This window comes from Macaca mulatta, chromosome 20, assembly GCF_049350105.2.
Source record: "Macaca mulatta isolate MMU2019108-1 chromosome 20, T2T-MMU8v2.0, whole genome shotgun sequence".
NCBI lineage: Eukaryota > Metazoa > Chordata > Mammalia > Primates > Cercopithecidae > Macaca > Macaca mulatta.
The window spans coordinates 19,015,498-19,158,265 of record NC_133425.1 but is presented as its reverse complement, the minus strand read 5'-3'; the positions used below and the strand labels follow the sequence as shown (position 1 = coordinate 19,158,265).

General features: G+C 46.3%; 3 protein-coding genes, 3 long non-coding RNA genes and 1 other non-coding gene across 23 annotated transcripts; 3 read left to right on the top strand and 4 right to left on the bottom strand.

Annotated features, from left to right (window-relative positions):
* Positions 1 to 15,219: 15,219 nt before the first annotated feature.
* On the bottom strand, positions 15,220 to 17,696 carry ITPRIPL2 (ITPRIP like 2). Its single transcript, NM_001193712.3, is given in 1 exon segment — positions 15,220 to 17,696. A coding segment is annotated over 1 exon segment (1,608 nt). The 5' UTR covers positions 17,214 to 17,696; the 3' UTR covers positions 15,220 to 15,605.
* A 24,901-nt stretch (positions 17,697 to 42,597) lies between these two features.
* LOC144338090 (uncharacterized) lies at positions 42,598 to 46,090 on the top strand. The gene is made up of 2 exons (XR_013411901.1): positions 42,598 to 42,702; positions 44,807 to 46,090. It is a non-coding gene; the product is annotated as an uncharacterized LOC144338090 (long non-coding RNA).
* Positions 46,091 to 47,673: 1,583 nt separating this feature from the next.
* On the bottom strand, positions 47,674 to 67,057 carry COQ7 (coenzyme Q7, hydroxylase). 4 transcript variants are annotated; one of them, XR_013411886.1, is made up of 7 exons: positions 66,936 to 67,057; positions 62,251 to 62,429; positions 60,707 to 60,821; positions 58,884 to 59,023; positions 57,100 to 57,168; positions 55,572 to 56,395; positions 47,674 to 47,776 (listed from the first exon to the last, which is right to left on the bottom strand). XR_013411886.1 is itself a non-coding variant. In XM_001083388.5 (6 exons), the coding sequence occupies exons 1-6, from the start codon at positions 67,006 to 67,008 to the stop codon at positions 56,318 to 56,320; spliced, it is 654 nt and encodes a 217-aa protein (XP_001083388.1). In that variant the 5' UTR covers positions 67,009 to 67,057; the 3' UTR covers positions 54,087 to 56,317. The 4 variants fall into 4 exon arrangements, 2 of the variants coding, with proteins under 2 accessions (XP_001083388.1, XP_077842536.1); XR_013411885.1 differs by lacking the exon at positions 47,674 to 47,776 and adding an exon at positions 51,915 to 53,089; XM_001083388.5 differs by lacking the exon at positions 47,674 to 47,776 and having other exon boundaries at positions 54,087 to 56,395.
* A 178-nt stretch (positions 67,058 to 67,235) lies between these two features.
* LOC114674480 (uncharacterized) lies at positions 67,236 to 71,942 on the top strand. The gene is made up of 2 exons (XR_013411889.1): positions 67,236 to 67,356; positions 71,801 to 71,942. It is a non-coding gene; the product is annotated as an uncharacterized LOC114674480 (long non-coding RNA).
* TMC7 (transmembrane channel like 7) lies at positions 70,753 to 141,465 on the bottom strand. Of its 14 annotated transcripts, none has more exons than XM_077983341.1 (18): positions 141,282 to 141,391; positions 123,299 to 123,542; positions 116,281 to 116,429; positions 110,450 to 110,617; positions 109,162 to 109,244; positions 102,218 to 102,363; positions 96,458 to 96,605; positions 94,432 to 94,605; positions 91,436 to 91,593; positions 86,582 to 86,699; positions 86,151 to 86,248; positions 84,327 to 84,513; positions 83,401 to 83,478; positions 83,166 to 83,296; positions 77,595 to 77,750; positions 76,072 to 76,150; positions 72,675 to 73,242; positions 71,848 to 72,141 (listed from the first exon to the last, which is right to left on the bottom strand). In XM_077983341.1, the coding sequence occupies exons 1-17, from the start codon at positions 141,346 to 141,348 to the stop codon at positions 73,177 to 73,179; spliced, it is 2,250 nt and encodes a 749-aa protein (XP_077839467.1). In that variant the 5' UTR covers positions 141,349 to 141,391; the 3' UTR covers positions 71,848 to 72,141; positions 72,675 to 73,176.
* LOC114674552 (U6 spliceosomal RNA) lies at positions 119,947 to 120,053 on the bottom strand. Its single transcript, XR_003725698.1, has one exon. It is a non-coding gene; the product is annotated as a U6 spliceosomal RNA (small nuclear RNA).
* Positions 123,090 to 126,718, top strand: LOC144338095 (uncharacterized). Its single transcript, XR_013411906.1, has 2 exons — positions 123,090 to 126,141; positions 126,349 to 126,718. It is a non-coding gene; the product is annotated as an uncharacterized LOC144338095 (long non-coding RNA).
* Positions 141,466 to 142,768: the final 1,303 nt, after the last annotated feature.

Sequence of the window (142,768 nt, the reverse complement as noted above, 5' to 3'; positions counted from 1 at the left end):
CTGGCTAATTTTTGTATTCCTTGTAGAGACGGGGTTTTGACATGTTGTCCAGGCTGGTCTTGAACTCTTGGGCTCAAGTGATACACCTGCCTTGGCCTCCAAAGAACTAGGATTACAGGCATGAGCCACTGTTCCTGGCCCTCTGTTAGTTATTTAGTGCTCACTGGCACGCTTATTTGCAAGCGACTGTCTCTTCCAGCAGACTGTAAACTGCAGGCCAGTAAGATGGTGTTTGCTCTGCTAACCACTCTATTATCCCCTGTGCCAGCACAGGGCCTGGCACATATTGGCACTCAGTCATTGTTGAATAGGCTCCCAATGGAGTCTTCCAAAATGGTAGGTGATGCCTTCAGCATCCTGGTGTTACCTCGGCAAATCCATACGGGTCTGCCACCACCTCAGTTCCTGCATCCTCAAAAGAAAGAATTCAACTGAGGGGTATAAGGCAGAAGGAGAGACGGAGGCGAGTTTCAGAGCAGGAGTGAAAGTTTCTTAAAAAACTTTAGAGCAGGAGTGAAAGGAAGGAAAGTACGCTTGGAGGAGGGCCAAGCGCATGAAACTGTAAGACAGAGATCATGGCAATAGTCCTAGGAGGTGATACGTGACCTCTCAAGTGCTCCATTTGACCTTTGACTGTGGGTTTTTATATGTTGGCCTACTTCCAGGGTCTTGCATCCCTTCTCCCCTGATTCTTCCCTTGGAGTGGGCTATCCGTATGTGCAGCGGCCTGCTAACACTTGTGGGGGTGGGGGTGGGGTGGTGCAGTGTGCTTACTGGAGTTACGTGAGGTGTTCTTCCCTTACCAGCCTCATGTCTCTAGAAGGTCATATACCAGTTAAACTCCGCCATTTTGCCTCTTAAAGCTCATCTTTGAGCCCATTCATCCAACTCCTAAGATCTTATTTGGAAGCTGCTGATCACCACTTTGATCACCAGTTTCACGTTTTTTTCTTTTCTTTTCTTTTTTGTTTTTTGTGTTTTGTTTTGTTTTGTTTTGAGATTTGCTCTTGTTGCCCAGGCTGGAGTGCAGTGGTGCAATCTCGGCTCACTGCAACCTCCGCCTCCTGGGTTCAACCGATTCTCCTGCCTCAGTCTCCCCAGTAGCTGGGATTACAGGCACCTGCCACCATACCCGGCTAATTTTTTTGTATTTTTAGTAGAGATGGGGTTTCACTACGTTGGCCAGGCTAGTCTCGAACTCCTGACCTCAGGTAATCCACCCACCTCTTTAATACATGGCTTTTATTGCCTCTGTAGGATCATGCACACATCCCTTCTGCTCCTTGCCCACTGGTGAACCAGTCACTTGGCCCTGCCTAACTGCAGGGGACTGGGAGATAGAGGGTTACTCATGGATATTTAGCATATGGAAGGGAAAAGCTTAGACTCTGGCTGGTCCCATGAGGCTGGTTTAGTGAGAGGAAGCCCAAATGCACTTTTAAGCCTTGCAAAGTGAAGATCCATACTAATTAGACTGCTTTTGAAAACCAGGTATTTATCAGAGAAAAAAGAATCATCGCAAGTCCTTTGCTTAAAATATGGAGCAGGGTTTCTAGCCCGCAGTTTTGTGCCATGCAATATCCTGAAGGCTTCTCTTCTTCAAATGCCACAACCATTTGTGTCCAAGGTTGAAATATGTCTTAATGGTTTCATGTTGATAAGGATCAACAGTTGCCCATCAGAGGCACAGCTGCTAATTTGAGGAGACTAATGATTGAATAAACCATGAAGATAAAAATCATTAGAGAGATTTGGTCCTTAAAAGCTTTTAGCCTGAGTCTGGAATGCAGTGGGACTCCTAGGGGTCTTTTTTCCCTGGCTTCATTAGAAGGTGTCTTGATGGACTTTTATTTTTTTTAAGTGCCAGCTCAGAGCCACTACACCTAAAGATAAGTGGGGGAGAGAGATTGAGATAATGTGAGCAAAACCATTGAATATTCATGAAAAGAGCCAGCATTTTGTGAAGACAGGCTGTATCAGACATATGTTATCTGCAGGCTATAAGATTAAAAGAAGTGGGGCAGCCAGGCATGGTGGCTCACACCTGTAATCCTAGCACTTTGGGAGGCCGAGGTGGAGTATCCCTTGAGGCCAGGAATTTGAGAACAGTATGGGCAACAGAGTAAGACCTCTGTCTTAAAAAAAAAAAAAAAAAAAAAAAAAAAAAGCCAGGCGTTGTGGCACGCACCTGGAGTCCCAATTACTCAGGAGCCTGAGGCAGGAGGATTGCTTGAGCCCAGGAGTTCAGGTTGCAGTGAGCTATGACTGCCCCACTGCACTCCAGCCTGGGCGACAGAGCAAGACTCTGTCTGTAAAAGAAAGAAAGAACAAGGGCACTGTCCCTCTGAATTTTGAGGCGTTTCATTACTGAGAAGTTTCAGGATGACTCTGATGCCTCCTTTTTTGTTTGTTTAACTGTTTCCTTCTCCTTGGGGTTGAGGAAAAGGGGAACTGCCAAATGGATGCAGTCCCATGCCCACGTAGCAATTATATTTTGCCTTGCGTCTCTCAGCTAAAGAGCTCTCTCCTAGGATTTGGTCCCCCAGCAGCACCACCACCACCATCATCCTTAACCTTTCTGTCTCAGCCATGTGGCAAACCTCATGCAAACCAGCTGGTGCTTCCACAACATCTGGTGGAGAGATTGCAGGTACTCCACTGAGCACTGCAGGTTCCAGAAGGGCCATCTGACCTAGGTCACTGGTTCACAACCCCAGCTGCACTCTAAAATTGTCCAGGGAGATGTAAACAGCTCCCATACCTTGGCTGCATCCTCCTAAGCTCTGGTCTCTCTGGTCTTGGGTGGGATCCCCAGCATGAGTATTTTTACAAAGCCCATCACCCACTGTTATGAAGCCAGGATTGAGAACCACTAGCCTAGGCTGGGCGCGGTGGCTCACGCCTGTAATCCCAGCACTTTGGGAGGCTGAGACGGGCGGATCACGAGGTCAGGAGATCGAGACCATCCTGGCTAACACGGTGAAACCCCGTCTCTACTAAAAATACAAAAAAAATTAGTCAGGCATGGTGGCAGGCGCCTGTAGTCCCAGCTACTCCGGAGGCTGAGGCAGGAGAATGGTGTGAACTCGGGAGACGGAGCTTGCAGTGGGCCGAGATCGTGCTACTGCACTCCAGCCTGGGTGACAGAGCGAGACTCCGTCTCAAAAAAAAAAAAAAAAAAGAGAACCACTAGCCTAAGCTTTCTGCCCAGGAACTCAAGCAATGAAAATCAGACTGGGGAGAAAGATGACACACGTTAGAAGTAAGAATGAGATAAGCACGTGGTTGATGCTCTCACTGGATCTTCTCCCTTCTGGGGACGCACCTACAACAAAAAGTCACAACCGCAGACTCATTCACAGTCTTGTGGGGAAGGGAGTTTGGTGGCAGGGAGACAACTGGCAGAGTGCCTAAGAGTGATTCCTTCTTAAGAAATGGACTCACCTTCCTGTGGTTCCAAAAATGCTGGTGCACTCCTAAGAGAACACAGCCGACATTCAGATAACACTGCTCAGTTTCACCATTTTACTTTTTGATTCTTCCAAGGAACCTATAAGAGGAGAGATTAGCTCCTTCATTTTGCAAACGAAGGGACTGATGTCCAGATGGGTTAATTGATTTGCCCAGAAGAATACACCCAGTGACAGGTGAAGCTGAGACGTCAATCCTAACATTTATGGGGTATTTACTAAATCCTAAAACTTACACAAGTATTAACTGAATAATTACAGAATGGTAAATTCTCTAATTACTTCTCACTTCTTTGACAGAGTCTTCAGCTATGTGTTTGTGGTATTTCTCTGGCAGACTTTTTTTTTTTTTTTTTTTTTGATGGAGTCTCACTCTGTCACCCAGGCTAGAGTGCAGTGGTGCAGTCTCAGCTCACTGCAGCCTCAGCTCACTGCAGCCTCCACCTCCTGGGTTCAAGTAATTCTCCTGTCTCAGCCTCCTGAGTATCTGGGATTACAGGTGCACACCACCACACCTGGCTAATTTTTGTATTTTGAGCAGAGATGAGGTTTTGCCAGGTTGGTCAGGCTGGTCTCAAAGTCCTGATCTTAGGTGATCCACCCACCTCAGCCCCTCAAAGTGCTGGGATTACAGGTGTGCGCCACCATGCCCAGCCTCTTACAGACTCTTATTTATCCACTATACTCACTCTTTCTTCATCTACTGCTCAGAGCTGCTGTATGCCATGTGCCAGGCTCTCTTTCCCACTTCCCTTGCAGCTAAGAATGGTCATGTGACATTATTCTGGCCAATAAGATGTCAGAGGAAGTCTACTGAGTAATCTAGCAGTCCTCAACTTTTTGGCATCAGGGACCAGTTTAATGGAAGACAATTTTTTCGTGGGCTGGGTGTGGGGGGAGGATGGTTTTTGGATGATTCAAGTACATTTATTGTGCACTTTATTTTTCTTATTATTACATTGTAATATATAATGAAATAATTATACACTTTTGTCATAATGTAGAATCATGGGAGCCCTGAGCTTGTTTTCTTGCAACTAGATAGTCTCATCTGGAGATGAAGGGAGATAGTGGCCAATTATCAGGCATTAGAGTCTCATAAGTAGCATGCAACCTAGATCCCTCACAGGGGCAGTTCATAACAGGGTTCACCCTCCTATGAGAAGCTAATGCTAATGATGATCTGACAGGAGGCAGAGTTCAGGTGGTAATGCAAGAGATGGAGAGCAGCTGTAAATACCGATGACGTTTCACTCACTTGCCTGATGCTCACCTCCTGCTGGGCAGCCCAGTTCCTAACAGGCCATGGACTGGTACTAGCCCATGACCCAGGGATTGGAGACCCTTGCCCTAATCCATTCTCTTTCTTCCCTTCTTCGAAGAAAGTCAAAGGAGGTGGGATCTTGACATGACAAGCATGAGGATACAAAGCAAAAATACCTTGAATAGCAGAGCAAAAATATCCCTGGGTCCTGATTCATCCTGACCTGCTGCCTGCCCACCTCCAGGCTTCTGGCCGCATGAGAAAAGCCACTATATCTGTTTGGATCACTCTAGGTTAGGTTTTTATAAGCTGTGGCCAAATGGATACCTAATGGATACAATTTCCTATATGCTCTTCCTTGTTGTTCTTTTTCTTCACAATTAAATACAATATCTAAGCTAAGCTGCACCAGTGAGCACAGGACTGAGGCTGCAGCCTCAGCACGCTGGGCACGCAGAGTCCTTGTCTCGCCTCTATCATCTTTGGGACCTGTGGCATCTTGTAACCGAATCAATGCTTTCATTTTCCCAGTTTCCATTTGTTTTTACAAGATAAGGCAACTGTGGGAACATATGCAAACAGCTGTGTAAACACTTTGCACAGGGATGGCGACAGCGCTAACAATTAAACCATTTATTGGTGGACCAGGCACCCCACTGTGCTTCAGCAATGAGGGAAGCCCGGATTCATCACGTGGAAGGTGGTTTGGGGTGTCAGTCAAGTACCTGTATAAAATTCTGTTTGAAAATCAGATATACAGAAGTTAAGGACTGCCTGGACCAGGAGTGGTGGCTCATACCCACACCCATAGTCCCAGCACTTTGGGAGGCTGAGGTAGGAGGACTGCGTGAGGTCAGGAATTCAAGACCAGCCTGAATAACAGAGCAAAATCCTGTCTTCACCAAAAAAAAATACAAATTGAAAAACCTAGCAATGCATGGTGGTGCATGCCTGTAGTCCTAGCTACTTGGGAAGCTGAGGTGGAAGGATCTTTTGAGCCCATGAGTTTGAGTCAGCAGTGAGCTATAAAGGGCCACTGTACTCCAGCCTGGACAACAGGGCAAGACCCCATCTTTAAACAAGCAAACAAACAGAAAAATGAACTGCTTCTATTTACTACAGTGGCAGCCTTTTTATGCCAGATTTTCCTAGGCATCCATGTCAGTTAGTTATTGCTGAACAATAAACCACCTCTAACTTGGTGAATTAAAACACAAAGTATCTGTCTATTATTGCTCAGAGTCTATGGGCCAGCTGGGTGGTTCTGCTGATCTGAGCCAGGCCCTGCTGATCTTGGCTGGTTCACTTGAGTGTTTCCATCAGTCAGTGGTCAGGTCTATTGGGGCAGTGGGGATGAGGTGAGGAGGCTGCTCTAGGATGTCCTCATTCCCGTATCTCCCAGTTGGCTGGCTGGCGGCTCTGGAGACGAGGTTGAAGGAGCCATGTGATCGCTCATCCCCCAGCAGGTAAGCTGTTCACATGGCAGCAGCAGCCTTCCAAGAGAACAATAGGAAATAGACAAGACCTCTTGAGGCCCAGATCACGAACTAGCACTATGTCCCTCCGCCACATTCTGTTGATTAAAGAAACTCACAGCCTGCCACAGTGGCTCACACCTGTAATCCCAGCACTTTTCGAGGTCAAGGTGGATGGATCACCTGAGGTCAGGAGTTCGAGACCAGCCTGGCCAACATGGTGAAACCCTGTCTCTACTAAAAATACAAAAATTAGCCAGGTGTTATGGTAGGCGCCTGTAATCCCACCTACTCAGGAGGCCGAGGCAGGAGAATCGGTTGAACCTGGAAGAGGTTGCAGTGAGCCGAGATAGCGCCACTGCACTCCAGACTGGGCAACAGAACAAGACTCCATCTCCAAAAAATAAATAAATAAATAAACTCACAAAGCCCTTCCAGATGTAAGGGGTAGGCAAAAAGGCACCCCTTCTTGATGGAAAAGATTGCAAAATCATTTTGCAAAGGGCATAGGTGTAAGAAAACCGGAGAACACGGACTATTGTTGTAACCAGTCTACCATAGTATCCTGAATAAAACTTTTCATAGTGGAAAATGCCACGGACATCAAGGAAGGAGATGAACAAAAACTGGGTAGCAGAGAGATGATCAGGGAGGATTACAGGGAAACAGATCCTGCAGAGGAGAAAGAATGAGCTTCAGCAAAGTGAACAGAGGAAGAGGTGGGAGACACAGACTATGTGAAAATGCCACTCTAGTTTTAATTTATTTGTAGAGACGGGGGTCTCGCTATGTGGTGCAGGCTGGCCTCGAACTCCTGCAATCAAATGATCCTCCTACCTCAGCCTCCCAAAGTGCTGGGATTGTTAGAATGGCATTTTCAGGCCATTCTAATAATTGCTTCTACACTGACTCGTACTGGGTGCTCAATCTGTGCCAAGCACTTTTTGTGCAAAGATCTCACTTAATCCTCAATCACTCCTATGGGTGAGGTTCCGTTATTAATCCCATTTTACAGATGAGGGAATCAAGATTCAAAGAGGATTAGGTAACTTGTAGAGACACATAGATAAGAAGTGCGGAATACAAGATTTGAAGACAAGCCTTTTTTGTTTTTTTTTTTGTTTTTGAGATAGAGTCTCACTCGGTTGCCCAGGCTAGAGTGCAGTGGTGTGATCCCAGCTGCCTGCAACCTCTGCCTCCTGGGTTCAAGTGATCCTCCTGCTTCAGCCTCCCGAGCAGCTGGGACTACAGGTATGCATCACCACACCTGTGTTTTTGTTTGTTTGTTTTTGTATTTTTGGTAGAGAGGGAGTTTCACCATGTTGCCCAGGCTAGTCTCGAACTCCTGACCTCAAGTGATCTGCCTGCTTTGGCCTCCCAAAGTGCTAGGATTACAGGCATGAGCCACTGTGCCCTGCTAAGAAGTCTTTGCATTAATGTATGCTACTGTCTGTCTCTAACTTGTCTCTGTCCCTACTTCTAGCCCCGTGCCCAGGTCTGGACCATTGCAGCATCCAATTCCTTATAGTCTTGCTTCAGGGCTTGGCTAACTTTTCAACAAAGGGCCACAAAGTAAATATTTTCAGTTTTGTGAGCCATCTGGCCTCTGTCACAGTTACTCAACTCTGCCCAGGTATCGTGAAAGCAGCCATAAACAGTATGTTAATGAATGGACATAGCTGTGTACCAATGACACTATTTACAAAAATAAATACTCAGGTGGTAGTTTGCCAACCCCTGTATAATTCACTCTCCACACCTTAGCCAGAGTGAGCCAAATTCAAATGTGACCTTGCCACTCCTTGTCTAAAGTGAGTCAACAGTGCCCTTTGATCAGTTCAAACTCTCCGTGTGGTCTGCCGCTGTGTATGCTTGTGTGTGTGTGTGTGTGCCTGTGGACTCTGTACCAATGGCATCACCATTCCCTGGCAGCTTGTTAAACAGGCTGAATCTCAGGCCCTGGCCAGTTATGGTGGCTCACATCTGTAATCCTAGTGCTTTGGGAGGCCAAGGCAGGAGGATGGCTTGAGGCCAGGAGTGTGAGACCAGCCTGGACAAGAGAACAAGACTCCATCTCTACAAAAAAATTTTTAAGTTAGCTGTGCATGGTGGTGCATGCCTGTAGTCTCAGCTAGTCAGGAGGCTGAAGCAGGAGGATCACTTGAGCCTGGGAGGTTGAGGCTGCAGGGAGCTCTGATCCTGCCATTGCACTCCAGCCTGGGCAACAGAACAAGGCCCTGTCTCAGAAAAAGAGATAAAAAAGAAGGCAAGATCTGCTGAGTCAGAACTTGGGGGTTCTGTTGTTGTTGTTGTAGTTGTTGTTTTTGCTTTTTTGAGACAGAGTGCCACTCTGTTGCCCAGGCTGGAGTGCAGTGGCACAATCTTAGCTCAATGCAACTTCCGCCTCCCAAGCTCAAGCAATTCTCGGGGTTCAGCCTCTAAAGTAGCCGGGACTACAGGCATGCACCACCATCCCTGGCTAATTTTTGTATTTTTAGTAAAGATGGGGTTTTGCCATGTTGGCCAGCCTGGTCTCAAACTCCTGACCTCAAGTGATCCCCCCGCCACGGCCTCCCAAAGTGCTGGGATTACAGGTGTGAGCTACTGCGCGCAGCTAGAACTTGCATTGTAACAAGGCTCCCAGGTGATCTGCGCACTCCAGCCTGAGAAGCTCTGGCTTCAAACTCCCTCCCACCTCATCCCTTCCACGGACTCCTCCTTCCCTCCTCTCCACCCACCCCTACTTTCCAGTCAAACTGGAATGCTCTTTCATCTCTGCGTTCAATACATTCTTCTCCAGTCCAACTCCCTTCACTGGGCTAATTCCCACCTATCTTTGGATCTCAACTTAGATGTCACTTCTTCTAAGGAGCTCTCCTGAAAACCCTAAAGTGCACAAGGTACCCTTGTTTGGTTTTCAAAAACTTTCTCCTACCCAGCACCCACCCCGCTGTACTAATGGGTTCTCTCATTGCCTTTCTGCCTCTCTCTGTGAACTCCTAAGAGAGAAGCCATGTCTGTCTTGGCCCCCTTTGTGTGTGTGTCCTCGATGCCCTGGGACAGTATTATTCACACCCCACCAACTTTCCCCTGGGCAAGTGTCCTACACAACTACTGTTTCTTTTTTTTTTTTTTTTTTTTTTTTTTTTTTTTTTTGTGAGACGGAGTCTCACTCTGTCACCAGGCTGGAGTGCAATGGCGCAGTCTCGGCTCACTGCAACCTCTGCCTGCCGGGTTCAAGTGATTCTCCTGCCTCAGCCTCCCGAGCAGCTGGGACTACAGGTGCGCGCCACCACGCCCGGCTGATTTTTGTATTTTTAGTAGAGATGGGGTTTCATCATGGCTGCAGGTTTCCACCTGGCTCGGAGGCTCTGAACGGCCCTTAGTCTCCAAGATTCTATCTCCTGCTAAGCCTGGTGGTTTTTCTGTATCAGCGAATGTTTACCATTTTGCAAGGGCCTGAGGGCCTAAGAGATTTCTGGACAAAATTCTTGAGCCACAGGCCAAGACGTGAATGGTGTTTGGGTATGTGTGAGGGAGCAGGGGTGGGAGAGTGAGGCAGAGAGGAGAGGTGGGGACAGAAGGTTCTAGGCCAGGAGGAAGACGTGAAAGTTCAGGATTCCAGGGAGCACACCTGTAGCGCTGTGAACTAGCATTTGTTTCACACCTGTATACAGAGCTAATTCTACACAAAAATCATCCCCAGCCTTAATGCATGGGGAAAGTTTCCCATACACCCAGAGGCTCAAAGCAGTTGAGGCTTGTGCAAAGAACCACAAGCCAGCACAGGCACAGGCTGCCCTCCGGGAAGACGAAAGCCCTCCCCAGATCTGACATTCAGTCCAGAGGTTTCTACAAGTTCCTTTATTAATAAAGCAAAATAGAAAAGAACAAGGTCCCCAAATGACCCATATGATTCAAAGTGCAAATTTACTCCAACCTGCAAGAGAAAACGAATGGCAGGTCTTGACTGCAGGGGCCATGGAAATTTGGGGTGATTAAATTGCCTTTGAATCACACAATTGTAGCAGCTGAACCATATCTGATTAACTCTTCGGTCTCTGTTATTGGAACAAAACCAGTGCTACGCCTGCAGCCGCCAGACTGCAACCAGAAACACAGTTTGGGGTCAGAAGACATTAAAAATCACAATAAAATAGGAGGAATGTTTTAAGTCAAGCAACTGAATCAAGGCACCTTTTTTTAAAAAAGCAAAAAGTTGTTAAAAAATATTCCAGAATAGTAGATACTTCAAAAACCAGATTACAGTATATATCATTTTGCTGGACATTTTAGTCTATTTTCTGCATACATAGTCACACATTCTTTACCCTCTCCCAACTTATACGTGCTTTATCCCCTCCAGTCATGCGTTATGTAGGTATAAAAAAAATAAAGATGTATCTAAACAAGTGACTTAAAAAAAAAAAAAACTAACGAAGGCCACAATGATAACACCGAACTTGTTTCCTCTTGAGGCACACTGGAAATGTTACTGAGGTTCATTTTCCCCGCCACTGACTCGTCTTCCTCCATGCAGACAGGGATGAGAAGTCAAAGTCTTCATCAAGGTCAAAAGCCACATGTTACAGAAAAAGTGACTTACTCCATAGAGGTTACATGAGATGCTCTGGAAGCACTTAGGTTAATTCCTTCACAGTGTTTACTAGGACGTCAATTTTGGTGGAGCTGCTGAGTCAGGAAATGATAGAGGCCGGTGGGGTGCCTCACGCCTATAATCCCAGCACTTTGGGAGGCCGAGGCGGGTAGATCACCTGAGGTTAGGAGTTCAAAACCAGCCTGACCAACGTGATAAAACCCCATCTCTACCAAAAAAAAAAAAAAAAAAAAAAAAAAGCCAGGCCTGGTGGCAGGTGCCTGTAATCCCAGCTACTCAGGAGGCTGAGGCCCAAGAATCACTTGAACCTGGGAGGTGGAGGTTGCGGTGAGCTAAGATCATCCCACTGCACCCCAGCCTGGACAACAAGAGCAAAACTCTGTCCCGAAAAAAAGAAAGAAAATGATAGAAACATTCAGGGGTGAAGTCTGATCAGAACCATGCTTTTAGGCCAGGTGTGGTGGCTCACGCCTATAATCCCAACACTCTGAGAGGCCGAGGTGGGAGGATGGCTTGAGTCCAGTAGTTCAAGACCAGCCTGGGCAACATAGGGAGACCCTGACTCTACAAATAATTTAAAAATTCGCTGGGTGTAGTGGCACATACGTGTGGGCCCAGCTAGTTGGGAGGCTGAGACAGGAGGATCACTTGAGCCCAGGAGGTCAAGGCTGCAATGAGCTGCAATCTTGCCACTGCACTCCAGCCTGGGCAACAGAGTGAGACCCTGTCTCAAAAAACAAAAACCAAAACCTGTGTTGTTGGTACTGGAAATGGTACAAGCCGAAGAAGCTTGCACCCCAAATCCAGCAAGCAATCACCACTGTAAAGGCATGAGCGAGGATACCACTAACTCCCCAAAATTAATTTAAATGTAAGAATAAAATACAAAGAAACAAGTTATTCTGCAATCCTTCCTCATTACTCATCTGCAAACTCTGACAGAACCAAGAAGTTTACCCCAAATCACCAGGAAAGAAATGCCAGAAACTGGCCCTAAGTGGCTTGACGTAGGATCTGACTCAAAAAGAGCAGCTTGGAGATCAAGTGTCCTCCTGGAAACTGTGAGTTAAGTGTTATCTGTGGCTATGTTAATTTTTTTTTTTTTTATTTGTTTCTACAATAAAGCTTAGCTCTGAGAGATTAAGATGATTTGAAATATCACACCCCCAAGTATATATAACACTACCATATCCAAAACAAAACCTATGACCATATACATACTTGGGGTGTTAACTGTGTAAGGCAGTGGTCGCAAACTGGTGGCCCCCAGGCTTAAACACATGTTTGGCCCACGTGGTATTTTGGACATTTTTTTTTTAATTACTTGTTTAAAAATCATCAAGTTTCACTTTTCAAAAAAAAAACCTGATTTCCAGCTTGTTGCCCCATTTTTTTCTGCATGGCTGAGCAACGGTCCCCTCTTTAAAGGCGAGCGCAGGTTCCCCCCCACCTCCCACCCCGTTTCTACAGGCTGCTGAGTTTGCGACCCCTGGCTGGAAATAGCACTAAAAACGTGTTTCCTAACCCAAACCTCTCTCACACCCTCACGCAATTTTCACTTTTCCCCTTCCCTCTCTTGCTTCACTTCCATCTGAAGTCCTCCTTCCCCAGTTCTTTGGATTTCTCTTGCTTCATTCGAATTCTGCCTTCCTTCGGCTTCAGTTTCATTTTGCAAAACACATCTCCGCTCAGCCCACGATCATTCCAGGAAGGCTCCCAAGACTGGTCAGTGGGAGTTACCGAAGGGTGTCTCGCCACAAAATGAATGAGTCATCTTCCCCAAAAACATTTTCCTCCGGCACTGGCTGGACAACTAATTTTTTTTTTTTTTCCGCTGTTGTTACTGTGGAGCCTTCTTGCATGAGAATATTTGCATATATGAATCTCTAGTACCAAGCATACACCAAAAATGTGTACATTTCAGATGAATGACATAATGGAGCCCTAATAAAATATAGAATTGAGCTTAATTTAACTGTCTTGGGCAACCATCATGCCTGGCTAATATGCCATATTATTTCCGTTGTACACAGTACATGTTTTGGTTTACTAAACATTGATCAAAATTGATCGAAATCTCTAAGTTTTGGTTACCATGTACAGAGAACAATTGCTCAGCATGGCATTTAAATAAAACAGTAATATTGTAAAAACTCACAAATACAATGCACAATTTATTTTAAAAAAATAAAATTTAAAAACCTTGAGGATGGATGAGGCTTTGGGTAATTAACCTGAAAAAAAAAAAAAAACTAACAAAAGAACTACAAGAACTAAGTATGTTACCAGATTTATACTTTAAAATACTATTAAAAGAGGAACTCACTGACACAGCTAGAAATATTTCTAAAATTCAGCTTTTAAAGCTTTTTTTTTTGAGGCGGAGTATTGCTTTGTCGCCCAGGCTGGAGTGCAGTGGCATGATCTCGGCTCACTGCAAGCTCTGCCTCCTGGGTTCAAGCGATTCTCCTGCCTCAGCCTCCCAAGTAGCTGGGATTACAGGCACCCGCCATCACGCCCGGATAGTTTTTGTATTTTTTAGTAGAGATGGGGTTTTGCCATGTTGGCCAGGCTGGTCTTGAACTCCTGACCTCAGGTGATCCGCCCACCTAAGCCTCCCAAAGTGCTGGGATTACAGGGGTGAGCCACCGTGCCCAGCCTTAAAGCTTTATAATCCTTCCAACCCTTGGTCCTACTGTAGCAGACAATGAGTACAGAGGAAGCTGTGGTTGAGTATGGAAATATATATATATATGCATATATATAAAAAATATGTGTATATATATAAGATCTACTATTGGCATCTATTTTTTAAACTATTTTTAAAAAATACTGTGCAGTTTCTATCTTTGCATAAAGTTAGCAGACTGACTTTTTTGCACAATGCAGTACCTTATGACCTAACATTGATCTCACAAAGCTAGGAATGACCTTTGCGGGGAACTGGCCTCAAGACAACCTCAAAGAGACGCACAATGTTTGCAGCTGCTTCTCTTTCAGCCCAAGGTTGCAAAGGATATAAGAAGCCAATGCAGCTTTGAGGAGAAGGATTCCCCGTAAATCACCTACTCACCATGATTTCCCACAGCGGGCAAGTGGATCCCCTAAAGAAAGAAGGTTTATAGAGTTCCCTCCAAAGAGCTCAGAACTTCAACAATGATTCTATTCACATCGCCATTTCTGTCTTCCAAATTTTAGCTGTAAGAGTCTGAGGAGGTACATGTTTTTATTAAGAAAAAAAAAACAAAAACCAATGTGTAACACTTAGACTGGCTGCATTTCCAATCAGGCAAACCCATGATGGGCCATGGTGAACTTAAAACTGTAATTGAGGGCTGTTATAAATTTGGTAGAACAAGGAAGAATTCCAGGACAGGCTCCTCCCAGCTGCAAAATACACCCAACCTGGTGATACTGATACCTAAAGAGAAAAAAGAGACAGACTGCTGTCAAGTGCTGTCTCCCTTGCTCTTTTCCTAATTTGTCTCCTCTGCCCACGACCAAGGAGTAACTGACCTTCAAGCACAGAGCCTAAGATACTGAAATATAAGTGAAATGTTTTGCAAGACCTGTGCTGAATCAACAGGTCTCTTGGACCACGTAAGACTGCCTGAACAAGGAGGAACCATCAATGGTTAGAGATCCAGCACAAACCACATGCTAAACAGCAGGCATTTCCTTTTCATCAGCTCATTAAGCTCAGAAAGAAATCTCTTTGTGAAGGAGTTTGCTAAAAACCTTAAAACAAAAACCGTTTCTGTCTCCAGCCAGCAGCCAGCCTTGGAGAAACACCTTTACAGGCAAAGCCTAAAACACATCTTTCTCCAAAGCCAACATGTTTTATGCCTTCACCAGTGTTGTCTTGAATATGTATTTGGTTGCTGCTTTGGTTCCAGCCATGTCTGGCTGGTAGTAGGTAGTTCCATGAATGGGTGTTGACGGACTGGTACATATCCCAGCTTGTGGCCTGCGGTGATGTTAGGCAAGCATGCTGGCCACTTTTCAAGGCTGTACATTTAATAATAAATATAATTGGCTTCCCTCTCAGACGCAATGCTTGGTGCTAGCAATTACCACAATATGAGTGAATTGATCAATATAAAGTGCTATTTTCTCTGGAAGTTTCTCTAATCAACTCTCGATTGCCTTTCCATCTGTGTGACTTAATTTTTTGACAATCTTGTCAAACACCTGTGATTGCACCATTTTAAAAATACATTAATATTAATGTGAACAGTGGAAATTATGTTCCTCTGAACATTAGCCCCTAAAATAGAACTTCAATTCCAGTTGCAAATAAAGATTCAGATTTTTCTTTTTAAAGACAATCAGGAACCAAGTACCTAGCAAGTAATTGTGTCAAAAACTTTAGTGTTTTTGTTTGTTTGTTTGTTTTTAATTTGGGCAGAGAGATCTGTGTCTAAAAATCGACAAGAAGAAATTTTCCCTGCAGCTAGTTCTTACTTCTACTGGACTTCTGTAAAAGCCACATCCTTCTACAGAATCCGTCCACAGAGAACATTTGAACCAATTATTGGGGCTGCTGTTGCATGTTTTCCCTTAGTTTGCCCAGGACACTCTAGTGGGTGTGAAGATGTCATATTATATTGGACTGTGAAGCAAGGAGGTGATATTTAAGCCACTAAAGCTTGTGGCAGCCACCAAATTTTTCTCTGCCTTCTGCAATCTTGCATTTAACTGGCTTCGCCGCCATTCCCACCCCCACCCAGTGAGAAAGGCTTTAGGAGCATTTGGTCAGGTGGGGGTGCTGTCAGGGTTTACGGTTCACCTTCAAGGAAGCCCTGGGTGCGCTGACTCCGGGGCGGGGGGCACCTGGCAAGGTAGCGGGGACCCCCGTAGGCCCGGAGAAGCTGGGGCAGCCTTTGCCACGTGGACAGCAAACGCGCCGCTGCAAGTTCCCGGGCCTGCCCGTCGAAAGCGGCCAGGAGGTCAACTGGGGCGGCTTCCCGCAGTGCCTTGGGCAGGGGACCCACCTCAGCAGCCGCCCCACCAGGGCCCAGGACACAGTGGAAGAGCGTATGGCGTCGCAGCAGGCAGTCCCTAAGGAACTGCACCAACTCCTCCAAACACTTCCCCAGGTGCTCCTCATCCCAGCCTTGCCCAGGGGCCCCCTTGCGCAGCAGCACTGCCAGCAGCACTGTCTTGAGCACATATGAGGACAGGATGCGTCCCCACTGGGTGGCAGCCGCTGAGTCCAGCCCACGGGCGCCCAGATCTCGCAGAGCCTTAAGCAACTGCAGGCACTTGAGGTAGCAGGCACCTGGAGCTGCCCGTTCCTGCAGCCAACTCAGCAGCTTCTGCTCCTGGCGTGCCGTGTTCACACCCCACAGTGCCTCCGCTCGCAGGCCCTCAGGGAGCTCCAACAGGGGCGCGCTGGGCAGGGGTGGCGGTGGTGGCGCCACAAGGAAGACCCCATCTCCCAGATGGACTGCGGGGATGAGACGCACAGCCATGGAAAGGCGACAGCAGCCGTAGTCAGTGCGGCAGGGCAGGATGTGTAAGGTGGGGGGCTGTTCCAGGCCACCTGGAGTCAAGGTGACCCGACAGCGCCCCTCCAGGCTGTAACGCACAGTGGCCAAGGAGCGCTGCAGATGCGACTGGAACCAGCGCAGCACCAAAGTAGCAGAGAGGTGACGCCGCCCGCGCACATCCACGCAGAAGGCATCAGCAAAGGGTTTGCAGTCCCGAAGCCAGTGGCCTCCCGAGGCCCCCAATGGTGAGGGTGGTGCCTTGAGGGCGCACACGAAGCAGCCGCGGAAGGCTGGGGCCAGCACTGGCTCCTCGCCCAGGCTCCGTGGCTCCAGCGCCACAAGCGGCGGCAGGCGCAGTGGCACCAGCACGTCGAAGCTGTCGGGCCGGCGGATTTTATGCTGCTCGTAGGCGCTGCCCACCTGGATGAAGTCTCCGCGGAAGGCCAAGGCCAGCGCTCCCCCGGGAATGAGACCGGGGGACCCCCGGGCGCGGCCAGCCCGCACCAGCTCGCCCACGATCCGGCTCACGTGCGCCTTGCTGTGGCCCAACACGTGCGGAGACAGACGCACCTCGTGCTCGTAGTAACTCTCCAGCAGGATGCTGAGGCCCGGCTCTCGGAAGTGTCTCGAGGAGAAGGCGGCGTGACTCCCCAGACGGGGAGACCCGGGCAGGAAGCGCTGCCGGACAGCGTGGCGACAGCGCAGGAGGACGTAGCTGAGGAGGAGCAGGACGGCCACCTTGAGCAGCGGGAAGCCGCCGTCCACGCCGTCGGGTGGCTCAGCCCGGGCGCCCCCGCTTCCCCGCAGGACATGGTAGAGGCACACCAGGGCGGTGCACAGACCGGTCACCAGGGGCCAGAAGACGCGTAGATTGAGGGTGTAGTGCACCGACATGCCGGGCGCCCGGGGCGGCGGTGGCCGAGCAGCCCAAGGGGCGAGCCCCGGCGGCGACCCCAGCCCAGCATGCGCACAGCGTCCGGGCAGCCCCGCTGTCCCCGTCTCCTTCTCCGCGGCGGCTTCCCGATCGCAGGCCCGAGGGAAGCCGCCCTCCAGCTCGGCCTCCTCTCCCAGCTCAAGTGTTCCTTCCAGCTGCGGCCCGCCCTGCGCTCTCGGGCCCCGGGCCGCGCCCTGCCCCGGCTGCGCGCTGAGTCCGGCTCAGCGGCCCTCCCCGCCCGGTGCCCCCGCGCGCCGCCGTCGGCCAGCTTCTGGCCCGGCCTGGCTCGCCTCCTACCCTGGGCGGCCCTCCTGGCTCTCCCGCCGCTCCTCTCCGCGCCTGACCCTGTTACTCGGACCCCGGCAGTTTCCTCTTCCGAGGGGGAGGCGAAGCCGCGCCAGCTAGCCGGGAGGAAATGCCGGAGTCTGGAGCCTAGCGTGGAGCTGGCGAGCCGGGTCGGCCCCCTCCCGGGCCTCCGCCTTAAAGCGACGCGGGGCGGCGGGAGGGACTTCAGGACGCGCTTGGAACTGGCCTCCCGCGGCCCACCCCCATCCTCCCTCCCCGAAGGCAGAACTGGGAAGGCCCTGATTCCGGGGCGGTGGCTTCGTCCATGGAGCCTCTGGAGTTGCACTCCCTTGAAGTTATACTGGGACGTTGAAAAGGAGAAGAGGGCGCACAGCCAAACTGTCCAATCCTCCCCGCCCCCACTGCACAAGTCGTGGTGGCGTGGCAGGCCCTGGCACAGGAGTGGCCCTTGCCGTCTGCGTCTGTCCTCTGTTCAAACCAGTATTCACCTAGCACCTACCATGTGCCAGGCCAGAGCCACGGTGCTGGGGAAATCGCAGTTGACAAGTTGGACAAGGTTTCTGTCCTTCGTGAAGCTTACAGCCTTTTAAAAATGGGAATCAAAAAAGGGAAGGGGCCGGGCGCAGTGTCTCACTCCTGTAATCCCAGCACTTTGAGAGGCCGAAGTGGGTGGATCATTTAAGGTCAGGAGTTCAAGACTAGCCTGGCTGACATGGTGAGACCACCCCCCTCCCATCTCTACTAAAAATACAAAAATTAGCCAGGCATAGTGGCGCGCTCCTGTAATCCCAGCTGCTGGGGAGGCTGAGCCAGGAGAATCGCTTGAATCCAGGAGGCGGAGGCTGCAGTGAGCCACTGTACTCCAGCGTGGGTGTACTGGCGCCACTGTACTCCAGCATGGGTGACAGAGTGAGACTCCGTCTCAAAAAAAAAAAAAAAAAAAGTTGGGGGAAGGATTCCACAGCAAGAAAACGCTCTAAAATAAACAAAAGTGCTGGAGGGAGTGAGAAAGTGGTGGCTGACCCGCGGAAGCCAGAGGATGACAGGGGTGACATTTGGCCCCAGACTTCAGCGGAACATGCTGGTTCACTCCTGTAATCCCAGCACTTTGGGAAGCCGAGGCAGCAAGAAGATCGCTTGAGTGAGGCCAGGAATTCGAGGCTGCAGTGAGTTATGATCATATCACACGCTCCAGCCTGAGTGACAGAGCAAGACTCTTGTCTCTGTACGAATAAAATAAATAAAATTAAATTAAATTAAAATACAATTATTTTCCCAGTGGAGGACAGGGGCACAAACAGGTTCAGCTCAGGCAGGTTCAGCTGCACCCCCCTTTCCCGCCCTCCCCCACAAGGTTACACAGCCTTTGCAGAGCTGGGCAGAAACCAAGGCACAGAACTCCCAGGAGGGGGCCCAGGGAAGGTCCCTTCCTCATCTGCTGGGAATTTTGGGGGTCCTTTGTCAGGGCCTACATTGGAGCTTCAGTCCTAGGAAGCTTGTTTTGTTTCCTAACAGGGAGCACTTCCTGAAATAATCTGCTCTATTTAAATAATTGTATTTCTTTATTCACACTCATTACACCTTCTTTGCTCACACTGACCTTTAAAGAGAGCAAGGGTGAATACATTAAAACATGTTAGAGGGCTAAGCAGGTCTGCCTTCAGATCCCGTCTACTACTGTTAGCTATGAGATCATCATCTACTAGTCAAGATTCTTCAGGTTGCAAGTGACAGAAACACAGCTCCAACTGGCTTAAGCACACACACACACACACACACACACACACACAATTGTATCATGTCAACTGAGATCCATGAAAGGATTTCAGGTACAGCTGGATCTAGGTGCTTCAATGATGCAGACCTGTTCTCCCTTCACTTCTTAGCTCTGCCTTTTAAGTGGACTGTACTCTCCGCAGGTCCTCTCCATATGCCCTTGGCTGCTCTAGTCTCACATTGTCTTCAGTGCAGAGGAAAAGAGCCTTTCTTGTTTTTGTTTTTGTTTTTGTTTTGTTTTGTTTTTTTAAAGACAGAGTCTCGTTCTGTTGCCCAGGCTGGAGTGCAGTGGGACAATCTCAGCTTACTGCAACCTCCACCTCCTGGGTTCAAGTGATTCTCATGCCTCAGCCTCCCAAGTAACTGGGATTACAGGCACACGCCACCATTCCTGGCTAATTTTTGTATTTTTAGTAGAGATGGGGTTTCACCATGTTGTCCAGGCTGGTCTTGAACTCCCGACCCCAGATGATCTGCCCACCTCAGCCTCCGAAAGTGCTGGGATTACAGGCGTGAGACACCACGCCTGGCCAGAGAGGCTTGCTTTTTTAAAAGTTGTGGTAAATGCTATGACTTGGGATCGTTTCGGGTCGTATTCTGAAGTCACCAAGCAAGGGAATGCATGGATTAGCATTGCCTGGGTAGTGCCCCACCAACCCCAATCCAAATCTATGTTGAAACCTTAACGGCCAGTGTGACTGTATTTGGAGATAGAGCTTTTCGGCAGTAATTCCAGTTAAATGAGGTCAGAAAGATAGGGTCCTGATCTGATATGATTGGTGACCTTATAAGACGGAGAGAGAGACGGCTCTCTCACCACATGGTTGCACCAAAGAAAGACCATCTGCAAACCTGGAGAAAAGCCCTCACCAGAAGCCGAACCCTACCAGACCTTGATTTTGGACTTTCTAACCTCCAGAACTATGAGAAAATAAATTTCGGTTGTTGGAGTCACCCAGTCTATGGTATTTGCAGAGGCAGCCTGAGCTGACTAATACAGTTGGGTACCCAACCCTGGAACCAAGGGGTGGAGTCAGCCCTGTTCAAACTGTGGGAATTGTGGGAAGGGGTGTCTCTCCCCCCAAGGAAAGTCATGGTGCTGTGGCTGGAAAAAGATGGATGAGATGTTTTGCTATGCAGAGATGACAGCTGGCCACCTCGTTCGGATAACTCTGTTAACCTATCTTTCCTTCTATCTCCCCATCTATAAAATGGGGTGCTACCAACAGAGTGGTTTATTTTTCCCCTGGCAGATATAGTAGTATGCTATCTCCAACTATACAAATAATGACAATGCTCTAGGTCAGAGTTAGCAAACACTATTTTTTTTTTTTTTTTTAAGAAACAGGTCTTGATCTGTTGCCTAGCCTGGAGCACAGTAGCACAATCATAGCTCACTGCAGCCTTGAGTTTCTCGGCTCAAGGGATCCTCCTGCCTCAGCCTCCCAAGTAGCTGGAATTACAGGCATGCACCACCACACCTAGCTAATTTTTAAATTTTTTGTAGACATGGGGTCTCACTATGTTGCCCAGGCTGGTCTTGAACTTCTGGCCTCAAGCAGTCCTCCTGCCTTGGCTTCCCAAAGTGCTGGGATTATAGACATGAGCCACCATGCCCAGCCTGGCACACACTCTTTGTAAAGGGCCACAGAGTAAATATTTTAGGCTTGGATATTATAAAGTCTGTACTACAACTGCTCAGGTCCACTGCTGTGGCCCCCAAATAGCCGAGTTTGGAACCGTTGCTTGGCAAAGTTCAACTTGCATTAGGTTGGTGCAAAAATAATTGCGGTTCTTGCCATTACTTTTATTACTAATAGCTGCATCCCTCTACCTCTGTCTTTTATTCATTTTTATTTTTATTTATTTATTTATTTATTTATTTTGAGACAGTTTCGCTCTTATTGCCCAGGCTGGAGTGCAATGGCTTGATCTCGGCTAACCGCAACCTCTGCCTCCCGGGTTCAAGTGATTCTCCTGCCTCAGCCTCCCGAGTAGCTGGGATTACAGGCATGATCCACCACGCCCAGCTCATTTTGTATTTTTAGTAGAGACGGGGTTTCTCCAGGTTGGTCAGGCTGGTCTCGAACTCGCGACCTCAGGTGATCCACCCGCCTCGACCTCCCAAAGTGCTGGGATTACAGGAGTAATCCCACTGGACCCGGCTGCCTCTGTCTTTATTTGGCCTTCTTCCCTGTGCGTATTTCTAGGTCTTTGTATCCAAATCTTCCCCTCCTTTCTCACACTATTTATTGAATTTAGGGCCCACCCTAATCCATCTTAACTTGATGACCTCTACAAAGACCCAAATAAGGTCACCTGCACATGGCCAGGAGTTAGGATTTGAACTTACCTTTTAGGGAGACATAATCAACTCACTACAGCAGCTAGAGATGATCTGTCAATGAGTGGATAGGGCTGTGCCCATCAAATTTATTTATGGATGCTGAAATTTGAATTTTGTAAGATTTTCATGTGTCATGAAATACACTTCTTTTGATTTTTTTCAGCCATTTAAAAATATGAAAACCTACTGGGCACAGCAGTTCATGCCTATAATCCCAGCACTTTGGGAGGCCAAGGCAGGAGGATTGCTTGAGCCCAGGAGTTCAAGACCAGCCTGGGCAACACAGTGAGACCCTGTCTCTAAAACAAAACAAAACAAAACAAAAAAACTAGCTGGGTGTGGTGGTGCACACCTGTAGTCCCAGCTTCTCAGGAGGCTAAGACAAGAGGATCATTTGAGTCTAGGATGTCGAGGCTGCTGTGAGCTGTGAACTATGATCATACCACTGCATTCCAGCCTGGACGAGAGAACGAGATCCTAACTCTAAAAAAAATCTGAAAACTAATCTCGGCTTAGGGGTCATACAAACACGCTCAATGTACCTTGAGTAATTAGCTTCCTAGGGCTGCTGTCACAAAATACCACAAACCAGGTGGTTTAAACAACAGAAATGTATTATCTCAGAGTTCTCAAAAGCAGGAATCTGAAATCAAGGTATCTGCAGGACTGTGCTCCCTTTGGAGGCTTCAGAGGAGAATCCCTCATTGCCTCTTGCAGCTTCCGGCGGCTCCAGGTGCCCCTTGGCTTGTGGCTGCCTCACTCCCATCTCTGCCTTCATCTTGCATGGCCTTCTCCTCTGGATCTGAGCCTTCTCCTTTTCTGTTTCTTTTCTTTTCTTTTTTTGAGACAGGTTCTCATCCTGTCACCCAGGCTGGGCTGGAGTACAGTGGGTGATCACGGCTCTCTGCATCCTTGATCTCACCTGGGCTCAAATGATCCTCCTGCCTTAGCCTCCTTGAATATCTGTGACTACGGTGTGCACCACCACGCCCAGGTAATTTTTTATTTTTTGTAGAGATGAGGTCTCACTCATTGTGTTGCCCAGGCCACTTTCGAACTCCTGGCCTCAAGCAATCCTCCTGTCTTGGCCTCCCAAAGAGCTAGGATTACAAGCGTGAGCCACTGTGCCTGGCCTTCTGTTTCTTAGAAGGACACCTTTTATTGGATTTAGAATGCACTGGAGTAATCCCATTGATCTCAACTGGAGATCTGTAATTTAAAGATCCTTAAAGATTCTTAAATTAAATTATGTCTACAAAGACCCTTTTTTTTAAAGAAGGTCACATTCACAGGTTCTAGGGGTTAGGATGAGAACGTATCTTTGGGAGGACCATAATTCGCCCCCACTACACCGAGTAAATGACGTATTACTGTTGCTATTTTTGCTGCCTGTAATCTGTTTCCATAGCCCATTTCCTCTAAAGGACTCAAGGTACAGGCCTCAGAACTTTACAGTTGGCAAATCTACTATATGTGTCAGAGCAAATACAGATTTATTCATTCATTAATTTACTACTCATATTTGTGGGTTCTTACCACGTGTTAGGCCAAGGGGAATGTGAAGGAAAACACAGGGCTTTGAGCTGACAGACGAAAATGGTACATACACACAGTCTATGGGTGGATTAAGAAAACTGTCACTGTTGGCCGGGCACAGTGGCTCATCCCTGTAATCCTAGCACTTTGGGAACCCGAGGCGGCCAGATTGTCTGAGCTCAGGAATTTGTGACCAGCCTGGGCAACATGACGAAACCCCGTCTTTACTAAAAATACAAAAACTTAGCCGGGCATGGTGGCACGCGCCTGTAATCCCAGCTACTCAGGAGGCTGAGGCACGAGAATTGCTTGAACCTGGGAGGTGGAGGTTGCAGTGAGCCGAAATCATGCCACTGCACTCCAACCTGGGCAACACAGTGTGACACACACCTGTAGTCCCAGCTACCCACGAGACTGAGGTGGGAGGTTCACCTGAGCCCAGGAGGTTGAGGCTGCAGTGAGCCATGATTGCGTCACTGCATTCCAGCCTGGTCAACAGAGCGAGACCTGGTCTCAAAACAAACCAAAAAAAAAAAAAGAAAAGAACCAAAAACCAAAACTCCTTTAGCATTTAATGTTTGACAAAGGTCACTCCTATGGCTTTTGTTTTCAATAGCTTAGCAAGTATATATACAGACACTCCTCCCAGAGTGTCTGATGTCTTGGAGGTGTGTCTCACAGAGAATGAATGTGAACAGTGATGAGAGGAAAAGAGAGAGAAGGGTTTCATTTCCCACAGCGGGAGCAGGGGGAGCTCATGGAGAGGTAACATGTAACCAGGTTTTGAAGGACAGGATATGATAGTCCATTTGATGCCTGTATCACATGCCTCCTAGATGTGGCACTTCCTCAGCAGTATCTCTTGGAATGCACAGAACAAACCCAATGAGGCAGGTGCTGTTATTATTGCCATTCACATATGAGAAAAGTGAGGACCAGCCTGGCCAACATAGTGAAACCCTGTCTCTACTAAAAATACAAAAAATTAGCTGGGCATGGTGGCGGGCGCCTGTAATCCTAGCTACGCAGGAGGCTGAGGTAGGAGAATCACTTGAACCCGGGAGGCAGAGACTGCAGTGAGCCGAGATCACTCACACCAGCCCAAGTGACAGTGCAAGACTCCATCTCAAAAAAGAGAAAAAAGAAAAGAAGAAAAGTGAGGCCGAGAGAGGTTAAGTAACGTATTAAAAAACACTCCAGGGGCCGGGCGCAATGGCTCATGCCTGTAATCCCAGCACTTTTGGAGGCCAAGGTGGGTGGATCACTTGGGGTCACAAGTTTGAGAACAGCCTGGCCAACATGGTAAAACCCCGTCTCTACTAAAGATACAAAAATTAGCTGGGCATGGTGGCACATGCCTGTAATCCCAGCTACTCAGGAGGCTGAGGCATGAGAATTGCTTGAACCCGGGAGGTGGAGGTTGCAGTGAGCCAAGATCATGCCACTGCACTCTAGCCTGGATGACAGAGCAAGATTCCATCTCAAAAATTAATTAATTAATTAATTAAATAAAAATAAAAATCACACTCCAGCCTGGGCAACATAGTGAGACCCTGTCTTTAAAAAAAAAAAAATTAGCTGGGTGTGGTGGTGTGTGCCTATAGTCCCAGCTACCTAGGAAGCTGAGGCAGGAGGATCGCTTGGGCCTGGGAGGTTGAGGCTGCAGTGAGCCTGACGATTGCATCACTGCACTTCAGCCTGGATGAAAGGGAGAGACCTGTCTCAAAAAAGTCACACAGCTGGCAAGTCTGACTCCAGAGCTGGACTCTTCCTCCCTATACTTCACTCTTTTACATTGTAAAGGGCTTTATAGGACAGAAAGGAAAAGAGCAGTGTAGTTTATGTTCATGTCTATTTCTCTAATCAGTTGATGAGGCTCTTGAAGTTGATGAGGCTCAGGGGCTTTGCCATATTCATTTTGGTATCCCGAGTAGCCTTTGCCATGCCTGGTACTTTATAGAGATTTGTTGAATGAATGAATGAAGGAAGGAAGGAATAGGATTTTGACCAACAGAAATTCAAGGAGACCATTCCAGGTAATATAAACAAAATGTGCATATGCTTGTGGTCAAGGAGCATGTGACCGCTTGGGGGAACAGGGCATCAGTCCTGTGGTCACGGAAGTGTAGAATTTTTGAATGGACACTGTGGCTCCATTTACTAGCCATTCGTTTCAGCTTTCTTCTAGGGAGCTTCTGCAGCAGGAGCTGGGAAGCGAAACACATTCCCACATTTCCTGGCACGAAGACAGGAGCCACCCGAGACACCCGCTTTGCTAGTGTGGCTGGCAGCAGAGGTGGGGTGGTTCTGCAACTCCGCAGCTGGAGCAGCGGCCCTGGTTCTGCAGGCAGTTTCCTGGTGGGGACAGAGGCGGCAGCTTCCCTGGTGGGCCAGTTTCTGCTCTGTGGCTTAAGAGTTATTTCTGGAAGTTCCACTCAGATTCCTTCACTGCTGCCTTCCCAGTGATTCTCAAACTATCTGTGATAAATGACCTGTTGCTGGTTTGTTATTTAAAATTTCCTGTTGGTTCTACTATACAAGACTATTACATAGCTCATGTCATATGCAATTCACAGGCAACTTAGACTTTTGACGATTATTTTATTTAAAAATCTCCTTTTGGCCAGGTGAGGTGGCTGGTGCCTGTAATCTCAGCACTTTGGGAGGCCAAGGTGGGAGCATTGCTTGAGACCAGGAGTTCGAGACCAGTCTGAGCAAAAGAGAAAGATCCCATCTCTACACACACACAAAAAAATTTTTAATCACCTTGCATATTCAATATTTGACCGGGCCTATCTTTATTTAGAGATTATCCACACTGACCTGTGCCTAGAGAGATGAGCCTGTCAGTCACACCCTTGTAAATGTCACAGCAATGTCAAGTTGATGCAGATGTTTCTAAACACTCTCAAGGGACTGGACCAGGGCCACCAGGAACAAGGGAGTCCAATGCACAACTTTGCCAACAATGCCACCCAGTACTGAATGGCAACCAAGTAACCCAAGCCTATCTTCTCTCTTGGGGAGTCTGAATGAAGGGGACACAGAAGCCCTGAGGAAGGAGAATTCAGAATTAAGCAGAAGACTTAAATCAGCGGAAGCAATAGAGTAGGCAAAGGCCAGGGGGCAGTGGAAACCACGGCAGGTCAGGGGAGAGTAGGAAGAAGCAAGGCAACCAAACAGCTGAGTCCAAGAATGGTGGGCTATCGGAGTTGATCTGGGAGCACAAAAGCTGCCGCGCAGCCTGAATGACCTTACAGCTCTTTTTCTGACTTGAGTAAGTAGTACTGTCTGGGTTCCCTGTGATCCTTCTAACAATCCCTGCCGGAGTCTGAGATCGTCCAAATGTGTCTCTTCCTTGCCACCCAGATTCGCTGGGTGGTGGCAGCGTGGGGTGGGCAGGCTCTTTAGCCCAGATCCTCAGAAAACAGAACCTAAGGGTATGGCTTGCCTATGAGTGTTTTACGGGGAGTGGTTCAAGCCGAAGGAAGCTTTGCAGCAAACACAGCTGGTTCCTCCATCCCCTTCAAAGAGGCTGCACAGAGCCTCTTAATCTCTAAACATTTGGGGAGAAAAAAGGGCAAACAATTGAGCTGATGATTCTTCCCATGTCCTGTCTCTTGTTGGTCAAAGGATACCCACAGGATATTTACTGTCCCCACTCCGGGCCATGTGGACATGATGAAGAAGCCAGTGTCCCTGAAAGCCCCTGCCTGTACATGTGGGTGGTCTTTCCTTATCATCAGCACCACACAAAGAGGTCCTGTGGCAGGAGTGGCAGCAGCCAGTTCTTTCCAGCTGTGAAAATAGAGTGATCCCTTGCTAGGGCTGCTCTTGTTAAGAAACAAGGCAGGCCAGGTACGATGGTTCACACCTGGAATCCCAACACTTTGGGAGGCCAAGGCGGGAGGATCACTTGAGTCCAGGAATTTGAGGCTAGCCTGGGCAACATAGTGAGACCCTGTCTCTACAAAAAATTATTTTTAAAAACTTAGCCAGGCGAGGTGGTGTACACTTGTAGTCCCAGCTACTCAGGTGGCTGAGGTGGGAGGATTGCTTGAGCCCTGGGAGGCTGCGACTTCAGTGAGCCCTGATTATACCACTGCACACCAGCCTAGGCAACAGAACAAGACCTTGCCTCAAAGTACATGCACGCACGCGCATACACACACACTCACACACGAAACAAGGCAAGTGGCTGAGGCCCAGGAGTGCAGATGGGGCCAAATGGATCTGGGGTGGCCCATAAGCTGGGTCTGGTACAAAAGGCTTCCTGGAAGAGATGCCTGCTAAGCTGATTTTGGAGGATGAATTGATCATTGTCAGATAAAGAGATGGAGAAGGGCATCCTGGGCAGAAGTCATTTCATGCATGGAATCCTGGAGGATGAAAGACCATGGTTTGAAATTCAGGGGGTCTGAAGTTTGGGACTGGAGAAAGCAACACTGAGAGATGAGACTGGAGAGTGCGCCACAAGACAGGCCACGATGGACTCTGTGTACCATGCTGTTTGGTCAGGATGCTCTTGTCTGTAAGTAACAGAAGGCCCTCACTCTTCTAATTTAAACAACAAAGACATGTTACAACCTTACATAACAGGACATCTGGAGGTGGAGTGGCTCCAGGCTTGCTTATTAAATGGCTCAACCATGACATCAAGTCCTTCCATCTTTCTGCTCTGATATCTTCAGACTAACTTTCCTCCTGGTTACACAATGGCAGCCATGGATCCAGGCATCACATCCAGACATAGCAACATCCATCAGAAAATGGACCTAGCACCATGCCTGGTACTTTACTGAGTTAGCTCTGTTTTTTTAGGGGGATCTCTATTTTACAGCAAGGAAATCTTTTGCAGAAATCCCGTAACTTAGACATGTGACCACATATAACAGCAAAGGAGGCTGGGAAATATACTCATTAGCCTAAATTCTATGTGTCTTGCTAAACATAAATGTTTCATTACTGTAAAAAAGAAAGAGAATAAATATTGGGGGACACTCATCACCCTTTGCCATAGTAAGCAACTAACAGTATCTGCTCCATGAGCCACTGTTGGATCAGTGCCATACTAATTGTGATTTCTAATTAAGTGTATTTTCAAATATATTGTAAGTTGCTTTGAGAGCAGGGTCCATGTCTGTCTTATAGGTGCTCAATTACTAATTGTAGAATGACCAACAGAACAAAAGAAGGAATGAGTCTTATTTCAGAAGTCCAGCAAAGTAGCCCTGGATTGGTAAAGAATCTTTCATTAGAAAAATCCTCTTCTGGCCGGGCGCAGTGGCTCACACCTATAATCTCAGCAATTTGGGAGGCTGAGGTGGGCAGATCATCTGAAGTTGGGAGTTTGAAACCAGCCTGACCAACTTGGAGAAACCCAATCTCTGCTAAAAATACAAAATTAGCTGGATGCAGTGGTGTGTGCCTGTAGTCCCAGCTGCTCAGGAGGCTGAGGCAGGAGAATCACTTGAACCTGAGAGGCAGAGGTTGCAGTGAGCCGAGATTGTGCCATTGCACTCCAGCCTGGGCAACAGGAACAAAACTCCATCTCAAAAAAAAAAAAAAAAAAAAGAGAAGAAAAGAAAAGAAAGAAAGAAAGAAAGAAAAACGCTCTTCCCTGGTCTCTATTTTAGAGGCCACTGTCTCTATAAGAGTCATGAATAATGAAACTAACATCAGTCAAAGGAAAGCTTTGGTGTGGCAGAGATGAAGGGCCATGAGAGAGCTAATGAGTCTGTAATGCAATTTGGTGCCAATAAACTGGTACGATATTAACTCTAAGGCTATGAGATTTACTCTATAAAGCCAATGCAATTAAAGACTAAGAACCCGATCCTCCACCTGCTCCAGTTCTTCTAGTTCGAGTCATTCTAGCGCCGACTTCCCGCTGACATTGTCTGGTGATGTCATGGTGAGAATTTTGACAGTCATTAAATTTCTGCCTGGAGGGCCAACGGGACCAAAGAAACTCAGAAGTGAGTGGGACATAAAGCCACCGAGGGCAGAAAGCCGTTGTCTACAAAGTTAACATGTCAAACACAAGACCCCCTCTTCCTGGTCTCCTGCTAGCATTGCGGTGATGAGAGCCAGCTGTCTTGAACATTTACTAGAGGACAGGCCATGTTCTAATTAGGCACTTGATTTAACTCATTCAGCCCTCACAACAAAGAACAAAGTTATGGGCCAGGCGCAGTAGCTCATGCCTGTAATCCCAGCACTTTGGGAGGCCGAGGCGGGCAGATCACAAGGCTGGGAGTTCAAGACCAGCCTGACTAACATGGTGAAACCCTGTCTCTATAAAAATACAAAAATTAGCCAGGCATGGTAGCGGGTGCCTGTAATCCCAGCTATTCAGGAGACTGAGGCAGGAGAATCGCTTGAACTGGGAGGCAGAGGTTTCAGTGAACTGACATCAGGCCACTGCACTCCACCCTGGGCAACAGAGCAAGACTCCATTCAAAAAGAAAAAAAAAAAATAACAACTTTATGGACATCCTCCCCACTGATTTTTTAATTTTTTTTTTTTTTTTTTTTTTTTTTTTTTGAGACAGAGTCTCGCTCTGTCGCCTGGGCTGGAGTGCAGTGGCCGGATCTCAGCTCACTGCAAGCTCCGCCTCCCGGGTTTATGCCATTCTCCTGCCTCAGCCTCCTGTGTAGCTGGGACTACAGGCGCCCGCCACCTCGCCCAGCTAGTTTTTTGTATTTTTTAGTAGAGACGGGGTTTCACTGTGTTAGCCAGGATGGTCTTGATCCCCTGACCTCGTGATCCGCCCGTCTCAGCCTCCCAAAGTGCTGGGATTACAGGCTTGAGCCACCGCGCCCGGCAATTTTTTAATTTTTTAAAGAGACGGGGTCTCACACTATTGCTCAGACTGGTCTCAAACTCCTGAACTCAAGTGATCCTCCCACTTTAGCCTCTCAAAGTGCCGGGATTGTAGGCATGAGCCACCTTGCTGACCGGTAGGTTCTATCTTTATCCCCATTTTGCAGATAAGGAAACGAAGGCGTTGGCAGGATACACACATTGTGTGAGATCAGGCAGCCAGATTCAAACCTATGCCTCCTACATTATACCTTTAATCATCCTACAGACTGCTTCAAGTAAGTTTTTCCAAATAAATGTCTGATGCTTTTTTTCCATGGTTTGAGGCAAGAGGAACAAAATAAGACATGATGGGATTTTTTTTTTTTTTTTTGTAAAGTTCAATTTACAGTGGAGTCTCATCTTGCAGGTCAGGGACATTTCTAAGTCAGCACATAGAAAATGAAATTTTCAGCCGGGCGCAGTGGCTCAAGCCTGTAATTCCAGCACTTTGGGAGGCTGAGACGGGCGGATCACGAGGTCAGGAGATCGAGACCATCCTGGCTAACACGGTGAAACCCCGTCTCTACTAAAAAATACCAAAAACTAGCCGGGCGAGGTGGCGGCATCTGTAGTCCCAGCAACTCGGGAGGCTGAGGCAGGAGAATGGCGTGAACCCAGGAGGCGGAGCTTGCAGTGAGCTGAGATCCGGCCACTGCACTCCAGCCTGGGCGACAGAGCGAGTCTCCGTCTCAAAAAAAAAAAAAAAAAGAAAATGAAATTTTCTTTAAATTACCTTTTGTATTTACTTCAAATTAGCTTTGTTCTATCAGCGTAGGAGTTTGAATTACACATTTGTCAAAACTTATTGGATGGTCCACTTTAGACTTGTGCATTTCACGGTATCTAGATTTGATCTCAAAAAATCATAAACACATACTGGATTCTAGTGAGTGATGAGCATGCTGAAGGGGTTAGGGGTGAAGTATACTGACCTCAGCAATTGCTTTTAAAATGCATCAAAAAATAAGATGAACTGATGAGTGGAGAGGGGGCGGATAAAGGAATAAACATGAGATAAGGCCAGCTGAGTTAAACGTTAATGGTAGAATCTAGGTTGTGGATATATGGGTGTTCACTGCACAATTCCTTCCATTTCTCTGTATGTTTGGGGAAAAATGTAAATATAATGTTAAGGGAGAATGCTCAGTTGAGCATTTGATGAAGGAGTTGGTTTGAGTTTAGTAGCCAAGTTGTGTGAATAATATATAACTTTAAGCACTCAGCAAAGTGTGACACTCACAATGTGACATAATGTCAGACTGGCAACAAAGACTGGGAAATGTAGTCTATCCATGTGTCCTGCTAAGTGTGTTTCATTAGCATAAAAAAGAAAACAAACAAACAAATATTGAGGGACATGATCCCTTTACATCAGTAAAAAGATGAGGGAGATTGCCAATGCTATTGAAAGCATTTGCGGCTGGGTGTGGGGGCTCACGCCTGTATTCCCATCACTTTGGGAGGCCAAGGCAGGAAGATCACTTGAGCTCAGGAGTTTGAGACCAACCTAGGCAACATGGCGGAACCTGTCTCTACAAAAAAATACAAAAATTAGCTGGGTGCAGTAATGTGTGCCTGGAATCCCAGCTACTTAGGAGGCTGAAGGGGGAGGATCCCTTGAGCCCAGGAGGTTGAGGCTGCAATGAGCTGTGAATGCACCACTGCACTCAAGCCTGGGTAACAGAGGGAGACTCAATCTATACATACATACATACATACATACATACAATAAAGCATTCTCTTCCGACCCCAGAGCATTTTTGTTTTGGTAACTGAATTCCAATAATTTAAATCTGTATGGGATGTGGTTTCAGTATAGTTATTTCAAAAATCTGTTCCTTTTGGATAATTTACTCCAGAAGAAGACAGCTGTCCTGTTGTGAGGGCACTCAAGGACCCCTGTGGGGAGGCCCACAAGCTGAAAAACTGAAGCTGCCTGGCAAAAATCAGCACTAACATGCTAGGTGTGTGCTGAGCCATACTGGAATCACTGCTGCCAGCTTCAGTCAAGCCTTCAGATAATGCAGCCCCCAGTTGAGATCTTGGCTGCAACTTCATGAGAGAACTTGAGCTAGAGCCACTCAGGGAAGCTGCTTCCAGGCTTCTGACCCACAAAAACTGTGTGAGATAATAAATGATTATTGTTTTAAGCCACTAAAAAAATACTCTAAGAAGATACACTTCCACTCTGTTGGGCATGAAAATAACTATTTTCTTTTACAGGAGAAACTGGTACTAATGATAGTCAAAGCAGGTTCTCTTCTCTCCTTAAGTCCTCACTTAGTAAAATGAAAAGTTGGCAATTCTAGGTTAATTCCTCAAATACTTTACCTTCTGCCACTCAAAAATGTGGACAGGGCTTTTGTCTGCTTTGTTCCTTGTTACCTATCCAGTGCCTGGCATAGATAGTCACTCAATACATAAATATGTGTTGAATTAATTTTAATGCTTCATGAAATCTAAAAAGTTGAGGGAAAGAAAAACCTGCATCAACACACCAGAAGTCACTAAGTCATTACTAAATAAATGGATGGTTAGACAGATGTCCCTAAACTATAGCCCAGCCGCACACAGACAACCTGTGACTGTGTGTCCATAGACATAGTTGTCACGACCTCCCAACCAGCAGGAACAGAAAGAACCAAGTCCCATCCAGGATTCCCTTTATTACAAGTAACCCTCCATCAATTTCATCCCAAGGAGGAAAAGAATGACTCTTTCATATTCCCAAAAGCCAAGAGGACCCTGTGTGTTTTGATGCCTAAAAAAGAATCACTTGAATTCTGCATCTCTCTGGTGGAGAAGGAAGAAAAGACTGCAGCAGTGGATGGAAACACAGCAAAGAAGAAGTCCTAAATCATCATATTTCCTACTCTCTAGATAGGCACAGTGGTAAATTCTGTCACCTACTTACTGAGACCTGAATTCTTGGCAATGGGTAAATCCACAGTTCATGATTCAACTCATACTTAACAGTTGTCCACATTCTCAAGCCCTTGCTATGTGTCAAGCGCTGCGCTTTGCATACACATTATTACTAAATCTCATAGCCAGTTTTTTTGTTTTGAGACAGAGTCTTGCTCTGTCACCCAGGCTGGAGTGCAGTGGCACAAACACAGCTAACTTCAGCTCAAGTGATCCTTCCACCTCAGGTTCCCAACTAGTTGGGACTGCAGGTGCATGCCACCATGTCCAGCTAATTTTTTAATGTTCTGTAGACACAGGAGTCTCACCATGTTGCCCAGGCTGGTCTTGAACTCCTTGATTCATGTGATCCTCCGCCTTGGCCTCCCAAAGTGTCATGGCCAATTTTTAAGGTCGATATTAACATCATCACCCATTTTACAGATGAGGAAACTGAAATTCAGAAGGATTCTAAAATGTATCTGTGTGCATCCAAATATGGGCAGATGGAACCCAAACTTGAACTCAGTTCCACCTGACTCCCACACCAGTGCCCTTACTACTACATCATGAGGATTCTCTGAATTGAATATCAAAGAGGGTGGCATTGTTATTGGGTCTATTTTACAAATGAGAACTAGAATTGAGACCATAAATTCAAACTTTCATCAATTACTATTATGGGGTTAGAACACTCCAGTGGATGTCTCTTGTTTCATTCTCTTTGGCATTCTTTCTTCCTTCTTCTGGTGACAGCACCCTGATTTTTCTCCACACCTTCCCAGTTCTCAGTTCATTGATCTAGCCCCAATGGCCCCAAAAACACATGACCTAGGCCTGTCCACTACCCCCGCTGCTCACTGTGGGTTTCAGAGTGGGAAAGTGATCCAAGCTGATCCGATAAGAGAGTATCAGTTAGCTTCTGCTGCATAACAAACATCTCCAAACTTAAAGTCTTCAATAACAAATATTTATTATTTTTTATAATTCTGTGGGTTGGCAGAGTGGTTCATCTGGCCTAGGCCAATTCAACTGACCTGTGTAGTCTCTTGGTGGCTTGGCTGAAGCTGAGTGATCTAGGATGGTCTCACTCTCATGTCTGGTGGTTGGTAGGCTAGCTGGTCTACGGGTTCCACACCTGGGACTGCTTGTCTCTACTCCATGTAATTTCCCATCCTCCAGTAGGCCATGTCAGTCTTGTTTATGTGACAGCAGCATTCAAAGAGATCCAGAGCAAAGGCTGAAAAGCATGTCACTGTCACTTTTACCATATTCTATTGTTCAAAACAAGTCACAAATCCAGCCCAGATGCAGGGACTGGAGTAATACACGCCACCTCATAGTGGAAGGAGCTGCAAAGAATTTGAGGCCATGTGCAATTTACTCCAGAGTCAATCTTGGGGCTTTTGCTGGAAAATTAAGAAAGAAAAGCCCTTTTTCCATCAAGGGTACTGGTTGAGTAAGCCTGGAGATGCTACCAGGTGTCCTGTCATTGCAAGGAAAAGCCTTGCTGGAGAGGAAAGGATCACAAAGACTAGAGATAAAAATCGGCTTCACTGGAACTTCTGGATCCAGTCAGACCTGAAATTGACACACACCTGTAAATCTCAGCACTTTGGGAGACCTAGGTGGGAGGATCACTTGAACCCAGGAGTTTGAGACCAGCCTGGGCAACGGAGAGAGACCCCATCTCTTCACAAAAATGTAAAAATAAGGTGGGTGTGAGGTGGGAGGATCACTTGAGCCCTGGAGGTCGAGGCTGCAGCGAGCTGTGATCACATTACTTCACTCCAACCTGGACAACAGAGCAAGACTATGCCTTCAGAAAAAAAAAAAAAAAAGAAGACAGTGCTGAAGTTGGGTTTCACAGAAGACAGTGATGAAGTTGTTTCATACAAGTGTCTGCTTTTGCCTTCAACAGAGATGGGATAAGACTGCAGGAATTTTCAGAAAAGATGCAAGGAGAGTTGTCACATACTAATTTTTTTGTTTGTTTTTTTAGAGATAGAGTCTCACTCTGTCGCCCACACTGGAGTGCAGTAGTTTGCTCTCAGCTCACTGCAATCTCCACCTTCCAGGTTCAAGAGATTCTCCTGCCTCAGCCCCTGAGTAGCTGGGATTACAGGTATGTGCCACCACGCCCAGCTAATTTTTGCACTTTTAGTAGAGATAGGGTTCCACCATGTTGGCCAGGCTGGTCTCAAACTCCTAACCTCAAGTGATCCACCCACCTCGGCCTCCCAAAGTGCTGGGATTACAGGGGTGAGCCACCCCCTAGCCTTGTAGCATACTAATTTAATGATGAGCAGGTTAGCTGGAACCTTTTGATCTGGAAAAGGTAGCTGGTATGGAATATCAGTCACTTTTTTTCATGTTATGTTAATGTTTCCATGGGCAACCAAATTGCTACCAGTTTTTTCCTTAGGGTAAAACAGAGAAGCCTCATCACAAAACCCAATGACACCTAAACACAACACTCTTTGTTTTTGTTTTTTTTAGAGATGGGGTCTTACTATGTTGCCCAAGCTGGTCTCAAACTCCTGGACTCAAGAAATCCTCCCACCTCAATTTATTTTATTTTATTTTTTGTAGAGATTAGGTCTTGGCTACATTGCCCAGGCTGGTCTCTAACTCTGGGCTTCAAGTAACACCCCCACCCACTGCTCGGCTCACCCTCCCAAAGTGCTGGGATTATAGGCAGAAGCCACCACACCCAGCCTACAATGTTTACAATTTGGTGATTTGTACCTCTAAGACTCTTCAGAAGAAAATACTTAGAAATGAAAATGGAACATATGGAAATGGATGGACATTGTTGATGCCTGGAATATAGTAAAGTCAAATTAGGGACACTTCTAATGTACGTGAACTCAACTATAAGTATATGGCAGAAAGAGGACAGAGTAAGAAAGGAGGGGGAGGCTGGGGGCAGTGCCTCACACCTGTAATCCCAGCACTTTGGGAGGCTGAGGTGAATGGATCACTTGAGGTCAGGAGCTCGAGACCAGCCTGGCCCACATGGTGAAACCCCGTCTCTACTAAAAATACAAAAATTAGCCAGGCGTGGTTGTGGGTGCCTGCAATCCCAGCTACTCAGGAGGCTGAGACAGGAGAACTGCTTGAATTTGGGAGGCAGAGGTTGCAGTAAGCCGAGATCACACCACTGCACTCCTGCCTGGGCGACAGGGCAAGACTCTATCTCACAAAAAAAAAAAAGAAAGAAAGAAAAGAAAAGAAAAAGAAAGAAGGGGAGAGAGAGAGAGGGAGAATATGGGAGAATGTGAAAGTCACAAACATTGCAGGGGAGCCCATCTACTTCTGAATCTTTGAAACGCCTGTGAGAAGGGAATTGGCTGTTGGCCCCTCAGACTAGACTAGGCCAGTTTCCCCACCTGCTGGGTGTGACTCATGTTTAAAGATTCCTATTTTCCTTCAACGTCATCCCTAGAAACAATGTCTTACAGAACTGTTATTAAGTTTAGCCTAAAGCCACTTTGGGAGGTGAAGGCGGGCAGATCACCTGAGGTCAGGAGTTCAAGACTAGCCTGGCCAGCATGGTAAAACTTCGTCTCTACTGAAAATATAAAAATTAGCCAGGCATGGTGGTACATGCCTGTAATCCCAGCTACTTGGGAGGCTGAGGCAGGAGACTCGCCTGAACCCGGGAGGTGGAGGTCGTAGTGAGCTGAGATCTTACTACTGCACTCTAGCCTGAGCAACAAAGTGAGACTTCGTCTCAAAAACAAAATGAAAAATAATAATAATAGAAAATATTTATATTTTCCTTCAACATCATCCCTAGAAACAATGTCTTACAGAGCTGTTAAATTAAGTTTAGCCTAAAGCTGCCTCCTAACATATTTTAAGTTCTGCATAAAGGTTTCTCCATCTGTAATGGACTATAACCTAACTGCAGGTATAAACAGACCGTAAACTACTCATGTGCCAATCACCGAGTTTTGCCCAATCACAGACAGCCAACTGTTGAAGCCGTGTCAAATAAACCAAACGCTGAGCTGTAACCAATCCAGCTGTTTCTGTACCTCACTTCCGTTTTCACTTTCCTTTCCCTGTCCATACATCTTCTCTGACCACGTGGCTGCACCAGAGTCTCTCTGAACCTATTCTGTTTCAAGAGCTGCCCAATTCGTGAATCATTCTTTGCTCAATTAAACTCTGTTACATTTAATTTGTCTAAGGTTTTTCTTTTAATAGAGAGCAACTGAAGAAATGCAGTGATGTGTTCCGGCCCCGGGAACAAATAAACTATGTGTGTGGACCTCCTGGGAGACTCTGTACTTAAAGGCGTCTTTGACAATAGTGGTTTTCACCATCCTGGCTGACCTTGGAACTTCCCCCAACCTCAGTTCCACATGGAAAGAGATGGAGAGAATGAACAGGTCTCTTGCTCTGAAACCTTCAGTAACTCTCGCTTTGGAATACTGGAGTCCGTTGCAGTTTCAGATACTCTTGCTGGAGGGCATAATATCCTTTAACCTATCCCAACCCATTGAATTCATCGAAATGTGAATGTGACTTCTAAATCCTCAGAAGCTAACTAACCTCAGGCTGGGCATGGTGGCTCTCACCTGTAATCCTAGAACTTTGGGAGGCTGAGATAGGAGGATCATTTGAGCCCAGGAGTTTGAGACCAGCCTGGGCAACATAGTGAGACCCTGTCTATAAAAAAAAAAATTAGCTAGGCATGGTGGTGCCCACCAGTAGTCCCAACCATTCGGGAGGCTGAGGCAGGAAAATTACTCAAGCCCAGGAAGTTGAGGATGCCGTGAGCCGTGATCACGCCACTGCACTCCAGACTCTGGGATGCAGTGAAACACTGTCTCAAAAAAAAAAAAAATTAAAAAAGCTAACTTCCCAGTGATCTTGGACTCCTTGCTCCAGAACCTCTTGAGAAGCTTTTCTAAACCACCTCCTGGTCACCTGATTGTACTGCAAGATTGGCACTATCTGCTGAAAGTCACACTGGCAGCTTCTCACGTAGACACATGCTGCTTCCCCAAGTCTAAGCACCTTCTTTGTCACTCCATGCTCTGACCATCAGCTTGACAAAATGCCAAGTCGCTTTTGTGTACCTGGCACTTGAACACAGAGGTCCTTCACTTTTCCTCCTTTGTTGAGGGCACTTTGTGAGCAAAGAAGGAGTGAATTTGGCTCTTTTTATAGCCCTATCTAAAGGCCAGCCTTTTTTTCTGCAGCTGGAGGTGATCTATGCCACACTGTGTGCTTAAAAGGGATGGATCATCAGCCCTGCCCTCGTGTCAGGGCTGTGCAGAGCACATAATCTACCTTCCATTTCCTCTGCAAAACCACCTGAGGTTTAACTTGATGCATTTCATTTCTGACCCTGCATGAAGGACCACCTCAACACCTGCATGTTTTAGGAGGTTTTAACAATATCCACTTTGTCAATCATCTGGGATCTCCAGTCCACACCGTGCCCAGTAGGAAGCCAGTGTTCACTTTGCATGAGTAAAAACTCAAAGCCTAAACTAGGCACAGCTTATCTTAACCACACAGAGGGTTGGAAAAGGCAGGCAGCTATGCTTACTCAGAGTTATTTTAATGGAATGATCCTTGTCCTACTGTGTGACTGTTGTTCACCTAACAGGTATTTGTGTTTATTATAGATAATTCATTCAATATTCATTGATTCAAAAAATAGTGATTGTCCATTTTCTGTTGCTTATTACAGAATATCTGAAAGGAAAATAATTTATTACTTACAGTTATTGAGGCTGGGAAGTCCAAGGTTAAGGGGCTGCTCTGGTGAAGGCCTTGTTGCTGGTGGGGACTCTCTGCAGGGTCCCAAGATGGCACAGGGCATCACAGAGCAAGGGGTTGAGTGTGCTAGCTCAGATCTCTCTTCCTCTTCTTATAAAGCACCAGTTCTAAAGCCTGTAGTCCCAGCTACTCAGGAGGCCGACGCAGGAGAACTGCTTGAGCCCAGGAGGTGGAAGTTGCACTGAGCTAAACTCCAGCCTGGGCAACAGGAACAAAACTCTGTCTCAGAGAGAGAGAAGAAAAGAAAAGAAAAGGAAAACAAAAGAAAAGGAAAGAAAAGAAAAGAAGGAAAGAAGAAAGGAAGGAAGGAAGGAAGGAAGGAAGGAAGGAAGGAGGGAGGGAAGGAAGGAAAAAATAAAAGAAAAGAGAAGAAAGAAAAGAAAGGGAAAGAAGGAAGGAAGGGAAGGGAAAAGAAAAGGAGGGAGGAAGGAAGGAAAGAAAAAAGAGAAAAGAAAAGAAGGAGAGAGGAAGGAAGGATGGAAGGGAGGGAGGGAGGGAGGGAGGGAAAATTGCAGGTAATTTTTCTTTGGACACTATCAGATCCCTCAACAAACAATATCATCAGCCACACCGTTCTTCGTCACCTTAAGAAGTACGGAGATGCGAAGTATATTTTATGTTCATATGCTTTGATCAATCCCAATAACTTTCAATTTCCTAATTTCACATATGATAAATCTCCAAATGCTTCAAATAGGTCCATGGTCCTTCTGACCTGTAAGTGAAATCATTACAAACTGTTGTGGATCTGAAAGGGAGACACAGTGACTCCAACGAGTTGAGGATTATCCTTCAAAACCTCTCTACCTGTCATGGAAATGGATTTGAAAGCAATGCAAGGAGGTGAAATAACAGGTTTTAAGGTTAATTCGATGTTGAAGATAAGGCTGAAGAAAGAGTCAGGAATACATGTTGGACTCTAGTTTAGGCAACTGGTTAGAACTTTCAATCCCCATTGGCTGGAATTCTGTCTGGCACAGGGCACATGCTAAATAAATGTTTGTGAATGAAAAAAAAAAATCTTCCCTTGAAATGAATCACTTCCCTCAACTTCCTTATTTTTGTCCTATATTTTGATTGTTTTCCTAGTCATTCAGCCTGAAACTCATCACTGACTCATCTTGAGGTCCTGTATTAGTTGGGGTTCTCTGGAGAAACAGAATCACAGAACCAATCAAATGTACACACACACACACACACAGATTTATTATAAAGAATTTGCTCAGAGCAATTACGAAAGCTGAGAAGTCTCAAGATCTGCAGTTGGCTAGCTGGAGACCCAGGAGAGCTGATAGTTGTCGTTCCAGTCCAAAAGTCACTGACTTGAGCCAGGCACAGTGGCTCACGCCTGTAATCCCAGCACTTCGGGAGGCGGAGGCAGAGATGGATTGCTTAAGTCCATGTATTAGTCTGTTCTCACCCTGCTAATACATATCAGAGACTGGGTAATTTATAAAGAAAAGAGGTTTCATTGACTCACAGTTTTGCATGGCTGGGGAGGCCTCAAGAAATTTACAATCATGGTGGAAGGGGAAGCAAACACGTCCTTCTTCATACAGCAGCAGGAATGTGAAGAATGAGTGCCCAGCAAAGAGGGAAGCCCCTTATAAAAACATCAGATTTCATGAGAACTCACTCACTATCACGAGAACAGGATGGGGAAAACCACCTCCATGCTTCAATTGTCTCCACCTGGTCCCTCCCATGACATGTGGGGATTATGGGAACTACAATTCAATATGAGATTTCGGTGGGACCACAGCCAAACCATATGAGTCCAGGAGTTCAAGACTAGCCTGGGCAACATGGTGAAACCCGTCACTACAAATATATATATATATATACAAAAAAGTAGCTAGGCATGGTGGCACGTACCTATAGTCCCAGCTACTCAGAGGACTGAGGTGGGAGAATTGCTTGAGCCTGGGAGGCAGAGGTTGCAGTGAGCCAAGATCACACCAAGATCACTGAACTCTAGCCTGGGTGACAGACTGATACCCCATCTCAAAAAAACCATCAATAACAACAGCAAAAGTCACTGACTTGAGACCCAGGAAAGACCAATGTTTCAATTCAAGTCTGAAGGACAGAAAGAAAACGATGTCCCGGCTTGCAGGTTGTCAGACAGGAGGCGTTCCCTCTTACTTAGCCTTTTTGTTCCATTCAAACCTTCAACTGATTGGAAGGGGCTCATCCACATTAGGAAGGGCAGTCGGTCTCACTCAGTCTATTGACGATAATGTTCATCTGACCCAGATACACCCTTGCAGACACGCCCAGAATAATGTTCGAGCAAATGTCTGGGCACCCTGTGGCCCACTCAAGTGGACACATAAAATTAACCATCCCAGGTCCTTTCCAATTAGTCACCGACATCTGTTCTTTTCTGGAGAGTTGATTTCTATCCTGGCAGGAAAGAGGCACACAGAAAAGAGGCTTATTGAAGGGAACTGAATGAGGGGACTGGTCAGAAAAGTCAGCACAGAATGAAGGGAACTTAAGATTGAAGGATGGTGATGCTTCCAAGGACATGCAACTGTAGGAAGATGCTACCACCTGTGGATTGAGGAGGCATGCAAAGGAGGTGGACTAGGCACTCACTGTCCAAAGCACTTAACACATTAACCTTCAAAAAAAGTTTTATTGGAATATAATTACATACCATACAATTCACCAATTTAAGGTGTACACTTACAGTCTTGCAACTATCATCACAGTCTATTTTAGAGCATTTTCATTGCCCCAAAGGTAAATCTTGCACCCTTTGCCATTGGCCTCTAATGCCCCCATTTCCCCAGCCCTAGGCACTCACTGATCTACTTTCTTTCTTTGTTTCTTTTTTTTTTTTTTTTTTTGAGACAGAGTCTCACTCTGTCACCCAGGATGGAATGCAGTGTCGCGATCTCAGCTCACTACATCCTGCGCCTCCCGGGTTCAAGCGATTCTCGTGCCTCAGCCTCCCGAATAGCTGGGATTACAGGCATGTGCCACCACACCTGGCTCATTTTTAAATTTTTAGTAGAGATGCTGCTTCTCCATGTTGGCCAGGCTGGTCTCAAACTCCTGACCTCAGCTGATCTGCCCACCTCAACCTCCCAAAATGCTGGGATTACAGGCGTGAGCCACTGCGCCCAGCCTACTTTCTCTGTAGATTCGCCTATGCCGGCATTCTAGGTAAATGGAATCACGCAATAGGTGGTGTTTTGTGACTGGTTTCCTTCACTTAGCATTTGTTTTCAAGGTTCAGCCATGACAACCCAGGTATTCTCATTTTACAACTAAGAACATTAGAGGTTTCGTAACACTTGGTAAGTGGTAAGCAAGGATACCTCTCCCATCCCCGCCACTGGCGGTGGAGCCCATTACACTATGCTGCCTCTGGGTCCCCACGGAGCTGTCACCCAGATCTTCACCCACCCTCAAGACCAGCGCTACGTAAATGTCCCCCACTGGGTTCCGTCTTCCTGTCTCCAGGCCATCCTGACCCCACTGCCTAATTGATATCCACTCTCAAGTCCTGACTACATCTTGACCTCCAGGGCTCAGGGGACATCAGGCCTTTTGATCTGCCCAACACCTGTCCTCTCTTCTGGAACAGGACTCTGGCTTCCTCTGTGGGAACCACCCCTACCCCACTCTCAGCCCGCAGGGCCCGGGTGGAGTTTTTCCCACGCCACCTGCTGTGGGAGCAACCATGTGACCAGGCCTGGCCAATGAGAGCTCCACAGGCCTCCCCAGTCCACAGTGATTGGGTAAAAGTAAGGGAGCGATGGGGAAGGGGTGTGGTTGTGGATTCCGCAGCTTCCCTGTGTTCTGCAGAAGCAAGAGGAAGAGACTGTCATCTTTCTTGTGGATGGAGGGGTGTTAGGATGTCCTATATAGAAGCGCTATGGCCATTTTGCTACCATAGGTGAGGAGGACCACAGGGGAGTGTGTGTGGGGTGGGGGGGAGGGTCATTGTGAAACTAGTATCAACACTGCGGAAAGCAGTGAGGAGACAGAAAGCGAAAGAAAAGTCAAATGTTTGGTTTCAGTTCCTGGATCAAGCAATACCTGGAGAAAGAGGTCTCTGGGTCCCTGATTTAGCAGAGCTAATAACTTCCTATTGGAAGCAAAGGTGGCTCACGTCTGTAATCCCAGCCCTTAGGAAGGCTGAGGCGAACAGATCACTTTGGGCCAGGAGTTTAAGACCAGCCTGGGCAACATGGGGAAACCTCATCTCTACTAAAATACAAAGATCAGCCAGGCATGGTGGTGCACGCCTGTAATACCAGCTACTTGGGAGGCTGTGGCAGGAGAATCGCTTGAACCCGGAAGGCAGAGGTTGCAGTGAGCTGTGATGGTGCCGCTGTACTCTAAGGAAGCAAAAGTGAAATGTTTTCTATTGCTTCTAAATGATAAAAGGGGGAAATATGAATTTCGTGTTCTAAAATTCTTTTATTCCTCAGCACTTAGAATAATGTGTGCCCTGAAAGCAGCCAAATGAATAACTTCAATAATTTTTTTTTAAATGCCCACGTGGTCTTATTTAAATATACACACCTACACAGAGCATCAGCAAGTAAGTGCAACAGGTGTCATTTCTGTGCAGTTTTTTTTTTTTAATTGTTGCAATAAAGCCACTTGGAAATTAGGCATGGAAAATACCATACAGAGGCTGCCGCCCCAGCAGAACCGGAAGTATGGGTGTTTGTCATTGTTTCCACCTGGCAAAGACAGCTTGGTCTGAAACATGTTTCCAGCTGTCACAGCACTGAATAAGTTACAGAAAATTGGAACAACGGGTTACATCTTAGCAGAAAACGGTGCAGGAAAAGTGGGACAGAATGGATATCCTGAATCAGCCCAGGCAAGTAGGATGTAAAGCGTGGGAAGTACATCCAAGCAGAGGCAGATTTAGGATGAATGCTTTTGTGGAATTAAACTATTGCTTCTTTTTAAAAAGATTATTATTAATATTATTATTATTTTTTAAGATGGAGTCACCCAGGCTGGAGTGCAGTGGCATGATCTCGACTCACTGCAACCTCCACCTCCTGGGTTCAAACGATTCTCCTGCCTCAGCCTCCTAAGTAGCTGAAATTACAGGCACCCACCACCACACCTGGCTAATTTTTGTATTTTTAGTAGAGACGGGGTTTCTCCAACTTGGTCAGGCTGGTCTCGAACTCCTGACTTCAAGTGATCCACCCGCCTTGGCCTCCCAAAGTGCTGGGATTACAGGCGTGAGCCACCGCGCCTGGTCAAATTTATTATTATTGAGACAGGGTCTCCCTGTGTTGCCCAACCTGGTCTCAAACTCCTCAGCTCTAGTGATCTGCCTGCCTCAGCGTCCCAAAGTGCTGGAAATCGCAGCCGGCTTAAACCATTGCTTCTTAACCAGGGCTACACAGCAGAGGTCCTGTGTGAGTTTTTATAATATGTTCATCCCTTAGGCCCAGCCCCATAGCTTCTGCTTCAGTAGGACTGGATAGAGCAGGAGCATCTGTAGATTTTTTTTTTTTTTCCCAGATCTCGAGTTTATTCTGACAGGCGTGCCCAGTTAAAAATCCAGGATTAAACATTGGGAAATTGTCTAATTTTGGAAATATAATTGGAATTTCTTTAAGTGGAGGGAAGAAAGTATCATAAAGAGAAATTCTCAAAAAAACAAAACAAAACGCTTTGGGAGGCTGAGGCAGGATCACTTGAGGTCGGGAGTTTGAGACCAGCCTGGGCAACACAGTGAGACCTCATCACTAAAAATAAAAATAAAAATTAGATGGGTATGGTGGCTCACACCTGTAACCCCAGCACATTAGGTGGCTGAGGAAGGAGAATCGCTTGAATCTAGGAGTTCGAGGCTGCAGTGAGATATGGTTAGCCTGGGCGACAGAGCAGACCCTGTCTCTTAAAAAATAAATAAATAAATCAGTGCAGCCCCTTGGATGTTGTTTGATACCTGAAGCTGGTTTTTCCACGTGGCTCCACTAGATAGAGACTAATCGTCCCCCTGTTTTCCTTTTCTGAAAAAGAAAAATGTATCCACCGAGATAGGACACCCGAGACGCGTGGACAGCGCAGACTGGAGCAGCCAGCCGAGCCCTCCGCCTCTGGCCATGCACACACGTGACATCAGTTCCCGTTCAACAGCGGAGATCGCGGGGCGGGATGATTGTGGTCAGGTTATCTTATGTATCATACATAACGCGCAGCACTCCCCCGGCTCTCCTGCCGGGCGTTGTCCAGCCGACCTTGCAGCAGAGCCTTGCAAGGCTCGCAGCGTGGGGCGCGGGCGCCCTCTGCCGGACCCAGGCGAGCGCCGCGGGCCCGAGACCTTCCTTGCCCTTGGCGCGCCAGGGAGCCGATCTCTCTACGCGATCCAGGATGAAAGGACCTGTAGTGTTCGGGCTCAGCCCCGCGGGGCTGCCGTTTCAGACGCAGGAGTGAGAGGATGCACGTCCTGGGGGCGAGAGGCGCCTTTTAAAGCTCTGAACACATGAGGTGGGAAAGCGCTCTGTGCCCCGGGATGCCCCGCAGACAGACATGAGCGGTACTGAGGCTGAAGCTCCACTTTGAAAGGTACCTTTGGTTTCCCTGAGTTGGGAAACGTCGTGTTTTCTTGGCCTCAAGTCACCTGGCTCAAGGGATCTTAAGGAGGACCTTAATGAGGGTCTAGTGTTTTTATCAAATTATCAGAGGTATGGGATGTCCCAAAGGGTTAAAACCTTGAGCTCGTACTTCCTTCCCAGGGGTCCCTCCTTCTGAAAGATGGTCCTCCTAAGCGGTAGGGGCCCCGAAAATCCTGTGTTAGAAGTAACCCAGGCCGGGCGTGGTGGCTCACGCCCGTAATCCCAACTACTTGGGAGGCTCGCTTGAGCTTGGAAGTTTGAGGCTGCAGTAAGCAATGATCACCCCACTGCCCACCAGCCTGGACGATAGAAGGAGACCCTGTCTCAGGAGAAAAAAAAAAAGAAGAAGAAAAAAGGCAACCCAGATGTCTACCAAGAGGCAAAAAGAGAAGATAAGGGGAGGAACAGTGGCTTAGTGGTTAAGTTTACAGCCTCTGGAACCAGGCCAAGGAGATTCAAGCACAGGCCTGGGCTGGTGTAGGAGCTGGGTCAGGTCAGCAGTGGTTGCCCTGGAAGAGTATGGCAGCCAATTAAAAAACGAGATGGGGCTCTATGAATTGACTTGGGAAGATGGCCAGTGTAGGTCACCGAGTGAAATGCACAAATCGCAGATCAAATGCATAATATTCCATCTGAGGAACAATACAAACCCAAACGTGTACGTGGATAAAAGATTTCTAAAAACCATCCAGAAAGATATACATTGAATTATTAATAGTGGTTGCTTCTAGGGAACGTTTGGAAGAAGAGCCTTTTTTTCTTTTTCTCTTTTTTCTACTTATATGCAGTTTATATTTGATTTTGAGGCAAGTATTACTTTTGGAGGTGGAAAAAAAGAAAAAAAATGCACTCTGTTAGTGGTAGGTTGCTACTAGCTTATCTCAAAGGAAGGAAGTTGGTAACAGAGTTTGCTATCAATCAACAGTCTGCAGGGAGATTTACTTGTCACTGAAAATACCCTTTAGCACTGCTGGAATAATTTCCTATGTGTGTACATGCATTATTTATTACAAAAGAAAAGTTTTAATGTTTTAAAAACAGGGCAATTTAACCTTGTCTTTAGTCCAACAAAAATGTATTGCATGTCAGGCACTCCACTAAGCCTTGAAGACATGGAAACCACCAAATTGGTGTCTGCCTTCCAGGAGCTTATGGTCTGGCTGAGTGCGCCTCACACTTTAGTGTGCTTCCACATCACCTGGAGCTGTTGTATTGGTTATCTGTTGCTGCGTAACAAATGACCCCAACACTCAGCAGCTGGAAACAACAAACATTTATCATCTCAAATAGTTGCTGAGGGACTATCTAATCACTCCTGAGTGATTCAGGAGTGACTTAGCTGGCTGATTCTGCCTTGGGTCGCTCATGAGGTTGGAGTCAACATGTTGGGGGCTGCAGTCATCTGAGGGCTGAATTTGATTCACTTGCAAGGCCAAAGGATTCACTTGCGAGATGGTGTACTCCCATGGCTATTGGCAGGAGACCTCAGTTCTTGGCCATGTGAGCATCTCCACAGATTAAGTGCTTTGTGTGTCCTCATGACATGACAGCTAGGTTCCCCCACAGTGAGTAATCCTAGGGGGAAAGGTGAAAGCTGCAGTGTCTTTTTTTAAAAACAACAACAACAAAAAAAAAAAACCAAAAACAAAAAAACAGATTCTGGCTCTGTCATCCAGGCTAGAGTACAGTGATATGATCATAGCTTAGTGCGGCCTCTAACTCCTGGGCTCAAATGACCCTCCCACCTCAGCCTCCCAAGTAGCTAAGACTGCAGATACATGCCACCATGCGCAGCTAATATTTTATTTTATTTTATTTTATTTTATTTTATTTTATTTTTGTAGAGATAGGGTTTTGCTATATCGCCCACAGTGGTCTTGAACTCCTGGCCTCAAGCAAACCTCTTGCCTTGGCCTCTTGAAGTGCTGGGATTACACGTGTAAGCCACACACGCCAAACCTTTACAGTGTCTTTTATGATCTAACTTTGGACGTCACACTTCATTTCCACCATGTTCTGCTAGAAACAAGTCACTGAGTACAGCCCACAAACAAGGCAAGGGGAAGCAAGCTCCACTGAACATAGGTGTATCAAGGAATTTGTGGACATACTTTAAAACCACATCTTTCTCAAATGCAAATTCTGTTTGAGTAGGTCTGGAGAGATTCCCAAATTCTGCATTTCTAACATGCTCCCATGTGATACCACTGCTGTTGGTCCATAGACCACACTTTGAATAATGAGGGAATCAAAGACTTGCAAAGACTTACAGTTCAGATCTCCTCTTTGGAACTGCAGTACTTGCGAGAATAATATCCTTTCTCATCCTGCCATCATCTTTGGATAGTGTCCAACTTTCAAATCACATTTTCCCTGAAAGGCCAGATCAGGAAAGTAAGAGAAAGACAAGATTACCTTGTTAATACACAAGGACAAGCTGTAATGGAATTAAAAACAATCAAAGGGAGATTCAAAAAACCTCTCTGGTCTTGTTCTGGAAGCTCTCAGAAGCATAAAACATCGGCCATCAATTCTGAAGGGGAAGCTAAACAAACAGCCTGGGTTTTTAATAAGAATTGTACAAAGTGCTTTATGGGACTAAGACTCCCAGCTGCAGTACTTATAAAATTAGCTTTGACATGGGAGGGCAAGAAATAGCACGGCGAATCTCAGAACGTGAAAACTTCTTCATGCTCTGCTGGCTTGAAGGGTAGTAAATATAAAAAATCAGTTTCTCATTTAACAGCCAGGATTAAAATTTGCATAAAACTAAGTAGCCTAAAACAAACAAACAAAAAAAAAAAACTAAACTAAATCACCTGTATTTTTCCTATCGCTTTGGTCCATGCTAGTTTGGATGTGATTTGTCCCAACCAAAACTCATGTTGAAATTTGATCCACAATGTGGCAGTGTTGGGAGGTGTCTGGATGATGGAGGTGGATCCCTCATGAATAGATGAATGCCCTCCTGCTGGACGAGTGAGTTCTCACTTTCTGGGGAATGGGTTAATTCCCAAGAAAGTGTGTTGTTAAAAACTGTCTGGCCTCCTCAGTTTGACTCTTTTGCATCCTGTCTAACCATGCAATCTCTTTGACATGTCCACTACCCTTCTACTTTCCACCATGGGTGGAAGCAGTGTGAGGCCTTCATCAGATACAGCTGCCCAATCCTGGACTTTCCAGCCACCAGAATTGTGAGATAAATAAATCTCTTTATAAATTACCAGTCTCGGGTATTTTGTTATAGCAACACAAAACAGATAAGACAATTTACATGCCATACAACTCATAATTTTAACATGTATGATCCAGTAAATTTAAGTATAGATTGTGCAACTATCACCACTGATTCTAGAACATTTTTACCACATGAAAAAACTCTGTATCCATTAGGAGTTACTCCCTATTTCTCCCCATCCCCGCCCCTCCAGCCCTAGATGACCACTAATCTACCTTCTGTTTCTATGGGCTTGCCTGTTCTGGACATTTCATGTAAGTGGAATAATACAATATATGACCTTTTGTGTCTGGCTTCTTTCACTTAGCATGATTTGCATGATTTTTTAAAATTGTGGTAAAATACACATAATATAAAATTTGCCATTTTAACTTTTTTTTTTTTTTTTTTTGGAGACAGAGTCTCACTCTGTTGCCCAGGCTGGAATGCAGTGGCGTGATCTCAGCTCACTGCAAGCTCTGCCATCTGGGTTCAAGAGATTCCCCTGACTCAGCCTCCCATGCCCGGCTAATTTTTGTAGTTTTAGTAGAGACAGGGTTTCCCCATCTTGGCCAGGCTGGTCTTGAACTCCTGATCTCATGATTTGCCCGCCTCAGCCTCCCAAAGTGCCAGGATTACAGGTGTGAGCCACCGTACCTGGCCAAACCTTTTTTTGTTGTGTTTCTCAAAGTTGCCCAGGCTTGAGTGTTCTGGTGCTCTCATAGCTCATTGCAACCTCAAACTCCTGGACTCAAGCGATCCTTCCACCTTGGTCTCCCAAAGAGCTGAGACACAGATGGCATGAGCCATTGTGCCTGGCCCCATGTTAACCATTTTGAGAAGACATTCCATTGACATTAAGTACATTAATATTGTTGTTCAATAATCAACATCATCCATTTCCAGAACTATTTTCATCTTCCCATACTGAAACTCTGGACCCAAGCATAATGTTTTTAAGGTTCATCCGTGTTGTATCACGTATCACTACTTCATTCCTTTTTACAGCTGAGTAAGGTTAAGTGCGTTGTTTGGGTATATTGTCATTTTGTTCAGTTGATGGACATGAGTTGTTTCCACTTTTAGTTATTATGAACATTCACGTACAATGATTGAACATGGTTTTTTTTTCTTTTCTTTTTTCTTTTTGAGACGCAGTTTCGCTCTTGTTGCCCAGGCTGGAGTGCAATGGCACGATCTCGGCTCACCACGACCTCCGCCTCCCAGGTTCAAGGGATTCTCCTGCCTCAGCCTCCTGAGTAGCTGGGATTACAGGCACGTGCCACCACGCCTGGCTAATTTTGTATTTTTGGTAGAGATTAGTTTCTCCGTGTTGGTCAGGCTGGTCTGGAACTCCCAACCTCAGGTGATCCGCCTGCCTTGGCCTCCTAAAGTTCTGGGATTACAGGCGTGAGCCACTACACCCGGCACCCACACCACGCCCAGCTAAGAAGAGGTTTTGCTATGTTGACCAGGCTGGTCTCAAACTCTTGGACTCAAGTGATCCACCCACCTCGGCCTCCCAAAGTGCTGGGATTGCAGGTGTGAGCCACTACACATGGCCATGTTTTCATTTCTGTTGGGTTAATACTCAAGAGAGGAATTGCTGTATCCTATCTGTTTAACTGGGGAACTACCAAATTGTTTCCTGAAATGTCTACACCATTTTTACATTCCTATCAGCAAGATATTGATGCAGGATTTTTGTTGGCCACTTTGCCAACCAGGGAACTCCATGAATGGTGATGCCCTCCACCTGGGCCTCACTTGGCCTCAGACCTGCTGCAGGAGGCACCCCGCCCACTTGGTCCGCTGGCTGCACCTGATTTGCACACCAGCTCAGCCTGTGGCTGGACCAGGTGTGCCACAGCCCACCTGTGTTACAGCTCGTACATGCATTTGATGGTTCCCAAGTTCTTATCCTGAATCCAAGAAGGATGAGGTTATGCTGACAATCAAAAAGCAAGGATGATGAAGAAGAATTTTACTGAGTGATGGAACAGCTCTCGGCAGAGAGGGGACACGAGGGTGGTCCCCCACGTGATGTTGGTTCATCGCTCCCCCAGTCTGGCTGGGTCCAGGGCTTTTATGGGCTCAGAATGGGGAAGCGCATACTGACTGGTTTCTGAGTACGCAAAAAAGGGTAAAACAAAGGCACCAAAGTTGGGCACAACAGTGTAAAAAAACAATTAAGGAAGGGTAGATATATGTAAAATAGGTGAAGCGTGGGGATCAGAGGAAAGCATGCCAGACAGGAAGACCGGTTCTCAATCCAGTCTGTGGATTTACCTGGGACTTGTAGTTTTGCTTTCAGGCTTTAAACTGTCTTTGGTTTGAGAGTCGGGTTTCACCAGGAATCCACCCCTATCTGCCTAGGCATGTGACTGCCTCCTGCTATTCTCCTCTCTCAAGAGGTACATCTAATTGCCGTTAGGATAAAGACCATGATCACTCTTAACTGCTTCCTGCTGACAGGGGGCGCTGTTCTTGGAAAACGGCAGTCAGAGCTCGCTCAGAGGGCTATCTAAGGGTCCCTGGTAAAAGGGGCAATCGTCTGAGATTCCGGTTGGTGTTTGATGACCTCTAGGTGGGAAGAGACAAACCAGGTTATTAGAAGACATGAAAAAAAAAAAAACATGGGGGTAAGGACAGCACAAAAATCCTGAGGCTGCCAACACACCCAGGTAACTTGTGGCTAGAGTTATGTCTGCTAAAATCTGGGTGCAAAGAGCTTGGCTTTGGTTAGCTTCCCTGGCCTTATTTTCCCAAAGAAACCTCCAGGTTATGGGCACCTCATTTACCCCTATCGCCTGGCAGGATTTGCAGGATAGTTGCCCAGAACTAGAATATTGATCCAGATTTCTTTTTTTTTTTTTTTTTTTTTTTTTTTGAGATGGAGTCTCGCTCTGCCGCCCAGGCTGGAGTGCAGTGGCCGGATCTCAGCTCACTGCAAGCTCCGCCTCCCGGGTTTACACCATTCTCCTGCCTCAGCCTCCCGAGTAGCTGGGACTACAGGCGCCCGCCACCTCGCCCGGCTAGTTTTTTGTATTTTTTAGTAGAGACGGGGTTTCACCGTGTTAGCCAGGATGGTCTCGATCTCCTGACCTCGTGATCCGCCCGTCTCGGCCTCCCAAAGTGCTGGGATTACAGGCTTGAGCCACCGCGCCCGGCCTGATCCAGATTTCTATATTACCCATCCCTTGTTTCTTCTGAGTTGCAGCCAGAGATCACTAGTTGGTTCACAGGAATAAACAGGGTTAGTCTAAAATACAGACAAAAACTTAAAAACAACTAATAAGACCAGAATTTAATGACAAGTGCAGTAAGTTTTGAAATAATTTTTCTCTCTCCAGCCCTCATTTTTGTTAAAAACAAATAATAATAGGATTGTTTGCAAAATAAACTTTAGTCTTATACTTGGCCTGATTATTTGCATAAAGTACAGCAAGAATAATTATTTTTCATATATGCTTTTAAAATTGGCTCTAATGGAATTCTGTTCCATAAGGAATATCAGAAAAGACTTTTTAAAGTCAAGCCCAGCAATGGGTTTGTACCCTCAAATACCTATGAGTTGGATAAATTCCTCTCTTCTTGAGGTCCCAAGATAACTTGGGGCTCCTGGACCTGTTAGAAAGTGACATTCTTTACTCATCATGAGGAAGGAGAGAGACCCTCTCATATTGTTTTATACTCAGTACCTGTTTTAAGAAAAAAAACAAGGAAGTAAAACCAATGCCCAGTGCCAGGCCCGAAACCAGGCCTGGGCCTGCCTGGGTTAAACCCAGTAGTTAAAAATCAACTCATAACTTAGAAACTGATGTTATTGATAGATTCCAGACATTGTATAGAAGCACATTGTGAAACTCCCTGCCCTGTTCTGTTTCTCTCTACCAGTGCATGAAACCCCCGTCACGTATCCCCTAGATTGCTCAATCAATCACAACCCTTTCATATGAAATCTTTAGTGTTGTGAGCCCTTAAAAGGGACAGAGATTGTGCACTCAGGGAGCTTGGATTTTAAGGTAGTAGCTTGCCAATGCTCCCAGCTGAATAAAGCCCTTCCTTCTACAACTCGGTGTCTGAGAGGTTTTGTCTACGGCTCGTCCTGCTGCAATCACAGGTTAGGAGCCCTGTACAAGGACTGTAGACAAGGTATGAGGCCAGTTTCTCCAAGAAACTTTTTTTTGGCTCTGCAAGTCAAGCTTGATTCCTTAAAGGGAAGCACACCCTTCTATCAGAAACTGATAAAACAACCAGTTTCTCCAATTGTGTCCTGTTGCAAAAGAAAGTGGATTCTTGTTGCACTTACGCAAATGACTACATTGCCATAAGAATACTCACAAATAGTTTCCAAATTCTAGAGAAACCAGCAGAGGAACAAATACACTCCAAATTTTGTTCACAGGAGTATACCTTACTCAATTGTTAAATGCTGTAAATAGTTCAAAATAAAAGTTTTCTTGACTCTGAAAAACAAAAGATCAGCAATGTTTTAAGCAAAAAGTTAAACGGATTACCTGTTTTCTATTAGTTCAGCCCATTCAGTTAACTCTTGTTCTGCCTGATAAATTCATGAATATTTCAGCTCTTCATGAGTCCTGAATATTTTTCCTTTATTCTAATATCACAATCTAAAGATATTGGAAATCTGCATTTAAGAGCACCTAAGTTCTATAGCTGATTACAAACCACCTCTTGAAGAGGATCAAAACAAGACTATGATTGTCTGTGAACGACAAGATGTCTTTAGACAGTCTCAGTCAAAAACACGATTGACAAATTTCATTATTTCTGTGGTTTACAATAACATAATAATCCTAATTCAAATTGATATCATATACTTAGAGATTAGAATTTTAGAAATCTCATACAATTTTGGAACACATATTAATGTTATTCACTAAAATGTAACCTGAAGAAGATTAAACATTATTTTTATTTTGGCAATCCCATGTAATTAAACATGTCAAATAATCCAGGGGCCCTCTGTTGGCATCCAAAAGTTAGGGGTCAAAAAAGACAACCTCGAAGCTAAAGTTTGATTTGGGGAAGCCTACTGAACATGTTAAAGGCTTAAAACACTTGATACTATAAAATAGAATTCCAGGTTATCATTAGCCAAAATGATGACTCAAAAACTTTTTTTTAAGGCACAAAACCTTTACTCATTAAAAGGGAAGACAACTTTCCAAACAATTTGTCTCTTGCCTTTCCCTTCTTTTTTTGGTAGTTTATTTGCAAGGCAAACAAAAATCTTTCATTATCCTTTACTATTACATAAAAATCTTGTTCAAGAGAGTCAAATTTCATCCTTGCATCAGTCTACTATTAATGTCATCCCCAATTTTTAATAGTACCTTATAGATAAATCTATCCAATCTTAACTAGTTTGAACATGAGGTGAGATTCTTGTAAACCTTTTATAACCCTCTACAAATTCTTGTTAAAGAGCAGACCAGTGCCTTAAGAAAACCTTCTTGTGCTTTTATTTCAAGGTTCAATTTACAGAAAAACCAAATAATATCCCTTTGAATTTAATCAGTATCTTCACACAGAGCATTTATTTTATAAGATTAATTTTTACAAACCATCCACAACTTGTTCAAACCTTTAGGTTTATCTTATCTAATTTCAAACAAACACCCAGCCTTAATTTATTACAATTATGATTTGTAGACTTTCACCCAATTACATAAAATTAAATTCACTCTTGGTTGAGGAAGAGAGAGAGGTAGCAGAGGATTAATCCAAATGATCCTGGTGTCCACTACCCTTCAAAGCCAGACCCTGGTGGGGCAAGTCCTGCCAAGTCATCAGGTGCTGATTAAACACAGAGGACTGGGTGGGACACAAATTCCTAAAATGTGGTTCTTTCCCAGAAACATCTTATAATCTAGTTCAGCGCCTTGCAGCTCCAACTCACATCAGAATCACCTGGGAGCTTCTGAAACCATTCTGACCCTGAACTCCACCCTAAATAAATCAAAACTCTTGGTCCACAAACTGAAAAAAAAAGTTTAATCTCCATGGGACATTCTAATGGGCAGCCAGAGAGGAGATCCACTGATCTAGATTTTTCATACATCACTTAAAAATTTGCAAATTATAAAATATTTCATTAAAGTATGAAAATTTGAATCAGTTTGGGGTTTTTTTTTGGGGGGGGTGGTAAAAGACCTTAAGGAAAAGATCGTAATTCAATTTCACAAATAATCCACAACTTAGTATAGTCTTCAATGGAAGCAACACGCCCGTCTTAGTCTGTTCAGGCTGCTATAACAAAATAACACAGTCAGTCGGGTGTGGTGGCTCACGCCTGTAATCCCAGCACTTTGGGAGGCCTAGGCAGGCAGATCACGAGGTCAGGAGATCGAGACCATCCTGGCTAACATGGTGAAACCCCGTCTCTAATAAAAATACAAAAAAATTAGCCGGGCACGATGGCGGGCACCTATAGTCCCAGCTACTCGGGAGGCTGAGGCAGGAGAATGGCGTGAACCCAGGAGGCAGAGCTTGCAGTGAGCCAAGATCGTACCACTGCACTCCAGCCTGGGTGACAGAGTGAGTGAGACTCAAAAATACCACAGTCTGGGTGGCTTATAAACATCAAACATTTATTGCTCAGTCCTAGAGGCTGGGAAGTCCATGATCAAAGTCCTAGTTGGTGTGTGCTTGTGAAGGGTCTGCTTCCTCAGAGCCCACACCCCTTGAAGTCTCACACTGTGGAGAGGATGAGGTGTCTCTCTAGGACCTTTCATAAGGCACTAATCCCATTCATGAGGGCTCCACCCTCATAACCTCACACTTCCCAAAGGCCCCACCTTCTATCAACTTGAGGGTGAAGATTTCATCATATGAATTCTGGGGAGACACAGACATCCAGACTGTAGCACTTTCCCACCCCTTATCACCCACAATTCAGAACGGAAACGATGGTCTTTCACTTACTTGATGGACTTCATAGTTCTGCTTGGCCAATCTCAAATACTCTCATGTTTCCAATTATCTTTTGTTATCAGTAAATCAAACTGTTTTTTCTCCTAAAGATTCCCGTTACATTATTAATGATTTCTCCTTGATGTTTTAGGAGAAAATGAGCCTGGTGAGGTGGCTCACACCTGTAATCCCAGCACTTTGGGAGGTAGAAATGGGAGGATCACTGAGTCCAGGAGTTAGAGACCAGCCTGGCAACATAGTGAGACTTCGCCTCTACAAAAAAATAGAAAGAATTAGCCAGGTGTGGTGGCGCACACCTGTAGTCCCAGCTACTTGGAAGGCTGAGGTGGGTGGATTGCTCGAGGCTGGGAGGTCGAGGCTGCAGTGAGCTGTGACCCAGCCTGGGCAAAAGAGTGAGACCCTGTCTCCAAAAAAAAAAAATGTATATATATATATACACACACACACGTATGTAAAAGAAAAACATGTATATAAAAGAAAATTAAGTATGAGACCAAACAAGGTTCAGCTTTGTTTGCTGTGACTTGAACAAGGCTGGTGACCTGTCGGTCTCATGGCAGAAAACACAACCCAGAGAAAAATCAACACTGCAGTTTTTTTTTTTTTAAAAAGAAACCTTATAATTAACAAAATTCACATTGTACAAAAGTACAATGATAACTGTACACTTGTTTCTCTGCAAATGTCACTTGGTAAATTACTGTCATCTTTCATAGGCAGGCATAACTGGACACACTTTACAATCTTTCTGATAAATATATCGCCACTTTGCATCCAGCTTGGATAACGCTCTTCAGGACGGCATAGGCTGGAGCCTGTTAAAAACAATAAGCAAACAAAGAAACATGTTTGTGCTCATTTTTGGGTGTAAGATTCAGCGCTGGCAGGGCAGGCTTTGGATTTCTCGGGATGAGAAATAGATCTAAGGAACAATTTATTTTAGTTTCGAAGAAAGCTATTCAAAATGTTGGAATGCCTCTGCTACTGCCAAAGCATTGGAGTCATCCAGATTCTCACAGGGAAAGAAATGAAGCTCCTGGGAGGCCAAGGCGGGCAAATCATCTGAGGTCAGGAGTTCAAGACCAGCCTGGCCAATACAGCGAAAACTCGGTCTCTATTAAAAACAAAAAATACAAAAATTAGCCAGGCATGGCGGTGTGTACCTATAATCCCAGCTACTTGGGAGGCTGAGGCAGGAGAATCGCTTGAACCCGGAAGGCAGAGGCTGCAGTGAGCCAAGACTGCACCACTGCACTCCAACATGGGCGACAGAGTGAGACTGTCTCAAAAAAAAAAAAAAAAAAACAAAAAACGTTCCTGGGGAAAACGAGAAGGGATAAAGCAAGAAAGGAGATTCCCAATCTGGAACAATAACGCATTTCCTTGCTTTTTGTCAAAGCAACATCATTGGTTTTCTCTCCCTTTGGCTGTCGCTTTAAAATTTATTCTTCTGGGAACAGAAACCTCAACCTCCCAAATAAGGAGTCCCAAAGCAGAACAGGTAACAGTAGGGCCCTACCAATTCGGCATCATGTTCAAGGCCTGTGTCATGGTGCTCAAGCTCTTCATCCCGAAATTTCTTTATCACCTGGTTAAATAAAAAGACACCAAAGCAAGTTAGCCTTCCAACTCTCCTACTGTTCCATTTCATTTTGGAGGCTAAAGCCTCTTATTATGGCCTAAGACAGGGAGGCCAGCTTTTCCTCTAAAGGGCCAGGGAGTAAATACTTTGTCCCAACTACCCAACTCTGCCACTGTAAACAGAAAACCAGTGCGAGACAAGCAAATGGACATGCTTGCGTTCCAATAGAAGTTTATTTAAAGAAACAGGTGGCTGGCCACAGGCCATAGTTTGCCAACCTCAGATTTAGACTCTAAAAAACTAAACAGTTCCCTTATTTGCTGTGGAAAATTATCTCAGGATATCTATTCATTTATTTAATCTAAAGGGTTCCTGCTCACGCATCTGGTCAGAATCTACCAATGATAAAGAAGTGGGCCAGGTACGGTGGCTCACGCCTGTAATCCCAGCACTTTCGGAGGCCAAGGCAGGAGGATCACCTGAGGCCAAGGCAGGAGGATCACCTGAGGAGTCCAACACCAGCTGGTCAACATGGTGAACCCCATCTCTACTAAAAATACAAAAATTAGCTGGGCATGGTGGTGTGTGCCTGTAATCCCAGCTACCTGGGACGCCGAGGCAGGAGAATTGCTGGAACCCGGGAGGCGGAGGCTGCAGTGCAGGTGGAGACCACTGCACTGAGAGAACGAGACTCCATCTCAAAAAAAAAAAAAAAATGAACAGCACCAGGTGGTGTGGCTCACACCTGTAATCTCAGCACTTCGGGAGGCAGAGGCAGGAGGATCACTTGAGCCCAGGAGTTCAAAACCAATCTGGGCAACAGAGAGAGATACTGTCTCTACGAAAAATTCAAAAAATTAAAAATAAAAGAAGTGAACAGGACAGGGCTCAAGAGACAAGGGTTCTGGCCAGATGTGGTGGCTCATGCCTATAATTCCAGCACTTTGGGAGGCCGAGGAGAGAGGATCACCGGAGCCCAAGAGTTCAAGACCAGCATGGAAAACATGGTGAGACCCCATCTCTTAAAAAAAAAAAAAGGCCGGGAGCGGTGTCTCACGCCTGTAATCCCAGCACTTTGGGAGCCGAGGTGGGCGGATCACCTGAGGTCCGGAGTTCGAGACCAGCCTGACCAACATGGAGAAACCCCATTTCTACTAAAAATACAAAATTAGCTGGGTGTGGTGGCGCATGCCTGTAATCCCATCTACTCCAGAGGCTGAGGCAGGAGAATGGTTTGAACCCAGGAGGCGGAGGTTGCTGTGAGCCACATCACGCCATTGCACTCCAGCCTTGGCAATGAGAGCGAAACTCCATCTCAAAAGAAAAGAAAAAAAAAAAATTAGCTGGGTGTGGTGGCATGTACCCATAGTCCCATAGCTACTCAGGAGGCTGAAGTGGGAGGATCACTTGAACCCAAGAGTTTGAAGATGTAGTGAGCTATGACTGTGCCACTGTACTCCAGCCAGGGCAATAGAGCAAAATCCCATCTCTAAATAAAAAGAAAAAAAGACTAAGGAGACAAGGGTTCTAGTCCCAGCTCTGTCTGTGCTGTATGGCCAGGGCAGATGGGTTCACCTCTCTGTTCCTCAGTTTGCTCACCTTTAAACTGAGGCTCTAAACCCCCACCATCCCCTAACAATCTCTAGTATGTTTTCCTCTTACCCAATTGCTATCTGCCCTTTTCTCCTTGAGCAGCCCTGTTTTAGAGCATGGACAAATACCTGAAGAAGTTCCTTGTATTTTTCAGGGTCCTCCTCCATCAGCTTCCTGATCTGGTTGTTGTAGTGATGTGCTATGCTCTCTTCCACCGCCACGGTGCAGGCCATTGCACCTTCCTTCCCGAGCAAGGCGGTCCCTGCCCCTGGGATTGTTAAACCCAGACCAGAAAAGAAAGAAGCAGATATGACTGGTAATGGAGATCATCTGTGGCCAGGGCTTCTCAACCTCTGCACCAGACACTGGGCTGGGTCATTCTTTGTGTGCCCCATGCATGGTAGGATATTTAACTGCATCCCTGACCTCTACCAACTAGATGCCAGCAGCGCCAACTAAGTTTTGACAACCAAAACTGTCCCGAGGGCTGGGCGCGGTGGATCACACCTGCAATCCCAGCCCTTTGGGAGGCCGAGATGGGCGGATGACCTGAGATCAGGAGTTCGAGACCAACCTGGCTAACATGGTGAAACCCTGTCTCTACTAAAAATACAAAAATTAGTCAATGTGGTGGTGGGCACCTGTAATCCCAGCTACTTGGGAGGCTGAGGCAGGAAAATCGCTTGAAGCTGGGAGGCGAAGGTTGCAGTGAGCCAAGATCGCGCCACTGCACTCCAGCCTGGGTACAGGGCGAGACTCCATTTCAAAAAACAAAAAGTACCTAGATATTGCCACATGTCCTCGTCAGGGGGGCAAACTCACCCTGAGGGAGAACCACTGTTTTAAGAGTGACTGGATCTCAGTGTTAAACCTGGAATTACATAGTAAGAAAAGCCATTCTCTTTTCAATGCTGTTTTATCCTGACTGTGGCCAAGAGAAAGTCAGCATTTGGGGTGAATATATCTTTGATCTTTTATACCATTTACTCTTCTCCCTTTTCTAAAAGAGTGAACAGACCTCAGGTTGAGAATCTTTGTCAGGGAATAGTATTTGGCTGCAATTGAATTATACTAGCTTTTTTTTTCTGTTGTTTATTTTTACTGTATTTTCTATTTATAATACGGACATTAGGCCAGGTGTGGTGCCTCACGCCTGTAATCCTAGCACTTTGTGGAGGCCACAGAGGGAGGATGGCTGGAGACCAGCAGTTTGAGACCAGCCTAGGTAACATAATGAGACCCTATCTCTACAAAAAAATAGACCTGTACGTGGTGGCATGTGCCAGTAGTCCAAGCTACTCAGGCTCAGAGGCTGAGGTGGGAGGATCACTTGAACCCAAGAGTTTGAGGTTTCCCTGAGCTACGACTATACCATTGCTCTCCAGCCTGGGCAACAGAATGAGACCCTGGCTCTATTTTTTGTGTTGTTTTGTTTTTTGTTTTTTGTTTTGAGACAGAGTCTCGCTCTGTCGCTCTGTCACCAAGACTGGAATGCAGTAGGCCGATCTCGGCTCACTGCAACTTCCACCTCCGAGGTTCAAGCAGTTCTCCCACCTCAGCCTCCCAAGTGGCTGGGATTACAGGCCTGCACCACCACACCCAGCTAATTTTTTGTATTTTTAATAGAGATGGGGATTTCACCAGGTTGGTCAGGCTGGTCTCGAACTCCTGACCTCATGATCTGCCCGCCTCAGGCTCCCAAAGTGCTGGGATTATGGGTACAAGCCACCACGCCTGACCTTTTTTCTTTTTAAGTACTGACATTAAGATTCTATCTTAAATAAATTTAAGCCACACACCAAAAAAGGTAGTCAATTTAACTCTGGAAAAATATGAAGTAAACAGAATGAGGTCGTAAGAGGACATAGCAAGAATTGTGAACATGATACCTGAAGGATGTAATCATTCTAGATCCCCAAGCTTGCATAAGCTCTTCTAGAGAGACACGTACCCAGTGCAAAACCCAGCACGTTCCAAAAGGGCATCAGAACTGTCGGCCGGACCCTGAACGTAACCATCAACTCACTGAACTTTTTCAAATGGTCCTTTTCTTGATCCCACATTTTCTGTAAGAAACATAAAAATAAAGACATGCAAGAATTCCATAGAGGCCTCCCACTCATCCAAGCAGCATACAGGAAGCAAAATAGAAACGGAGAAAATGATGGGAACTGCTGTCTCTGCCATTCCCCTCAAAACGTCAATGGAAAAAGTAAGACATCAGAGTAAAGGAATCTTTGACAAAGAGAAGATAGCACCGAGAATACAAAACAATCTATTATCTCAATTCCAGGTAAGACTGCCATGAGCTACAGTTCCAGCGCAAGTCTCTCAGGCCCACAATGTGCCTAGTAAATAACAAGGGTCCACACGCATAAGAAAAGACATGTTTAACCCATTTCAAAATCAGGAAGGCGGAACATTAGCTGTTGTGTAATTTCCTTCCAGACTACTAGAATAGTATCATCTTGTTGTTGTTGTGGTTTGCTTGTTTTAAGACAGGGTCTCACTCTCTCACCAAGACTGTAGTGCGGTAGCAAGCTCATGGCTCACTGCAGCCTCAACCTCCAGGCTCAAGTGATCCTCCAACCTCAGCCTCTCAAATTAGCTGGGATCCTCCAACCTCGGTCTCTCAAATTAGCTGGCTAATTTTGTTGTGTGTGTGTGTTGGGGGTGGGAGATTTGCTGCTTTTTTTTTTTTTTTTTTTTTTGAGACGGAGTCTCACTCTGTTGCCCAGGCTGGAGTGCAGTGGTGCAATCTCAGCTCACTGCAACCTCTGCCTCCCAGGTTCAAGCAATTCTCCTGCCTCAGCCTCCCGAGCACTGGGACTACAGGCGTGCACCACCATGCCTGGCTAATTTGTTTTGTATTTTTAGTAGAGACAAGGTTTTACCTTGTTGGCCACGCTGGTCTCGAACTCCTGACCTCAGGTGATCCATCCGCCACAGCTTCCCAAAGTGCTGGGATTACAGCTGTGAGCCACTGCACTCAGCTAATTTTTGTATTTTTTGTAGAGACGGGGTCTCGTCATGTTGCCCAGGCTGGTCTCAAACTCCTGGGCTCAAGCAGTCCATTGGCCTCGGCTTCCAAAGTGCTGGGATTACAGGCGGAAGCCACAACACCCGGCCCCAATTATTATTTACATCAGAGGAAAAAGGGAGAATGCTAGCTGCGGCTAACACTTAGATGGCACTTCCTAAGTGCCAGGAGCCATCAAAGAGCTTTATGCAAGCAATTCATTCAATCCACACAAACCCTGTGAAGGACACACTATGACTGCATACCTGTCTATGTACTATATGTCTCTGTGCTTTATCCATAAAAAGAACAATATGCTTTTTGCTCTCCATCTCTCCACCAAGAACCAACTTTCGCTCTCCTGGAGACAATGGCATCTCCCTGGGGAACGCCTGACCTCCCGCGATTCATTACTTGAAGGCCTTTGGATCTGCCCATTCGGTAGACCAGGGTGAGGGAGATGAAGAAGCACCCACCTGAATGACTGGCCCGACGCTTGTCCGACCCAGGACGGCCATCTGCCCGGCATAGATGCGGTTTGCTCCATATTCGCCCGCATGATCCACCCGGATTATTCGATCCACAACTGCCCGATTGATATTGTCTAAGGTCATTCCTGAACTGCGAAATCTGACAATGATCCTTCTTCCATAAGCTGAAATGCAAGTGTTTATTCTTCGTTACGTTCAGGTAAAATCCCAATGTTCCTTTTACAGACGGAAGAAAGGGCACTTTGGGATGGAGGTCACAAACGAGCTCCCCGTGGGCCAGGCATGCCCATAAATGTACTCTGTTTAACCTACAGTGTTAAAAAAGAGGATTCTACCTAAAGATCTGGATTTCTGGCTTCACTTTAAGTGTATGAAGATCTGGAAATGCTGAGCCTATCTTCTTACCAGGCAGTTAACATGGCAGCCGCTTCTCGATGGGCATGGTCCTCCAGTTCACCGGCCCTCTGGCACGTTTCCCCCAGCACATGCTGTACAGGATAGGCCCGTAGAGAGCTTTCAAAAACACGGTGCTCTTCCCCAATCGATCTCTGGGAGGAGGCTCTCTGAATTGACATTTTTTAGAAGCTATGTGCGTAAGTCTTTGCTTCAGCCAAGGCTGAGAACCACAGACTAAGTTCTCTTAAAACCCACACCTGCCGGGCGCGGTGGCTCAGGCCTGTAATCCCAGCACTTTGGGAGGCCAAGGCGGGTGGATCACAAGGTCAGGAGATCGAGACCATCCCGGCTAACTTGGTGAAACCCCATCTCTACTAAAAATACAAAAAATTAGCCAGGCGTGGTGGCGGGCGCCTGTAGTCCCAGCTACCAGGGAGGCTGAGGCAGGAGAATGGCGTGAACCCAGGAGGCGGAGCTTGCAGTGAGCTGAGATCGCGCCACTGCACTCCAGCCTGGGCGACACAGCGAGACTCCGTCTCAAAAAAAAAAAAAAAAACCCACACCTGTCCGGGCGCAGTGGCTCACGCCTGTAATCCCAACACTTTGGGAAGCCAAGGAGAATGAATCACCTGAGGTCAGGAGTTTGAGACCAGCCTCACCAACATGGTAAAACCCCATCTCTACCAAAAATACAAAAATTAGCTGAGTGTGTTGGTACACGCCTTTAATCCCAGCTACCTGGGAGGCTGAGGCAGGAGAATAGCTTGAACCTGGGAGGCAGAGATTGCAGTGAGCCGAGATCGTGCCACTGCACTCCAGCCTGGGCAACAGAGTGAGACTCTGTCTAAAACCAAACAAACAAACAAAACAACAGAGAAAAAATTTTAAAACCCCACACCCTTGGGCATTCGACTTTGAGACTAGCCTTAGAGTCTAGATTTCACCTCATTATGGTCCAAAATTAATTCAAAGGAACTCTTATCTTCAAAATGTAAATTCTTCATGACAGATTACATTTTATCTTTAAAAATAAATCTCCTAACCTTAACACTTTAATTATATTCGCTGAGCCTTATATTAGAGTAACTCAAGAGGCTTTTTCCCCTGCAAGGAAGCGTTTTGCAGCATTCTTAGGTGTGTAAGGTGTATTCACCTCATTTTGCAGATACGGAAAATAGAAACCTAGGGGTCATTTAGTTTGTAATGGTAGCTTCGATCTGCACTGGTATCACTTTTTGTTTTGAGACAGACTCTGGCTCTGTCGCCCAGGCTGGAGTGCAATGGTATGATCTCAGCTTACTGCAAACTCCACCTTTCGGACTCAGGCAATTCTCCTGTTTCAGCCTCTAGAGTAGCTAGGATTCCAAAGTAGCTAGGACTACGGGCATGCACCATCATGCCCAGCTACTTTTTTGTATTTTAGTAGAGACAGGGTTTCACCATGTTGCCCAGGCTGGTCTCGAACTCCTGAGCTCAAGTAATCCTCCCCTGTCGGCTTCCCAAAGTGCTGCGATTACAGGCGTGAGCCACCGCCCCCAGTCAGCACTGGCATCACTTTGTAATGTTTCAGCGCTCTTAGGCCGTGACTACCATGTCTTTAATGCATACGTCTTTTCACTTAGGCTAACTTCAACATCCAGCGAATATGTGGAAAAAATTCATTTTGGATACATATGTGGTTCTTTCATGACAAAGTCTTGGGTGTTTTGGACACGAGGTGATGAGGTGGGTTGGTGAAATTTGGGGTGGCTCTGCACTTGAAATCTTCTACTAGATGGGGCTGTAAATGTCACACTTTTAATAAAGAAGTGTGGACGTAAGTTCTGAAGCATAATGACCCAGCTTTGGTCCATTCCTCGGCATGATCCCCTTCATCTCACTGAGCATATCTGACTCAAAAGACGGATAGGCCCGGTGCGGTGGCTCACGCCTGTAATCCCAGCACTTTGGGAAGCCCAGGCAGGTGGACTGCTTGAGACCAGGAGTTCAAGATCAGCCTGGCCAACATGGTGAAACCCCATCTCTACCAAAAATATAAAAATTAGCCAGCCATCGTGGTGCGCCTGTAGTCCCAGCTACTCAGGAGGCTGAGGCGGAACAATCAGTTGAACCCAGTAGGCAGAGGTTGCAGTGAGCTGAGATGGTGCCATTACACTCCAGCCTGGGTGACACAGTGAGACTCTGTCTCAAAAAAAAAGAAAAAAAGAAACCAAAAACATGTGTCCCATCTCCAACACTAGCCTTGGGAAAATCAGGATCGACATTTCTTACACATAAAATTGGCAGTAATCATTGGTGACTCATACCTGTAATCCCAGACTTTGATAAGCCAAGGAGGGAGAATCACTTGAGGTCAGGAGTTTGAGACCTGCTCATCATGGCGAAACCCCATCTCTACTAAAATTCAAAAATTAGCCAGGCATGGTGGTGCATGCCTGCAGCCTCAGCTACTTGGGAATCTGAGGCAGGAGAATCGCTTGAACCCAGGAGGCGGAGGTTGCAGTGAGCTGAGATCGCACCACTGCACTCCAGCCTGGGCAACAGAGCAAGATACTGTCTTTTAAAAAAAAAAAAAAAAAGGCAATAATCAGGCTCTTTCCTTTTTAAGGGAAAACACATAATAATAAAATTATCTTACTGAGTTATGAGGATAAAATGAGATATAAGAAGCAAAGTAACTTTATAAACAGAAATGATTCTTATTCTGTTATGCTCACTGGCGAACAGAACAGCATTAAAATTCACATTCAACAACCCTCGGAGTTTTGCCTGCATTGCCACACACTTTAAAATAAAATTGAGGCTGGGTGCTAGAAGCTCTCAAATGCATCACTTTACGTCCATATTTTCCCAACGTGTGAAACACGCCAGTGTGGTACCTATGAAATTTTAAGTGGCTTATGGATATGCAATAAATAACCCCATGTAGTAAGGGGTACTCTTTTAAAATCTCTTGCAATCTTTTTTATTTCATTAAGGAAGATATCTCCATTTACAGCCGGCATATCCTCAACACCTTTCCCACACTTGCTAATTTCCCCTTTGTAACAGAAAGACAGTATTTAATACAATTTCGTAACTTTTTAATTTCAGTTTTTTTTTTTTTTAAATAATTACTCATCCATTTGTGGCAAGTGGCACTGGCTTCCCATTCACCAGAAGGATTTCGTTTCAAGGAAATTAATTTAATTTTAAAATGGGACAGGGCTATACAAAAAAAAAAAAAACACATCTAGTAATCAAAAGTTCAAGCAGTACTGCCATTAGGCAAAAATCCTGAAGGTGGTACACAGTAATTTAACGTTGAGAAAACGACCTCATGACAAAATTTTTTTTTTTTTTTTTTTTTTTGCGGGGATTGGGGAGACAAAGTCTCGCTCTGACACCCAGGCTGGAGTGCAGTGGTGCAATCTCGCCTCAACGCAACCTCTGCCTCCCGGGTTCAAGTGATTCTCCTGTCTCAGCCTCCTGAGTAGCTGGGATTACAGGCACCTGCCATCACGCCCGGCAAATTTTTATTTTTAGTAGAGGCGGGGTTTCACCGTGTTAGCCAGGCTGGTCTCAAACTCCTGACCTCAGGTGATCCTCCAGCCTCGGCCTCCTAAAGTGCTGAGACTACAGGCCGGAGCCACCGCGCCCGGTTTCATGACAATTTTCTAAGGCAGCACAGATGAAACAAGGAAAGCAGGAACCATGGTCCAAAACCATGTCTCTCTACTCCAAATTCGATGATCCTTTTACTACACTGATGGCTCTCAAAGTTTACAGTGCATGCAAATCACCTAAAGGGCCTGTTCACAGACCACAGATACAGACCAAGTAGGTCGGGGTGGGGCCCGACAATCTGTATTTCTAGCGAGCTCCCAGAAGTAGCGGAGGCAGCTGGTCGTCGGGCTACACTTTGCCTGGCAAGGCCCTGGGCAAAGACCACAAAAAGAGAGACTCCCTGAGACGCTAAATTTTCAGTGTCGCCAACTGTCCTCGACTCGGAAAGCTGGCTGCACCTGCCGTGACATCACTGCACAGGTGTGCCATGCGTCACTCCCCAGGCATCACTGCCGAAACCACCCCGTCTTCCCGTCACTCTCGCCACGAACTACAGGCCCCACCCCCGCCCGCCAGCGCCCCGTAAGCTGAAGTCACGCAGTCGCGCTCCGTCGCAGGCCTGTGACGTTACGAACGTCTCCCCCGTGACCTCTTCGACCCAAACCTCAAGCGAAAATTCCCTAGCTTGCTAGCCCAGCGCAGGACTGTGACTGCGCGCATCCCTTTACCTGAGAGCGACCGCCGGGCACCCGGGCGCAGCCGCCACAGGCAGGGAGCCGCCGCCGCCCCGGCGCAACTCATTGCCGGCACAAAAGAGCAACCACTTCGTTGAACGGAGCGGGCCAATACTGCCCTTGGCTCGGACTGATGACGCACAGCAGACGTAAGGCAGGCTCAGCTTGCCCGCGCACCGGTGGGAACGCCCCCTAGCCCCGCGCTAGGGGTTGGATTGGTTAGATACGACAAACAAAAAGATTATATTGGATGGGGTCACTATCAATCACTCGCAAGACCAAGGAAGCCAAGGCGCCTTGGGTTGCCAGGGAGATGAAAATGCTAAATTGCTGTTTCAAAGATCAGGATAGGGTTAGTGATTTCTCACCCAAGTTCCTGGGAAAGAGGATCATGAGGGAATTACTTATTAACAAGGCACGGTATTTCCTGCTTTACCTACGTGGAAGGAGGTTTTTTTTTTTTTAATTTGTATCCTATATCTACTTTAAAATAGTAAGCCTGGGCAACATAGCGAGACCCCGCCTCTACAATTAATTTTAAAAATTAGGTGGGCGTGGTGGAGCACACCTATAGTCCCAGCTATTCGAGGGGCTGAGGCGGGGGAATAGCTTGAGCCCGGGAGCTCGAGGCTGCAGTCAGCCGTGATCCTGCCACTGCACTCCAGCCTGGGCCCTGTCTCAAAAAATATATATATATGTAATATATATATATAATATAAATTATGTAAATTATATGCACCACATGGTTAATGTGTTATATAATGTTGTCTCTATTGGTGGGCTGAAAGCCAACTTTAAACTTCTCCTCAGTCCTTTTCTCTATTTTCAGATTTTCTACAAAGAACATGTTTTATCTCTGGGATCTACCTTACTGTATTGTGTGCATGTGTGCATGTATATTTGTGCAAATTGGAATTTTTTGGGAAGGGAGAGGAAATTTAACAACGTACTTTTAAAAGATCATATAATACAGCAGTCTTAGGAATCTACTCAACAGAAATAATTTTTACATGAGTAATGTACATGAGGGCAAAAATCAAAGATGTATGTCTGCAAGGATATACAACGTTTAATATTGGCACCATCAGGGGGCTGGAACTGGGAGAACGGGGCTTTCACTTTCTACTTTACACCCTTGGATTATTTATATATTTTATCCAAGTTTACTATAAAATGTTTTAAGATGCAATACAATTGTAAAATTATTGAATTCAAGTTTTTAAGTTGTTTTTCTATCACCCTAGTGTTCACATTGACACACCAAAATAATTTAAAATTATGATTAACCCAAATACTTACTACTTAGTGAGGATGTTGTAGCACTCTCATGTAAAACTACTGGGAGTCTGAATCTGGCTCTCAAAAGCCTTAAAATGTTCAGAACCTTTGCTGTAATCCCACTTCTAGGTCTCTGTTTCCTTTTTTGTTTTATTTTTTGTTTTTGTTCTTTTTAGACAGAGTTTTACTCTGTCACACAGGCTGGAGTGCAACGGGGAGATCTTGGCTCATTGGAACCTCTTCCTCCCGGGTTCCAGCGATTCTCCTGCCTCAGCCTCCCAAGTAGATGGGATTACAGGTACACACACCACCACGCCCAGCTGAGACTGGGTTTCGCTGTGTTGGCCAGGCTGATCTCAAATTCCTGACCTCAAATGATCCTCCCACCTCGTCCTCTCAAAGTGCTGGGATTATAGGCGTGAGCCACCGCGCCTGACCTAGGTCTGTTTCTAAGGAGAAAAAATGTTGACAAAGATTTATAGATGTGCCTGTTATTTATTACTGGGAAAATTTGGAAACAAAATATTAAGCAACAATTGAATATCAAAACATTATGTCCGAGTGCAGTGGCTCACGCCTGTAATCCCAACACTTTGAGAGACTGAGGCGAGAGGATCACTTGAGCCCAGGAGTTTAAGACCAACCTGGGCAACATGGTGAGATCCTATCTCTACAGAAAACTTTAAAAATTGGTCAGGCATGGTGGTGTGTGCCTGTGATCCCACCTACTTGTGAGGCTAAAAGGATCACTTGAGCCCAGGAGGCTGAGGCTGCACTGAACCATGATCACACCACTGCATTCCAGCCTGTGCGATAGAGTGAGACTCTGGCTCAAAAAAAAAAAGAAAAAAAGAAAAAGATCTAACTGTATGATATTATGTAGCCCATTGAAATGTTTGTAAAAGCTTTTAATAACAGGAGAAAACACTATCTTTAGATTCTTCAAGAAAACACATATGGCCGGGCGCGGTGGCTCACGCCTATAATCTCAGCACTTTGGGAGGCTGAGGCGGGCAGATTACGAGGTCAGGAGATCGAGACCACGGTGAAACCCCGTCTCTACTAAAAACACAAAAAATTAGCTGGGCGCAGTGGTGGGTGCCTGTAGTCCCAGCTTCTCGGGAGGCTGAGGCAGCAGAATGGCATGAACCCGGGAGGTGGAGGTTGCAGTGAGCCGAGATCGCACCTCTACACTCTAGCCTGGGCCACAGAGCGAGACTCCGTCTCAAAAAAAAAAAAAGAAAAAGGAAAAAGAAAACACGTATTAAGTGAAAAAGAAATGAGAATACCAAAGTTCTTTCCTTCTTTCTCCGTCCTACTTCCCTCCCTCTGTACTTTTTATCTTAAAAGGAATTTTGCCAAGATTAACAGGGGTGCCCATAAATGGTGCTTTTTAACTTTTTGTCTCTGTTGCTTTTGCTGTTCTCTGTATTTGCTATAAAAAACAAGTATTTTTATAATGGCAAAACAAAATTTAGAAAACAAAAATGCATACTGTTCCCTAATTCCATCCCCCTACCCACCAGATTATCCATTAAAAATAAAAAAAAACAGTTTCCGCCAGGCACGGTGGCTCACGCCTGTAATCCCAGACTTTGGGAGGCCAAAGTGGAAGGATCACTTGAGGTCAGCCGTTCCAGACTAGCCCAGCCAACAGGGCAAAACCCCATCTCTACTAAAAGTACAAAAATTAGCTGGGCATGGTGGCGCACACCTGTAGTCCCAGATAGTTGGGAAGCTGAGGCAGGAGAATCACTTGAACCCAGGTTGCAGTGAGCCGAGATCACACCACTGCACTCCAGCCTGGGCAATAGAGTGAGACTCCATCTCAAAAACAAAACGAAACAAAACACGCACACGGCCGGGCACAGTGGCTCACATCTGTAATCCCAGCACTTTGGGAGGCTGATGCAGGCAGACCACCTGAGGTCAGGAGTTTGAGACCAGCCTGACCAACATGGAGAAACCCCGTCTCTACTAAAAATACAAAATTAGCCGGGTGTAGTGGTGCATGCCTATAATCCCAGCTACTCAGGAGCCTGAGGCAGGAGAATTGCTTGAACCTGGGAGGCGTAGGTTGCAGTCAGCTGATATCGCACCATTGCACTCCAGCCTGGGCGACGAGCAAGACTTCATCTCAAAAAAAAAAAAAAAAAAAACCCCACACACAAAACCCAGTTTCCAAAATTTCAGGGAGACTGATATGAGTAATAATACTATTCTGGTCTCCTGTTTAGCCAGTTCTGCATGAATTAAACTCTTTCTCTGTTGCAATTCATCTGTCCTGATGAATGGACTGTATCCAGGCAGCAGGCAAAATGAACCAGTTGGGAAATTACACACATACACCCTCCTTGGCTTCAACAGAGCCAAGGAGCTTTAAAAGCACTCATCTGAGGACTACATTCAACACTTCTTTCTTCTCTGTCATTTTAGGAAAAGGCGAAGAGCAACTTTACAAACTGTTAGAGTTTTCCATCATCACTTGACTGCTGACAAGAAGCCTCTTTGAATTCCAGTATACACGATCACATTTTAAAACCTTCAAGACACCATTTAATCAGGAGTTGTAAGGCACGTTTGTTAGAGAGAGCTGCACTTTAAAAATTATACAGACATCACCTGAGGTTATTAAAGTTATCAAAACATATAAAAACCTTCAAGTAAGAGGTATGCGTATTAGCAGCATTTAACTAAAATTATATCAGTTAGCATATTTCAATATCACTTTTATAATAGGGAAAAAAAGGCGTACATTTTTGTTCATCACACACACACACACACAAATAGAAAACTTGAATATCATCAAGCCTGGTCACAGTGAAAATGTTATATATATTAATATAAAGGCACTGGGCAGAAATGTTTATAATTACAATTTGTTTTTTTTCTTTTCACCTATCTTTTTTTTTTTTTTTTTTTTTAAGATAGGGTCTCCCTCTGTCACCCAGGCTGGAGTACAGTGGCACGATCTCGCTCACTGCAGCCTCCACCTCCCAGGTTCAAGTGATTCTCATGCCTCAGCCTCCCAAGTAGCTAGGATTACAGGCACACGCCACCACGCCTGGCTAATTTTTGTACTTTTAGTAGAGACGGGGTCTTACCACATTGACCAGGCTGGGTCTCAAACTTCTGACTTCAAGTGATCTGTCTGCCTTGGCCTCCCAAAGTGCTGGGATTACAGGCATGAGTCACTGTGCCCCGCAGAATGTATGTTTTTAAGTGAGACTGGAGTGAATCTTTGATTACTCAAAATTCCATGACACCAGTTATTAGATTTAGACAAGATCGGGTGTGTTCAGGGTGGTATGGCCGTAGTTATTAGATTTAGAAACCCATAAACCTTAACAAGTCAGGAAAAGACAGAAAAGCTCATTGGTCTCCCAGTTACAAAAATATCCCACTTTCAATAATACCTTTGTGGAAAAGCAAGAAAATGGCTGTAGGAAAGGGACGAGAAGACATCATTGCTCCTCTGAGTAAGGAGTCAGTCATGTTTGAGTAGTGGAGTGGAGATGGTGGGGAGAATTATTGTTAACAGCAACAGCTTTCTAAAACCTGCACCCAACTTTAAATTCCAGGCTACTCCCCAGGAAACGTGTGGAGCCAGTGAAAGGAAGAAAAACAATGAAAGGAAGGCTTGAAAAGTTCATTACAAAACTACAGTGCTTTGAAAAATATTTCAAAGATATTAAAATGAAAACTGATTACATGAAACAATAACTTAAACTTCTGTTTTTCTGTTAAAAGGTTCACACCTATCCATTTTGGGTAAGCTTACAATGAGGTATTTATTGCATATGGTTTTTGCCATAACGGAAATCTTAAGAGATATTCTACGTTTGTTTTTTTTTTTAGACAGAGTTTTGCTCTTGTTGCCCAGGCTGGAGTGCAACAGTGCAATCTCGGCTCACTGCAAACTCTGCCTCCTGGGTTCAAGCAATTCTCCTGCCTCAGCCTCCCGAGTAGCTGACATTATAGGCATGTGCCACCATGCCCGGCTAATTTTGTATTTTAGTGGAGATGGGATTTCTCCATGTTGGTCAGACTGGTCTTAAACTCCCCACCTCAGGTGATCTGCCCGCCTCGGCCTCCCAAAGTGCTGGGATAACAGGCGTGAGCCACTGCGCCCAGCCACATGTTTTGTGAAATAAAGGCACGTGCATTAAAAATTGTAAGCACGGCCGGGCGCGGTGGCTCAAGCCTGTAATCCCAGCACTTTGGGAGGCCGAGACGGGCGGATCACGAGGTCAGGAGATCGAGACCATCCTGGCTAACACGGTGAAACCCCGTCTCTACTAAAAATACAAAAAATTAGCCGGGCGAGGTGGCGGGCGCCTGTAGTCCCAACTACTCGGGAGGCTGAGGCAGGAGAATGGCGTGAACCCGGGAGGCGGAGCTTGCAGTGAGCTGAGATCCGGCCATTGCACTCCAGCCTGGGCGGCAGAGCGAGACTCCGTCTCAAAAAAAAAAAAAAAAAAAAAAAATTGTAAGCACAGGAAAACAAACAACCCTTAAAAATGTGGATATGTGTGTTTAAGAAACCAGCCTCCAATTCTGTTTGTTATATATTCATGGGCTGGTCTGATTGACAGGCTGAGCTTGAGTCCACATCCCAAAACACTTGTGCACATAAACTCGTGGCTCAAATACTACACTACCGTCCCCGCTCTTTCACTCTTGTAAAAGCTCAAACGGCTTGTTGGTTTTTGGTAGAGTCGTCACAGAGTGGCCGGTCCGCAGGCAAAGGCTTGGGTTTCCCCTGCTTTTCTAAGTCACTAAAGCCCTAATTAAGGGCTGGGTTAGGTAAACACAGCTGCACGTATGGAAAAGCCTAAACTCCAGAAAAATATATTTTTAAATGTCCACTCAAAACCCAGGTAGACTCTGTAGGCTCAGCAGAATCACTAGGTCAGCTTAGAAGCAACAGGCAGCGCCATCTTCATGCTCAGTCTAGTTAGTTCCTCGTGTCCCTTTGGGCTTCTGTTAGTTTCTGGATTAGGTAGCGCTTGTCACGACTTTCCTAAAAAATAATAGGTTCACATGTGCATTTAATATATTTGGAAACAAATACCATCATTACCTACCAGACTGAGGGCTGAGGATTCTAACCACTGGACTATTGTAATGACCTCTCATCTAGTCTGTCATTGTGTCCACGCCACAGCCCCTTGTCCACAAAGCAGCTGATCCTTTTTTTAAAAAAAATGCACAGTACAACCGGATGTGGTGGCTAATGCCTGTAATCCCAGCACTTTGGGAGGCCGAGGCAGATGGATCACCTGAGGTCGGAAGTTTCAGACCAGCCTGACCAACATGGTGAGACCCCATCTCTACTAAAAATACAAAAATTAGGCCGGGCAAGGTGGCTTACGCCTGTAATCCCAGCACTTTGAGAGGCCGAGGCAGGTGGAGCACCTGAGGTCAGAAGTTTGAGACCACCCTGACCAATGTGGTGAAACCCCATCTCTACTAAAAATACAAAAATTAGGCTGAGCAAGGTGGCTCACGCCTGTAATCCCAGCACTTTGGAAGGTTGAGGCAGGTGGATCACCTGAGGTCAGGAGTTCGAGACCAACCTGGCCAACATGGTGAAACCCCGAAACCCCGTCTCTACTAAAAATACAAAACATTAGCCGGATATGGTGGCGGGTGCCTATAATCCCAGCTACTTGGGAGGCTGAGGCAGGAGAATTGCTTGAACCCGGGAGGCGGAGGTTGCAGTGAGCAGAGGTCGCGCCACTGCCCTCCAACCTGGGCAATAAAAGCGAAATTGTCTCAAAAAAAGAAAAAAAAATTAGCCAGGCAAGGTGGCGCACACCTAGCTAGTAATCCCAGCTACTCGGGAGGCTAAGCAGGAGACTTGCTTGAACCCGCGAGGTGGAGGTTGCAGTGAACTGAGATCACACCACTGCACTCCAGCCTGGGCGACAGAGTGAGACCCTGTCTCAAAGGAAAAAAAAAAGACTGGCCATCACGGTGAAACCCCTTCTCTACTAAAAATACAGAAGTTAGCTGGTTGTGATGGTGGGTGCCTATAATCCCAGCTACTTGGGAGGCTGAGGCAGGAGAATCGATTGAACCCGGGAGGTGGAGTTTGCAGTGAGCAGAGATTGCAGCACTGCACTCCAGACTGGATGACAGAGCAAGACTCTGTCTCAAAAAAAAAAAAAAAAAAAAAAAAAAATGCACGGTAGACTCCTACTTAACACCCTTCAGTGGCTTCCCATCCCACTCAGAATAAAACTCTGTTTTAACAGAGCCCTCGAGGCACTGTGACTCGATGACTCTGGCTGCTATTACAGTATCACCTTGCCTCTTCCCATCACTCACCACCCTGTGGCCACACCACCCCCTCCCTCCTGTTCCCCAGAAGTGCCCGGCTCATTTCCTCACTGTGCTCTTTCCCTCTTACTCTCATCCTTAAATAGGACCTCTGATAATGGGCTCCTCTCTCTATTATTCAAGTCTCAGCTGGGTCCAGCTATATAATGGTTTCACCATTATAGGCTCATGCCTATAATCCCAGCACTTTGGGGGACTGAGAGGGGATAATCACTTGAGCCCAGGAGTTCAAACCAGCCTGTGCAACATAAGGAGACCTCATGTCTTTAAAAAATTAAAAAATTAGCCAGGCATGGTGATGTATGCCTATAGTCCCAGCTACTTGAGAGGCTAAGGTGGGAGGATGACTTGAGCCCAAGAATTTGAGGCTGCTGTGAGCTATGACCATGCCATTGCACCCCAGTCTGGGCAAGAGAGTGAGACCCCATCCTAAATTTAAAAAAAAAAAAAATCACCTCCTCAAAGAAGCCTTCTACAGCCGCATCTGCAGTAACAGATAGCCCACTCGTCACTCTACCTTGTTTTTATTATCTTCAGAGAAGCTATAATTAATCAGCATTTATCTTATTAACTACTCAGCAGTTTTGTTTTTTTGTTTTGTTTTGTTTTTGTTTTTGTTTTTGTTTTTGTTTTTGTTTTTTGAGACGGAGTCTCACTCTGTTGCCCAGGCTGGAGTGCAGTGGCCGGATCTCAGCTCACTGTAAGCTCTGCCTCCCAGGTTTACGCCATTCTCCTGCCTCAGCCTCCCCAGTAGCTGGGACTACAGGTGCCCGCCACCTCGCCCGGCTAGTTTTTTGTATTTTTTAGTAGAGATGGGGTTTTACCGTGTTAGCCAGGATGGTCTCGATCTCCTGACCTCGTGATCTGCCCATCTCGGCTTCCCAAAGTGCTGGGATTACAGGCTTGAGCCACCGCGCCTGGCCTTACCCAGCAGTTTTATCTCTTGTTCACCAAAGTGTCCCAGCCCAGCACAGTACAAGGCACAGAGTAGGTACTTAATACACATCTTTTTTTATTTTTATTTTTGAGATGGAGTCTCACTCTGTCGCCCAGGCTGGAGTGCAGTAGCACAATCTCAGCTCACTGCAACCTCCACCTCCTGAGTTCAAGGGATTCTCCTGCCTCAGCCTCCCAAGTAGCTGGGATTACAGGTGCCCACCACCACGCCCAACTAATTTTTGTATTTTTAATAGAGACAGGGTTTCACCATGTTGGCCAGGCTGATCTTGAACTCCTGAGCTCAAGTAATCTGCCTGCCTTGGCCTCCCAAAGTGCTGGGATTACAGGCATGAGCCACTGTACCCCCGTTAATACACATCTTGAAGGAATAGATGAATCAGTGAATTAATGAAGCTGGACGGGGCCAGGCCTGAAGGCAGAGTTTTGGGGAGGTGGTGGTGAGAGAAGGCTGCAGTAATTTCACTCCCTCCCAGGAATACACCACTTTCCTTGTGGTGTCCTGGGTAAATGTCCCCAGTCATGACCCTCTGGGGCTGTGCTTCCTTACCAGGGATAGCTGCTCTCGGAGCTGGATGACCACCCGTTTGTGTGCTCCAGCTAAGGCAATGAAGTAAAACATGATGAGGCTGCAACACAAGACAGACAGGTCACTAGGGAGTCTGGATAATCTGAAGGCCACTAGAAAAACAACCCAACGTATTTTTCCTTGAAACAGTTTTACTTTTGTTAGAAAAGAAGGCTGGGCACGATGGCTCATTTTCATATTCCCAGTGCTTTGCCCAGGCAGAAGGATCACTGAAGGCCAGGAGTTTGAGACCAGCCCAGGCAACATAGTGAGAGCCCCATCTCTAGAAAAATAAAATATGGCCGGGCGCGGTGGCTCATGCCTGTAATCCCAGCACTTTAGGAGGCCGAGGAAGGCAGATCACCTGAGGTCAGGAGTTTGAAATCAGCCTGACCAACATGGTGAAACCCCGTCTCTAATAAAAATACAAAAATTAGCTGGGAGTGGTAGTGGGCACCTAGAATCCCAGCTACTCAGGAGGCTGAGACAGGAGAATCGCTTGAACCCAAGAGGCAGAGGTTGCAGTGAGCCGAGATCGCACCACTGCACTACAGCCTGGGCAACAGAGCAAGCCTCTGTCTAAAAAAAAAAAAAAAAGAAAATGTAAAATTAGCCAGGCATGGTGGCGTGAGCCTGTAGTCCTCAGCTGCTCAGGAAGCTGAGGCAGGAGGATTTGAACCCAGAAGTTCAAGGCTGCAGTGAGCTATGATCGCACTACCATACTCCAGACTGGGCAACAGAGCCAGACCCTGCTCTACAAAAAATAAAGAAAACCCTCATCTCTTCCAAGCAGAGGGTATAAGAAACAGCTACTGAAGTTTTTATTTGGCAGTGGCAGCAGAATCTGATTTATGCCTTGCTTTTTAATTTTAATATTAAAATTTGCTGATGTTCCCCTTGTACATACAGAATGACAGAAAGAGAGAACGACATGGTTGAGAAAGTCAGCCGGGCATGTAATTAACATGTGGATGATCACTGTGGAGACGCTCTAGCCCATTTCCTCATTTGTAAAATAGGGAAAACATAATAAAACCCAGTGATTTCCAGCTTTGGATAAAATCATTTTTATTTATTTTATTTATTTATTTTTGAGACAGAGTTTCACTCTTATTGCCCAGGCTTGAGTGCAATGGCGTGATCTCAGCTCACTGCAACCTCTGCCTCTCAGGTTCAAGTGATTCTCCTGCCTCAGCCTCCCAAGTAGCTAGAATTACATGCCTGGCTAATTTTATGTATTTTTTACTAAAGATGGTGTTTCACCATGTTGGTCAGGCTGGTCTCGAACTCCTGGCCTCAAGTGATCTGCCCGCCTCAGCCTCCCAAAGTGTTGGGATTACAGGCCTGAGCCACCGCACCTGGCCTGTTATGCCCATTTTAGAGACAGGAAAGTGCAGTTCAAAGAAGCTCAATAACTTGTCAAGTCTAGAGTGACCCCCACCCCCTGCCATTTCCCAATGGGAGGAGCCCACATGCCTCAGTGGGTCCCGGTGGTTCTCACTCACCAAATAATCATGAAGAAAGGAACTGCAAAGGCTTCGGAAGTGACGCCGTGGATGAAGGACTGCAGCGAGCTGGGGAAGGTGCTCACCGTCTTGGGGATGACCTCCCAGGTGGTGTTGAAGTTGGTGAACGGCCCACAGGCTTTCGAGGAAGGGATGCTGCCAGGACACAGACCAATAGGCTCAGAAGGAGCGTGTAGCACAGGCTGAGTGTCCCGCCTCCGCACGCCCAGAATGTTTTGTTAACAGTGGCCTACAAGGAGCCACCTGACCTCCTGGGCCTTCTGGAATGTTTGGGTCGAAAATGCTTACCCCGGCTGGGCACGGTGGCTCATGAATGTCATCCCAGCACTTTGGGAGGCTGAGGAAGGTGGATCACCTGAGGTCAGGAATTCGAGACCCGGTTAACCAAAATGGTGAAACCCCATCTCTACTAAAAATACAAAAATTAGCCGGGCATGGTGGTGCATGCCCACCCAGCTACTTGGGAGGCCGAGACAGGAGAATCACCTGAACCTGAGAGGCGGAGGTTGCAGTGAGCAGAGATTGAACCACTGCACGCCAGCCTGGGCAACAAGAGCAAAACTCCATCTCAAAAAAAAAAAAAAAGAAAAAGAAAGAAAGAAAGAAAAGAAAAGAAAAGAGAAAGAAAGAAAGTGCTTACCCTGAAATTTCATCAAGTCTCTAGACCTAACTTCCAGTTTACAGGAAATTCAGGAGAGAGAGCAAGTTAAATGACAGTGTAAGAAAATAACAAGACAAATCCAAAATGTGGGCATTCTACTCTCCGGTCTCTTAATTGAGAAGTGAGGAAACTGGCCTGGACTCTTCAGAGAATCAGGAATTAAAAGAGACTAAGGAGGGAGAGCATTAGGAAAAATAGCTAATGCATGCTGGGCTTAATACCTAGGTGACGGGGATAGGTATAGCAAACCACCATGGCACACATTTACCTTGGTAAGAAACCTTCATGTCCTGCACATGTACCCCAGAACTTTAAATTTAAATTTAAAAAAAGAGAGACTAAGGAGATAGAACAAACAGAAGCAATGGGTCAAACTTGGAAGATCACTATTTTAAAAACAAATCTCTAATCCCAGCACTTTGGGAGCCCAAGGCGGATGTATCACCTGAGGTCAGGAAATGGAGGCCAGCCTGGCCAATGTGGCGAAGCCACGTCTCTACTAAAAATACAATAACTAGCCTGGCATGGTGGCAGGTGCCTGTAATCCCAGCTACAAGGGAGGCTGAAGTACAAGAGTTGCTTGAACCTGAGAGGTGGAGATTGCAGTGAGCTGAGATCGGGCCACTGTACTCCAGCCTGGGTGACAGAGCAAGAGCGAGACACCATCTCAGGAAAAAAAAAAAACAAAAAAACTATACTAAAGACTATTGAGGGACAATTGGAGAAATTTAAAATGGCAGAAATATGATATTAGTATTAATCTTCTTAAGTGTGATATATTATTGTGGAAACACATAAAGAGGAGTCCCTTAGTCTAGGAGCTGAAGTACTTAGCAATGAAATATTATGAGGTCTATAAGTTAATTTCAAATTATTTCCTATCCAAAAAAAAGTAAGCATAGAGAAAACAAATCCAGTTGGCCCCCCACATCCAAAGGTTCTGCATCATCAAATTCAACCAACCTCAGATAAAAATATTTGAAAAATAGGCCGGGCGCGGTGGCTCAAGCCTGTAATCCCAGCACTTTGGGAGGCCGAGACGGGCGGATCACGAGGTCAGGAGATCGAGACCATCCTGGCTAACACAGTGAAACCCCGTCTCTACTAAAAATACAAAAACTTAGCCGGGGGCGGTGGCGGGCGCCTGTAGTCCCAACTACTCGGGAGGCTGAGGCAGGAGAATGGCGTGAACCCGGGAGGCGGAGCTTGCAGTGAGCTGAGATCCGGCCACTGCACTCCAGCCTGGGTGACAGAGCGAGACTCCGTCTCAAAAAAAAAAAAAAAAAAAAAAAAATTTGAAAAATAAAAAACAACAATACAGCCAGGCATAGTGGCTTGTGCCTATAATCCTGGCACTTTGGGAGGCCAAGGCAGATGGATCACTTGAGGTCGGTAGTTTTGAGACCAGCCTGGCCAATATGGCGAAACCCTGTCTCTACTAAAAATATAAAAATTAACCAGGCATGGTGGGGGCACGCACCTGTAATCCCAGCTACTCCAGAGGCTGAGGCATAAGAATCACTTGAACCCGGGAGGCAGAGGTTGCAGTGAGCCAAGATGGCAACACTGCACTCCAGCCTCGGCGACAGAGCCAGACTCCCTCTCAAAAAAAAACCAAAAAAACAAAAAACAAAGCAAATACCATGCTTTTTTTTTAATTTTTTTCTGAGACAGAGTTTCACTCTTGTTGCTCAGGCTGGAGTGCAATCGTGCAATCTCGGCTCACTGCAACCTCTGCCTCCCGGGTTCAAGTGATTCTCGTGCCTCAGCCTCTGGAGTAGCTGGGATTACAGGCGCCCACCACCACGCCCAGCTAATTTTGAATTTTTAGCAGAGACAGGGTTCTCCATGTTGGTCAGGCCGGTCTCGAACTCCTGACCTCAGGTGATCCGCCTGCCTCAGCCTCCCAAAGTGCTGGGATTACAGGTGTGAGCCACCATGCCCGGCCTACCATGCCATTTTATAGCAAGGACTTGAGCATCTGAAGATTTTAATGTGGTTGGGGGGAAGATCATGGAATCGATGCCTGAAAGATACTGAGGGAGACTGCATAGTAAAATGTTAACAGTTGGGACATCCAATTGAAGGGCATATGAGTTTTACTGCTGCTAGTTTTTCAACTTTTCTGTGGATTTCAAATTTTTCAAAATGAAAAGGAGAGAAAAAAATAAAATAAAATTACAATAGGAAAGCACTAACATTAAGACCTGGAAAGAACTGACTAAATTCACATCACAAAGGTCTGTGTATAAGACTTTCCATTGCAGCCCTTTATGTAGGGATAAAAATAAATTCCTGGAAACAACCTAAATGTTGTTTAAGGAAATGGATGAACAATTTATGGGCCATTCATATGATGGAATACTAACGAACCATTGAGAGAAAAAGAGAGAAAAAGTGGCCAGTCACGGTGGCTTACGCCTGTAACCCCAGCACTTTGAGAGGTGGAGGTGGGAGGATCACTTGGGCTCAGGAGTTCAAGACCAGCCTGGGCAACATAGCAAGATAGCATCTTAAAAAAAAAAAAAAAAAAAAAAAGACAGAAAAGACACAAATGTGAGGAGAGGACCATCACTCAGAGGAAAATTAAGTACTTGAGAAGGAATGAGAAAATGAATTTTCACCATTTTTGTATATCTTTTTAATTTTGTGCTATGTGAATGCATTTCCTATTTTAAAAAATCAAGCCGGGCATGGTGGCTCACATCTGTAATCCCAGCACTTTGGGAGACCGAGGCAGGCGGATCCCCTGAGGTCAGGAGTTCGATACGAGCCTGACCAACATGGAGAAACCCCATCTCTACTAAAAATACAAAATTAGCCGGGTGTGGTGGCACATGCATGTAATCCTAGCAACTCGGGAGGCTGAGGCAGGAGAATCCCTTGAACCCGAGAGGCAGAGGTTGCGGTGAGCAGAGCTCACACCACTGCACTTCAGTCTGGGCAACAAGAGCGAAACCCCATCTCAAAAAAAAAAAAAAAAGACAGAAAAAAAAAATCAAAGCTAAAAATATTTTTTAAAGAAGAGTTTTGTATGTCCATGGACATGAGAAAGGATATAATATAAAACTAAGTGGAAAAAAAAGGAAAACAAAAAAAAAAGAAAAAATATTAAATGAAAAAATAAGTTACCAAACAGGATTATACTATTATCTCATTTTTTTCTGAAAAAATAAATAATTGCTTTTCATAAATAATTTCCAGAAATATTCATAAGAAAATGTCATTACGTCACCTACGGAGAGTGAAAATAAGAGGTGAAGTTAAGGAGCAATTTTTTTCTCTTCAATTTACACCCTTCGGTACTGCTTGAATTTTTTATATAACATACATTACCATAACAATAAAAAGCAACAAAACACATACAGAATCAAATTGTTAAAAAAGAGCCACCTGGCCGGGCGCGGTGGCTCAAGCCTGTAATCCCAGCACTTTGGGAGGCCGAGACGGGCAGATCACGAGGTCAGGAGATCGAGACCATCCTGGCTAACACGGTGAAACCCCGTCTCTACTAAAAAATACAAAAAACTAGCCGGGCGCGGTGGCGGGCGCCTGTAGTCCCAACTACGTGGGAGGCTGAGGCAGGAGAATGGCGTGAACCCGGGAGGCGGAGCTTGCAGTGAGCTGAGATCCGGCCACTGCACTCCAGCCTGGGCGGCAGAGCGAGACTCCGTCTCAAAAAAAAAAAAAAAAAAGAGCCACCAAGCACAGTGGCTCACGCCTGTAATCCCAGCACTTTGGGAGGCCGACATGCGCAGATCACTTGAGATAAGGAGTTCAAGACCAGCCTGGCCAACGTGGTGATACCCCGTCTCTACTAAAAATACAAAAATTAGCTGGGTGTAGTGGCAGGCGCCTGTAATCCCAGCTAGTTGGGAGGCTGAGGCAGTAGAATTGCTTCAACCTGGGAGGCAGAGGTTGCAGGAAGCCAAGATCACAGCACTGTACTCTATCCTGGGCAACAGAGTAAGACTGCATCTCATAAAAAAAAGAACAAAATCTGAGAGAGGGACTCAAAGTTCCAGGCTTTTCCTTTTTTGTTTGTCTGTTTATTTGCTTGTTTTTTGTTTTTAATTTGAGACGAGGTCTTGCTATGTTGCCAGGGCTGGTCTTGAACTCCTTGGCTCAAGCGATCCCCCTGCCCCACCTTGGCCTCCCAAAGTGCTGGATTACAGGTGTGAGCCACCGCACCTGTCCAGGCTTTTAATTTAAAGATGAAGAAACAAAATTCGGCCTGGTGTGGTGGCTCATGCCTGTAATCCCAATACTTTAGAAGGCCGAAGCAAAAGGATCAATTGAGCTCAGGAGTCTGAGATCAGCGTGGGCAACATAGTGAGGCCTCGTCTCTACAGAAAAATAATAAAATTTAAATAATTAGCCAGGCGTGGTGGTGCGCACCTGTAGTCTCAGCTACTCAGGAGGCTGAGGCAAGAAGATCGCTTGAGCCTTGGAAGTCTTGACAGCCTGTGTGTGTAGAACACCATGAGAAAAGCCAATAAAGCCACGGTGGCTCACACCTGTAATCCCAGCACTTTGGGAGGCCAAGGCGGGCAGATCACCTGAGGACAGGAGTTCAGACCAGCCTGGCCAACATGGCGAAACCCTGTCTCTACTAAAAATATAAAAATCAGCCAGGCATAGTGGCACACACCTGTAGTCCCAGCTACTCAGGAGGCTGTTTGAACCTGGGGAGATGGAGATTGTAGTCCCAGCTACTTGGAAGAATCATTTGAACCTGGGAGATGGAGGTTGCAGTGAACCAAGATTGCGCCACCGCAGTCTCAAAAAAAAAAAAAAAAAAAAAAAAAGTGATGTGATGGATCCTTTTACATAAAAGAGGAACAGATCAAGAAGCAATGAAATGTTCTAGAAAACAACGTCGCATTTACCGTGATATGCTGATTGTCAGAGGTATGATTGCCAAACACAGCCCGATCAACAACACCAACAGGAAGAAGAAATTAGAATTGGATGCTCTGAACGGCCTGGGGGAGGGTCTGCAGGTATAAAGCAGACTCCACTACAAGGAGAAAAACAAAGAAAAATTAAGATCAATGAGTACAGCTTCTATAAGGATAAATAAGCTCATTCCTGCATTACAGTGGGAATGTTAATCACTCTAACCTTTCCAGAGGGTAGTGCAGCAATACAGATCAAAATGAAAAAGGTTTCATCCAGACTCCAAACTTTGGGGAATTCATGCTGATGAAATAGAAGGAGAAATGGACCAAAACACAGGTATGTGGATGTTTTGTTTGTTTGTTTCTTTGAGACGGAGTCTCGCTCTAGCGCCCAGGCTGGAGTGCAGTGGCGCGATCTCGGCTCACTGCAAGCTCCGCCTCCCGGGTTCACGCCACTCTCCTGCCTCAGCCTCCCGAGTAGCTGGGACCACAGGCTCCCGCCACCATGCTCGGCTAATTTTTTGTATTTTTAGTAGAGACGGGGTTTCACCGTGTTAGCCAGGATGGTCTCGATCTCCTGACCTCGTGATCTGCCCGTCTCGGCCTCCCAAAGTGCTGGGATTACAGGCGTGAGCCACCGCGCCCGGCCAACAAAACAATTCTTAACAAAACTCTCAAAATTATAAAAACACAAAAATTCATCAAGAGTAGGCTGGGCGCGGTGGCTCACGCCTGTAATCCCAGCATTTTGGGAGGCCAAGGCGGTTGGATCACGAGGTCAGGAGTTCAAGACCAGCCTGGCCAAAATGGTGAAACCCCATCTCTACTAAAAACACAAAAATTAGCCAGGCACAGTGGCAGGCTCCTGTAGTCCCAGCTACTCAGGAGGCTAGGGCAGGAGAATCACTTGAACTCAGGAGGGGGAGGATGCAGTGAGCCGAGATCACGCCACTACATTCCAGCCTGGGTAACAGAGTGAGACTCCATCTCAAAAAAAAAGCATATTTTTCTAGAATAAACGTATATTTTAAATAAAGGATGTAATTTTGACATGTCTCATAGGATATAAGGTGAGCTCCAGACATATTGGTGCCCTGGAAGGTCGAAAATGGCCCAGCATATGAGCCCCCATTCCCACCGGCTCCTTACCTCTTTCACATAGAAGATGATAATGAATTTCAAGGTTGCAATTGCAGGGAGAAGGGGTGAGAAAAAGGCTCCGATCCAGCAGATGGTTTGCCCATAAACTATCCCCAGGACGTTATCAGGAATGGCAAACTCCTGCTGACCCCAGCACTGAATCAGCTTCCAAGAGGAACAGTAGGTCACCAGGAGCCTGGAAACAGACAATTCTCACTTGGGCTACTGGTGTCTGCCAAGGCCACAGAACCATATCACAAAGATCAGGACTATTTCCATGCATATTTCTCATGGACACTGGTTAGTCATATGTCTTAAAGATGCAGCATATAATGAACTCAGGAATCATTAAGATCAGGTTCCAAGTCTCAGATCTACAGTTCGGCACTCAAATTGATACAATCCTTGACTTTTTTTTTTTTTTTTTTTTTTCCGAGACAAGGTCTCACTGTCACCCAGTCTGGAGTGCAGTGGTGCAATCATAGCTCACTGTACCCTCAACCTCCAAGCCTCAAGCGATCCTCCTGCCTCAGCCTCCCAAGTGGCTGAGACTACATGTGCATGCTTGGCTACCTGGCTAATTTTTGTTTCTTGTAGGGACAGGGTCTCACTTATTTTGCCCGGGCAGGTCTCAAACTCCTGGCCTCAAGTGATCCTCCTTCCTTGGCCTCACCAGTGCTAGGATTATGGGTGTAAGCCACTGTGCCCAGGCTTCCATATTTATTTTTAAGGACTCACTAGACCTCTGGCCTCTGCCTAGATTATCTGCATACATGGGTAAAGAGTGGTTAAGTGAACAGAGAATAATAACAGAAATGACAACACAGTTTGATAATCATGCTGGTGATAGCTAACATTTTGTTGAGTTCTGTACTATGGAGTGTTCTCAGTGCTTTCATCTGCATTACTTACCCCATTTACTCCTCACCACAAAGTTACTGGGTGGGTACTTCTACTATCCCCATTTTACAGGTGAGAAAATAGGCACAGATCTTAAATAACTTGCCCAAAGTCACATGACTAGCAAGGGGCAGGGCGGCAGCTTGAACCCAGATCAGGACACGGGCGTCCATTGCCGCCTGGAGAGTCTGCACCTTTTGTGCTGATGGCAGAAGGCCATCCCCAGCAAAACCTCATGGAAAGTGACCCCATTTCTGCTCTTCATGCTGCCTTTAGATTAGCAACTAATGCATGCTGAGGTCAACAGCCTGGAGCTACTTGAAAGTTTCCAGTTATGAACAGACACAATGGTTCAAACCTGTAATCCCAGCACTTTGGAAGACTGAGGCAGGAGAATCATTTGAGGCCAGTTTGAGACCAGCCTGGGCAACATAGCAAGAGCCCCTCTCTATAAAAAATTTAAAACTTGGCCTGGCATGGTGGCTCATGCCTCTAATCCTAGCACTTTGGAAGGCAGAGGCAGGTGAATCACGAGGTCAGGATATCAAGACCATCCTGGCTAACATGGTGAAACCCTGTCTCTACTAAAAATACAAAAAATTAGCCAGGTGTGCTGGCGGGCGCCTGTAGTCCCAGCTACTCAGGAGACTGAGACAGCAGAATTGCTTGAACCCAGGAGGCAGAGGTTGCAGTGAGCTGAGATTGCGCCACTGTACTCCAGCCTGGGTGACAGAGCAAGACCCTGCCTCAAAAAAAAAAAAAAAAGTTACCAGTTGTCAGATTTCCAGGGCTATAGAGTCATCCAGCAGCTTCTGGAATGCAGCTGCAATGGGACCCTCCAGTTTGTGTGTGTGTGTGTGTGTGTGTGTGTGTGTGTGTGTGTGTGTGTGTGTGTGGTGGGGGGGGAATAATAAGGGCACCCCTCACACTTACTTTCTAGGAAAATCCACGAAGAGTGTCACAGCCAAGATGATGATGAAGTCGAAGATCATCAGCTTGTACATTTCCTGCCCAACTTGGGTCTCCCAGCACTGAAACCAAAGAGAGTGAGGGAAACTGAAAGACCCTAGCTGAGGCAGAGAAAGCCAGGCTCCCAAGACACCTTCTAATTCCCTTTCCAACTCCAGATCCTGTGGCTCCAGCGAGGGCATCAGCTGAGGCAAACTCTGAGTCTCAGCACAGACTTTGGTTTCCAAGCCCTCAGAAGTGCCTGGTGTTGGACTCCAAGGGGCCACACTCTGTCTCATCACTAGAACTAGAAAGCGAAGCAACTGCAGTTCAAACCCATGACTTCAACCGCTGTTCTCTTGACCATGACACTGTATTCCGGAAGGACCCAGCCACGCCCCCGCCCCGCAACTCACCGGGTAGAGTTTCTGGTTGTAGCCGCAGAGGTCGCATGTGTCATCATCACAGGATGTGATCTTAGAGCCCAGCGTGAACACCAGGACACATATGGTGGCCAGCCGCATAAAGACACACCTTTGGAAAGAGAAGGAGAGAGGATGGGAAGATGAGGCCCTCAGGGCGGCTGGTCCCTTGGAACTGTGGCTAGGGAATGTAGAAGTTGCCTTTTTTTTTCTTTTTCTTTTTTTTGAGACCGAGTATCGCTCTGTCGCCCAAGCTGGAGTGCAGTGGCGCGATCTCGGCTCACTGCAACCTCCGCCTCCAGGGTTCAAGCGATTCTCCTGTCTCGCCCTCCCGAGTAGCTGGGACTACAGGCGCCCGCCACCACACCCGGCTGATTTTTTTAATTTTTAGTAGAGATGGGGTTTCACCATGTTAGCCAGGATGGTCTTGATCTCCTGACCTTGTGATCCACCTGCCTCAGCCTCCCAAAGTGCTAGGATTACAGGCGTGAGCCCCCGTGCCCAGCATTTTTTTTTTTTTTGGGCAGTGGGGGATGGAGTGTTTGTTCTGTCGCCCAGGCTGGAGTGCAGTGGCACGATCTCAGCTCTCCTGCCTCACCCTCCCAAGTGGCTGGGATTACAGGTGTCTGCCACCATGCCCAGCTAATTTTTTTTCTATTTTTAGTAAAGATGAGGTTTCACCATGTTGCCCAGGTGGTCTGGAACTCCTGGCCCCAAGCAATCCACCTGTCTCAGCCTCCCAAAGTGCTGGGATTACAGGTGTGAGCCACCATGGACGGCCCAAAGCTGCCTTTCTTAAAAGAAAACCCCAGCCAGGCATAGCGGCTCATGCGTGTAATCCCAGCACTTTGGGAGGTAGAGACAGGAGGGTCACGTGAGCCCTGGAGTTTGAGACCAACCTGGGCAACAAAGTTAGACCACCACCCACTGGCCATCTCTACAAAAAAATAAAAATAAAAATTAGCAAGGTATGGTGGTGACCCAGCTACACAGGAGACTGACTCAAGAGGATTGCTTGAGCCCAGGAGAACAAGGCTGCAGTGAGCCGAGATTGATCCACTGTACTACAGCCTCAGGGACAGAGTGAGAAAAAAACAAACAACCAACAACAAAAAACAATGTAGGGCGTGGTGGCTCACGCCTGTAATCCCAGCACTTTGAGAGGCCGAGGCAGAGGGATCACCTAAGGTCAGGAATTCAAGGCTGGCCTGGTCAACATGGTGAAACCTTCTCTACCAAAAACACAAAAATTAGCTGGGCGCAGTGGCACACGCCTGTAATCCCAGCTACTCCAGAGGCTGCGACAGGAGAATCGCTTGAACCTAGGGCGCGGAGGTTGCAGTGAGCCAAGATCACACCACTACACCCAGCCTGGGCAATAGAGCAAGACTCCATCTCAAAAAGAGAAAAGCAGGCCGGCGCGGTGACTCACGCCTATAATCCCAGCACTTTGGGAAGCAGACACAGACAGATCACCTGAGGTCAGGAGTTCGAAACCAGCTTGACCAACATGGAGAAACCCCATCTCTATTACAAACACAAAGTTAGCCAGGCATGGTGGCACATCCCTGCAATCTCAGCTACTCAGGAGGCTGAGGTAGGAGAATCGCTTCAACCCAGGAGGCGAAGGTTGCCACCACACCCAGATGAGATCGCGCCATTGCACTCCAGCCTGGGCAACAAGAGCGAAACTCCATCTCAGAAATTAATTAATTAATTAATTAATTAAAAAAGCAAACCCCTAAATGGGTACAGAATTTCTTTTGGGGCTGATGAAAAGGTTCTGGAGATAGATGGTGGTGATGGCTGCACAACACTGGGGCTGTATTTAATGCCACTAAATTGTATTCTGACAATGGTTAAAATGGCAACTTTTATGTTACATATATGTTACTATAATTTTTTTAAAAGATTGGCCGGGCGCGGTGGCTCAAGCCTGTAATCCCAGCACTTTGGGAGGCCGAGACGGGTGGATCACGAGGTCAGGAGATCGAGACTATCCTGGCTAACACGGTGAAACCTCGTTTCTACTAAAAAAATACAAAAAACTAGCCGGGCGAGGTGGCGGGCACCTGTAGTCCCAGCTACTCGGGAGGCTGAGGTGGGAGAATGGCGTGAACCTGGGAGGCGGAGCTTGCAGTGAGCTGAGATCCGGCCACTGCACTCCAGCCTGGGCAACAGAGCCAGACTCCGTCTCAAAAAAAAAAAACAAAAAAAGAAATAAAAGATCAGAAAGCTGGGACCTCCTAATTCCGTGATGACATAGTGACACTATAGGACATGACACATTCCTGAAAAGAACCACTGGAATATTTTCTGTATCAGCGTCGAGGGATGTCTGGTGTGCTGAAAAGTGAAAAAAAAGTATGCTGCAGAGATATCACAGAGATATGATACTATTTTTGGAAGAAAAAACCTGTGAGTGTTGGCACAAACATCAGGAACTGTGTGGACAAAAACACACTGGGTTCAAGGGAGGTGGGTGGAGACGGTGAGTTTTTGTTCTCGTTTTTTGTTTTTTTTTTTTAAAGACAATTTTCTATTGTTTGGTTTGTAATACAAAAATAAATAGAAATGTTTGGCTAGCATGGTGAAACCCCGTCTCTACTAAAAAATACAAAAAATTAGCCGGGCGTGGTGGCGGGTGCCTGTAGTCCCAGCTACTCAGGAAGCTGAGGCAGGAGAATGGCGTGAACCTGGGAGGCGGGGCTTGCAGTGAGCCATGATTGTGCCACTGCACTCCAGCCTGGGTGACACAGTGAGACTCCGTCTCAAAAAAAAAAAAAAAAAAAAGAAAGAAAGAAACATTAAAGAATAAGGGAGGCTGGGCATGGTGGCTCATTAGCCTGTAATCCCAACGCTTTGGGAAGCTTAGGTGCGAGGATTGCTTGAGCCCAGGAGTTTGAGAACAACCTGGGCAACGTGAGGATATCCTGTCTCCACAAAAAATTAAAAAATCAGCTTGGCATGGTGGCGTGCACCTGTAGTCCCAGCTACTCGAGAGGTTGAGGCACTTGGGTCCAGGTGGTCAAGGCTGCAGTGACCTATGATCATGCCACTGCACTCCAGCCTGGACAACAGAGCAAGACCCAGTCTCAAAAAAAAAAAAAAGGAAAGAAAAGAATGAGGGTAAAAGTGAACCCACGCCCTCTAATCACTCTTCTCATTACTAACACCACACTCTGTGCCTCTGCTGGGATACAACAGGAAGGACATGGCACCACTGATGAGGTTTCCTTAACTAAAAACTGACACAGAATCTAACAAAAAACTCTGAATCTACGCAGTCATTGACAGCAACTATGGGCACAGAAAAACAAATTAAACACACCAGGAAGAAACAATGGACAAAATCCAGAATAGGAGATATTCTACAGGAAAAGATCCAGTTTCTTCCACAAATCAAAGGCTTAACAAAAGGGGAGGGGAAACTCTGAAAAGAATACAAGAGATTTAGGAGACATGACAACCAAACACAGCATGTGGGCCGTGTTTGGATTCTGCTTTGAACAAATCAACTGTGGAAAACCATCTGCAACCCCACCGGGGAGACCGACTCGATTTTATTAGGTGTGATGATGGTTATATGTTTAAAGCTCCCATCACTTAGAGATATAATGAAGTTGGCTGGGCACGATGGCTCACGCCTGTAATCCCAACACTTTGGGAGGCTAAGGTGGATGGATCATCTGAGGTCAGGAGTTCGAGACCAGCCTGGCCAACATGGTGAAACCTCGTCTCTACTAAAAATATATTTTTAAAAATTAGCCAGGTGTAGTGGCCCGTGCCTGTAGTCCCAGCTATTCGAGAGGCTGAGGCAGGAGAATTGCTTGAACCCAGGAGGTGGAGGTTGCAGTGAGCCGAGATCACACCACTGCACTCCAGCCTGAGCAAAAGGGCAAGACTCCGTCTCAAAAAAAAAAAAAAAGGTATAATGAAGTGTTCACAGATGAAATGGCATGTTGCCTGAGATTTGCTTAAAATAATCCAGCAAAGAAACGGGGAATGGATGGAAATAAGATTAGCAAAATGTTGGGAATGACTGAAATGTAAGTGAAAGGCATATGGGAATCATTACACTATGCATTCTGTTTGAAAACTTTGAGACCGAGCATGGTGGCTCTTGCCTGTAATCACAGGATTTGGGAGGTGGAGGTAAGAGGGTGACTTAAGCCCAGGAATTCAAGACCAGCCTGGGCAACATAACAAAACCCTGTCTCTACAAAAAAAAAAAAAATTGTTTTTAATTAGCTGTGCGTGGTGGTGCATGTCTGTGGTCCCAGCTATGTGGGAGGCTGAGGTGGGAGGATTGTTTGAGATCAAGGATTTGAGACTGCAGTGAATTATGATCTGTCCCCCCACTGCACTTCAGCCTGGGGGACAGAGTAAGACCCCATCTCAAAAAAAAAAAAATTTTTTTTCAAAATAAAAAATGTTTTATATAACATGCAAATGCTATCTAAGGCATGTGAGAAACAGAAAGAAAACTCTCAAGTCCTGCACAGTCCCACCTGGTCTTCTCCACTCATTTGTGTTAACTCCCTGGACTCTGCCTTATAGCTGTCATTTCTGACAGTTTTAGAGTAACCCCTGCTCTTAGGGTCCCAGCCTATGCCCTGTGCTATTATATGGACCAAAAACATAATATCAAGGAGTAGACTCTCAAATCAAAGACATTTCACCATATGTACAAATTCTGATTCATTCATGGGGGCTGTCTGAAGGTTGAGGAGGACTCTTGGCTCAGCAGGAAAATGCACCACAATTGATTAGCGATGTCTGCCATGGGCAAGAGAGGGCAGGTGGTGATTGGCTTGACATGCCTGCCATCTTCATGGTAGGCATTACCTAAGGATTGTCAGCCGGATCTCAAAGCCTGGGGAATAATCCTCATAGCGGATGATCTTGGCAAAGATCATTGGGGTGATAAAATTGGCCAGCGTGATCACAATAGACGGTAGATACAATATCAAGAGGTTCTCTCCAAAAACCATCTTGTCGATTTCCTAGGAGGATAACAAAACTTATTAGTCAGGAGTATATAAGGAAGTTACACCACAAATAGATACAACAGAAAAGAACTCAACTATGGGTGTTGGCAAATGAAACATATTTGTCATTCAACATGGCCTGTAAGTCATGTCCTTCCTTTTTTTTTTCTTTTTTTTTTTTTTGAGATGGAGTCTCCCTTTGTCGCCCAAGCTAGAGTGCAGGGACATGATCTCTGCTCACTGCAACCTCGTCTCCCAGGTTCAAGCGATTCTCCTGCCTCAGCCTCCCGAGGAGCTGGGACTACAGGCACCCGCCACCATGCCAGGCTAATTCTTGTATTTTTAGTAAAGTCAGGGTTTCACCATGTTGGTCAGGCTGGTCTCAAACTCCTGACCTCAGGTGATCCACCTGCTTTGGCCTCCCAAAGTGCTAGGATTACAGGCATGAGCCACCACGCCCAGCCGCCATCTTCTTCTTCAGATGTTCAAAAAGAGGTATCTAGTACTGTGTGGGAAGAAAACCAAGCTCTACTGGATTGATTAAGGGGTTGTATAAGAAGACCCGTGAGGCCGGGCGCAGTGGCTCAGGCCTGTAATCCCAGCACTTTGGGAGGCCGAGGCGGATGGATCACGAGGTCAGGATATCGAGACCATCCTGGCTAACACGGTGAAACCCCGTCTCTACGAAAAACGTAAAAAATTAGCCGGGCGTAGTGGCGGGCACCTGTAGTCCCAGCTACTTGGGAGGCTGAGGCAGGAGAATCGCTTGAACCCAGGAGGCAGAGCTTGCAGTGAGCCGAGATCGCGCCACTGCACTCAGGCCTGGGCGACAAGCAAGACTCCGTCTCAAAAAAAAAAACAAAAAACAGAAAGAAGACTCGTGAGTTCTGTATAAATGGGCAATTTAAAGTATCTTCAAGGGTGTAGGATTGATTGATTTGAAATTGAAATAGCAATTCCCTGCTTTCACAGTAACAGACTACTTAGACAATATATAGCTATCTGCAATAAAAAGTAAATTTCCTAGCCTCCCTTGTAGCTAGGTACTACCATGTGACTAAATTCTGGCCAAGGGGATATGAGTGGAAGTTTTTAGTGTAACCCCCAGGTCATGCCCTTTAAAGGAAGAAATGCGCCCTCCTTAGCCCCTTCTTCTCCTTCCCCTTGGCTAGAATGTGGCCATGGTGGTGAGCTATCTTGTACCATACAGAAGACCATACTCAGCCAGGCGCAATGGCTCATGCCTGTAATCCCAGCACTCTGGGAGGCTGAGGGAGGTGGATCACTTGAGGTCAGAAGTTCGAGAGCAGCCTGGCCAACCTGGTGAAACCCTGTCTCTACAAAAAATACAAAAATTAGCCAGGTGTGGTGGCGGGTGCCTATAATCACAGCTACTTGGGAGGCTGAGACAGGAGAATTACTTAAACCCGGGAGGTGGAGGTTGCAGTGAGCCGAGACTGCGCCACTGTACTCCAGTCTGGGTGACAGAACGAGACTCTGTCTCAAAAAAAAAAGAAAGAAGAAAAGAAAACCATATCCTAGGGAGGGCAGAGCCACAAGATGAATGGAACCTGGACCCCTGATGATTGATTTCATAAAGCAGAGCCACTAGACAAACTTGGATTTTTAAAACCACTGCTATTTTAGGTAAACTAAGGCCTTAGTTCATAAATAACAGTCAGGGATAAAACCCTAGTCCAGCCTAGTTTTGCATATTGCAAATTCCAGGAGTAGTAAGGATCTCAAACACTACACTTTAGACGCTTTTAAAAATTTCTCGGCCAGGCGCGGTGGCTCAAGCCTGTAATCCCAGCACTTTGGGAGGCCGAGATGGGCAGATCACGAGGTTGGGAGATCGAGACCACCCGGCTAACACGGTGAAATCCCGTCTCTACTAAAAAATACAAAAAACTAGCCGGGCGAGGTGGCGGGTGCCTGTAGTCCTAGCGACTCGGGAGGCTGAGGCAGGAGAATGGCGTGAACCCGGGAGGCGGAGCTTGCAGTGAGCTGAGATTCGGCCACTGCACTCCAGCCTGGGCGACAGAGCGAGACTCCGTCTCAAAAAAAAAAAAAAAAAAAATTTCTCTAAAGCCAGGTGCGGTGGCTCACACCTGCAATCCCAGCACTTTGGGAGGCCAAGGTGGGTGGATCTCTTGAGGTCAGGAGTTCGAGACCAGCCTGGCCAACATGGTGAAAACCCGTCTCTGCTAAAAATACAAAAATTAGCTGGGTGTGGTGGCGTATCCCTGTAATGCCAGCTACTAGGGAGGCTGAGGCACGAGAATCACTTGAACCTGGGAGGTGGAGGTTACAGTGAGCTGAGATCACACCACCACACTTCAGCCTGAGCGACAGAGTGAGACTCTGTCTCAACAACAAAAACAAAAAAAAATTCTCTTAAAAGTGAAAACTGGGCAGGGTACAGTGGCTCACATCTGTAATCCCAGCACTTTGGGAGGCGGAGGAGGGCAGATCACCTGAGGTTGGAAGTTCAAGACCAGCCTGATCAACATGGAGAAATCCCATCTCTAATAAAAACACAAAACTAGCCGGGCATGGTGGCACATGCCTATAATCCCAGCTACTAAGGAGGCTGAGGCAGGAGAATCGTTTGAACCTGGGAGGCGGAGGCTGCAGTGAGCCAAGACAACGCCATTGTGCTCCAGCCTGGGCAACAAGAGCAAAACTCCGTCTCAAAAAAAAAAGTGGAAACTGATCACTCTGATTTTCAGGTCTTGATCATATTAGCCAAACTTGTATCTCCATATGTAAAACAGAAATGACAATGGTACCTACCTCACAGGTTTTCAGTGCACTAGGCATAATGTCCAGCCAGAGTTCAAGTTAACTTACCTTTTTCATGTGCTCTTGAGAGAAGACAGTTGCTACATATATTGCATAAAAGCATGCCCCTAAAACAGCCAGAACAATACAGTTCAAAAACAGTCTCAAAGAGTAAATGCGTATTGTTTCTTCTGAGGTCCTTTCTGCTATTTTCTGCCGTATTCTTTCTTCCTCCAGATCTGCCTGAAGATAAAAGAAAATTCATTTGTGAGCAGTGGGATGAAGGGATACTCAGGGATAGAAACTGATTCGTCACTCTCTCCCCACCCATCTTTAAGAGTTCTAGCCAGGCGTGGTGGCTCACTCCTGTAACCCTAGCACTGTGGGAGGCCAAGGTAGGAGGATCACTTGAGCCCAGGAGTTCAAGACCAACCCTGGCAACATAGGGAGACTCCATCTCTACAAGAAAGCCCAGAAGATTTAGCTGGGTGTGGTGATGAATGCCTATAGTCCCTGCTACTCGGGACGCTGATGTGGAAGATTGCTTGAGCCTGGGAGTTCAAGTCTACAGTGATGTATGATCATGTCACTATACTCCAGCCTGGGTGACAGAGTGAAATGCTATCTCAGGAAAAAACAAAAACAAAAAACAACAACAACAACAACAACAAAAACTTCTTTTAAATATTCATCTCCCACAAGATACCATCCTAGACTTAGCCTAACTACTTTCTTTCTTTTTTTTGAGATGGAGTCTCGCTCTGTTGCCAGGCTGGAGTGCAGTGGTCCAATCTCAGCTCACTGCAACCTCTGACTCCCTGGTTCAAGTCATTCTCCTGCCTCAGCCTCCCGAGTAGCTAGGATTACAGGCGTGCACCACCATGCCCAGCTAATTTTTGTAATTTTAGTAGAGACGGGGTTTCACCATATTGGCCAGGATGGTCTCAATCTCCTGACCTTGACCTGCCTCAGCCTCCCAAAGTGCTGTATTACAGGCATGAAGCTCTGCGCCTGGCCTAGCCCAACTATTTTTTATGTCTACTAAAGGCTTAAGTAAAGGTAGAACCTATTTAAGACTGCAGTTGGGCTTTGCAATAAATGTGAAAACAGAACTATAAACTATCATGATATTACTTAAATATAGTATGTGTCATTTCTTCAAACAGCATACAGGTGAGGTGTTATTTTTTCTTTTACACAATCTAGTAGTCTCTGCTTTTATTAGGAGAATTTAATCTGTTTGTATTTAGTGTAAGAAATAATAGATTTGATTTGATTCCTTCCATTTTATTATGCTTTTGATTTATTTGTCCCCTCCTTTGCTTTGATGGGTTTATTAACATGCTAGTCTTTACTCCTTTCTCTCGTTATTCATTTGGAAACTCTTGTGTACTTTTTTTTTTTTTTTTTGAGACAGAGTCTTGCTGTGTCACCCAGGCTGGAATGCAGTGGTGCAATCTCGGCTCACTGCAATCTCCACCTCCTGGGTTCAAGCAATTCTCCTGCCTCAGACTCCCGAGTAGCTGAGACTACAGGCATGTGCCACCATGCCTGGCTAATTTTTTGTATTTTTAGTAGAGATGGGGTTTCACCATGTTAGCCAGGATGGTCTCGATCTCCTGACCTCGTGATCTGCCTGCCTCAGCCCCCCAAAGTGCTGGGATTACAGGCATGAACCACCGCGCCCGGTCTGTACTTTTTCATATACTCTCCATCCCACACTATGGTCATAACATTCCCTCCTTACTCCCATTTCTCCTGGTATAAGCAGTGTTTATGACAGGTCCTCCTCACGTGGAAAAATAACAGTGTAAAGTAGTAGGGTCTGGGGAAAGACATCACCTCCTTCCAGCCACTGCGTCCCCACCCCACTTCCCAGTTCCAGTTCACCAGAGCTCCTATTCAGGTCTAGGGTAATCAACCCTAGTAACGTGTTTGCTGTGAAAAGTTCTTGAAAGCTATAGAGGGGTAACTTGCTAAGCACCAGGGACAACCTGTCCCCCACCCCTGATTCTCTGAAAGCTGAAAACTCAGGCTCCAAAGGCAGGACCTTGCTGGTGAGGACCCCACCACGGGAAAACCCAGGAGCACTCACTCGGAGCTCGTACCGCAAGCTGCTGTGCTTCAGATCCGCCATGCTGCGGTTAGTGATGCAGAAGTCCCAGCCGGCAAAGATCTTGTTGCAGTAACTCTGAAAGTGCTCCTCACTCCGAATCAGGTTGATTTTGAATCCTTCCACCGACCTGACCCCAAAACACAATCATCCTTCTTATAGAAACAACAGCAAAAGAGAGTCCCCTGAACTGGCTGTGTCTGAAACTTAAAAAGTGAGACATAGCTGCATTTTCAGCCCATTGCGACATGGTCAAGTTTGGGGCCATTCTTTTTTTTTTTTTTTTTTTTTTTTTTTTTTGAGACGGAGCCTCGCTCTGTCGCCCTGGCTGGAGTGCAGTGGCCGGATCTCAGCTCACTGCAAGCTCCGCCTCCCGGGTTTACGCCGTTCTCCTGCCTCAGCCTCCCGAGTAGCTGGGACTACAGGCGCCCGCCACCTCGCCCGGCTAGTTTTTTTGTATTTTTTAGTAGAGACGGGGTTTCACCGTGTTAGCCGGGATCGTCTCTCGATCTCCTGGCCTCGTGATCCGCCCGTCTCGGCCTCCCAAAGTGCTGGGATTACAGGCTTGAGCCACCGCGCCCGGCCCAAGTTTGGGGCCGTTCTAAATATATGTGGCAGCTGACAAGGTATCTCATTGTTGATCCTTTCAATTACCCATCTAATTGCTTCAAACACAGCTAGAATAAAATCCATACTTTTTTACCCAACTTTTATTTTAGATTCAGGAGTACATGTGCAGGTTTGTAACCTTGGTAATACTGCATGATGCTAAGATTTGGGGTAGAAATGATCCCGTCGTCCAGGTACTGAGCATAACATCCAACAGTTCTTCAATCCCTGCCTCCCTCTCTCCCTCTCCACTCTAGGAGTCCTCAGTTTGTTTTGCTGCCATCTTTATGTCCATAAGTACCCCATGTTTAGCTTCTACTAATAAGTGAGAAAATGTGGTATTTGGTTTTCTGTTCCTGCATTAATTTGCTTTGGATAATGGCCTCTAGCTGCAACCATGTTGCTGCAAAGGACATTATTTCATTGTTTTTTATGGCTGTGTAGTATTCCATGGTGTTTATGTACCACATTTTCTTTATCCAGTCCTCCACTGATGGGGACCTTGGTGGATTCCATTTCTTTGCTATCGCGAATAGCACTGTGATGAATATACGAGTGCACATGTCTTTTTGGTAGGGCGATTCATTTTCTTTTAAAATCCAAACTCCTTAATACAGCTGAGAGATCCCTATGTGATCCAGCTGTGCCATCGCCTCTCCTCCCATGTAACTATACTTGCTTTCTCTCTTTTCTATAAATACACAAATTCCTGTTCCTGCCTCTGGGAAATTCCCACTACTATCTCCAGGGATGGTGCTCCTCTCACCCTCCCTATGGCTGGTCTCCTTCCCATCCTTCAGGTTTGGGTTCAAATAACCCCTTTGTAATCCCTCATCTCCCCATCTAAGGCTGTAACCCCCACTTCAAGCCAGTCCTTTTTATGTATTTATTTATTTACTTATTTTTGAGATGGAGTTCTTACTCTGTCACCCGGGCTGGAGTGCAGTGGCGCAGTCTCGGCTCACTGCAACCTCCGCCTCACAGGTTCAAGAGATTCTCCTGCCTGAGCATTCCGAGTAGTTGGGATTATAGGCGCCTGTCACCGCGCCCAGCTAATTGTCTGTATTTTTAGTAGAGACAGGGTTTCAACAGGTTAGCCAGGCTGGTCGCGATCTCCTGACCTCAGGTGATCCGCCTGCCTCGGCCTCCCAAAGTGCTGGGCTTACAGGCATGAGCCACCACGCCCAGCCCAGTCCCTTTTACTTAATTCACAGCAGTGATACTAACCTGCAATTATCTTATTCATCTGTTTACTGCTTGTAACTCCTTACTCTAACTAAATTTTAAATTCTTTGAGAGCAGGTCCTCTGGCTATCTTGCCACCTTTCTATCCATAATGCATGGACTATATACTTTGGTTAACATGCAACTGATGGATAAAGCAATGAATAAATGACTTAAATAGTATATTAACTATTTAGTGAGCACCTGTTTAGGTCAGATACAATTGTTGTGTATTTTTATTCATTCAAATGCTTTCATGGGAAAAATACGCTTGGCACTGGATATAAAACACAAGATGCCATACACAGTCCTCTGTAGATGAAACAGGTTATTTTTAGGATTTGCCAGTGAGGCATAAAGACAATAGAAATGGAAGGAATTGTTATGATCAGTCATTCTGCCAAAGGATTACAGCAAAGAATTTATGTCAGAACCACATGGAGTACTTTCCCCAAATCCAGTTCCCAAATGGTTTCTTACCTGAGATTTTCAATTCAGTAAGTCTCATGCGGGCTCCAGAAATACACCATGTTATAAAGCTTACGGTGACCCATCCCAGTTGCAAGCCTCTGATTTAGACCAGACCTACATTTTATTTTTTATTTTTTGAGATGGGAGTCTCACTCTGTCACCCAGGGTGGAGTGCAGTGGTCTGATCATGGCTCTCAGCAGCCTGAACCTCCCCAAGTTCAGGTGATCCTCCCACCTCAGCCTCCCACATAGCTCAAACTACAAGCACGCACTACGACACCTAGCTATTATTTGTATTTTTTGTAGAAATAGGGTTTTGCCATGTTGCCCAGAGTTGGTCTTGAACTCCTGGGCTCAAGCGATCCACCCACCTTGTACTCCCAAAGTGCTAGGATTACAGGTGTGAGCCACAATGCCTGACCCAGACCTACATTTTACAGATGAGAAAACTAAGATCCAGAGGAAGGAAAATTATTTCCCTATATCCAGAGAGTTAGGTGGCAGAACTGGTGTTACTTTGATGATGATGATGATGATGATAATAATAATTTTAATTCAATAAATGTCTATAAGGTGCTAGGCACAGTGCTAAGGTGTTCATTCGCCTGCCTAGTTTATGTTAATCCTCCCAACAACCCTTCCAGGTATGCACATTTCACAGATGAAGAAAATGAGGCTCAAAGAGGTGAACTGACATTCTAGTCATGGTCTCTGGCCTACAAAGTCCATACTCTTTGTCACTCTGTGGCACATCCACTTCCTGGGCCATAGCAGGCCTTTCTCCCATTACATCACACCCAGCCCTCCCTCCATGGCCTTCCCCAGAAAGCAATCAATGCCTTGAGCTTGAACAAGATTCATAGTTAGATTCGCTGTACAACTAACAAATCTTATTCATTCGGCCCGGCGCGGTGGCTCACGCCTGTAATCCCAGCACTTTGGGAGGTCGGGGTGGGTGGATCACGAGGTCAGGAGTTCGAGACCAGCCTGGCCAACATGGTGAAACCCCATCTTTACTAAAAATGCAAAAATTAGTCAGTCGTGGTGGAGAGCGTCTGTAATCTCAGCTACTTGGGAGGCTGAGGCAGAAGAATTGCTTGAACCCGGAAGGCAGAGGTTGCAGTGAGCCAGGATCAGGACACTGCACTCCAGCCTAGGTGACAGAGCAAGACTCCATCTTGAAAAACAAAAACAAAAACAAAAAACCTTATTCATTCTTCAGGGACCCTTCCAAGGCTTTGGAAGACTCTAGCAATGTGTTCCTATGGTCTTATTTGTTGTTTTATTTATCATTTACAAAACATATTTTCATACTCTTTGTCTTAAAGATGGCGCTTCCAAATTGTCTCGCCTGTAGGTCCATAAAACTTGGATCTCCCCTGGCACAATCACGGAACCCCAATCAACCAATGTTTACCAAGCATCTCTTTGCCCCTCAAAAGCAGCCTCAGGCTTCTGCTCATTTGTACATAGTACATTTGGGTGGGGGATGGACGCTCACTAGTTCACGTTCATCTCATAGATTCTGACTCAGTATACAAGTGCCAGGTTGGGCAATGGGGTTTTCCTTGCAGTGGTGAATCCTGGTCCTTATGGAGGGCCAAATCCATCCGCAGCACCCTGGTCCGTTCTGCACCTGTGATAAGGGGCTTCACAGCTCCACGGCTTACAACACTGTGTATGCTCTCACAGGGACAATCAAGTGGGCAATAAAGAGGTCCATCCATGATACTGTCTGCGAAGAAACTCCCCTGGGGCAGAGATGGCAAGTTGTCCATCAAAAATTTGTGGTTCACCTTCTATAGTACAGTATCACTGCTGGGTAATGGCTGCCCAGCCAGGAACAATGTTTCCCGGCCTCCCTTGCAGTTGGTTATAGTCATGTGACTAAGCTGTAGCCAATGGGATGTGAGTGATGGACACCACTTCCAGGTCTGGCCTATAAATACCCTCTGCATGGTTCTCCTCCATGCCTTTTCCTTTCCCATTCCTCCGTGGGACCTTCGAAACCACATGCTGAAGATGGCTGAACTTTGGTCAACTTTAGTCCTAGAATACTATAAGAAGAATTCTACCACACTAACCTGTGCCCCTACCCAGAACTGTCATGTAAAAGAGAAATACAGGTTTTGTTTTTGTTTCATTTGTTTGTTTTTGAGAGTCTTGCTCTGTCGCCCAGGCTGGAGTGCAGTGGCACGATCTTGGCTCACTGCAGCCTCACCTCCCAGGTTCAAGTGATTCTCGTGTCTCCACCTCCCAAGTAGCTGGGACTACAGGTGTGTGCCACCATGCCCAGCTAATAAAAAAGAAATAAAATTTCTATTGTGTTTGGGTCCTTGTACCTTTTGTACCGGTTGTTTGTTAAGGGAATTAATACTCTTCTCTTCTCTTGGGAATTGCTCTCTCTCCCTAAAGCACTTGTCTCCCACAGGAAAAGCCATATTGTCATAGGACCCTAGCCCCTGGCCACAGCTGAAGGAGTGCAGTGCTGAGCACTTGAACCTCCAGGGGCTCATAGTAGACATGCTGCTCCCCATGGCCACGGTGGAAGGGTCAGGGCTGGAAACCTGAATGAAGCAGAAACAACAAGTTTCTTCTAAGGATTTCTGCACCTGTGACCCAGGAGGTCAAGGCTGATGCAAACTATAAGATGCCCTATTTCCCACCACTTAAGAAAGCCACCACTACACCAAAGAATTGAAGACGAGGGATTCTTGCTTTTGATGTTGTTCCTAAGCCATGGCTCCATCTTTGTCCTTCCTGTAATTCGAGTTTCCTCCCTTCCTTGGATCTGTGAGCCACTCAATAACCATCAGAGTTAGGTTTCTGCTACTTAAAACCCAGTAGACACCTTGTTAACATACACACCAAAGCAAAGGAAAGGGTGTGTGTGCAGTGGGGTGGGATTGCCAGATGTGTTCAGTAGTGATTGAGTGGAGAACCCCACGCCAGGCACCGTGGCTTACACCTGTAATCCCAGAATTTTGGGAGGCCAGGGTAGGCGGATCACCTGAGGTCAGGAGTTCGAGACCAGACTGGCCAACATAGTGAAACGCTGCCAAAAATACAAAAATTAGCTAGGCATGGTGGCACGTTCCTATAGTACTAGCTACCCAGGAGGTTGAGGCATGAGAATTGAAACCAGGAGGTGGAGGTTGCAGTGAGCCAAGATTGCACCACTGCACTCCAGTCTGGGTGACAGAGAAAGACTCTGTCTGGGAAAAAAAAAAAAGAACCTCAGTCTGCTACTCCATCCCAAATCCTGACTTCTATTTCTCCCAGGTCTCTTCAGCTGCCAATGTACTCACAAACCCTTCCCCACAAAACCCACTACTGGACTCCGCTCATCCTTTAGGCAGTGGCCCCCAGGGCTCCCGTATCTCCAACAGCCTCCAGCCATCAAGGGTAATTCAGAGAGAATGCAAGGACAGACTTTACCTTTTCACTATCCAAAGAAGGCTCAGGGCCAGGTAGGCGATTGTGCTTATCAAATACGCCAGGGGCAGATCATAGGTGAAGTTCTGAAATTTCACCCCATCAATGGTGTAATGTCCGTAAAAGAGGCTAGTCTCCTCCAGGAAACCCTGAAACGAAGCCAAGAGCACGAGGTTAGACTGGTCAGCTCACTGTGAGGCAATCAGAAGAGTAGTCCCTGCCTCAAGGAACACAAGTTCCAGTGTCCCCTTTCCTCTCCGTATCCCCAGAGACTGGAACAGCCCCAGAGGCACAGGGAGTACTCAGTGTTTGGGAAATAAAGCACTGATAAAATCCTGGCATTAAAAATGCACAGGTGGGCCAGGCAAGGTGGCTCACACCTGTAATCCCAGCCCTTTGGGAGACCGAGACGGGCAGATCACCTGAGGTCAGGAGTTCGAGACCAGCCTGGCCAACATGGCGAAACCCCCGTCTCTACTAAAAATGCAAAAAAAATTAGCCGGGCTTGGTGTTGTGCACCTGTAATCCTAGCTACTCGGGAGGCTGAGGCAGGAGAATCACTTGAACTTAGGAGGCAGAGGTTGCAGGGAGCTGAGATCACACCACTGCACTCCAGCCTGGGTGACAGAGTGAGATCCATCTCAAAAAAAAAAAAAAAAAAATGCACAGATGGCCAGGCATGGTAGCTCACACCTGTAATCCCAGAACCTTGGAAGGCTGAGGCAGGAGGATTACTTGAGCCCAGGAGTTTGAGACAAGCCTGGACAACATAGAGAGACCGCTATCTCTACAAAAATTGTTTTTTAAAATTAGCTAGGCATAGAGGTGCATGGCTATGGTCCCAACTGCTTGGGAGGCTGGAGTAAGCCGTGATTGTGCTACTGCACTGGATAACAGAGCAAGAGCTTGTCTCTGAAAGAAAAAAAGCACATATAACAAGCCAAAACTGAAATTAACAATAAAATTCCATGTGCCATAGCATCAAAAAGAATAAAACATTAGGACTAAATTTAACTAAAGAAGTGCAAATCTTGGCCAGGCACGGTGGCTCATGCCTGTAATCCCAGAACCTTGGTAGGCGAAGGCAGGTGGATCACAAGGTCAGGAGTTCGAGACCAGCCTGGCCAACATAGTGAAACCCCGTCCCCCACTAAAAATACAAAAATTAGCCGGGCATGGTGGCACGTGCCTGTAGTCCCAGCTACTTGGGAGGCTGAGGCAGGAGAATCACTTGAACCTGGGAGGTGGAGGTTGTGGTGAGCCGAGATCACGCCACTGCATTTCAGCCTGGGCAAGAGGGCGAGACTCTGTCTCAAAAACAAAATAATAATAATTAAAGAAGCCATAAAGAAACAGAAAACATCCCATGTTTATGGATCAGAAGATCTATGGCCAAATTCCTCACATTGATTTACCGATTCAACATTATCCTTCTTAGCAGCCTAGCTGGCTTCCTTACAGAAACTGACAAGCTGATCCTAAAATTCATATGGAATTGCAACGTACCCAGAAGAGCCAAAACAGCTTTGAAGAAGAAGAACAGTAAGGCCTGGTGGCTCAGAAAACTCTCTGACTTCTTCTCCTTCTTTTTTTAAAATAAAAAAGTAGAGATATGGTCTCGCCATGTTGCCCAGGCTGGTCTCCAACTCCTGGGCTCAAACGGTCCTCCAGCCTCAGCCTCCCAAAGTGCTGGGATTACAGGTTTTGAGCCACTGCACCCTGCTGACTGACTTCTTATGGTAGGAATGACTGAACGCCTCAAATACCTCCTTGGATGGCAGGAAAACTCCAGGAGAGTGAAGGAGAGAACAGATATAGCAGACACATTGTAGGTAGGTAGTACATAGTGGTTGCCTACGGCATTGTTTACAAAGGAAGGAAATGAGAGGAAAACTGAATGTCCATACAGGGATCGGGCTAGATCACTAAAAATCCATATGATGAAATATCAAGCAAGACCACGTAAGTGCACAGAGAAAGGTCAACAGTCAAGTAGGCTGTAAACCATGGGGTTAAATGTTCGGTGACCTCCGGGGAGGGATATTTTCACTTTTTTACTCTATAAATTCTGTATTTTTCGTGACAACCGTGCATTCTGTGTGTGTGTGTTCTTAAATTTATTGAAGCTGAGCATATTTACGTTATACAATTGTGCATATCTGTATTTTAAAATTATACAAGACAACCGTGCATTCTTATATTATTTGGGTAACGAAGTCATTTGTTAACTGGAAAAGAAAAAGTAGAAGCAGAAGACTCCATTCTCCTTTCAACTCTCCCAAAGGCCATAAAAACGTGTCCAACCAGAAGAAACCTGTGTGTGCCGCCAAGGGCTGATATCAGGGTTATCACCAACCTCTCCCTCAAGACAATGTAACGATTACAGGGCAAAGGTCTGCTGGGCCTGGAAAATGTTTTCTGATTTGATAATGAGCTTGGTTCAATTGTTTTCAAGAAAAATGAGCCCCTGTTTGAGCTCTCTGGCCCTCTTTCACTTGTGCCTATTTACATTCAGATTATGAACAATCACATTACATTAAAATTCAGTTTCCCAGCCACACTAGACATATTTCAAGTGCTCAAGAGTTAGTGGTCCTGGGCCCGGCACAGTGGCTCATACCTGTAATCTCAGCACTTTCGGAGGCTGAGGCAGGCAGATCACTTGAGGTCACGGGTTCGAGACCTGCCTGGCCAACATGATGAAACCCCGTCTCTACTAAAAACAAAATTTAACCAGGCGTCATTGCACACCCGTGTATTCCCAGCTACTCGGGAGGCTGAGGCATGAGAATTGCGGAGGCGGAGGCGGAGGTTGCAGTGAGCCAAGATTGCACCACTGCACTTCAGCCTGAGTGACAGAGTGAGACTGTCTAAAACAAAAAACAAAAAGCCAGGCGCAGTGGCTCACACCTGTAATCCCAGCACTTTCAGAGGCCAAGGTGGGCAGATCACTTGAGGTCACGGGTTCGAGACCAGCCTGGCCAACATGGTGAAATCCCATCTCTACTAAAAATAGAAAAAGTAGCTGGGTGTGGTGGCGGGCGCCTGTAACCCCAGCTACTTGGGAGGCTGAGGCAGGAGAATCACTTGAACCCAGCGGCCAGAGGTGTCAGTGGGCCGAGATCGCGCCAATGTACTCCAGCCTGGGCGACAGAGCGAGACTCTGTCTCAAAAAAACAAACAAAAAAGAGTTAGTAGTTCCATTGTTACACAGCACAGGTCCACATTCTCCAGATCATTGCAGAAAGTTCTCTTTCAGACAGGTCATTATCATGCTTACTTTATTGAACGTCTATAATCAAGCGCAGCTAACTCTCCTATAAAATTTTTCCTATCAGGAAGAAGGTTACAGTATGCGAAGAAACTTTTTTTCTTTTTTTTCCACAAACAGAAACTTTTCTTGTGGGATGTAATCTAAAGAAATGGGGTTAACAGCAGCTCTGAGATTTGATCCTAACTTTGCTTTCAAAGGCAGTGTGACCTTGGGTAGGTCACTGAATTTCTTTTCTCATTTGCACAAGTCAACATTTGCATGGCTTTTATCTTCTAATTTGCATAGTGGACATTTGCACAGTTTCTGTTTTCTCATCTGCATAGTAGACTTTTTTATTTTATTTTATTTTATTTTTTTGAGACAGAGTCTTTCTGTCACCCAGCTTGGAGTGTAGTGGTGCAATTTTGGATCACTGCAACCTACGTTTCCCAGGTTCAAGAGATTCTTGTGCCTCAGCCTCCCAAGTAGCTGGGATTACAGGTGCACACCACCACGCCAGGCTAATCTTTTTTTTTTTTTTTTGAGACGGAGTTTCGCTCTTATTGTCCAGGCTGGAATGCAATGGCTCAATCTCGGCTCACTGCAACCTCCGCCTCCCGGGTTCAAGCAATTCTCCTGCCTCAGCCTCCCGAGGAGCTGGGATTACAGGCACCAGCCACCACACCCAGCTAATTTTTTTGTATTTTTAGTAGAGATGGGGTTCCCCATGTTGGCCAGGCTGGTCTCAAGCTTCTGTCCTCAGGTGATCTGCCCACCTCGGCCTCCAAAAGCACTGGGATTACAGGCGTGAGCCACCGTGCCCAGCCATGTACTTTTTTTTTTTTTTTTTTAACTTTTTTTGCATAGTAGACTTTTGAACAGCCATCCAACAATTCCTCTGAGTTGTTTTTAGGAAAACATGAGATCAGAGATGTAAAAGGATTTTTTCAAAATCAGGCGGGGTGTAGTGGCTCACACCTGTAATCCCAGCACTTTGGGAAGCCAAGACAGGTGGATTGCTTGAGCTCAGGAGTTCGAGACCAGCCTAGGCAACATGGCAAAACCCTGTCTCTACAAAAACACACACACACACACGCACGCACAAATTAGCTGGGCATGGTGGTATGCACCTGTAGTCCCAGCTACTCAGGAGGCTTGAGGTGGGAGGATGGCTTGAGCCTAGAAGCAAAGTTTGCAATGAGCCAAAATCATGCCACTGCATTCTCTGATCAACAGAGCCACACCTTGTCTCAAAAAGAAAAAAAAAAAAAAAAAAGGTAGGGGTGCTTTTTCAAAATCAAACACAGTGGACAAATTCAAGGCTTTCTACCAATTTATTCAGAAAAGTAGAAGCTCAGTGGTATGGCATTTTTGTTTGTTTGTTTTGTTTTTGTTTTGTATTGAGACGAACTCTCCCTCTTGTTGCCCAGGCTGGATCGTGCAGTTGTGTGATAGCTCACTGCAGTTTCCGCCTCCCGGATTCAAGCAATTCTCCTGCCTCAGCCTCCTGAGTAGCTTGGATTACAGGCACCCCCCACCGTGCCCAGCTAATTTTTCTATTTTTAGTAGAGATGGGGTTTCACCATGTTGGCCAGGCTGGTCTTGAACTCCTGACCTCAGGTGATCTGCCTGCCTTCGCCTCTCTGAAGTGCTGGGGTTACCGGCATGAGCCATCGCGCTCGGCCGGTAAGGTATTTTCATATCAGTAATTTTCAGAAAGTATTTCTGAAAAAATAAAAGTACTTATTTGTATTTCTCAAACACCTAGAGCAGTGGTTCTGAACTGGGGGTAATTTTGTCTGCTAGGGAACATTTGGCAATCTCTGGAAACATTTTTGGTTGTCAGAGTCGGAAGAGGGCAGTGCTGCTGGCATCTAGTGGGTGGAGACCAGGGATACAGCTCAGCGGGCTACCATGCACCAGATAGGCCTACACAACACAGAGTTATCTAACCCACTGGGCACGGTGGCTCATGCCTGTTACCCCAGTACTTAAAATCTCATTGCTTTTATGGTAGCTCTAAAAGGGTTTTTTTTTTGTCACCTTCTAAAAAAATTATTTTGGCCAGGCCCAGAGGCTCACACCTGTAACCCCAACACTTTGAGAGGCTGAGGCAGGAGGCTTCATCGAGGTCAGGAACTTGAAACCAGCCTGGGCAACATAGTGAGACCCCACATCTCTAGAAAGAAAATTAAAAATTAGCGAAGTGTAGTGCATGCCTGTAGTCCTAGCTACTTGGGAAGATCATTTTAGCCCAGGAGTTTGAGATTACAGTGAGCTATGATTGCACCACTATACTCTAACCTGGGGAACAGAGAATGATCCTATCTCCAAAAAAAAAAAAAAAGAGTATCAATAGTGCCAAGTTTGAGAAACCCTGGTCTAAAGGGCAAAGATGGCTACTTTTCATAGCTGCAATCTTATTTGCTGAAAAAAGTGAAATTAAAAAATGAAAAATCACAAAATCTTTTTTTTAAGATAGGGTCTTGCTCTATTGCCCAGGCTTAAGTGCAGTGGTGCAGGCTGCAACCTCAACCTTCTGGGCTCAAGTGATTCCCCTACCTCAGCCTCCAGAGTAATTGGGACTACAGGTGCGTGCCACCACGCCCAGCTAATTATGTTTATTTTGTGTAGAGATATGTTGCCCAGGCTGGTTTCAAACTCCTGGCCTCAAGCAATCCTCCTGCCTCGGCCTCTCAAAGTGTTGGGGTTACAGGTGTGAGCCACTGTGCCTGGCCAAAATCATTTTTTTAGAAGGCGGTAATAAAAACCTTTTAGAACTACCATAAAAGCCAAGAAATTAATTCCATTTTAGAGTTGGGGACTGGTGGTGGGGGATGGTAACCTGGGATTGACTTATAAGGGATTTCAGAGAATCTTCATATGCCCATGTACATGATATGCAGGTATGTGTGCATATCATCTGAAAGTGTGAGTTTGTACATCACACATGTCCCTGTGTGTAATTTCTGGAAAACAAGAGCCACATCTTTCATGCACCCAGTCTGGGGCTCCAAAATGTTCGGGTTTATCAGTGTCAGAGAAATTGTAAACATTCTATCTGGGTTCATTTTCACTGAAGCTTCCTTCTGTAGGGGAAGTCAGCATCTTGTTGCAAATCAACAGAAAGGTTGAAGGACTAGAGGCCGGGCATGGTGGCTCACGCCTGTAATCCCAGTACTTTGGGAGGCTGAGGAGAGTGGACCACCTGAGGTCAGGAGTTCCAGACCAGCCTGGCCAACATGGTGAAACCCCATCTCTACTAAAAACACAAATATTAGCTGAGCGTGGTGGCACACACCTGTAATCCAGCTACTCACAAGGCTGAGGCAGGAGAATCACTTGAACCCGGGAGGCAGAGGTTGCAGTGAGCCGAGATTGCACCACTGCACTCCAACCTGGGCGACAGAGCGAGACTCTGTCTCAAAAAAATAATAATAATAAATAAAAAGAAAGAACTAGAAAAAGGCCAATGGCTGAAAGTGACAAAGCATATTTCCTGACATTCTAGCAGTTGATGGTGAACGTTGTTCTTTCAGATGAGGTAACTGCAAATCCTGTTTCATTTACTGGTATATATGTCAACCAACACTTGTGTTTGGCTCTCACTGCAGAAATTCGGGAAACTGATCTTTAAATCAATCAATTTTTAGTAGATTGAGGAGCTAAACAAAGGATTATGTTAAATACTTACAGTGCCAGAAAGCAAGTCTATGATATAACTGTAAAAGTAAATGAGTCCAGAACTGCTTACTGGATAGACTGTACATTGTATATCTGTAAGAAACAAAAACCAGAATGTCAGTGGAAACAGTTTTACAGTCTCTATAACCTGCCTGTTTTTTTGTTTGCCTGGCTCATTTTTGTATTTTTAGTAGACATAGGATTTCGCCATGTTGGCCAGGCTGGTCTTGAACTCCTGACCTCAGGTGACCCGCCCACCTCAGCCTCCCAAAGTGCCAGGATTACAGGCGTGAGTCACCGCACCTGGCGCCTGTTTTTCACAATTTGTGTGTATAAGCATGTACAGTCATGCATGGCTTAACAAGGAGGATACAGTCTGATAAATATGTCCTTAGGCAATTTCGTCATGCGAACATCACGGAGTGTACTTACGTAAACCTAGATGAGATGGCCTGCTACACACCTAGGCTGTATGGTATGGCCTATTGTTCCTAGGTTACAAACCTGGACAGCATGTTACTGCACTGAATACTGTAGGTAACTGCGACACAATGTTAGGTATTTGTGTATCTAAACACGTCTAAACAAAGAAAAACTACAGTAAAAATACAGTATTATAATCTTAGGGGACCACCATTGCATATGTGATCCATTGTTAATTGAAACATTGTCATAGGGTACATGACTGTATATGTATATTACATTTAGAAATGTCATATATATTTACATATTTGCACAGATATGTTTGTATATTTGTGATTTGCCATTTTCAGTCCAAACCCCAATGTGTCCAATACAGCAATATTTCTTTCTCCTTCTACTTCTAGTGTTTCCTTCACTATTCTCCCCAAACATCTGGCGATATGACTTTTTTATATATTTTGTATGTAAGTCCACATATAGAGCTTGTTTTTTGCTTGTATGTGTGACTATCAATGCTCCAGATAGAGGCTGCTCCAACAGCTTGGGCTCCAGAGTGAAGCTCACCAGCCCACAGTGGGCATGGACTGTGACTGAGAAATGAACTTTTGTGGTTATTTCTCACTCACAGTCTCAAATACCCACAAAGGTTTATTTCTCACTCACAGTCTCATACTGTTATGCTGTCATGCTTGCATGCTGTTATCCCATAGCAGCATGAGTGTTATGGGATCACTTGTTTCTGCAGCATAACCTAGACCATCCTGATTAATACAGTCGCCCAAGAATTAGAATAAGGTTCTTAGCAAAGCAAGCATTGTAGCAAGGTACACAGGGAAAACAAACACACTTCATAGTAAACCAGGCCTTAGACTCACCCGTGTCTTTGAAAGGAATGAGCACAAAGCTGCTGTTGGTGATCTTGTATTTCGTGAGTAAGATTGGGAGCAAAACCAGCATAAAGATGATCAGAAATATCACCAAATTCAGTAACACCAGGAATCTCAAGAAGGAGAAATAGGACTGAATCCCAGTGCCAAATTTCCCTGGAAAAAACAAACCCGGACATCACTGACCGGGGGTATTGACACACTACACATCATAGATTCAATTAGCCACAAAAGCTGAAGCTGGAGTAATCAGTAGCTGGAAAGAGGAAGAAGCATTTAAATTTTTTAAAAATTGTTAGCTTTAAGACTTGATCTTCCAGTATTTTAACTTTTCACCTGTAGATCTACAATCAATCTTGAATTAATCACTTGAGAATGGTATGAGGGAGGGCTCAGTATTTATCTTTTCTTATAGGAATCTCTGGTTGACTCAGCACAATTTATTGGCTGCTTTTTTTTGGAAATAATCACCTGACCACATATGTATGAATCTGTTTCTGAACTCTATCTTGTTCCGTGGGTCTACATGTCTATCCTTACACCAATGCTAGACTGTCTTAATTATTGCAGATTTGTAAGACTTGATACATGGTATCTTTTTTTTTTTTTTTTTTTTTTTTTTTGAGACAGTCTCACTCTGTCACCCAGGCTGGAGTGCAGTGGTGCAATCTCAGCTCACTGCAAGCTCTGCCTCCCGGGTTCACGCCATTCTCCTGCCTCAGCCTCCTGAGTAGCTGGGACTACAGGCGCCTGCCACCACACCTGGCTAATTTTTTGTATTTTTAGTGGAGATGGAGTTTCACCATGTTAGCCAGGATGGTCTCGATCTCCTGACCTTGTGATCCGCCCACCTCAGCCTCCCAAAGTGCTGGGATTACAGGCGTGAGCCACCATGCCTGGCCCGCTAATACATGGTATCTTTCAGCTTTGTTACTCCTCAAGATTGTCTTAGACATCTTTGGTCTTTTGCATTTATATACAAATGTTAGAATTAGTGTTTTAATTTTCATGCACAGTCTGCTAAGATTCTGATTGGGATTACACAAAATATATAGGTCAATTTGAGGAGAAGTGACATATTTATAATATTAAGTCTTCTGATCCATGAACATGGTATATTTAGGTCTTCCTTAGTTTTTCTCAATAATACTTTATAGTTTTCTGTGCATAATTATTGCATACAGTTCTTTAGATATATTCCTAGATATCTGATTTTTCTTTTTTTTTTTTTTTTTTTGACACCGAGTCTCACTCTGTTGCCCAGGGTGGAGTGCAGTGGCATGATCTCAGCTCCCTGCAAGCTCTGCCTCCTGGGTTCAAGGAATTCTTGCACCTCAGCCTTCCAAGTAGCTAGGACTATAGGCGTGAGCCACCACGCCCAGCTAATTTTTATGTTTTTAGTACAGACGGGGTTTCACCATGTTGGCCAAGCTGGTCTCGAACTCCTGATCTCAGGTGATCCACCTGCCTCAGCCTTCCAATGTGCTGGGATTATAGGCGTGAGCCACCACGCCAGGCCCTGACATTTTTGATACTATTGTAAACTGTATCATTAAAAAAAGTTCACTTTCTAAATGTTTGTTGTTGGTATATAGAAATACAATTCATTTTAAATAGAGACACTTTAAAATTAACCATAAACCTTGTTATATAACATTAATTTCAATAGTTGTCTTCTTAATTATCTACATGCATATCATTGTCATCTGCAAAAAAAAAAATAAGGCATTTTATTTTTTCCTTTCCAATTATTATCCTTCCCCCCGCCCATCCTGCTACATTGGCTAGAACTTCTAGGATGATTTTGAATAGAATCTGTGATAATTGGCACCTTTTTCTCATTTTCAATCTCAGGGAAAAAGGTTTTAATATTTCATCATTAAGTATGTTGTTTGCTGTATAATTTTTATAGGTTTTTAAAATAAAATTAAGAAAGGTCTTATCTATTTATTATTTGCTAAAAATGAGAACTGAAGTTTGTCAGTGCTTTTTCTGCATCTGTTGGGATGATCCTATAATTTTTTTCTTTTATTCTGTTTCGTGGTGGATTACATCGATTGATTTGCAGATAGAAAACCAACCTTCCGCTAGATAATGATTAAATTGCTGAGGATAGAAAGCATTCTGAAGAGCAAGGATGGCTTCTTGTTCTTGATAGGAGCAAAGAACTCATTACTGGAGACCGAAGATATAAGATACCCACAGTTTTTTGCCACTCTCTAATACTTAGCAATCTGCCAGAGGCAAGAAATTTATTATCACACCTGCACTTCATGTCAGATGAGCACCTACCCAGCCAAGAAATCACAGGGGTAGAGTAATTGCAGAGAACATCAAAATCCCAGTTCCCAGGGAGAACCTACCTCTACCACACAAGCCACTTTCTGAATGAAAATGTCCAGAAAGCCTACCACTTCGCAAGAGAGGAAGCTAGACATAGTGGCTAAAACCTTGGACTCTACATCTTGAATGCCTGGGTTCAAACCCCGGTTCTGCCTCACCCTGTCTGAGTGAACTTGGACAAGATCTCAAACTCTCTGAGCCATGCAAATGACAAGCACCTAAATGAAAGTTTCCCTTGAAGATTAACTGAGGTAACGAGTAAAGTGCTTAACACAATGCCTGGTTCACAGTAAATGCTCAATAAAAATTAGCTTTTATTATTTTGCTCCAAACATAATATTACACTTAAATCTCAAGAGAAAAAGTATGAGTGCATGGTTGAAGTTTTAAGTGAGCCATGAAGCCTTTTAGAAATATATTATATTCTCCAAATAAAACAACAATTAAAAGGTTGTTCATTGGATAGATTACCAATTGTATTTTATAGGTCTTAAAATAGTAATAATGGAGAAAATCATTTCCTTTATTTATCCTACTACATTCCTTACAAACCTCACGAAGTTTCCATTTTAGCAGTTTTGGGGAGATGTTTGAAAAATGTTTTGCTGTAAAATAGATAATCCTGGCCAGGCGTGGTGGCTCACGCCTGTAATCCCAGCACTTTGGGAGGCCAAGGCAGGCAGATCATCTGAGGTCAGGAATTCAAGACCAGCCTGTCCAACATGGTGAAACCCTGTCTCTACTAAAAATACAAAAAGTAGCCGGCCTGGTGGCACCTGCCTGTAGTCTCAGCTACTTGGGAGGCTGAGGCAGGAGAGTCACTTGAACCTGGGAGGCGGAGGTTGCATTGAGCCAAGACCGCACCATTGCACTCCAGCCTGGGCAACAAGAGCGAAACTTCATCTCAAAAATAAAATAAAATAAAATAGATAATCCAAAAAAAGTTTAATGTTTCTAATTTTGTATTTTTTTTTAAATTTTCATTTCTATTTTTAGATTAAATAGAGACAGGATCTTACTATGTTACCCAGACTGGTCACAAACTCCTGAGCCCAAGTGATCCTCCTGCCTCAGCCTCCCAAAGTGCTAGGATTACAGCAGGCATGAGCCACTATGTCCGGCTAATTTTGTATTTTGGCACAACTTCCAATTTTTGCATACTTGCTATGGACCAAATTGTGTCCCCACCCCCAAATTCATACGGTGAAGCCCTAACCCCCAGTGTAATGGTATTTGGAGATGGTCCTTTGGGAGGTGATTAGGTTTCAATGAGGTCTTGAGACTGGGCCCCCATGATGGGATTAGTGTCATTATAAAAAGAGACACCAGAGAGTTTCCACTCTTTCTCAGAGCACACTCAAAGCAAAGGCTACATGAACACAGCAACAAGGCCTGTTCAAGTCTCCAAAACTATGAGAAAAAAAATTTGTTTTTTAAGCCATCCAGTCTGCAGTATCTTGTTATGGCAGCCCAAGCCAACTAGCGACAACACTTTAATCCCAAATTCTCACCATTATAGGAAAGGAAGGGTTCACAGTATTTTCAGGGTCATGGGAACTCTTTGCAGTTTGGTAAGAGTGATGAACCTCGTCTCAGGATAATAAAGCTTTCTGTTTGTTTATTTATGTTTTTGTTTTGAGACAGGGTCTGGCTCTGTTGCCCAGGCTGGAGTACAATAGCACAATCATAGTTTACTGCAGCCTCAAACTCCTGGGCTCAGGCGATCCTCCTGCCTAAGCTACCCCAGAAGCTGGGACTATGGGTGTATAGCACCACATCCAGCTAATTTTTAAAACTTTTTTTTGGGCCGGGCGCGGTGGCTTATGCCTTTAATTCCAGCACTTTGGGAGGCCGAGGTGGGCGGATCACAAGGTCAAGACCATCCTGGCTAACACGGTGAAACTCCGTCTCTACTAAAAATACAAAAAATTAGCCAGGCATGGTGGCGGGCGCCTGTAGTCCCAGCTACTTGGGAGGCTGAGGCAGGAGAATGGCGTAAACCCGGGGGGCAGAACCTGCAGTGAGCCGAGATCACGCCACTGCACTCCAGCCTGGGCGACAGAGTGAGGCTCTGTCTCAAAAAAAAAAAAAACTAACTAACAAACTTTTTGTTCTAGAGGCAAGGTCTTACTTTGTTACCCAGGCTGGTCTCAAACTCCTGGGCTCAGATGATCTTCCTGCCTCAGTCTCCCAAAATGCTAGGATTACAGGCATGAACCACGGCCTGGCTGGGATAATGTTTTTAATAATACGATAACTGTATGTCTGTTTTTATTTTATGCATTGAATTTAGAAGTATAACATTTTAAAAATAATATATTTATGCATAATATTTTAATGCATAAAATAATAGTCTACTAATATTAATATATTATAATTTAATATTATTTTAAAATAATACTATTTATGCATTTAATTTAAATTAAATTATTAAATAATTTATTTTATTTTATTTTATTTTGAGACGGAGTCTCGCCCTGTCGCCCAGGCTGGAGTGCAGTGGCGCCATCTTGGATCACTGCAAGCTCCACCTTCCGGGTTCACGACATTCTCCGGCCTCAGCCTCCTGAGTAGCTGGGACTACAGGTGCCCACCACCATGCCCAGCTAATTTTTTGTATTTTTAGTAGACACGGGGTTTCACTGTGTTGGCCAGGATGGTCTCGATCTCCTGGCCTCGTGATCCGTCCGCCTCAGCATCCCACAGTGTTGGGATTACAGGCGTGAGCCACTGCGCCTGGCCAATTTAATATTATTTTTAAATAATACTATTTTATGCATTTAATTTAAATGCATAAGATAAAAACAGATATACAGTTATCATCTTATTAAAAAAATATGTGTGATAGAATGACCTACGTGAGCATCAGTGAGCACCTTTACTGGCACTTCTTTTGAGACAGAGTCTCGCTTTGTCACCCAGGCTGGAGTGCAATAGTGCGGTCTCGGCTCACTGCAACGTCCACCTCCTGGGTTCAAGTGATTCTCATGCCTCAGCCTCCCAAATAGCTGGGGTTACAGGCATGCACTACCATGCCCATCTGATTTTTTGTAGTTTTAGTAGAGATGGGATTTCACCATGTTGGCCAGGCTGGTCTTGAACTCCTGACCTCGTGATCCACCCATCTTGGCCTCCCAAAGGGTTGGGATTACAGGAGTGAGCCACTGTGCCTGGTCTTCACTAGCACATTAAATAACAAGATCTAGCGGCAAGTCTAATAATGACTGAAATTTCCAAGCAGTCATGGGCATTAGCGGTATTCCAAGATAAATACAACTGGAAGGGACAGGAAAATATCCACGATTTTTTCCTGACAAAGACACAGGTTCTGCTAAACCTTGCGGTGGTTTGTTGTTCACATTCATCATAGAAGGAAATGCTCAATTTCAGCTAGACGCTAGTGGAAACGAAGCTGTACTTGCTCCCCGGACACAGACTTCTGCGGAGGAGCCTGCACAGAGGCCGGGGCGGGATACCTTCTATGCTGCGAATGTCCTCCCGCCACAGCTCCAGGTGGGTCGTCATCTCTCGAGCCTTCTCCAGGAACCTCTTCCAAGACTTGCTGCTGTACCGCTTCCACTGGTCCCACTCGGAGAGATACTTCATTTGTGTCTCCTGAATGTCCCTGCATGGAAAACATAAGCATCACAATCACAACAGCAGCAGCATCAAGACTCAGCATCCCAGCCCAGCGCGGTGCTCCACGCCTGTAATCCCAGCACTTTGGGAGGCCGAGGCAGGTGGATCACCTGAGGTCAGGAGTTCGAGGCCAGCCTGGCCAACATGGTGAAACGCCATCTCTACTAAAAATACAAAATTAGCCAGGCATGGTGGCAAGTGCCTGTAATCCTGGCTACTCCAGGAAGCTGAGGCAGGAGAATCGCTTGAACCTGGGAGGCGGAGTTTGCAGTGAGCCAAGATTGTGCCATTGCACTTCAGCCTGGGCAACAAGAACGAAACTTCGTCTCGAAAAAAAAAGAAAAGAAAAAGACTCAGCATCTCATAAAACCCCAGCTGAAAGGACAGAGAAATATGTGAGCTCTCATACATTGCTGCAAGGAATATAAAATGCTGCCGCCGCTATGGAAAAAAGTTTGGCAGTCCGTCAAAATGTCAAACAGAGTAACCATGCGCCCTGCGGTTCTCAGATCACATGAAGCCAGGAGTTCAAGACCAGCCTGGCCAACATGGCAAAACCCCGTCTCTACTGAAAATACCAAAATTAGCCAAGCGTGGTGGCGGGCACCTGTAATCCCAGCTACTAGGGAGGCTGAGGCAGGAGAATCGCTTGAACCCAGAAGGTGGAGGTTTCAGTGAGCCAAGATCATGCCATTGCACTCCAGCCTGGGTGACAGAGCAAGACTTTGTATCAAAACAAAATTATTTTAAATAAAAATAATAAAAATAAAAGACAAAAGAAAAATAGTATTTTGTGACACATGAAAATCACATGAAATTCAAATTTCAGTGTCCATAAATATTCCTAGAACACAGCCATGCCAATTCATTTATGAACCATCTGCAACAGCAGAGCTGAGTAGTTGCAACAGAGACTGCACGGCCCACAAAGCTGATCCTGAGTCTAGAAGGAAAGCAAACATGTTGACATTCAACAACGACAGCTCCCTGGGAGAAGTGCTACAAAAGGGGATGTGGTCAGGGCTCTGGAAACCTGGAGGAGATGCCCCAAGTCCAAGTTGGTGTTAGAGGAGGGAGTAAGGAGAGCAGGGGAAAAAGAAAGTGAAGGTGAGAGGAAGGGGAAAAAGGAGAGCAGGGGAAAAAGGCCTGAAGGTGAGAGAGGAAACATGAGGAATTTGCCAACCATCCATGGCACATGGCACATGCCTCCACCCTCCCACCAGTCTGTCCTCCTCCATCAGACAGGGAGCTCCTATTAAAGAAAAGGACTTGAACCTCCCATCCAAACAAGCCTCCCTGTGTTGTGCGTCAGTTTCCTTATCTGTACGTTGGAGTTAGTAAAGTACCCACCCTTAGATCAGTGGTTCTCAAGTGAGGGCAATTTTGCACACCTCCCAAAGAACATCAAGCAATGGTCTGGGGACATCTTTGACTGTCACAACTTGGGGGAGGGGGACATGCTTCTGGTATCTAGTGGGTAGAGGCCAGGGATGCTACTAAACATCCTCCAATCCACAGACAGCCCTCCACAACAGAGAACGATCTGGCCCTAAATGTCAATAAGCAAGAGTGTGGCTGGGCGTGGTGGCTCATGCCTGTAATCCCAGCACTTTGGGAGGCCGAGGTGGGCAGATCACGAGGTCATAAGATCGAGACCACCCTGGCTAACATGGTGAAACACTGTCTCTACTAAAAAAAAAAAAAAAAATACAAAAATTAGCCAGGTGTGGTGGCAGGCACCTGTAGTCCCAGCTACTTGGGAGGCTGAGGCAGGAGAATGGCGTGAACCTGGGAGGCAGAGCTTGCAGTGAGCCGAGATGGCACCACTGCTCTGCAACCAGGGCGACAGATCAAGACTCTGTCTCAAAAAAAAAAAAAAAAGCAAGAATGCTAAGGTTAAAAAACCCTCCCTTGGCTGGGCGCGATGGCTCGTGCTTGTAATCCCAGCACTTTGGGAGGCCGAGGCAGATGGATCACCTGAGGCTAGGAATTCCAGACCAGCCTAGCCAACATAGTAAAACCCTGTCTCTACTAAAAATACAAAAAATTAGCCAGGCATGGTGGCAGGCGCCTGTAATCCCAGCTACTCAGGAGGCTGAGGTGGGACAATCGCTGGAACCCAGGAGGCGGAGGTTGCAGTGAGGCAAGATGGCGCCACTGCATTCCAGCCTGGGCGACAGAGTGAGACACGTCTCAAAAATAAATAAATAAAATAGCCCGGGCGTGGTGGCTCATGCCGGTAATCCCAGTTCTTTGGAAGGTCGAGGCGGGCGGATCACCTGAGGTCGGTAGTTTGAGACCAGCCTGACCAACATGGAGAAACCCTGTCTCTGCTAAAAATACAAAATTAGCCAGGCGTGGTGGCGCATACCTGTAATCCCAGCTACTTGGGAGGCTGAGGCAGGAGAATCACTTGAACCCGGGAGGCAGAGGTTGCGGTGAGCCGAGATCGCACCATTGCACTCCAGCACGGGCAACAAGAGCGAAACTCCGTCTAAAAATAAATAAAATAATAATAATAATTTGAAAACCTTGCCTCAGAGGGTGGAGTGGGGATTAAAGGAAATAAAGAGCTTAGAATAACAACTGTTAGCAATTAGAATTATCCTCCCTGGCCAGGTGCAGTGGCTAAAGCTGTAATCCCAGCACTTTGGGAGGCCAAGGCGGGTGGATCAGGAGTTTGAGGAGTTCGAGACCAGTCTGACTAACATGGTGAAATCCTGTCTCTATTAAAAATACAAAAATTAGCCAGGAATGCTGGTGGGTGCCCGTAATCCCAGCTACTCAGGAGGCTGAGGCAGGAGAATTGCTTGAACCTGGGAGGGGGAGGATGCGGTGAGTAGAGATCGTGCCATTGCACTCCAGCCTGGGCGACAGAGCAAGACTCTGTCTCAAAAAAAAAAGAATGATCTTTCCCGTGTCCTTTTCTTTGCCACTTTATTATATTATTATTATTTTTTTTTTTGAGACGGAGTGTCACTCCGTCGCCCAGGTTGGAATGCAGTGGCACAATCTCGGCTCACAGCAACCTCCACCTCCTGGATTCAAGCGATTCTCCTGCCCCAGCCTCACGAGTAGCTGGGATAACAGGCACCTGCCACCACGCCTGGCTAATTTTTGTATTTTTAGTAGAGATGAGGTTTCACCATGCTGGCCAGGCTGGTCTCAAACTCCTGTCCTCAGGTGATCCACCAGCCTTGGCCTCTCAAAATGCTGGGATTACAGGCATGAGCCACTGCACCCAGCCTTCTTTGCCACTTTCTAGGGATTCACTGGTAAACCAGATAGATATGGGCCCTGCTCTCATGAGTCTGTTAGTTTCATTTTTCCAGTGAACCTGGAAGTCCCTTGATGGAAGAAAATATGTCTCTCTCTTAGGTGTGGCAGAGTTTGGGTACAGAGCAGTAGTAGTTTATAAGAATTCAAAATCTGTGAATCTGAAAGAGTGGAAAATAAAATACATTATTTATTTATTTATTTATTTATTTGATTTTAAAATACATTTAGATATGTAATACTTCATGAATTTGTGTGTCATTCTTGCTCAGAGGCCATGCTAATTTTCTCTGTATCATTCCAATTTTAGTATATGTGCTGCCAAAGGGAGCACCAAATTTTTTTTTTTTTTTTTTTTTTTTTCTGAGACAGCGTCTCGCTTTGTCACCCAGACTGAAGTGCAGTGGCGCCATCTTGGGTCGCTGCAGCCTCAATCTCCTGGGCTCAGGTGATCCTCCCACCTCAGCCTCCTGAGTAGCTGAGACTACAGGAGTACGCCACCATGCCTAGCTAAATTCTGTAATTTTAGTAGAAACAGGTTTCACCACGTTGTCCAGGCTGGTCGCAAATTTCTGAGCTCAAGCGATCCACCTGCCTCAGCCTCCTGAAGTGCTGGGACTACAGGTATGAGCCACTTGCCAGCTGAAATACATTTATAAAGTCTCAATATTTTTTGAGAATACAAGACCACCCAAATTAAAAATAAAACCAGAGATAACATATTCTTAAACCTACAAGGCACAGTGTATCATCCAATGTGCATCATCCAATGTGTTATTTTGTATTTTTGTTTTGTTTTGTTTTTTTTGAGACACAGTCTCGCTTTGTTGCCCAGACTGGAGTATAGTGGCACGATCTTGGCTCACTGCAACCTCTGCCTCCCGGGTTTGGGCAATTCTCCTGCCTCAGCCTTCCAAGTAGCTGGGACTACAGGCGCCCGCCACCATGCCCAGCTAATTTTTGTATTTTTAGTAGAGACAGGGTTTCACCATATTGGCCAAGCTGGTCTTGAACTCCTGACCTTGTGATCCACCTGCCTCGGCCTCCCAAAGTGCTGGGATTACAGGCATGAGCCACTGCAGCCAGCCCAATGTGTTATTTTGTTTTGCCGTTGTTTTCGTAGAGACAGGGTCTTATTCTGTCACCCAGGCTGGAGGGTAGTGGCATGATCATAGCTTACTGCAGCCCTCCTATTCCTGGGCTTGAGTGATACACCTGCCTCAGCCTTCTGAGTAGCTGGGACTATAGGCACACATCACCACACCCAACTAATTTTTCTAATATTTATTTATTTATTTATTTATTTATCTATTTATTTTGTAAAGACAGGATCTTGCTATGCTGCCCAGGCTGGTCTGGAACTCCTGGTCTCAAGCAGTCCTCCTGCCTCAGCCTCTTAAAGTGCTGTAATTACAGATATGAGCCACTTTGCCCAACCCTTCTAATGAATTTATGCTACTGACCCTGTGGGGGAAGCAATTAGAGTGTTAAGCAGAAATACCCACCTCTGTCATTACACCAGGTCAATCGGAAAATTATGTTTTAAATTCTTCAAGAATGGGGGAGATGGCAAGCTACCACCCGAATCCATTCTCCCCTTCTCTGGCACTAGCTGGAGACACTTCCCAGCTTTCTCAGCAGTTAGGTATGACCATGTGGCTAAATTCTCTCTGGTAGAAATGTAAAGAAAAGTGGTATGTGCACCTTTCAGACTTGGCTCTTTTTTTTTTTTTTTTTTTTTTTTTTTTTTTGAGACGGAGTCTCACTCTGTCACCCAGGCTGGAGTGCGGTGGCCGGATCTCAGCTCACTGCAAGCTCCGCCTCCCGGGTTCACGCCAGTCTCCTGCCTCAGCCTCCCGAGTAGCTGGGACTATAGGCGCCCGCCACCTCGCCCGGCTAGTTTTTTGTATTTTTTAGTAGAGACGGGGTTTCACCGTGTTAGCCAGGATGGTCTCGATCTCCTGACCTCGTGATCCGCCCGTCTCGGCCTCCCAAAGTGCTGGGATTACAGGCGTGAGCCACCGCGCCCGGCCCAGACTTGGCTCTTAACCCACTCCCAAAACTCCCAATGACTCAATGAATGTGTGAATGCCCCATGGCCATGTGACTTTACAGCTCTTCCCATTAGCAGGAGGAATCTCTTTCCACCAAATTGAATCTGGACTGTGATCTGGTTAGACCACAGACTGCAGTAGGAGGGAAGCTGAGCTGGTTCTAAGCCTAGTCTCAGGAGGTTTTGCAGGCTTCTGATCCTCTCTTGGGCTCCAGCTGTTGCCATGCGAACAAACCTGAGCTATCATGATGATACCATGTGATCATCCCAGCTGAAGCCACCCTAGACCAGCTTATAGCCAGCTGATCCCCAGCCTAGATCAGCAGAGCCACCTCCCCAACCACAGCTGACTATGTATAAAGATTCAGCCCAACCGAAACTAGAAGGATTTGTCCAGCTGACTGGTAGACTTGAGAAACTATTGTTTTAGGCTACTCAGTTGTGGGGTGATTTATTCTGCTGCGTAGCTAACTGGTATACTCATACTCCAAACTCTTTCTTTTTGCCCTGATTGGTTGCAGACAAAAATGAGGCTTCAGGGGTATGCAGAGCCACAAGATGGAAAGAGCCTGGATCCCTGAATGGCTGCAAAGTCCCCCAGTTCCTAGTACTGTATGCCAGCAAGAAATAAACTTCTGCCAGGCACGGTGGCTCATGCCTGTGATTCCAGCACTTTGGGAGGCCAAGGCAAGCGGATCACCTGAGGTCAGGAGTTCGAGACCAGCCTGGCCAACATGGTGAAACCCTGTCTCTACTGAAAATACAAAATTAGCTAGGCATGGTGGCACATGCCTGTATTCCCAGCTACTCGGGAGTCTGAGGCAGGAGAATCGCTTGAACCTGGGAGGCAGAGGTTGCAAAGATCGTGCCATTTCTCTCCAGCCTGGACAACAAGAGTGAAACTCTGTCTCAAAAAAGAAAGAAAAGAAAAGAAAAGAAAGAAGGAAGGAAAGAAGGAAGGAAGGAAGAAAGGAAGGAAACTCCTTTTTTTTTTTTGAGACAGAGTCTCGCTCTGTTCCCCAGGCTGGAGTGCAGTGGTGCAATCTCAGCTCACAGCAAGCTCCGCCTCCTGGGTTCATGCCATTCTCCTGCCTCAGCCTCCCGAGTAGCTGGGACTACAGGCGCCCACCACCACGCCCGGCTAATTTTTTGTATATTTAGTAGAGACGGGGTTTCACCATGTTAGCCAGGATGGTCTTCATCTCCTGACGTCCTGATCCGCCTGCCTCGACCTCCCAAAGTGCTGGAATTACAGGTATGAGCCACCGCGCCCGGCCTAGAAAGAAACTTCTAATATGTTGAGTATGTTTGGGTATCTTTTTTTCTTTTTTTTTTTTTTAAGGCTAGTCAAGTGAAGCAGTAGGAGTGGAGAAGAAAGTTCAGGTATCTTTGTCAAAGAGGCTTAACTTACCCTAAGGAATAAAATTTTAATTATATGAGCTCTTCAGGAAAAGCATTTCATGCACAAAACATACCTCTAGGCCATAACATACACAATGCAGGTTCCAGGTGGCTAGTGAACAAACCTTAGTCTCCGCTTCTCAGAGATGTTCAGTGCATAATTTCGAAGGGATTGGCTGCTGAGGTTTTCAGCGATTCTGTCCTCCAGCTGGGAGCTGTAAGAGTCGGTTGACTTTAGCAAAGTGCCGCTTTGCTTGTCCCGGGAATGGACAGTCGTTCTCCTGCGTGCAATGGACCGGTAGCTTGGCAATTCTTGGAGGAAGTTCACAGGTGGAGAGGAGAAGCAACTGGCATCTAGAGAGAGGTTCTCTTTGTAAAAGAAAAGAAAAAGCCATCATTCACTCCAGTGAGTTTGGAAGCCAAGCAGGAAACTTGGATCTTGGGCATCATCACTGACCCTTGCAGATAGTTACTAGCCTGGGTCTGTGAGGACAGCATTTTGACCTTATTATATTTACCAAAGTGGTGCTCAGGACAATGAAATCATCTGCAGATGGGCTCACTTTCTGCAGATGCGTTTGCAGACATGCTTTAAATTGCACAACATCTGATTTCCAGTGATTGGCTGCAGCCACTAGCTAAAAGCATGGCCTTGGGCAAGTTATCTAAACTTGCCCAAAGTTTTAAATATTTTAAATATTTGTCAAATGGGGCTAGTAATATTTGCTCCAATTTCCTCCCACAGTGTAGGGTATAGTAATGTATTCAATAAAACTCTAAAAAGCGTAAAGTATACTATGCAAATGCATGGCAACAACATCAACAACAATAATAGCATTTCCTGTGTGTCAGGCATGGTGTTAAGAGCTTCACACGTATTCATGGGATCCGGACTGGCCTCCTGATCTGCTTGGACCAACAGAACAGAGCAGAAGTGATGCTGGGCCAGTTCTAAGGCCAGCCTTAAGAGGTCTTGTAGACTTCTCCTTCTCTCTGGAGCCCAGCCAGAACAAGCCTGAGCGAGCCTGCCAGAAGATGAGACTATGTGGGATGACCGCCCTAGCTGAGGCCACTCCAGACCAGCCTTCAGCCAGCTTGACCGCCCTGTTAACCACAGACACTTAGAATGAATGACATTCCCAATTTACTTGCATTTAGAGAGCGGGTGATTGGGCGCACGGCAGACAAATCCAGGGTTGACTCCAAAACCCTTATTTCTATATCAGGCCAGTGCTAGAAGTCAAGCTTTGCTGTGTCTTGGGCAGCAGGCTAAGGCAGGTGGGCTTTCTGCTGAAGGGGAGGGGAGCTACCTTCAAGATGGGTTTTACCCCTCATCGGATTTTAGTTGTAGGAAGATCAGTCTGAGTAGAGACAGACAGGACTCAGGGAGAAGAGGGGGCAGGCAGCCATAATTACCTAAGCAATTACCCCTACGCAGTAAAGCTTCTACAGCTTCTTGATCGAAGCTAAATGTTTGCGTGTGGATCCCCACTCTGTCACTTATTAGCTCTGTGTCTTTGGGAAAGTTACTTAACCTTTTTAAGCTCTGTTTCCTCATCTCAAATATTCATTCAACAGCTCTATCTACCATGTGTCCTATCTGGAGTTAAGGGAACTGCAGTGAACAAGGCAAGTGCCCTACTCACGTGGCAGTTATATTCTGAGATGGGGGAGAGGGAGATCAAATAATAAACAGGCAGTAAATATTAAGCCAGGAAGTGACACGTGCAATGAAAAAAAAAAAAAAAGAACAGAGTGGTGTCAGGGGACAGAGGTGATATGAGGAGGGGTGAACTGTTTTTGATAAGGTGGGGTCAGGTACGGTCTCTCTTTAAAGGTGACATTTAGATGAATGAAGGGAAGGGGTGACACCCCTGGATATTTGGGGAAAAGCACCCCAGGCAGAGGGAACCCATAAGTGGAAAGGCCCAGCGGCAGAAGTGTGTGTGACAGGTTGGAGGAAGAGTGAATGAGCAAGAACCTGGTAGGTGGTTTTGTTGGTGGCCTCCAGTGAGCCACACTGGCCTTCTGCGTGGTCCCCTCCTTGGATTTGCACAGGACCTGTGCTTGCTTTAACCAAAGGACTCAATGGAAGTAATGCTCTGCCATTTCCAGCCCAAAGTCATAAGAGGGCCTTGCAGTAGCCACTTCTGTGCTCTTGGGCCAGGGCTGCCTGGAAGGAAGTCCAACTACCTAGGACAACGAGGTGGAGAGGAAGAGCCCCTAAGCCTACAAAAAGAACCAAGGACCTGGGTGATTGCAAGAACCAAGGCCCCAGGCTCGTGTCTTCAACGCCCTGGGACAGCCAGGCACAGTGGCTCACACCTGGATTACACCTGTAATCCCAGCACTTTGAGAGGCCAAGGCAGGTGGATCACCTGAGATGGGGAGTTCAAGACCAGCCTGGCCAATATGGTGAAATTCCATCTCTACTAAAAATAGAAAAAAAAAAAAAAATTAGCTGGGCATGGTGGCATGCGCCTGTAATCCCAGCTACTCACAAGGCTGAGGTAGGAGAATAGCTTGAACCCGGGAGGCAGAGGTTGCAGTGAGCCAAGATTGGACGACTGCACTCCAGCCTGAGTGACAGAGCAAGACTTCATCTCAAAAAAAGCAAAACAAAAGAAAACAACAGCAACAAAAATCCCTGGGGCATCCTCACCAGGCATCGCCGTGATGAGGCCATCTTGGGCACTCCAGCCCCAGCAGACATCCCAGGCAGCAGGGCAAGCGGGCTCCCCCATGCCCCGAGTCATCCCTGATGCACAGAATCAGCAAAATTAATAACATGGCTTAAGCCAGTACGTTTGGAGCAGTGTGTTGAGCAATAGGTATTTAGGACAGGGAGAATGGAAACGCTGAAGTCAGAAGGGTGGCTGGGGTCGGACCAAGCCGGACTTTGTAGGCCGTGGCAGAACCTTGAGATGTCATGCTTCGACTGCGTTTTAAAGGTCACCCTGGGCCGGGCGTGGTGGCTCATGCCTGTAATCCCAGCACTTTGGGAGGCCGAGGCGGTCGGATCACAAGGTCAGGAGATTGAGACCATCCTGGCTAACATGGTGAAACTCTGTCTCTACTAAAAATACAAAAAATTATCCGGGCGTGGTGGCGGGCGCCTGTAGTCCCAGTCACTCGGGAGGCTGAGGCAGGAGAATGGCGTGAACCCGGGAGGCAGAGCTTGTAGTGAGCTGAGATCGTGCCACTGCACTCCAGCCTGGGCGACAAACTGAGAATCTGTCTCAAAGGGAAAAAAAAAAGGTCACCCTGGGCCCGGCACGGTGGCTCACACCTGTAATTCCAGCACTTTGGGAGGCCAAGGCGAGGGGATCACCTGAGGCCAGGAGTCCAAGACCAGCCTGACCAACATGGAGAAACCCCGTCTCTACTAAAAATACAAAATTAGCTGGGCACGGTGGCGCATGCCTGTAATCCCAGCTATTCAGGATCGCTTGAACCCAGGAGGCGGAGGTTGCAGTGCGCTGAGATCATGCCATTGCACTCCAGCCTGGGCAACAAGAGCGAAACTCCATCTCAAAAAACAAAAAGGTCACCCTGGAGGCTGCAAGGCTGAGGTCAGGACTTGCTACACAGCCTGTTTATGAACATTAAAGAGGATCACATGGGTAGATGGTCCCAGGCAGTGCTTGGCACACACAGAGCTCCATAAAGGCACTAACTGGATGAGGATGGGCAGGGGCAGGGCCCGGTGGGGACCGGTCAAGGCCTGGCTCTGGCACTGTAATCTTTGCCTTTCTCGGATGGGCAAGTTCAGACACAATGGAGCAGCTGTCCCACTGTAGATGACACACGGACACATGGCTGGGGCCCTGCCAATCTCCATGCGCAAGTCTGCGAGCCTCACCCACCCTTCTACCTCCCTGCCTAGCACACCCTGAGGATATGACACACTTCCATTAGTGGTAGTGGCTCCCTCGAGCCAATATGAGGGTAGGGCGGGTGTGGACCCTGAGAAGGAAAAGGGTCTAAGCCATGCATGGAGGCTACCCTCCCGCTAGCAGAAACAAAGAGCTATTATTAACCACGAACAAAGGTCTTTGAATATAGAACAGCATGGACCTACTGAATATTCAACTGCCGTGGGGTCAGGGCCCCCAAGCTGGAGCCTGGGTTGGTTTAAAACACTGGCCTCTCACCCACCAGCCAAGCCACCCCAGGAGGGACCACAGCTGCCTCAGAATCACATTTTTCTCATCTCAGGAATGGAGGATCTAATACCATGGGCCTCATCAGCACAATGGTGAGGAAGGAGTTGCAAACGGCATGAATAACACCAGCTAAGATTTCTTGAGTACTTGCCTACCTTGTAACAGGCTATTTAAAGTATTTAACATGCGGGCTGGGTGTGGGGGCTCACGCCTGCAATCCCAGCACCTTTGGCGGCCGAGGCGGGTGGATCAGGAGGTCAGGAGATCGAGACCATCCTGGCTAACACAGTGAAAGTCTGTCGCTACTAAAAATACAAAAAATTAGCCGGGCATAGTAGTAGATGCCTGTAGTCCCAGCTACTTGGGAGGCTGAGGCAGGAGAATGGCGTGAACCCGGGAGGCAGAGTTTGCAGTGAGCTGAGATTGCGCCACTGCACTCCAGCCTGGGCGACAGAGCAAGAATCTGTCTCAGAAAAAAAGAAATACATTAAAAAAAAAAGTATTTAACATGCATTGTCACACTTAATACTCCAAACTACTCTTTGGAGAGAATTATCCCCATTGTGCCGGCGTGGTCTCAGCTACTTTGGGAGGCTAAAGCAGAAGGATTGCTTGAGCCCAGGAATTCAAGACCAGCCTGGTCAACATAACAATACTCCAATTCCAAGGAAAAAAAAAAACCCGAAAGTCAAACAAAATCATTATCTCCATGTTACAGATGAATACCTGAGGCTCAGACAATTAGTAAGTGTTGCTTGCTTACACAGTAAGTGTTGGAACTAGGAACACATCACAGGCTGATCAGACCCCAAAGCTGTAGTCTTCACCATGAAAAAATTCAGGTGGTCGCGGATTTACAAGCGCTTTGTAAATGTTAAAATGCCATATAAGCCGGGCACGGTGGCTCATGCCTGTAATCCTAGCGCTTCGGGAGGCTGAGGCAGGTAGATCACTTGAGGTCATGAGTTCAAGACCAGCCTGGCCAACATGGTGAAACCTCGTCTCTACTAAAAATACAAAAATTAGCTGGGCGTGGTGGCGGGTGCCTGTAATCCCAGCTACTCAGGAGGCTGAGGCAGGAGGCGGAGGTTGCAGTGAGTCAAGATCACGCCGCTGCACTCCAACCTGGGCAGCAGAGCAAGACTCCATCCCAAAAAAATATACAAATAAATAAATAAAATAAAAATAAAATTCCACACAAATCAACTAGGTAATTAGCCTGTTTTTCATACACCACCTACCCCCTCCCAGGAAGAACTGTTCTGATTTTTCCTCTTTAGACACTCCAGGGAAGTTCCTCAACTTCAAACAAAAAATGTCACGACCATGTCTTCAAACACAGGCATCATTATTTTTATAACTAGGCTCCACCCCCTCTTGTTTCCGTATAGGAACATACACTTTTCCCAGCATGACGTCACCTCATTCCTCACGCCAACCTGCAGAGTAAGCGCAGAGGGCTTCACTGCCCTGGCTTTTTTTTTTTTTTTTTTTTTTTTTAGAGATAGGATCTTGCTCTATTGCCCAGGCTGGAGTGTACCTTAAACTCCTGGGCTCCAGTGATCCTCCCACCGCAGCCTCCCAGATAGCTGGGATTATAGATGCACACCACTACACCTGGCTGATTTTTTAATTTTTCAGTTTTTAGCAGAAACGGGGTCTTGCTTTGTTGCCTAGGCTGGTATCAAACTCCTGGGCTGAAGTGATCCTCCTGCCTTGGGCCTCCCAAAGGGTTGGGATTATAGGCATAAGCCACCACCCTTGGCCTGCTCTGGCTTTCCAACAGGGAAACTGAGGCCCAGGCTTGGTGACTTGCCCAAGGCTTGAGTGTCAAGACAGACTCCTGGTTGTACCGCAGGTCATTTCACCACTGAGAGCCTTGATGTTCTCCTCATCCTTAAAGAAGATGTCTCATTACAGTTATTGTCAGACGTTCTACGGAATTGGTCCAGCCAAGAGCCTTGCTGTTGCGATGGCCACTGTAGTCCTGTGGTCAGCGTGGGCTGCTGTTGACCATCTGCACAGGAGTGGGTAGCATATTTCAGATACCGGGGTGCCTCTAAGAATGCCTAGAACTTCTTGGTCACTGGAGCCAGATTTCAGCAATTAGGAGATTATTACTTAGGCGGGAGAATGACTGGGTAATTCCAGGAGACACGAGGGAGCAGGGCCAGGCATAACCAATTTTTCTGCCATATACTATTCTTCCAGGTTAAGGACAAAGTCTTTCTGAGGCTTAAAAGCAGTGTCCTGCTCATAGAAGGCCCTCCATCTGGGCTGAGCACTGTGATTCATGCCTGTAATCCCAGCATTTTGGGAGGCCAAGGCGGGTGGATCACCTGAGGTCAGGAGTTCAAGACCAGCCTGACCAACATGGTGAAATCCTGTCTGTACTGAAAAAATACAAAATTAGCTGGGCATGGTGATGCATGCGCCTGTAATTCCACTACTTGGGAGGCTGAGGCAGGAAAATCGCTTGAACCCAGGAGGCAGGGGTTGCAGTGAGCCGAGATCACTCCATCACACTCCAGCCTGGACAACAAGAGCAAAACTCCATCTCAAAAAATTAAAAAAATTAAAAAAGTTTAAAAAAAGAAGGCCCTCCATCTGAAGAATGAATGAATGAATGAGCAGTGCAGAGGCAGGCACATCTTGAGAGCATCGTGAGGTCCTAACTTTCTTGGCAACATTTCCCACAAGACACCACATCCTACCAACAGGCATGAACCCTCCCAGGAAGTGGGCACCAGCCAAGTATGATCTAAAGGGCACTAAAACCCACCTTCCCCCCCGTCCTAGCCAAGAACCTTGCCCAACCGTATTTGGTGCTGAGTTCACAGCAGAGGTTTGTTTCCCACGCAAAGTATCGCGGAAACTCTGGGTAAAAAGAGACTTCGTAGGTCACTGGGTCCAGGCCTCTCACCAGCTGCTATGGGAATTAGTTCTGTTTGACAACTTGTATGGAGCCTCTCTCCGTGCCAGACTCCAGACTGAGGGCTGGGACTCTGGAGAAGATGAACGCTTGCTCTCTGCCTTGATGAGCTTTTGCTCACTCCTTCGAACACCACATAGCTCCTAAGTGCCCACTCCACCGCACTCACTCACCCTCGTTACTACTCTATCCTTTTTTCTGTTGTTTGTTTAAGACAGGGTTTTGCTCTGTTGCCCAGGCTAGAGTGTGGTGGTGCCAACATAACTCACTGCAGCCTTGATCTCCCAGGTTCAAGCAATACTCTTCACCTCAGCCTCCTGAGTAGCTGGGACCACAGGTGTGCACCACTACACCCAGTTAATATACATATATTTTAGTAGAGATGAGGTTTTGTTATGTGGCCCAGGCTAGTCTCGAACTTCTGGACTCAAGTGATCCTCCCCGCCTCAGCCTCCCAAAGTGCTGGGATTATAGGTGTGAACCACCACAACTGGCCTAGTCTGTTCTTTTTAATCGTTTACTTATGGTGTGTTGTCTCTGACTCTATAACCTCTATGAAGGCAGGGACCTTGTCTCTTTCTGTCACCGCTGAATTACCAGGGTCTAGCACAGAGCCTGGTACATGACAGATGCTTAATAAATACCTTCTAAGTTGAATGAATGAATAATTCAGGAATGAATGAATTTGGTGCTGAGGATACAAGATACGTTACATCACCCACCAAGCCAACCAAAGTACTTTAAATACCAGGAAAGCAAGGATGTCAAAAAAATGAGAAAAAGATTTTAGGAATTTAAACCTTGAATATTATTCTTTTCTATATGAATGATGTATTTTTTTCACAATACAAAACGTTTTGTTGTTTTGTGTTTTTTTGTTGTTTTTTTGTTTGTTTGTTTGTTTTTTGAGATGGAGTCTCGCTCTGTCGCCCAGGCTGGAGTGCAGTGGCCGGATCTCAGCTCACTGCAAGCTCCGCCTCCTGGGTTTATGCCATTCTCCTGCCTCAGCCTCGTGAGTAGCTGGGACTACAGGCGCCCGCCACCTTGCCCATCTAGTTTTTTGTATTTTTTAGTAGAGACGGGGTTTCACTGTGTTAGCCAGGATGGTCTCGATCTCCTGACCTCGTGATCCGCCCATCTCGGCCTCCCAAAGTGCTGGGATTACAGGCTTGAGCCACCGCGCCCGGCCTGTTGTTTTGTTTTTGAGACAGGGTCTCACTCTGTCACCCATGCTAGAGTACAGTGGTGCCATTTCCACTCACTCTGCCTCCCAGGCTCAAGCAATCCTCCGGCCTCAGCTTCCCAAGTAGCTGGGACTACAGGTGTGCGCCACCACACCTGTTCAATTTTTTTTTTTTTTTTTTTTTTTTTTTTTTTTGAGACGGAGTCTTGCTCTGTAGCTCTGTAGCCCGGGCTGGAGTGCAGTGGCCGGATCTCAGCTCACTGCAAGCTCCGCCTCCCGGGTTTACGCCATTCTCCTGCCTCAGCCTCCGGAGTAGCTGGGACTACAGGCGCCCGCCACCTCGCCCGGCTAGTTTTTTTTTTGTATTTTTAGTAGAGACGGGGTTTCACGGTGTTAGCCAGGATGGTCTCGATCTCCTGACCTCGTGATCCGCCCGTCTCGGCCTCCCAAAGTGCTGGGATTACAGGCTTGAGCCACCGCGCCCGGCCCAATTTTTTGTATTTTTTTGTAGAGATGGGGTTTTACCATATTACCCAGACTGGTCTCAAACTCCTGGACCCAAGCAATGCACCTGCTTCCACCTCCCAAAGTATTGAAATTACAGGGGTGAGCCACCGCACCTGGAACAAAAATAATTTAAAGAGTAAAAAAAGCTGGCAAAAAATATTGACTGAGATTTTGACCGTATGTTACATTCTTCCTATTTCAGGTACTTTACACAAACCAGCCCTATTGGAAATGTGCTTTGCTTTTCTTTCTTGTGAAATGATAAAATGTCATGCACACACACACAATTTGATATCACTGATAAGTCAATGTAGATATCAATCTCAGAACATTATGGACTTCTTTTCACTTGAATTGTTTTTATTTTTGCTTTTGCTTTTGAGACAGAGTCTTGCGCTGTCACCCAGGCTGGAGTGCAGTGGCGCAATCTCGGCTCACTGCAACCTCCGCCTCCCGGGTTCAAGCGATTCTCCTGCCTCAGCCACCCAAGTAGCTAGGATTACAGGCGTGCGCCACCACACCCAGCTAATTTTTTGTATTTTTAGTAAAGACAAGATTTCACCATGCTGGCCAGGCTGCTCTCGAACTCTTGGCCTCAAATGATCCACTTGCCTTGGCCTCCCGAAGTGCTGGGATTATAGGCGTGAGCCACCGCGCCCGGCTGAATTGTTTTTATTTTGGATGTCAGGTGAAGGTAGAGTGTCCAGATAATCTGTGCTTACAGCTACCAAAGGGCCTTAATCCAAGAACTCATAAAGTCCCCGGACTCAACAGGGCGTGGTGGCTCACGCCTGTAATCCCAACACTTTGGGAGGCTGAGGTGGGCAGATCACGAGGTCAGGAGATCAAGACCATCCTGGCTAACACGGTGAAACCCCATCTCTACTAAAAATACAAAAAAATTAGCCGGGCGAGGTGGTGGGTGCCTGTAGTCCCAGTTACTCGGGAGGCTGAGGCAGGAGAATGGCGTGAACTCGGGAGGCAGAGCTTGCAGTGAGCTGAGATCGTGCCCTGCACTCCAGCCTGGATGACAGAGTGTGACTCCGTCTCAAAGAAAAAAAAAAGTCCCCGGACTCTAGTTGAAGCTGCTATGACATGTCAATCAAGTGCAAGAAGCCCTCCAAAGCCAGGGACTCATCACTGCCCTGCTCCTGGAAAGACCCATCTATCCATTCACTTATTCACCCACCACTCAGTCACTCAGAAACATTTACTGAGCAACTGTTGCCACTCAAGCACTGTTCTAGGACTACAACATAGCCTTGAACACCACACACCATTTCCCTGCTTTTATGAAACTTGCATTCTATTTGGAGGAGACAGACATTAAACAAGTAAAAACAATGTACTTCGGATGTTGATAAGTGCGTGGAGAAAAATAAGTCAGGGCGCCGGGCATGGTGGCTCACCATTTGTTGGGCTTCTGCAATGAAGGGCATGTTCTATATCCGCACTGTCCAATACAGTGGCCACTGGCCACATGGGACTATTAAGCAATTGAAATATGACTGGCTGGGTGCAGTGGCTCATGCCTATAATCCCAACACTTTGAGAGGATGAGGCGGGAGGATGGCTTGAACCCAGGAGTTCAAGACCAATCTGGACACCATAGTGAGACCCTGTCTCTACAAAAAAAAAAAAATATTTTTTGGCTGAGGTGGGAGCAGTGCTTGAGCCCGGAAGGTCGAGGCTGCAGTGAGCTGTGATTGAAGCAACGCACGCCAACCTTGGTGACAGAGCAAGACACTGTCTCAAAATAAATAAATAAATACAGCCTAGAGGGGCCTCATTCGCAGCAGCCCAGTGCTTAGTCTGAGTGGGGAGGAGCCAGAGGCCCTGGTAACCTCCCGGATCTGCTAGACTTCGTAACAGTAGTGTCAGGAGAAACTGCATGAGTCACGCCAACTGGCACCTGGGTGGGGCTGGTGACTGGCTAGTCTAAGGCTTTACAAACAGATGAGCAAACAGCCTTCAGGAGCAGTGACTAACTCCATCATTAGAGCTGCTGCTGGGCCTGGAACTCAAGCCCCTGCTTTTCATGCCCATGGAGTATCTGGTCAGGTGTCTGTGGGGCAGTTACTGCGATTCTGTCTATCTGAGAAGGTGGCAAGGCCTGTCAGTTAAGAGCAACCCACCCTGCCTGGATTTGGACCCCAGCCTCACTTGCTGCCTGCATAACCTGGCAAGTTTCTTGATCATTCCATGCCTCAGTTTTCCCACCAATAAAATGGGGACAGAGGTTCCTACCTCCTATAGCTGTCCTGAGGATTAGATGGCAATCACATGTAACATGCTTAGAACAGAGGTCAGCAAACATTTTCTGTAAAGAGGTAATAATTTACTATTTGCAATTACTCAGCTTTGTCCTTGTAGCAGGAAAGCAGCCACAGATAATCCATAAATGAATGGGCATGGCTGTGTTCTACTAAAGGTTTATTTACAAAAAAAAAAAAGGTTGGCCAGGCTCGGTAGCTCACACCTGTAATTCCAGCACTTTGGGAGGCCGAGGCGGGTGGATCACGAGGACAGGAGTTCAAGACCAGCCTGGCCAAGATGGTGATACCCCATCTCTACCAAAAATACAAAACAATTAGCTGGGCATGGTGGCAGGTGCCCGTAATCCCAGCTACTCGGGAGGCTGAGGCATAGAATTGCTTGAACCAGGGAGGTGGAGGTTGCAGTGAGCTGAGATGGCACCACTGTACTCCAGCCTGAGCAACAAAGCGTGACTCCATCCAAAAAAAAAAAAGGCCAGGCCCGGTGGCTCACGCCTGTAATCCCAGCACTTTGGGAGGCCAAGGTGGGTGGATCACGAGGTCAGGAGATCGAGACCATCCTGGCTAACACGGTGAAACCCCATCTCTACTAAAAATATAAAAAATTAGCTGGGCGTGGTAGCGGGCGCCTGTAGTCCCAGCTACTTGGGAGGCTGAGGCAGAAGAATGGCGTGAACCCAGGAGGCAGAGCTTGCAGTGAGCCGACATCGCGCCACTGCACTCCAGCCTGGGCGATGGAGCGAGACTCCGTCTCATTAAAAAAAAAAGAAAGAAAAAAAAAAAAAGGCTAGATTTAGCACAGGAGTTGTTTGCAGATCCTTGGCTCAAAACACTGCCTGAGGCCGGGTGCGGTGGCTCACACCCATAATTCCAGCACTTTGGAGGCCAGAGGCGGGTGGATCACCTGAGGTCAGGAGTTGAAGACCAGCCTGGCCAACATTGCGAAACCCTGACTCTACTAAAAATACAAAAATTAGCCGAGTATGGTGTCAGGTGCCTGTAATCCCAGCTACTTGGGGGGATAAGGCAGGAGAATCGCTTGAATCCAGGAGTCAGAGGTTGCAGTGAGCCGAGATCACGCCACTGCACTCCAGTCTGGGTGACAGAGTGAGACCCTGTCTCAAAAAATAAAAAGGCCGGGCATGGTGGCTCACACCTGTAATCCCAGCACTTTGAGAGGCCGAGGCAGGCTGATCACCTGAGGTCAGGAGACCAGCCTGGCCAATGTGGTGAAACCCTGTCTTTACTAAAAATACAAAAATTAGCCGGGCATGGTGGCACGCACCTGTAATCCCAGCTACTCGGGAAGCTAAGGCACAAGAATTGCTTGAACCCAAGAGGCAGAGGTTGCAGTGAGCCGAGATCACACCACTGTACTTCAGCCTGGGCGACAGAGCTAGATTCCATCTCAGAAAAATAAAATAAAAAGGAGTCACCTCCCCCAAGAGGCCTATGGACCACCCCATCTGAGTAGGCTACTCTTCCTTCTCTATCTTACCATCTTGTTTGTTTCCGTCCCAGTAGTTAGGGCTACCTCCGATAATCCTATTTGTCTCTTTACTGTTTGGTGCGTCTCGCTTGACTAGAAGCTCCATGAAAGCAGAGACCCTACCTGCCTCCTTTGCCACTAGAACCCCAAGGCCTGGTATGTGATGATCCCTCAGGGCCCATTATTTGCTTCCCTTCCTCCTCCTCTAAGGGTGGAGACAGAACATCAGAAGGTCTAAGCAGACCCAGACCCAAACAATCTAAAAGGAAACCAGATTGTGACAAAGGTCAGAAGCTGAAAAGTTATTTCCGCCTTTTATCCCTCTAAATTCTTCACTTCCTGAAAAAACAAACAAGAAAAAGCCACTGAGGGCCCCTGGACTTAATCCAGGCCTGAGTTGCTGGGCAGAGGTCAGTCTTGTCCAGACATGGGAAAAAAATAACTCAAGTCAGACGGGTGGGTCACCAGAGAAAGAATCCAGCCTGCGAATGGCCTGTGCAATCTTCAGCTCTGTCCAGACCTGCCTCCCTCTGGTGATGCCTTTAAAGGTGGTAAGTGACCTGGACAAATGGGCTTAGAAGATAAGAGGGAAAAACAAATATCACAGGTCAGATGGTTATGTGTCTTTCAAGTTTAATACCATCTACTGGACTGAAAGACGTCCAAAGAATAGTTACTCAACTACATAAATTCCCTTTTTTTTTTTTTTGAGACAGAGTCTCGATATGTTGCCCATGCTGGAGTGCAATGGTATGATCTTGGCTCACCACAACCTCTGCCTCCCAGGCTCAAGTCATTCTCCTGCCTCAGCTTCCCAAGTAGTTAGGACTACAGGCATGTGCCACCACGCTCGGCTAATTTTTGTATTGTTAGTAGAGATGGGGTTTCGCCATGTTGACCAGGCTGGTCTCATACTCCTGACCTCAGGTGATCCACCCGCCTCGGCCTCCCAAAGTGCTGGGATTACAGGTGTGAGCCACCGTGCCCAGCCAACTACATAAATTCCTAAAAATGTATCTCCAGAAAGTATAGGCACAACGGCACACGCAGTCATGCCTGTAATCAAGTGCTCTGGAAGGCCAAGGCGGGAAGATCCCTTGAGCCCAGGAGTTTGAGACCAGCCTGGACAACATAGCAAGACTCTATCTCTACAAAATATACAAAAATTGGGCGGGGTATGGTGGCTCAGGCCTGTAGGCCCAGCACTTTGGGAGACCAAGGCAGGAGGATCGATTGAGCTCAGTAGTTCGGGACCAGCCTGGACAACATAACCAGACCCCATCTCTACTTAAAATCAAGAAAATTAGCCAGATGTGGTTGCATGCGCCTGTAGTACCAGCACTTTGGGAGGCCAAGGCAGGTGGATCACCTGAGGTCAGGAGTTTGAGAACAGCCTGACCAACACGGTAAAATCTCATCTCTACTAAAAATACAAAAATTAGTATTTTGTATTTTTAGTAGAGGCATGGTGGTGCACAAGTACATATGGTGGTGCACACCTGTAGTCCCAGCTACTTGGGAGGCTGAGGCAGGAGAATGGATTAAACCTGAGAGGTGGAGGTTGCAGTGAGCCGAGATTGCACCACTGCACTAAAGCCTGGGCAACAGAATAAGACTAAAAAAAGGAAGAAAGAAAGAAAGAAAGACAGAGAGAGAGAGAGAGAGAAAGGAAGAAAGAAAGAAAGAAAGAAAGAAAGAAAGAAAGAAAGAAAGAAAGAAAGAAAGAAAGAAAGAAAGAAAGAAAGAAAGAAAGAAAGAGAAAGAGAGAAAGGGAGGGAGGGAAGGAAGGAGGGAGGGAAGGAGATAGAGGGAAAGAAAAGAAAAGAAAACAAAACAAAAGAAGCCAGGTGTGGTTGCATGCACCTGTAGTCCCTGTACTTTGGGAGGCCAAGGCAGGAAGATCAATCAAGGCCAGAAGTTTGAGATTGCAGAAGGAAACCCTGTCTCTAAAAAAAAAAAAAAAAAATCAGGGTCCAGTTCCACCACAAGAGCATCTCCAGGGGCTGCTGAGTTTTGTCTCTATCATTCCAAGTCATCCCTGCTCCAGACCAAGTCCCACCATCTGGCAGTCAGGTCAGTTCAAACACAGTCACATCAGGGCCCTTCCAGGTTCTTTCCTTGAGTGCCCCTTGAGGAGGCTGGAGGAGAGGCCAAAGACATTTGCACCTGAGACTCCAGAGTCTAGATTTACAACCACTATGTTACAGCTGCCAGTGTGGCTGCAAGGACACTTCATTCATTCATTCACTTATTCATTCAAAATAGATATAGCATCTGCTGTGTGCCAGATGCCATTCTAGGTTCTAGGGAAACAAGGCAAAGCCCCTGTTTCCCAAAGCATCCACATTCTAGGAAAGACTGCTACCAGCCTGGCATGGTGGCTCACACCTGTAATCCCAATACTTTGGGAGGCCGAGGTGGGCAGATCACTTGAGGTCAGGAGTTCGAGACCAGCCTGGCCAACATAGTGAAACCCCATTTCTACTAAAAGTACAAATCAGCCGGGCATGGTGGCACGTGCCTGTAGTCCTAGCTACTCGGGAGGCTGAGGCAGGAGAATCGCTTGAACCTGGGAGGCAGAGGTTGTGGTGAGCCGAGATCGCGCCACTGCACTCCAGCCAGGGCAACAGAGTGAGTCTCCATTTCCAAAAAAAAAAAAAAAAGACTGCTACTAAACAAGAAAATAACCAAACCAGATGACTTCAGGTGGTGGTAAGAGCTTTGAAAGAATAAGCAAGGGCTGGGCGCGGTGGCTCACGCTTGTAATCCCAGCACTTTGGGAGGCCGAGGTGGGCAGATCACGAGCTCAGGAGATCGAGACTATCCTGGCTAACATGGTGAAACCCCATCTCTACTAAAAATACAAAAAATTAGCCGGGCGCGGTTGTGGGCGCCTGTAGTCCCAGCTACTCGGGAGGCTGAGGCAGGAGAATGGCGTAAACCCGGGAGGCGGAGCTTGCAGTGAGCCGAGATCGCGCCACTGCACTCCAGCCTGGGCGACAGAGCGAGACTCCACCTCAAAAAAAAAAAAAAAAAAAAAGAAAGAAAGAAAGAATAAGCAAGGTAACTAACTGGTCAGAGAAAGAGAGATGGGCGCATTCCCTCAGACAGCCCCAGAGGTCTGCCTCTCTGACGTGACATTTGAGCAGAGACCCAACAGGAAAAGGAAGAGGCAGCCCTATTAAGAAGGAAGAGGAGTCCAGGTGAAGAGAATGGCAGATGCAAAGGCCCTGAGGCAGAAACAATCTTGGTATGCTGGAAGGATAGGAAGGCAGTCAGTGCAGCTGGAGCAGGATAGGTTAGGGCGGGTCGAGGTGATGAGGGCCTGGAAAGAGGGGCTGGGGTTGAATCACCAGATCCTGTTGGTTGCTATGGAAGAGCCTGGAGTTTATTCTCAGAGCAGTGAGAAACCACTGGAAAGCTGCTTTTTGTTTTTTTGTTTTTCAGACAGAGACTACCTCTGTCACCCAGGCTAGACTGCTGTGGTGCAATCTCGGCTCACTGTAACCTCTGCCTCCTGGGTTCAAGCGATTCTCCTGCCTCAGGCTTCCCAGTAGCTGGGATTACAGGCACATGCCACCACACCCATCTAATTTTTTTTTTTTCTTTTGAGACGGAGTCTCGCTCTGTCGCCCAGGCGGCAGTGCAGTGGCGCGATCTCGGCTCACTACAACCTCCACCTCCCAGGTTCAAGCGATTCTCCAGTCTCAGCCTCCCGAGTAGCTGGGACTACAGGTACATGCCACCACGCCTGGCTAATTTTTTGTATTTTTGGTAGAGAGAGGATTTCACCATGTTAGCCAGGATGGTCTCGATCTCCTGACCTTGTGATCCGCCCGCCTCAGCCTCCCAAAGTGCTGGGATTACAGGCGTGAGCCACGGCACCTGGTCAGCCACGGGAAAGTTTTATGTAAGCAGGGGAGTGATCTGTTTTATCATTTAGAAGGATACACACCTCTTCTTCTTCTTCCTCTGTTTTTAGAGACGGGGTCTAGTTCTGTCACCCAGGCTGGGGCCCAGTGGCACAATCACAGCTTACTGTAACCTCAAACTCCTGGGCTCAAGTGATCCTCCCGCCTCAGCATCCCAAAGTGCTGGGATTATAGGCATGAGTCACCATGCCTGGTCACACTTCTCATTCTTTAAGCCAGACCTCATTTGTCACCTCCCCCATCCCCCACCCCACCCCACAGACTGTCCTATAATGCCCATACAACAGGTCACTGTTTAGAAAGTGCTACAAAGTTACAAACACAGTCCCTTCTGAGCCTCCCACCAATGTTGGTGGGTACAAGGTCAAAAAAAAAAAAAAAAAATCTCATCTATCAAAGAGGCATAGGAGACTTTTTAGTTACAGGGCCCAATTATAGTTGTCCTAAAAAGATGCCAAAAGTACCCTTAAACACTTAGCAAAGATTCAAGAACAATGAATCTCACATTCTTTGTACATCTTCAGTATAATGGATTCCACTAAAATAAGATGACGATCAATAGGAACCAACTAAAAAAATACTTGACAAGCTATTATTGAAAGGCTGAAATTCAGTTGACATAAGCAGTATTAATATTGAGATAGAAAATAATTCGCATTGAATCCACCCCAACTTTTGTTTTCTGATGTGGGTCTCTTCTAATTTTTTTTTTCTTCTGAACATTGAGAACAATCCAATTTGAAGGCCACAATGCCCAAATCTACACTCATGTTTTGTTCTACATCCTTGGTTTAATTAAATCTCTATTCTAAAATTGAAAAAGAGAAAACATTGCAGATAAAACTTTACGGCAGGGTCTTGTGTTTTGCAAGATTCCTAAGCTCCAAATGCTACAAGGAACCCTGCCTGAGTGCTGGCAGCTTTTCTGTCTTGACTGGGCAGCAGTTGTACATATTTCTGTAGAAATTGATGGAGTTGTATACTTTCCTGTAATTCTACCCAATACAAAAGATTCTAATACTTGGCTGGCTACCATGTATTGTGACTGTCTAGCCACAGTGCCAGACACTGTGCTAGACACATCACACGATTCTCAGCTACTCCCTGCACCATCCTATTCCCATTTTACTGCTGAAGGATCTGAGACTCAGAGAAGGCAAGCCACTTACCAAAGGTCCCACAGCAATAAACAGACAAGGCAGAATTCTGTTTCAAGTTGGTCTAACTGTATGTGAAGGCTGAAATGCCTGGGAGGCAGGCACCTCATACCAGAACGTTAGGCGTGGAGGGGGTGCTCGCAATCCCTTCATTTAACAGATGAGGCTATTGAAAGACTGTCTTGGTCAACAGCTGGAAGACAAACCCACCACGGTCCGGACTGCCATTCTAGTGTCCTTTTGGCCCGGCTGGGTCCCACTGGATTGGATGAGGACGCGTTGGAGGAGGGAGCAGGAATAAGAAAGATCCCCTTCCCACCTGCTGTTCCCCAGAGCCGGGAGCACCCCGCGCCGCGCGGGGCGTGAGAGTGGACAGCGGCCAAGCCGAGCCTCCAGCAGCCGGCTCCCTCCGTGCGCCCTAGGACCCCAGGGGCACCGTCCCCGCGCGCGCTCCCCGCAGCCCTACCTGGATGGACCGCGGCCTGCCGGCTGGGCCTGCCGAGCTGGAGCGCACTGGCGCTGGACTCGCTCATGGCTGCGCCCCGCGCTCCTCAGAGGCTGCCGGGGACGCTCTCCACCCGCGGCCGCCGCCGCCTCCCCAGCCTTCCCTCGCGGAGCCGGGATTCCAGGTTCCGGCGCTGACATCACAGAGGCCGGGGCGGGGCGCCCAAGCCTTCCCTTCCCACGCCCGCCGCCCGCTGGACCCCGCGAGGAGCCGAGCACAGAGACCGGAGAGGGGCTGCAGAGCCCGGGAGATCCGGCAAGGCTCCATCCAGCGGCGGCGACAAGCAGCGACCTCCCTGATGTCTCACTGAGTTTAAAACATCACAATAGAATGGGAACAATGGAAGCCCAGTCCCCACCAGGACCCGGTACACCCATGTAACCAACATGCACATGGGCCCCCTGCAACTAAAATCTAATCTAATCTAATCTAATAAAGAAATAAATAACGAAAATAACCGGTTGGGCACTGTGGCTCACGCCTGTAATCCTCTCATTTTGGGAGGCCGAGGCTGGAGGATCGTGTGAGCCCACAAGTTTGAGACCAGCCTAGCCAACACAGTGAGACTCCCATCTCTAAAATTAAAAAATAAAAAATCCACACACACACACACACAAACCCCAAGATTCCAAATAAGTGCATTTAGTAAGTTACCATTTGGGAACAAAAAGGAAAACAAAAAATATATTTGTACGTGTTTGTAAACGCCTAAGCTATCTCCCTAGAGAGTGCAAGAAACTGGCTACCTGTGGTAGCCCTGGATGGGGAGCTAGAGGGCCGAGTGAAGAGAAAACTACATGCAGAGTTTGTCTTTTACGTTTTACACTATAGCCTCGTTTCATCTCTACCTCTGTTCGTGTGCAGCTTAAAAACATAACATTGCCAGGCACAGTGACTCACGCCTGTAATCTCAGCACTTTGAGAGGCTGAGGCGGGCAGATCACCTGACATCAGGAGTTAGAGACCAGCCTGACCAACGTGGTGAAACCCTGTCTGTACTAAAAATACAAACTTAGCCAGGCACGGTGGCACATGCCTGTAGTCCCAGCTACCCTGGAGGCTGAGGCAGGAGAATCTCTGGAACCCAGGAGGCAGAGATTGCAGTGAGCCGAGATCACACCACCGCACTCCAGCCTCGGCGACAGAGCACAGAGCGAGACTCCATCTCAAAAAAAAAAATAATAAATAATAAAAAATAAAAAATTTTTTTTAAAAACCATGAAATTAAAAATAATTGCTAGTGACCAGCCTGGACAACATGGGGAAATCCCATCTCAATTAAAAAAAAAAAAAAAAAAGAAAGAAAGAAAAGTAATTGCTAAATGTAAATAAATGGCTAAATAAATAAATGGGGAAAATGGAGAGAAATCTCCTGTGCAGATTTTGAAATCATTTACGTAGATACTTCAAGGACAGAGAGTTTAGCTCCCTACTCCTTAAGTGTGGGT

Coding starts and splice junctions, on each gene's coding strand:
- TMC7 (XM_077983341.1), bottom strand. CDS start 141,348: ATGAGCGAGTCCAGCGCCAGTGCGCTCCAGCTCGGCAGGCCCAGCCGG. Junction 110,618..116,280: donor GGACATTCGCAGCATAGAAG/GTATCCCGCCCC, acceptor TGTTTTTTCCAG/GGAAATTTGGCACTGGGATT. Junction 86,700..91,435: donor ATCCGGCTGACAATCCTTAG/GTAATGCCTACC, acceptor CTCTTTCCAAAG/GTGTGTCTTTATGCGGCTGG.
- COQ7 (XM_001083388.5), bottom strand. CDS start 67,008: ATGAGTTGCGCCGGGGCGGCGGCGGCTCCCTGCCTGTGGCGGCTGCGC. Junction 59,024..60,706: donor CGTGCTGGGTTTTGCACTGG/GTACGTGTCTCT, acceptor TAACAATCCCAG/GGGCAGGGACCGCCTTGCTC. Junction 57,169..58,883: donor AATACAAGGAACTTCTTCAG/GTATTTGTCCAT, acceptor TTATTTAACCAG/GTGATAAAGAAATTTCGGGA.